This window comes from Oryctolagus cuniculus, chromosome 6, assembly GCF_964237555.1.
Source record: "Oryctolagus cuniculus chromosome 6, mOryCun1.1, whole genome shotgun sequence".
Classification (NCBI taxonomy): domain Eukaryota; kingdom Metazoa; phylum Chordata; class Mammalia; order Lagomorpha; family Leporidae; genus Oryctolagus; species Oryctolagus cuniculus.
Genome location: NC_091437.1, coordinates 126,595,451 through 126,738,880, shown reverse-complemented (window position 1 = coordinate 126,738,880; position 143,430 = coordinate 126,595,451). Strand labels below are relative to the sequence as shown.

The window sequence follows — 143,430 nt, the reverse complement described above, 5'->3', positions numbered from 1 at the left end:
CCATCACAGCTGTATTATTGAAATGCACCAAGTCGAACTAATTCATAATATGGTTTGAATGGCACATAGTCCACCTTCAAACCTGCCAGTGCCAGTTGGTTTTTAAAAGAAGTTTCCACTCGTTGGCAGGACTTCGAATCATACCCTTCAAAATGAGATGAGGATCTGGAGGTAGCTACTGGGAGAAACATTTTACATGTATGTGGGGGTGGCCTTCTTGCCTAAGCCTCCGGTCTCATCATAGAGGCATCTACCTGCATGTTCTCTGAGTAGAAAGACCAGCCCTGCCCCCTCATTCTGGCAGCGGCTGGAATGAGGACCCAGGTGTGCCACCCCCACTACCGAGAACTGATGGAAGGCCCAAGTGCTGACTGATAGCCTGTCCTGGGCCAGGTAAGTTAGAAGATTGAGGAGATGCAGCTGGATCAGAAAAGCAACCAGGCCAAGGCTGATGGGAAGACAGGACACACAAGTGCTCGCTGCCTCCTTCCACACAGCTTCCTGTAATGCAGCGCTCGGGTCAGGAGTTCTCAGTCTCAGTTTCCTGGGAGAGTCCCCTGAGGACGCTCTATAAATGTTGATGCCCACATCGACTCCAGACTACTTAATGAGAACCTCTGCAGCCAAAACCTGAGTATCGGTATTTTTAATTTTTATTTTTTAATGTTTTTATTTTTATTGAAATATAATATACACATAAAAATGTATGCATCTCTAGCCATTGCACTTCTGGGTATATACCCTGAACATTTGAATGCAGGGTCTCAGAGAGATATTTGTATTTATATGTCCATCCAAGCATTCAACATTGACAATCATCCAAAAGTGGAAGCTACCCAAGTGCCCATCCACAGATGAATAACACAATGTGGTGTATACATGCAATGGAATATTATTCAGTCCTAAAAAGACAAGAGATTCAGATATGTGCAACAACGTAGGTGAAATGTAAGGACATGGTGCTAAGTGAAACAAGCCTGTGACAAAAAGACAAAATTCTCTATGATTGCATTCATATGAGATCCTTGGAGCAGACAAATTCACAAAAACAGAAGGTGGAACGGTGGTTGGGAAGGGCTTGGGGTGGGTGCAATGGAGAACTGTTTAATAAGTATAGAGTCACCTATGCAAGAAGAACAGGTTGGTATCCTAACCACATGAATGTGCTTATCCCTGAACTGCCTGCTTACAGTGGTTAAGATCATCAATTCTATGTTCCATGCATTTTACCATAATTTTTTAAAATGTACATATCAAAGGGCACAGCTTGATGGCTCTTCAAAAAATTACTACACGTGTAGAAGCAGTAGCCAGGTGAAGAAATGGACCATTACCTGCACCCCATGAGCCTCCTGTAAGCACCCCACTCCCATCACTCCAGTCCAGGGATAATGGCATCCCAACTTCTAACATTTGTGCTTAACTACAATTGTTAGTTAATAGTTTATAGATATAATTAAATTTTATGTAACCAATCCTCATTCCTCTAATTGAAGTTGGAAGATGCTTTAAAAGACGTGAGACACTTTGGGCATATATCTTGTTCACATCTCTATTTCTCACAATAGGTTGACTCCTAGAGGTAGAATTTCTGAGCCAAATGGTATGACTTCTTTGTGAAGTGTATGTATTCATTCAATTATTTTTTATTTGAAGGTCAGAGAGAGAGAGAATGTGTGTGTGTGTGTGTGTGTGCACTCCCATCCACCCAATTCATTTCCCTAATTGCCTACAACAGCCAGGCCAAAGCCAGGAGCCAAGAAAGTAATCCAGGCCTCCCACATGTGTGGCAAGGACTCAACCAGCTGAGCCATCGCTTGCCTCCCGGCGGCACATTAGCAGGAAGCTGGAACTGGGAGCAGAGCTGGGACTCAATATGGAATGCAAGCAGCCCAACTGGCACCTTAACCACAGGGTCAAACAGTATGAAAGTTTTCAGAGCTTTCAGTTCTTCAGGTATTTTTGGAGGTTTCCAGGGGATTACAATGTGTGGAGTTTGTAGAGAGCCTGTGATGTACTGCCTTAGGAATATATCTTAAATCTGCACTTAAAGTTGCTTAGACTTGATTCATATTGAAATTCTTTAGGAATTCAAATAAAACAGATACAGCAGTTAGAATGATTTGGGCTGCAAGGAGAAACTAGACATCATTCTAACAACACTAGCTCTCCCTGAACAAGAAATCTCAGACAGGCAAATAAACGAAGAACTTGGAGTTGGGTAGAGAAGTAAGCAAGCAATAGATATAAAACACGTCATTGCAAATTGTTTTGAAAACAACTTGTCTACCTAGAAAGAGACAAAAGGGTATGGAGCCGGAGAAGGAAGGAGGCTAAATAAGTAAATCTTGTCTTAGGGCAGACACCTGATGAAGTATTTTTTATTTCTTTTAATTTGACTCAGACACACAATGTGGAATAGGTTGACTACGTCAACCAGGATATCCAAGTCAGAGATTGAAATGTTGTGTTCAAGGTCCTGCAGTCCACGAGCAAGGGTCTCATCCTGCCCCTAACTTACCAGGTGGCTTCATCAGCTCTCTGGGCACTTCCCCTTCCCAGGAGAGTTTTGAGGTGTTTGGGGCAGGTGATCTCCAGGGTTCATTTTATTTTTTATTTTTTTTAAAAGATTTATTTATTTCTTTGAAAAAGTTACACAGAGAGAGGAGAGGCAGAGAGAGAGAGGGAGGTCCTCCACCCGATGGTTCATTCCCCAGATGGCTGCAACGGCCGGAGCTATGCTGATCCAAAGCCAGGAGCCAGGAGCTTCTTCCAGGTCTCCCACGTGGGTGCAAGGGACCAAGGACTTGGGCCATCTTCTGCTGCTTTCCCAGGCCACAGCAAAGAACTGGATGGGAAGAGGAGCAGCCAGGACTAGAACTGGTGCCCATATGGGATGCCGGCGCTTTAGGCCAGGGCGTTAACCCGCTGTGCCACAGCACCGGCCCCTCCAGGGTTCATTTTAAATGTACCCATTGACCTGAATATTATTTTAAGCACTAATTAATAAACTACTGGAAGAAAAATAGAAGGGTAGATATGGAACCAGTGCCATCGGCTACAACTTCAAGAACCATTCAGGAATTAAGGAGAAGTTTAGCAAAAACGTTAAGATTTAGCCTGTGACAGCGGACTGTGGGCTTTGGGACCAAAGGCCTGTCACTGTGTGGTCCTTCCTAGGTTCCCAGAGTCCCAAGGAGAGGACACCTCATCCCAGAGGCTGCAGCTGGCATGAAATCCATTTGCCGGCTTCATGATGCCACAGTGATGGTGGCCTGTTCTGTGACCTGGCAGGAAAGGGAGGAGCCTTTCAGCTCAACTAAGATGAGTTTACTCAACACCACTGGAGGGCGCTGTCCTCCTCCAGTCTCTTAACACTATTTTGAGGAGCACTAAAATAGCTTAGGAGAAGAGCCAATGAACATGGCTGGGAGAACCTCAGAATTTTCTGGCATTGTAGACTTGACATTTCCAGCATCAATCTTTCCTCAACAAGATATTTAGCATTTAATAAGTTCTGGGATTAGGAGCTTTCTTCTCCAGAGACCGATATTAACAGTAGTGTGCCTAAATGTTGAATAAATCTAGAATGCTTTCCCCCAACCATCCAGGACACATTTAATTAAATGCCCCCCATCTCTCCTGCTTCCTGCAGCTGCTCCTGCAGACTCTTCTTCATATATATTCATACAAAAATGAAAAAGAGTCCCCAGACATCTCCGACGCAGGAACTTTAGGTGACTTTTAAAAACTATCCATAATTTTAAATGTGAATAAGATTGGTATGACCAGAAATGTCAATTCTGAATGTCAAAAATGGCAATTTAATTAGGCTAGAAACTGGATGTTCATCTTCAAAGGGGAAAAGGAAATTATTCCATTTCTGTGGAGACAAAAATATTTAAAGCTACACATTTCTGGAGGTTGCCTTGTCTCTGACGCTCTGTTCAGTGGATTCAATCCATCACCCTCTTGGTTTGGTTTAAGTAAAATGTCAGCGGGGATGGAAACACACACGCAGGAGTGCGGATCGGCAGAGGACAGGCTCTCTCCAGTCCACAGCCAGCCCTGGGCTTCTCTGACAGCCTTTGTCTTTAACCAGCACAAATCCCACCTATCCAAATTCCCAAGGGTGACAGTGCCGCGTGTCACCCATGGTTCCCATTTCTACGTTCCACTGAATCTGTAAATGCATGAAAACAAGTGGACAAACCAAGGGCATGTGAGCACAGCAGGGCAGAGACATATACAAATGCTGATTCAACCTTTTTCTTCTATCTATTCTGGTTAAGATCTTCTTTGACTTCCTTTTTTTTTTTTTTTAAATGAAATTTTGCTCTTTACCTAATTCCTCATCTTTTCTTTCATATTGAGATACAGAAGAATCAGAAATAACTCACATCAAGGGAGAACATGATTTTCAGTGGAAACAGGAACTTCCCCCCTCCCCCCCAACCCCGGTCCATGGAGACAGCAGAGCCCTACCTGTCGGCACCACTGATGCCTCCAATCTGAAGATTTGGGCTCCCAGAGATGGGATCTCCACCCAGCAGGGCCCGAGCCACATCCCTACTCCACTGTGATCACACTGGGATGCTGTGATTGGTGGCTGTGACTTACCACCAAGCAGCTGAAGTCAGAGAAGTAGAGCAATCCCCTCCTAAGACTTGGTTGTGGGGCCGGTGCTGTGATACAGCAGGCAAAGCCACCACCTACAGTGCCAGCATTCCATATAGGCGCCGGTTCGAGTCCCAGTTGCTCCATTTCCCATCCAGCTCTCTGCTATAGCCTGGGAAAGCAGTGGAAAATGGCCCAATTCCTTGGGCCCCTGCACCCGCATGGGAGACCCAGAAGAAGTTCCTGGCTCCTGGTTTCACATTGGCTCAGCTTGGTAGTTGTAGCTAACTGGGGAGTGAACCAGCAAAGGAAAGATCTCTCTCTCTCTCTCTCTCTCTCTCTCTCTCTCTGTGTGTGTGTGTGTGTGTGTGTGTGTGTATGTGTCCCTCTCTGTAATTCTTCCTTTCAAACAAATAATTTTTTAAAATGTATAAAAAACAAGCACTTTAAAAATAACGATTTATTTATTTTGAAATCCAGAGTACAGAGAGAGAGAGAGGTAGAGACAGAGAAATCCTCCATCTGCTGGTTCACTCCCCAGATGCCTCAACAGCCAGGGATGAGCCAGACCAAAGTCGAGAGCTGGGAGCATCATCTGGGTCTTCCATGTAGATGCCAGGGGCCCAAACTCTTGGGCCATCTTCGGCTGCTTTTCCAAGGCCATTAGCAGGGAGCTGCATTGGAAGTGAAACAGCTGGGACTTGAACAGGAGCCTATATTGGATGCCAGTGTCAAGGGCAGTGGCTTAACCTGTGATACCCAACACCAGCCCCAAGAAATAAACATTTCTTTAAAAAGAAAAATACATTTTGTTTCTCTTTGTGTTTAGGAAAATATCTGGAGCTAGTGGGAAGCCCAAGTCCAGTTTTTAAAAAATTAATTTATTGACTTGAGAGAGAGAGAGAGAGAAAGCAAACTCCCAGCTGCTAGTTTACTCCCCAAACACTTGTAATTGCAGGGGCCATGCTGGAGCCAGAGCTGGGAGCTAGGAAGGTACTCAGGTCTCCCATATGAATGGTAGGAACCCAGCTACTTGAGCCATTCACATAGTGGGAAGCCAGAGTCAGGAGCCAGAGCCAAAAATTGAACCAATGTAGGATGTGGGCGCTTGGCTAAACGCCCCTAGGTACCCCAATGTAGGATGTCAACCGCTTGGTTAAACCACTCTTTCAAATTCTAGTTTGAATGGAGGAAGAGCAAGGGAAAAAGGCCAGGGATAAGTGAAGGGACTTTTCTCCATTTTTTTTTTTCATTCAACGCTGAGCAAATGTGGTTGGATTCAGATGAATTCCATGCACAGTAAACCCATACTGTGATAAACACACACTGTTGTATTTGATTCTCTTGTCTTCCCCTCTGAGCGTGCTGCTTCATATTCAGCCCACACTGCCTGCCTTCTCTCTGGCTGGAACAAATCCCGCATCTCCTAACTTCCCCGGAAGATGAGGGGCGGGGGAACACTGCCAGCATCACAGGTGCAAGGATTAAATGACCCCAGGGGAAAAGTGCATTGAAAGAAATTACAAATCACTTAAGAATGTGCACATTAAATTAGTAAAGCAAGTCCTTACAGCTCATCGACAGTCTGCAGTCAGAAACCGATTGACAGTGGTGAGACTCACCGACTGGAAAGCCAGCAGCATTTCAGACAACAGTATCAATGCAGCAAACACTTTCACAGAAACTGAACTGCAAATGTTGGTTTTAGTGGTAGAAAAACACCTTGGCTTCCTTTCTATGTCACTTTTGCCCCCTGAATTCTTCATTCCACCACAGTTTGGGAGCCCCGGGAACCATCGTTTGCGTCATCGTCATTATCACAGCTGTCTTTGCCTCTAACAGTGAAGCCAGCTGTTGCCAGTCCCCATGCTCACTGCCAGTCAGCTCCTCCGGGGACGGGGCTGCGCCACACTGACGCCCATCCCTTGGTTTCCAGCACGGACCCCTGAGCCATTGCCGCGTGATTCGCTGTCTGCTCTTTCTGTGTGAACGATCCAGAAACCTCCATCCGTGATGCAACTGTGTCTGTGTGAAATGCAGAATTCTTATTTACAAATTCCTTTCTTCGCACCCCAAGACTAAAAGAAGTCAATGCCAGTCCAACCTTTAAAACGATGCAGTTGTGAGGAGCAGATCACGGAGTTCTACTAAGCTGAGATCATTTGGATGACCCCAAATTTGTTACCGTATTTTTTTATAATTATCATCCAAATGAAAGCATGATAATCTATCTCAGCCCTCCCCTCTCCTCCCCCACCCCAGAGTTTGCTGAAGGCTGCATTTTTAGGAAAACTGACCAAAATGTAGAAAAGCATCCGGCATGTAGTAGTCATTTGACAAAGAAAAGTTTTGCAGAAAATTATGCCGAAACCACCCATTCAGGCCAGAGACTTCCAAGCTTATAAAGTTAAATCAACTGGATTTCAATGGTGCCCTGTTTCAAAAAATCAAAAAAGAGTGAGGGAAACAGCACTGAACTTAAACTTGACAAAGTCTAACTTGAATCTAAGTAGTAGCAGTGATGCCAGAATCGAGGAAGATGATATGCAGAATGCGAAATCACATGATCCCTGCTCATCTGCCCGCGGTTACGAAGATCCAGAAAGCCCTCGTGGAATCACTTTTAAAAGCTCACCTACAGGAAGGAGAGGCTCTGGAGCGGACACCAGGACACCATTCTCACGACGAGCAAGGGCAACATTGCTGAGAATGAGTGGCCTGGATCCACGTGCAACCCGGAGAACGAGCATCGGGGAGCAGGACCCCACCCAGCGTTCAGAAGACCGTGGGGGTCTTGATCCATTCCTCCCGCTCCACCAGCAAGATGGGCTGCAATTTGATTGTCGCGAAACCCCGGTGGCATTCTGACCCCCACCCCCACCCCACCCCGCCCCCCCCCAAAAAAAAAAGAGCGCCACTGTTGCAGAAATGAAGCAGAAAGTCATTCGCATGTTTGCTGAGAACAGACCGAGATGAGACTGGAGCTGCTCACGGCAGGCGTGCCAGGGCCCAGCCACAGGGCAGGCCAGAGGGCCTGGGGGAAAGGACCAGATCAAATTAGGGCGGGAGCAGCATGCGGGACTGCGGGCAGCCCTTCGAGGTCCAGCAGCTTCCTGGGGAACCCTTTAGGTGAAGGCGAGGATGGGGTTGAGGTGTGACAGGATCGTTGGAAATTTTCTTAGCGCTTTCTCTGGGCCAAGCATTGCTGCGTGCATTGGTTCCTTCCATCCTCACAACAATCCTATGAAGGGGGTGCTATAGTCTACACGCTGTATAGACAAGAAAATTGAGGCTCAACTCTAACAAGCCACTTGGTTCAAGGTCACACAGAGCAACTGGAGGAAGGTAAATTCCAAGCATTTCAGTCTGGTGATTTCCCTGCTTCTCATTAAAGGGTCCCGCTTAGTGCTGGCTTTGACCCTCTGCTGGGGGGTTTGGCTCACCCAGCCCAGGGGGAGCCTCATTCTGACCTCACTCTGCAAGGTGGGCCGCTGTCTAAACTGATGGTATCTGCTTAGGGATCAGGTGAGAAGCTGACGTCCTCTAACTTGGGATTTTGCCATGGAAGTGCAGTTGACTCCAAATCTACATTAAGGAATAAAGTGGTGCTGTTCCCTAAACATGAGCGCAGGCACACACCCTCCTTTATATACCGGCTAAGGGGCCTGACTCCTGATCATCCTCCTGAGGATTTGGGGCAAAGCACCTCCCTGGGCATGAAACATGAAATTTCTCTCTTTGTCCAGAGATTCTTCCCTTTGTCTTCCTCATTCTGCACCCTTTGCTGTTTGGTACCCCACCCTGGTTTGCCATAGAACTAACCAACATCTGAGAAGTCCCCATTTCTTCTGTGAAGCTCCAGCCAGGACCCTTCCCTGAAGGTATCATTATGGACCTACACAGTCTTGGAATTTTTGAACATTTACTCTCCTTGGATGTAAACTCTGCAAAGTGCCTGCTTCCACAGTTGCTACACCCAAGTGGCTCTTCTCTATGTCACCCTGTGGAGTGGAGAAGAGGGACAGAGAGGCTAAGCCAGGGATTATATGCGGATCCCCGAGCTTTTGAGAGAATACATTTGCCATCTGAAAATCAATGCTCTCTAGGGAGACTTCAGTGTGGATTAGAAAGGAAGTGGGAGGAGTCCCCCACTGTCCTCCTGATTGCTGGGATCCAGGGAGAGGAGCAGATGACATTGTGTTATGAGCCCCTGAGGGTGGATACACTGTCTTAGGGTGTTGTCTTCTTAGCTCATTCATCTCCATCAGGAGGGAGCTAAATGACCAGGAATTCCTGGGGTCTCCACCAAGTCCCAAAATGCTACTGAGTGAGAGGTAGCTTTCCCCTGTGAGTGACAGGTGCACCTGTTGGAGCTCGTCTCCCTAGCATGGAGCTCCTGAGGCAGGGCTCGTTAACACAGCGAGGCCAGACTTCCCGGTCTTCTGTCCATGATGCTAGGTCTTTTTTTTTTTTAAAGATTTTATTTATTTATTTATTTATTTATTTGAAGGGCAGAGTTACAGAGAAGCAGAGAGAGAGAGAGAGAGAGAGAGAGAGAGAGAGAGAGATCTTCCATCCAGTGGTTACTCCCCAGATGGCTGCAATGGTCGGAGCTGTGCCACTCCGAAGCCAGGAGCCAAGAGCTTCTTCTGGGTCTCCTACACGGGTGCAGGGGCACAAGGACTTTGGCCATCTTCTACTGCTTTCCCACACCATAGCAGAGAGCTGGATGGGAAGTGGAGCAGCTGGGACTTGAACCAGTGTCCATATGGGATGCCGGCAGTGCAGGCAGCGGCTTAACCTGCTATGCCACAGCACCAGCCCCTGCTGTCAGGTTTTTTTTTTTTTTTTTTTTTTTTTTTTTTTTTTTTTGACAGGCAGAGTTAGACAGTGAGAGAGAGAGAGAGAGAGAGAGAGACAGAGAGAAAGGCCCTCCTTCCGTTGGTTCACCCCCCAAATGGCCGCCATGGCCAGCGTGCTGCACCGATCCGAAGCCAGAAGCCAGGTGGTCTCCCATGGGGTGCAGGGCCCAAGGACTTGGGGGGCCATCCTCCACTGCACTCCCAGGCCACAGCAGAGAGCTGGACTGGAAGAGGAGCAACCGGATCAGAATCCGGCGCCCCAACCGGGACTAGAACCCGGTGTGCCAGCGCCACAGGCGGAGGATTAGCCTAGTGAGCCGCAGCGCCGGCCAAGTCTTCATCTTCATTCATTCTCCTGCCACATGCTTTGGAGGCAGGAAAGGCCGCTCCCTCTTTGTGTCTTTCCCACAAGCCCTCTGGAAGATGATTTCTCCATCTCACAGGACAGAACTCGATCCCATGTGTACCCTAGAACAAGTGGTTGGGAAAGATCTTGCTATGGTAGTCTCCATCATGCTTCACCCTGGGACTGGGGAAGACGCCGCCTCGGCTGAGAGCCAGAGAGCCAGGCTTGGCATTTCAGCCTTTGTCAAGAGGGAATGGCTGGGTGGCTGTACACTCAGCTGTTCATCACTTTAACTAAAACACCTTCGAGAAAACTCTTACAAAGGAAATGGTTTATTTTTGCCACGGTTTTAGAGGTTCACAGTCTGAGATCGGGGGCCCCATTGGATCATGAGTGTGGTGGTGGATGGTGAACTGAAGAATCACCTGGGGTGGGATGGGGAGCACCCCCTCTCCTCATAGAGACACTGTGCCCCGTCATGGGGCCTCCACCCCAGCAAGCTGATCCTGTCTGCTCACTTCCCAGAGGCCCAACTTCAGACACCATAATTGAAACAGGCCTCCACACTATTGGTATCTTCAGTCCGTGAGTTAGGGGTCTAAGCATCAGCAGGAGTTAGGGAGCCAAATCCTGTTCAGACTGTAACAGTGATGACCAGCAATTTGGCTAAGAGTCCTCTGTGGGGCTGGCACTGTGGTGTAACAGGTAAAGCTGCCCCCTGCAGTGCCGGCATTCCCTTATGGGTGCCAGTTCAAGTCCGGGCTGCTCCACCTCCGATCCAGCTCTCTGCTATGACCTAGGAAAGCAGTACAAGATGGCCCAAGTCCTTGGGCCCCTGCACCCATCTGGAAGACCCGGAAGAAGCTCCTGGCTCCTGGCTTGGGATTGGCGCAGCTCCAGCTGTTGTGGCCAATTGGGGAGTAAACCAGTGGATGAAAGACCTCTCTATCTCGCTCTCTCCTCTCTCTGTGTAACTCTGATTTTAAAATAAATAAATAAATCTTTAAAAGAAAGAAAGAGAGATAGAAAGGTTTGAGATTAAAAAAAAAAAAAAGAGTCCTCTGTGAGAGTGCCAAAGGTGATGGGAAATGCTATTTCTCTAGATCCTCACCATTTCCATCACTGAATCCCACTGTCTTTATTCCTCTTGTTTGGCCGTCAGCCCTTTTCTCTCTTGCCCTCAAACTTGCGTGGTGAGATAGTACTCTAGGGGCTCGGCCGGCTCAGGAGGGCTCAGTCCCCATGGATGCCTACCCTGTGTAGGTGAGAGAGGAGGAGGTGGGAGGATTGCACCTGGAAAGAGGGGATCCCAGGACAGCCATCCAAGGACCAGGGAATTCACGCCTTGGGAGTGCCCATCTGGCCCAGGTGTCGTGAGGCCTGGTGCCCTGCATAGGTGGATAGTGTGGCCACCATAGGAATGCTAGCAGTGGTCAGCTCTATCCCAGTGTGGAGGCTGGAGAGAGCAACTGCCCAGCCTCACCACCTCGGCTCCATATCTGCCCGTTAATGCAGGCATAAAGTTACTGAAGTGGATGGCAGGCACAGACATGCCGGCAGGTCGCTGCAACACCCAAGTTTACAGTGCATGAGTAGCCGTAAGGGAATTCCTGTGCATGGCCGCTGAGGGCAGGATGAGAAACATCCCACCCTGTCCAGGCATTGGTTTCCTGTTGCAGCGGCAACAAAGGATCGCAAACTTATTCCGTCCCAGTACTAGAGGTTGGAAGCCTGACACGGGTTCCGTGGGCAACAGTGCTGGCAGGGCTGTCTTCCTTTCTGGAGGCCCATGGGGCAACGTCCACTTCCACCTTGCTGGCTTCGGGGGGCTGCCCACTGCCATGGCTCACAGCCACTTCCGTCATCTCCAAGGTTAGCAACCTGCGTCTCATTGAGCCTGTTCTAGTGGTCGCATCTCTCTTTGAGTCTCTGTCTTCTGATTCCCTCTTCCACTTTTATGGATGCCAGGGATGACAATAGGCCCACCTGGATATGCTGGGAGGACCTATTTTAAGGGCCACTGGTTATCAGCGTTAATTGCAGTTGCAACCTTCACCTCCCTTTGCTATGGAAGCTATCACAGGCACAGGTTCTGGCGAGGAGGCGTGGGCTTGGCTGAGGGCTGGCAGTGCGGGGGAGGGGCGGTCTGTGATTCCTCTCGCGCTCAGCACACAGGGAGCTGCGGGAGGAGACCTGCTGTTCACTGGGCGTCCCCGTGTGCCAGGCAGGGCAGGGGCTCTGCGGGCTCTCTCGTTTCATCCCCCCACGCAGTCCCTAACTTGCAAGAGGCAATGCTGCCTTAGGAGGGTGGTGGTGATTACCCACAGTCACATCGCCGGTGCCTGTGGGGCTCGGGCCCCCTCGTGCCGCCTTCTGTCGCCCCTGGCTCCCTCCCTAATGGCCCCGGGGACCACCCTGTGGACACGAGGGACAAAAGCCCAATGAGAAGTCACCTTATGAACTTGACACTAAGGAGGGTGACTTGAAATCGGGCTGAGCAGCTGCCAGCGGCAGTGACTCACCCGCGGCAGAGCCGGTGGGGGTCTGCAGCGGTGGGCCCGCGTTGTTCGCCAGAGGAGCGGCCTTGGGGTATTTTAGATGGAGCCCCAGGAGCCGCGGGGAAGGGGGACACGAGTGACCACGTGGGGGACGTCCTAGTGGAAGTGCCCGCTGAGTTCGCTGGGCCGAGAGGCTGGTGGGCGCACAGCGGGCGAGCGGGTGCTGCCCCCGGGCGGCGACACGCACCGAGGCCCGCTCCCTCCCAGACCCCGGCTCCTAACCCCGGCGGGGGGCCGCCGGCCACGACCCGTGAGCCTCGCGAAGACGCTTGCCGCGGTCCGGGGCGTCCCGGGAGCCTCCGGACAGCGGAGCGGCCCTGCCCGCGACACCGGCGCTGCCGCCCGAGGAAGCCGCTGCGCGCGGGCCCCTTTGTCCCGCATGGCCGGAGCCCCGCCGCGTGACCTCCGCGGACGCCGCCGGCCAAGGCCGCGTTTCTCCCGTTCCAGGCCTCGGAGCGGACCCTGTGCGGGCGGAGCGGTCCGGGGGAAGACCGAGCGAGTGCGAGCGGGAAAGGCTGTGGGTGCTCCATAGCGAAAGGGAGACTGCGCGGTACCGCCTGCTGCGTGTGTTTGCTCGTGTGTGTGTGCATATGTGCGCGTGTGTGTAGCCAGAGAATTAAACTATCCCAGAACAGTTTTCAACTGCTTTGCCTTTTCCCAGGTGTCCGTGGCCGCACTGCACAAGTCTGTGACGAGTAACCGCCTTCCTCACGCACACAGTTGCCGTGCGTGGGGAGGGATCCGAGTCGCCGTGGGTCAGGTTTCCGGCCTCGTTAGCTACAGCGGTGCTGGCTTTAAAACGATGACGCAGGTGCTACCTGCGGCCACCAGGGGGCGCGCGGGCGCCACTGGAAAGTCCGCGGCTTCTCCCGCACCGCTGAAGGCCGGGTCAGCCTCGGAGCCAGCACGGCTGTGACTTGGGGCAATCTGCTGCGAGCATTCGTCCGTAGAGTTCTTGGGGAAATGGCCGATGGCTCACGCTCACGTCGTGACTTGATCCATCCTCTGCTGGTGCGTGTGCGCGCGTGGAATCCAAGCTGGGTCAGCCAACTGGTGTTTCGCGTAGATTCATGATACCCACGAGGAGCAGGCGTGTGTGCATGTGTGCTGGGGTGCACACTTGTCCTCTCCTATCAGCGTGGCTCCTGAGCGCCCCCTGGGCCGAGTGGCCACACCCAGCGCTGGCCCTGCGGGGCCTGCCCCAGCTCGGAGCTTGAACTTGGAAACTCCAAGTTAGAAAAAGCGTGCGTCGAAAATCCGGGGTCTAGGCAACGCTGACTTCAGGGCACCCAGGATCAGCCAGCGGGTGCAGAACAGGTCCCCAGCTTTTCCGCGTCTGCCCGCGCGGTCTGGCCGAGCGCTGTGCACCGGCCTTTGCGACGCGGACCTTGGGCGTGGGTGCGGCGGTGCGGGGCCACTTGGGGTGCGGCTCGTGTGGCTGAGCGGTGGGCGGGGAGAGCGCGCGCTTACTGCTGTTCTCACTCCCTCGGTGCCTGCCTGCGGGGCCGGGGCTGGGCCGGCTGAAGCTCGGACCGGGGACTCAGCCCAGGTTTCCCTCGTGGGCGACAGGCACCCACCTCCAGGGCCCCAGATCGGCCCTGCGGGAAGCCCCATCGGGAGCCGGAGGTGACACTCAGGCGTGGGCGCTCCTGTAGGCCCACGGGTGTCATATTGACACCCAGCCCCCAGGCCCGCCGCCCGCCGCGGGGACTGAAGACCCAGTCCTAGGGGTTCACGGTGGCTGCCGGCTGCTGCGTGGGACAGCGCGGGTCCAAGCAGCCACATCTGGGCGGCGCGCGCTGCTGCCCCAAGTTTCCATTACGCCCCCACCCTTCGGGGATTCAACCAAGATTGTAACTGGGAGAGGCAGCCCAACTCCTCGTCCCTAGGGGCACGGTCCCCCCGTGTGACCTGGCCGGAGGTGTCCGTCCAGGCGCCCGGGGCTCCGCCTGCGGCTCCCGCGCTCCAGGCCCGGCCCCGGCGGTCGGAGCGCTCGGGCAGCCTCGCATCCCAGGTCCGAGCCGCGCGTCCGCCTGCAGGCTCCTGTGAGCCCGAGGACTGGCTCAGGCGCGTCTGCCGCAGGCCGCAGCTCATCGCCGGGTTACCCCTGCTTACTCGATTTAGGTTCCTTTTCTGACTCTTGCTTTCTGCACCTTACTCTAATTGAAATTGGTCCATCCGCGTCGAGGGCAGATTCTCCACTGATAGCCTTCCGGCATGGGTCTCCATTTCACACAGCGCACCCCGCTCCGGGCTCCGCCCCCGCCGCGGACTCCGCCCCCCGCCACAAGCTCCGCCCACGGCACCCAACGGCCAGTGCTCGGGCTCCGCCCACGCCGCCCGTCGGCCAGCGATCTGGCGAGGCCCCGAGGGTCCCGGGCGCCGCCGACGGTTACGACGCGGACTCAGGTGGGTCGGGGAGCCCACCGCCCGTGGAGGTGAGCAGCGGCTGAGGCTGACGAGAGGGCAGTGTGGCTGCGCCGGCCGCCCGCGGGGAGCGGGGTCAGGCGCGCGGCCGGCCGCTGCGAGGGAGGGGCCTCGCGGAGACGGTTGAGGCCAGCGCGAGGGCCCGGTGCAACCGACGGAATCCGAAGGAAGCGGAGACGGAGGCTGTTGGGCCGAGGGGCGGCCAGCGGCTGAGGGGCGAGCGAGAGTGGCAGACCCCGAGGTGAGGGCTCGGGACTCCTGGAAGCGGCGTCCCGCGGGAACGCGGATGGGGAGCGCAGCGGAGGGGAGTGGGGCAGAGGGGAGGGGAGCGCAGTGGAGGGGAGTGGGGCAGAGGGGAGGGGAGTGCAGCGGAGGGGAGTGGGGCAGAGGGGAGGGGAGTGCAGCGGAGGGGAGTGGGGCAGAGGGGAGGGGAGTGCAGCGGAGGGGAGTGGGGCAGAGGGGAGGGGAGCGAGGGGAAGGGAGGGGATGGGGAAGGGAGGGGAGGGAAGGGGAGGGGTAGGGAGGGGAGGGGATGGGAAGGGGATAGGGAAGGGAGGGGCAGGAAGGGGGTGGGGCGGGGCGAGGGGAGGGGAGGGGAGGGGAGGGGAGGGGAGGGGGAGGGGAGGCTCTAGGCTTCAGCCGCAGGGCCGAGGGGTGCGTAGAGCAGGTACCAGGGTCAGGCTGGGGAGGGCGGTCGCAGAGAGCAGGTGAACCGGTAAGTTGTCTGGCCTCGGTGGGCGAGGGAGGAGTTAGGACAGGGAAGTGTGGTCCTGAGAGAAAAACAGCCCTGGGGGTCTCATTGAGCATCCTTGGAAGCATCAGATCCCCCTGGGGCAGCGGCCTGGTCCTCGGGTTCCGGTTGATGGACAGTGGGTCCCTTGGAGACGCCAGGGCTGGTATTTGCCGCTGGTGTGCCTACAGGGCAGGGGGAAGTACTGAAAAGTGAAGCTTGAGAAAGGTGGCGATTCTGAACAGAAAGATACCGTCCAGTTTCTTCTACCAAAAAAAAAAAAAAAGAAAGAAAGAAAGGCCTCTGAGGTTCACGTGACCGGCGATTTCACTCCCAGGTGTCTACTCAACTGAAGCCACCCAGCCACTCAAAAACTCCTACGTGGATGCGCACATTGGCTTTATTCACAATAGCCAGAAAGTGGAGACAGCCCACACGCCTCTCAGGTGAGGAGCAGAGGCTTAAACAAAACGTGGTCCCTTCACACAGAGGAGTACCACTCAGCCATGAAAAGGCACGAAGCCTTTTGGGTCCGTGCCATGGTATGGTGAACCCTGACCCGCAGTGGCAGAGCCTGTATTGCGTGATCCATTCACGTGAGACGTCGGGAGTGACGGAGCCAGAGAGAGCAGCAGTGGTGGCCGGGGACGGGTGGGGAGAGTTCAGTCGGATGCAGTGGGTACAGGGTTTGTTTCGAGGGGATAAAAATGCCGTGGAATTTGGTAGTGGCAATGGTGGCACAGCTCGGTGGATGTGACCAGAACACACCACATTGCAGGTAAGTGGGCGAATGTTGTGCGTGTGAATCATTTCTCAATTTAAAAGACCTGCCAGGGTGATCTATTCTCTCTCTCTCTCTCTCTCTCTCTTTTGACAGGCAGAGCTAGACAGAGAGAGAGAGAGAGAGAGAGACAAAGGTCTTTCTTCTGTTGGATCACCCCCCAAATGGCTGCTACGGCCGAAGCCAGGAGCCAGGTACTTATCCTGGTCTCCCATGGGGTGCAGGGCCCGAGCACTTGGGCCATCCTCCACTGCACTCCCGGGCCACAGCAGAGAGCTGGCCTGGAAGAGGAGCAACTGGGATTAGAACCTGGCACCCATATGGGATGCCGGCACCATAGGCGGAGGATTAGCCTAGTGAGCTGCAGTGCCTGCCCCCTTTTAAATGTTTTTATGAGTAATTCTGTGCCAACAGCAGGGAGATGTGTCTGCTTCTAGGGGGGTGTAGGCAGGACACGGGCAGGGCAGCATTCGAAGAGGCTCAGGACCCAAGACGGCTGAGGAGCCGTGCCCCGCCCCCCCCCCCCCCCCCCCGCCCGTTGCAGGAGTAGGTCTGCTCACGGCGACCTGGAGGGGCTCGGGTATGCAGAGGACCTGCGTCCAGGAAGCCCCCAGTGTTTGAGGAAACCAGCACGGGGCACAGAGGCACCAGCAGCGAATCTGACGTGGGAGAAAACATGAAATGGTCTGAGAAAGTAGACTTTGGATAAATGTGAGGCTATTACATCCATGTATAAAGGCAAAGCTAGGAATCGCGGGAATTGTTAAACATGCGAAAGTGCTCATCGCAGTGGGCATTTAGCCCAGCTGTTGAGACGCGCACATCCCAGAGAGCCTGGGTTTGATGCACGGCCCTGGCTTCTGACTACAGCTCCCGGCTAGTGCAGACCCCGGGAGGCAGAGCGGTGACTCCAGGAGCTGGGTTCCTGCCACCTCTGTGAGACCCTGGGCGGGGTTCCTGGCTCCTGGCTTTGACCTTTGCTCAGCCTCAGCCATCGAGAGCCTGGGGGGAGTTGCCCAGAAGGTGCCAGTGCTCCTGCTCTCTCTCTCTCTCCATCTCTCTGGCACTCAAAAAAAAAAAAAAATCTTTTAAGTGTTAGTTGCTTTCCAATCTAATTTAGCATTTCAGTAACTCTTCCAAAAGCAGGTGAAAGTGATGTATGTAATGTGGCATTTTGCACACATACTCAGTGACAGCTTTTATTCCAAGTTAACCAGTGAAAACCCAGTTGAAGAATGAGATTCTCAGGACACTGGGCGCCCACACTGGGCTGCTGGCTGTAGAGAGAACGCGCACTGGAGGCAGCCAGATGACAAGCCTGCCCCGTCCCCAGCCTGCTGCTTGCTGCCCCAGCCCTTCCCCGAGGTGAAGTCGATCCTACCTGGCCAGGGAGCCCTCAGGCCATCGCTGGCTGTGACCACTTGCAGTGCACAGGAGAGGCTTCCCTGGAGGAAGCCTAGGCGCCTGGGACCCTGGGACCTGCCTTAGCAAGGGCCCCTCCCGCCAGCCCGCCAGCATCTGCTGCCAACAGTCTCCTCTCTGGCCTTCAGGATTGAGGGCAGCTGGAGGCCCGGGCCTGGGCCGAGCTCCCCAGAGGGACAGCTCCAGGCCAGAGCTCCCAGGGGAGGAAATGACTGCTTGGGAAGGCCCAAGACATGGGCACGATCCAGTCGGGAAACAGCTAAGCAGTGACCCCGGCCTCCTGGGGGCCTCACCCAAGCCACCTCTCTCTCCACAGGCTCTGCTTTTTGGGGCTTTATCATTGTGTGGTGGAGCTTGGGGCAGGGTTGACACATTTCAGCAGGATCTCAAGTTCCCAGTGGCCCTTCTGACAATGGTGCCCAGGTAACATGCACCAGGAGACCACGCACAGTCTGCCGTTCTGCCCTGCAGGACCGCTGTGAATCCCTTGTCCCTTGGGGTGACCTTGATACTTCTCTGAAGTCACTTTTCCATGTAACTGCAGAGACGCCCCAAGTAGGACTGACTACCTGCTCGAGCTGAATCATGCACAGCCCCAGATCTGTGCCAGGAGGGTGCAGAGCCACACAAGAACGTGATCCATCTTGGGGGAGCATCCATTTTACTGACAGATTTGAAAGTGTCGTTCACTAAGAACTATCTCCCCTCCACAAGGAACATGTAGAGGGATGAACAGGGCTGGGGGAAGGGCCACACCCCCACAGCTTCTTCCAGTGGAGTCCAAGGGCCCTCCTTTCAGCTCACTCATGACTTGCACAGATAGCTTTGGAAGGCCAGGGTGCTGCCAGGGGCCCTACTGACCCGAACACCTTGCAGAGAATCCCCGGGCACTTGGCCTGTCCCGTCCTCTGCTGAGTCAAGACCTCGAACTGGGCATGCCGAGCACACGGCAGCATGGGCTTCCTGCCCGGCTCGCACCTGCATGGGGTCCACAGCTGGTCGGTCCCACACACCAGGATGTCAGGGTCCTTGGCCCTCAGAGCGGGCCTTGTCTTCCATTGGCAGGGAGGGGAGGCATCGGATATGGATACTCTCAGCTCTGCTGCAATGCACATCACTGTAGACTGGGACCTCCCTGCCGTACCAGAACCTGTGCCCCTTGCATATGTGCAACTGTGTTCACTTTGAGCCTCTCCCTCCCTCCCTCCCTCCGTCTCCTCATCTCCCACCCCAGCCTCTGGGAACCATGACTCTAGTCTCAACTTCTATGAGATCAACCTTTCTGGAATCCCCACAGCAGTAACACTGGACAGCATTTGTCTTTCTGGGGTGATCTGCGTGCCAGTCAACTCCACTGGACCTTGCCACAGTGCACATGGATGCAGATAGCACGTGGGACCCAATCCATATGTGCAGCTATGATTTTTGTTGATGAGAAGCATTCACAGAATGCTCAAGAAAATGACAACCGCCAGGCAGCCCAGCTCTCCCCTTCCCTTGCCCCCAGTGTGCCTACAGGAGGGTCACTTTTCTGCAGCAGACAGACGCCAGGACCAGTGGCTAGGGCTGGCAGGATGCAGCCCATCGGCGGGCAGAACCCAGAGGAGCCTCCTGCGGATGCCCTGCAGGCCTTGGCTCTCCACAGAAGCTGTGGCTGAGGTCCCAGCCTCCTCGGGCTCACCTGCTGGGGCAGCTGCTGGTTCCATGGGGTCCCCACCAGTACTGGCGCTGGGGCAGAGGTGGAGGCCACAGGCCTGGCTCAGGGACTGGGCTGGGATGAGGGCTTCTCATGCAGCTGCCCAGGTAGGGGGGAGTCAAGCGTGCGGGCTCCATTGGACATTGGCTCTGGGGCCCTGCGGCAGCAGGGGTTGGGAGATGGGAAGGGTAGGCTCACTCTAGCCCTTCCTCCAGCCGGTGTGTGCAGGTGTGCTCCACAGGACAGCGAGGCTGTGACAGGAGGCTGCAGCTGGAGATGTGCCCTCCTCCCTGGCATGGACCTGCTCGGGGACATGCGCTGTGGCAGCCAGCCAGGACCCCACTGCATCGCCACTCCAGTACCTGGCAGCGAGCCCTGACCCGCCAGGTACTCTCGGGCTTCTGCATGCCGGGGAGGACCCAGGGGCTCCATGAGGGTGACCTCATTCCCCTTGGCTTCTTGGCAGGCGCGAAACCACCAGAGAACCCTCGCCAGCTCTGCCATGGGCCTCTCACAGCCATCCCAGGAGATCCCTCAGGACTGGGTCGATAGGACATGGCAGCACGTAGCTACCGCATAAGACACAGCCCCGCGGCTCCCCCAGGTTCCTCCCGTAGGACAGGACCACTGCCATCATGAACAGGATCACCCCTAGGCTCCATAAGTCAGCCTTGAAAGTGTTGGCGCCCTCTTGCCAGAACACTTCTAGGGCACAATACTGTGGGGTTCCGTGAAACCTCCTCACCAGGCAGCCAGTAGTTGAAGCCAAGGTCTTCTATTGGATGTTCAAATGGGAACCCAACAATGGCTTGTTCAGGTCCTTACGTGCCTCGCGGTTCGCATGGCAGGAGTCTTCAGCCGACGGGTCTGGCTGAACAGGGACTTGGCTTCATCCTCCTGTGGGCGTCCTGTCCCATCGTGCGATTCCGGAGATCACCCCTGCATGTGGGCTCCAGCACCAGGAACACGTGCTTGGTCACGCGCCTCACCCTCAGGAGACTCTATAGCATGGCCATTCCTCTCTTCAGCTGCCACGAGCGGGAGGGCTTGCTGTGATTTCCCAGGAGCCATGTCCCAGCCACGGGCTTCCCAGTCACCACACGGGGAACATCGGGCCAAAGCTACCCTGGCCGACGAGGGCAGGACGTGGTACCCGTCCTGAGCGTTACACGATGGGAAGCCTCAGGGCCTTCCCTCCTGGCATCCACCTAACCACTCTCTCTAAACCACTCTCTCTGAACTCTCTCAACGATGCTAGTTAATCAACTACCCTGACGAGGATGCCTATAGATCAAACGGATATCAAGGGTACTGACTGCCAGTGTGGCTCTCTACAGCACTAGCTATCCCATATACACTAACAATACTAAGCAGCAGGACTAAGTGCTACCTAAATAAAATGGGAAACTGCAAAGAAAAAAACCCACTCCATAACTACACTAATACTGAGAAATCTAACAGTGCTGTTTAACTAAACATGAGGGGAAAGGGGGAAAAAACCTGCCCAAAATGGGCAAAAAAAAAAAAAAAAAAAGTAGGTAGAAAAAAAATGGGAAAAAGAATAAACAAAATAGACCAGAAACAATACCAACGAGCTTAAACACTAGATCAGATGGGTCCAAGACACACAGGTCACCAAAAACAGCTCCTTGGGTAAGACACGAAAAAGCTGGACCCAGTCTATGCAGCTTATGTAGGCTTGTGGAAGGTAGCGGCGCCTTATGAAGTTGGAGCAAGACAAGGACTAACAGCCCTGGCAGGGACTTGCACGCATCTGTAATTCCTAACAGTGGGTTCTTAGGAAGTCAGCACAAGAAATGCTCGGATCACAGCAGCAGATAATCCACAGGCAGGGGCTTTCTCAAGAACCTTCCACTTAAGTAAAAATGAAACAAAGGTTTTTACTTAGATTGTTGCTAGAGATTGATGTTTATTAAGAAATTAAAACCTGTAGGATGTTTCACTGGTCTTTTCATTTCTAGTTTAAAAAGTGATGACATTTGGCTTTTGAAGACCTAATGTTGACACTTGAAATATCCATTCCTTTTCCTTTAACCTCCAAATGATAGGTTTCAAAATGATGGAAGGAGGCGCCAAGTGCCACACAGCAAGAGAAATCAGGGACGGCTAGGAGACGGGGCCCAGAGGGGCTGTGGTGCCAACAGGGGGCCCGGGGGCCTGGGAGGGGAAGGCTCGGAGCTAGGGGACGAAGGCCATGGGAACACCTGCTGTGGCGCGGCCAGGCAGAGGGAACAGCAAGCGCGGCACCCTGAGCCGGGTACTCGGCACGGAGCCAGGGGAACCAGGAGACCGGGTTCCAGAGCTCACGGGTGGCCCGATGGCCAGATGGCCAAGAGCCTTGCCTTGGGCAAAGGAAGCTTAGAAAATGTCTCAGGCAAGCCCTGGGGCAGTGGTTAAGATGCCCCTTGGATGCCCCCGTCCTGAGTCTGAGCCCCCAGGTTCAAGTCCTGGCTCTGCCCTCAATTCCAGTTTCCTGCTCGTGCGCACGCTGGGAGGCAGCTGGTGGTGGCTCAGTGGTTGGGTCCCTGCCACCCACATGGGAGACCTTCCTGGAGTTCCCAGCTCTTGGCCTCAGCCTGGCCCGGCCCTCACTGTTAGGAGCATTTGGGAGTGAACCAACAGATGAGAGATCTCTGTGTCTCTGCCTTTCAAATAAAGTGGAAACAAATGATAAAAACGTGAGCACCCTGCGTCTGTCACACCTGTTGGGCTGACCTCTCCTGCAGCGATGACTTTCTAGGCATTGATGTGGTGCCAACATCGTGCACCTGAGCTTGGCTGTGGGTAGTTTTTCTCTTTCCCTGTGGAAGAACAGACTTAGCAGGTAGCCCTCTTCCCTCTGCACTGGCTCGTCTCTGCCCTTGTGTGTTGTCACGTGGGGATGTTCCCTGGGGATGGTGGTGGCAGTGGGGGCTCTGGCTGCAGGAGGAGGGTTCCAGGCCTGGAGGAGGTTGGATTACCTGGTGGGTGGGGGAGGGAGTGGGTTGGTTGGGGAGGGGTTTGAGCCCTGGGAGCAGGGGGAGCCGCATTTCTCCCATCATCTGGAAATGACCCCACCCACAGTGTCGATGAAAGCCTGAGCTGAGTCGCCCGCCTGCCTGGCCAGGTGTAATTTCTCCACTCAACATGTAACCTCGCTCTTTCCCCCCACCCACCCCAGTCCGAGCAACTGGGCACCCTCTCAGGCTCTGTCTGGAGAGGTGCCCATCCATCCTTACGGATGTCCCTTCCCTAATAAACCTTGCTATTTTACCTCCCACTACTCTCTGTCTCACGCCTGAATTCTTTCTTGTGCAAAGACAAGAACCCTGCAATTTCTCCGGTAACACCTGTTCCCTCTTCCACTGCTTTCCCAGACACACCAGCAGGGATCTGGATGGGAAGTAGAGCAGCTGGAACTTGAACCGGTGCCCATATGAGATGCTGGCACTGCAGGTGGAGGGTTAACCTTCTACACCACAGTTCTGGCCCCTGTGTATCGATTTTCTAATGATCTAGAAACCCATATGGCTCGGGGAAGACAAGTGGGACCCCAGGGTACCTGGTGAGTTGGAGGGATGATGATGGGGCAGAAAAGCAGGTACTGCAGAGAAAAATATTTGAGCAATGCCTGGGGTCAGAAGTAGAAGCAAGGCTGAATTGCTGGAAGCAGGAGCACCTCCAAGGAGACGGGGAGGGGTTCCAAGCCTGCAGATGTCCCAGGAAAGAGAAAGCTCTGCCTTTTTTTCTGCAGAAGCCAACATGCAACCCAGACAAGGTTTACTGGGCTGATGCTGGAGCGCAAGGGAGACAGACCGCAGGGTGGGAGGGGGTTCCACATGCTGCCTCCACGCAGGGAGCCGGGCAAGGGATTTTATCGGGTGCGGAGGGGTGGTGGTTGCCCTAGGCACACAGCGCTTTGATATGCCTGGGTCAGAGTTCTGGCTCATCCTCCTGAGTTTGCATCAGGGTTCTGTGCTGGTGCAGCTCCTTTTTTTTTTTTTTTTTTTTTTTTTTTAAAGATTTCAAATAAAGACAGAGTTGCAGAGAGAGGCAGAGAGAAAGAGAGGGAGAGAGGTCTTCCATCCGCTGGCTCACCCCCAGATGGCCGCAACGGCTGCGCTGATCCGAAGGCAGGAGCCCGGAGCCCTCTCAGGGTCTCCCACATGGGTGCAGAGGCCCAAGGACCTGGGCCATCTACTGCTTTCCCAGGCCACAGCAGAGAGCCAGATTGGAAGAGGAGCAGCCAGGACCAGAACATGGGATGCCAGTGCTTTTACCCACTGCACCACAGCGTCGGCCCTGGTGCAGTTCCTTCTTTTGTACTCCACAAACTCAAAACAACAGTGTTGCTCACAACCGCCACCCCAGGAAGGTCCTAGATCCCCCATCCTGGGCTCTTCTGAGCAAGCACGCAGGTTGGGGAGGTTCCTCACTGGATAGTAGAGGGCCTTAGCTGTGAGGGGGTGGACATGCCTTGCTCCTGAGTGGTTTGGAGTGGAACGGGATGCATAGTGAGACCAGGAGACAGACACGTGGCAGGTCAGGAGGTGTTCAGTTAGAGTCCTGTGTCTAGGCACTCTCACTTACCTGTTACCGGGCATGCATCTCTAGCTGAGACTGGATGGAAGTCAGACTCTGTCTGTGCTGGGGCCTGAGGACAGAGCTCAAGAGTGACCCTTTGAGGGACAGGTATCCGGCCCAGGGGTGAAGCTGCTGCTTGGGACACCTGCATCCCTATAGAGCCTGGTTCACGTCCTGGCTCCTCTGTTTGTAATCCAGCTTCCTGCTGATGCACACCCTGGGATGCAGCAGTGATGGCTTGAGTACTTGAGTCCCTGCCACCCCTGGAGGAGACCCAGACAGGAGTTCCAGGTTCCTGGGTTTGGTATGGCCCAGCCCCCAGCTATTGTGGGCATTTGGAGAGGGAACCAGCAGATGAAAGATCTCTATCTTTCAAATAAAATGGAAATAAATAAATAAAAAGTTTTAGAAAGAGTGGATATATGGAGGCCGACGCTGTGGCATAGTGGTTAAAGCCACCGCCCGCAGTGCCAGCATCCCATATGGGTGCCAGTTCAAGTCCTGGCTACTCCACTTCCAATCCAGCTCTTTGCTATGGCCTGGGAAAGCATTGGAAGGTGGACCAAGTCCTTGGGCCCCTGCACCCACATGTGAGATCCAGAGGAAGCTCCTGACTCCTGGCTTCAGATTGGTTCAGCTCTGGCCATTGCAGCCATTTGGGGAGTAAACCAGCAGATGGAAGACCTCTCTCTCTCTCTCTCTCTCTCTAACTCTGCCTTTCAAATGAATAAATAAATCTTAAAAAAAATAAAAAGTGTGGACGTATGACATGTACTCAGGTCCCTGCCTAGCGCAGGGTGAGTGTCCTGTAAGTCTCATGTCTGGCTGTCATGCTGGTGTTACAGTTCCCTATATGACAAGCATATGGCCATGGGTTTCTTGCGTGGCTCATCTGCGGCAGGCCTGGTGGTCTGAATTCTCTGCAGGCCCCGGGCTCACCTGCAGTACAGAGGGCAGTGGATCACTCTGAACTATCTGTGAGGCAGGTGGAGGTTCTTGTTGGGGAGGGGAGGACTCTACACGACACCTGGAGAGGAGGCGCCGGTACCGTAGAGAGAGCAGGGTTTCTCCTGTTCTCCGCCGTGTGGGGCCCGCTCTGATGGGCCGTCCGCTCCTGAGCCTCACCAGGGCCCTCCTTAGAAGTCACCCAGGGGTTTGTGAAATCAGATCACGGAAAACGCTGAAAGGCAGGCAGTGGGGGTTTCCCCAACAGCAGGGGGCTCCAGGCACCCGTGTGATGGATGTGAGCGCTGGTTTCTTTACCGCCTTGCTTTGCTACGTGACTGCGCGCAGTGTGTGGGATGCAGGCTGGAGAATCTCTTACAGAAGAACTGTATGACCGTCGTCACAGGAGATGCTAACGAGAGACCAGAGCCACGACCCACAGCACCCAGTGTCCCCCCGAGAATCTCCTCTTGTTGCTCTCACCCACGTTTATACGTACAAAATGCTTTACGTGCCCTCTGCTGATGACAATGGAAAGACGCTCGGTGCAGAGCCACAGTCACCTGCCATGGACAAGCAGGCGTCTGCTCAGCCTGCCTGACCACCACGCTGTGTCACAGAGCCACAAGGCCATGCTGCCCACTGCTTGGGAAATCACTCCTTTCCTTGTGCGCAGTGACTAGTGCTGTGGAAACAAGCAAAAATTTTTTTCCCACCCTGAGATACGGGTAGAGAAAGAAAGATGGATTTTCCATCTGCTGGGGAAGAAGCAACTTGGATGAATGAGAAAGAGAAGCCACCCAATTTCAGTGAAAAGCACTTAGGAGTTGGTAACTATTTAAGATTCATTTATTTATTTGAAAGTGGGGGGGGGGAGAAAACACGCTCCTGTTTGCTGGTTCATGTCCCAGATGGCTACAATGGCCAGTGCTGGGTCAGGACAGAGCCAGGAGCCAGGAACTTTGAGTCTCCTATGTGGGTGGCAGGGGTCCAAACACTTGGGCCATCTTCCACTGAGTTTTCCAGGTAGTTAGCAGGGGGAGTGGAACAGACAGGACACAAAACTGGTGCCCATATGGGATGCTGGCATCACAGGTGGTGGCTTAACTCACTGCACCACAGTGCTGGTCCCAAGAGATGACCTTAGGCGTGGTGCAGTAAAGATCAGATACGCGACTGTCATTCTGTGGTGGTTTCTGAATGTGAGAGGCTCGCCCAAGTTCACGAAATCTGGAGAAAGGAAAGAATTGCTCAATCCCTGTAGTCCAGGGCACTCCAACCTGCTGTCATATCACCCATCCTGCAGGAACCCACACCATTCGATTTTTCACTCTAATACCTTTAAATTTTTAAATTTAATTTTATTTATTTGAGAAGCAGAGGGACAGAGAGACAGAAGATGGATACAGAGATCTCTGTATTGCCCCCAAATGCCTGCAACAGCTGGGGCTGGGCCAGGCCAAAGCCAGGAGCACAGAACTCAATCCAAGTTTTCCATGTGGGTGGCAGGGACCCAAGTCTTGGGACATTACCTGCTACCTTTCCAGGAGCCTTCACAGGATTGGAAATGTAGCAGCCAGGACTCAAGCCAGTCACTCCAAATGGGATGCTGACATCCCAAGTGAGGCTTTATCCCCCCGTGCCACAATACCCACCCCTGAGTATCTTTTATAATCACCGCCCAAAGGTTCCAGTTCCTAACAACCTCACCTTGGAGCTTAGGTTCCAAAATTCAACATAGGAAGGCTGGGAGAACACAAGTATTCAGTCCATTGCCATAGGTGCAGTTGATTACATAGAAATTAGACTTCAGTAGAGTTTATTCAAGAAATACCAATATGGTTTTTTGTACAGAATCTTTGAAATAAGAAATAAAATGAAGTTGGCTTTCTCAGTTCAGGTGGACTGGTCCATCTGATGACAGGAGAGCCCTGTGACAGCCTTTGATTTTGAAATTAAAAAATTTTCAAGTTTATTTTTATTCTAAAGGAAAAGAGACAGAAAAGACAGATTTTTAAAAATTTTTTTTCATCAGAAGAAAATGACAGGAATAGAGAGAAATATTTTCCCTCTACTGCTTAACTCCCCAAATGCCTACAATAGCCAGAGTTGGACCATTCTGAAACCAAGAGCTAGGAACTCCATCCAAGTCACTCATGCATTTGGGCCATCATCTGCAGGAAGAGAGAACAGCCAGGACTCAAACCAGCACTCTGATATGGGATGTAGGCATCCCAAGCAGCCTCTTGACCCCAAGAACTGGAACCCTTGCCCTTAGAGAGAGACTTCCTATCAGCTGGTTCACTCCCCAATGCCCATGATAACTGACCTGGGCCGAGTACAAAGCAGGGAGCTGGGAATCCATCCAGGTCTCCCATTGGGTTGCAAAGACCCCACTGCTTGAGTGATCACCTGCTGCCTCCCAGGGTGCACAGAAACAGGAAGCTGGAATGGGAAGCAGAGCCGGGACTTGAACCAGGAGCTCTGATATGGGATGCGGACATCCTAGGCATCATAACTGGGAGTAATGCACAGTGAGGGGGCAGCTGTGTTCCCACTCCCTGCAGGAAAACAGGCACACTACAGGGGTGGGGCGTGGGGGTGAGGGTGTTGGGGGTAGCCCCCAGCAGGCAGGGCTCGCCATGAGTCGCGATGCTCTCCTAGGAACCCAGGGTTGTGATTCCCACCTCGGCACTGATGGGAATATTAAGGGACCTTTTCTCCAAGCAGAAAACTCACTCTATAAATATTTTTTATTAAAAAAAATCACTTCAGCTCCTACCCACCAATTTGGGAGAAGAACCTGGCAGGGTTTGTATTTGGTTAAGTCAAATTGCTCCTCAGAGCAGGGCAGTGTAAGGTGTAGCAAAATCACTGCCTGTGGTCAGGTTGACCTCTGCACTGGGGGCCATGGTGGCTGCTGGGTGCAGGCGGCCACACCCCTGGTGCAGAACGAGCTGAGTGGGGATTTGCTGGCTTCCCCTCCCTCAGCAGAGGCCCGAGTCAGGCCTGAGATGTACACTAGCCATGGGACAGCTGCGATGGTTGACAGAGCCGGACTTTCCAAAACCTGAGAAGGATATGAGTCATTAATAAATACAGTGACTGGGGCCAGCGTGTGGCACGGCCCATTAAACCACCGCTTGGCCCCCACATCCATGTCAGCGTGCCGGGGTTCGAGTCCTGCCTCCTCTTCCAGCCCAGCTTCCTGCTAATGTGCACCCCAGGAGGCAGCAGGTGATGACTCGAGTGTCTGGCTCCCTGAGAGGCAGCGAGACAGCGAGCTCCCACCCAGGGGTGTGCTCCCCCAACGCCCCCAGAGGCTGGAGGTGGGCCAAGGCCAGGGTCAGCAGCCAGGAGCTGAGTGGTAAGGATCCACTTCCTTCAAGGTGGAAACATTGCTTTGCATGTTTTGTGTTCTCATTTAAGGTTTGTTCAAAGTAGGGTGTGCCAGACAAGATGCTAGGGGCTGGGTGTGGAGGGGAGACCCTGATCTACCTTCAGGGGATTCACAGTGTGCCTGGGGGCAGGGAAGTAAACAGAAGATTTGGGCTACGTTTGCTCTGGGCCATGCACTGTGATGGACCTTCGTGGTCTGGGCCATCCTGAACCCAGCCGCGTACTTTGTGTCTGTGGTGCAGGCCACAGGGTGTAACTACCCTGCACTCATTTCCTCTGCCACTGTGACTGGCTGTGGCTGAGCCTGTGACGTAGGAGAACTCGCTTTCCTGCTGAACTTGAACCTGAGAGAGGATGAGGCCAGAGCTGCAGCAGGAACAAACCTCGAATGCCTGAGTTGTGAATCTCCCTGCAGCTCTGGGCAGGCCAGGTTGAGTTTTCTATCAATCAATAGAAAATGCATGGAGGTATTGTGCGAGAGAGGTGGTGTGTGTGTGAGGGAGAGGGAGAGGGGGAGGGGGAGGGGGAGGGGGAGGGGGAGGGGGAGGGGGAGGGGGAGGGGGAGAACTAGGAGGAGGTGCCTCCTGAACTGGGGCTTGAACAACCGGAGAAGTTAGTCAAAGAGGCTGTGGGTGCTGAGTGGCAGGGCTGTGAGGGCATCCCCTGATGTCAGAGAAGCTGAAATTCCAGAAGCTTCCAGAGCCTCGGTGCCATTCCAGCGCTTCCCCAACTTGTGTTGCAGGAAAACTCTTTCAGAAGATACTAGCCGATGTGCAGAGAGGACACTGTCGTCTCCTGACAATGAAATTCTCCAGGTCCTGGTGCTGCTGGTTTTCTCCGAGCCTTGAACGTGTTCACTGCAGCCAGCAGTGTCTGCAGAGCCCAGGGTCCGCGCGCTCTGTGGAACAGTTCTGCAGTTTATTCCGTGTCCTTTTCGATGTGGTGTGGAGCAACCATGCTATTCCTGTCATTTTCTTCAGATGAAAAAAATAAACATTTTTTAAAAAATCCATCTTTTCTGTCTCTTTGCCTTTCAAATAAAAACAAACTTGAAAGTTGTTCAACCTCTATTTGTTTTAGTGAAGAAAGTGCAGAAGGCAGCACTAACTTGCCCGCTGCAGTGTGAGAAGACGTAGGTAATGATGGCTCTAAAGGGCTCTAAGAAGAGGCGAATGACCCATGGATGTCCTAGCAGAGCCCTCCCGGGGTTTTCAGAGTTCTCGCTGGAGCTGCTCCTGTGGGAATTCGCCTTCCTGGATCTGACTTCTAACTCAGTCCCTTTTCTGTTACAATCTACAATGCGGTCCTATCATTTGCGTGTGTGTGTGTGTTTGGTTAGGAGATTTGTTGATGTGTCTTTATTACACACACACACACACACACACACACGAGCTATGTGATCATGTGAGGAACACAAAAAGACACAGCACACCTGAAGATCTTTGACCACGGGTATTTTTCTGTTTATCAGAGCTCATTAAAGAACTTGCAGTGTTGCTTATTCTCCACTGTTCAGGGACTCACAAGCAGAGTGCCACTGCCTGTCTTGAATCCCGGGCTCTCGCGCACTCCTGTGACCTCGGTTAGGTGACCCCAGTGCTCTTCTCCTTCCCGTGATGCACGCGTCGTGCCTTGGTCCCTGGGCAGGTAAGCAGGGCATCATCGGATCCTCCCCCAGAGGCTCGCCTGGGGCAGGGCCTGCAGCCTCCAGACCCGGCGTCTTTTGTGACGAAAGCAGCCGCTCGTTCTGTCATTTTAAACTTCACCCACCAACCTCATCATCATCAGATTCTCCTCTCCAGGCCATTCCCTGTGTGTGTCGCTCAGAGTCCCTTGTGACAGAGCAGATCGGTCATTCACCACATCTCATGAATGAGCAGGTACTGCACCAAAACGAAGTGCAATGAGACCAGGTATTGGGGACATCAGACACGGCTTTGCCCTGTGCTTCAGTGCAGGGTGTGACAAACCACAGGACATGGCAGTCACCAGAAGAACCTGCTGGGATTAACCCAAGGGAGCTGCTCTCCCTTCCCATGAGAACTACCTGGTTTCAAGATTAGCAGAGGGAGAATGAGCTCTGTCATGCTCAGTTTCACATTTAAATTTCATTCCCTCTATAAATATTTTGTGATAGCAATCCAATTCTTCCTTTTCTAAAACCCCCACTTTGTCTTTTTTTTTTTTAAGATTTATTTTATTTACTTGAAAGGCAGTGCTGGAGAGAGATCTTCCTTCTGCAGGTTCACTCTCCAGACAGTTGCAACAGCTGGCGGGAGCCTGGAGCTCCATCTGGGTCTTCCGCGTGGGTGGCAGGAGCCCAAGCACTGGGCCATCTTCTGCTGCTTTCCCAGGTGCATGAGCAGGGAGCTGGATTGGAAATGGAGCAGCCGGGGCTTGAACTGGCGCTCATATGGGAAGTCAGCATTGCAGGCGGCGGCTTTACCCATTGTGCCACAACTCCAGCCCATCCTGCTTCATCTTTTCCAACCTTTCAAAACATTGATCCTTTTAAACTCATCGATCCTCCTGCTGTCTTACTATTTCAGTTTCTTTTACCTGTTTTCACACTGTCATGATGTTTCCCCACGTCGGCATCACCTGGGTTCCAGGTGTACCTCTAATTTCTTGGGGATAGAATCATTCTTCGAAGGCAAGAGATAGTGAATGGGCTGACATCAAATGACACTGTCTGATTTTTTTTTCTCTATGTGTGAATATGGAGTCTGATTTTGTGCTTTGGGCTGTTAACAAGGTACCTTCCTGGGGTTGCCCCGGTGGCGTCGTCGTGTCGCTTCCTCTTCCCACCCTTTGGGAACGAGCCCTGCTCCTGGGCTTCAACCCCAGAATCCTGGCTCAGGGCGGAACAGAAGCACCTGTCCGTGCGCGTGCACGCTTACGCCCGCTCTCGGCGCGGCTCCACAGCCCAGGGCTTCCCTCCCTCCCCCCCTGCCCATGGTGCCCAGCGCTATAGGAGGGAGCGCAAGGAAGTGGATTCGGACTGTTAACTAAATGCCCCCACCCGGGCCGCCCTGTGCAGTGGAAATTTGATGGCAGGATCTGCAAAGAACTTTCTGGTCCGGTCACAGAATTTTTTTTTTCTTTATGAGGCAAACACTGATGATTTTAGCAGAGATGAAAATTGCTGCATTAACCGACCATTAACTGTAAGTGCGCTCATGACATGAAAAGGAAGAAACCCACTGCTCATATCATGGGTGTTGTCAAAAACCAGGTGAATACTTGGATAACAAAAAAAAGTTGTACCTGTTTGCGACCCTTTGTGTTGTTGGCAGTTGTGAGTGATGAAATCTGAACTAGAAGTAGGGCTCACGGGAGGCGTGATGTGTAATCCTACAGTGCAGGAGGGAGGAGTGGGAGCGACTGTAAAAGGTCAACAGCCCTGAATCCACTCCCACAGAGAGCTGTTGCTTCAGTCTTGAGAGTCCTCCCGTGGGGCCCCTTTGCTGTATGAACTGGGGACCTGCTTTCCGGTGAGTGAGAACCCTGTGAGAGCGCTGCCACACAGGGCTCGGGGTTTGCCTCTCTGTTTCTGACTCCCAGTGGCAGGTGCAGCGGTTGTTTTGTTGCTGATGCTTTCAGAAGTTCCCAGGTGACTGCTGGCTGAGCTCAGAGTCAGAGTGAGGGTAGGGCAGGAGCCTTTCACAGGAGCCTGGTGAGTGCTGGATGTCACGGTGTTTCCCGCCCTTGGCTTCTCCGCAGAGGCCACGGCCAGAGCTGTGCTCCAAGAAACAGGGGTAAAAAGACCTAGCGTGAAAAGCAAAACAAAACCACAAAAAAAACCAAAGTTCAGCTTTGGGGAATGGTAGCCTTGGTGAGTGGGACTATCTGGGGTGTGTGTGTGTATACCTGTAGTGGTATTGAGAGGGTTATGGGATGGCTAAATATGCCCTGCAGTGCCCAAATGGTGCCAGTTTGTGTCCCGGCTGCTCCTCTTCCGATCCAGCTCTCTGCTATGGCCTGGGGAAGCAGCGGAAGATGGCCCAAGTCCTTGGGCTCCTGAACACATGTGGGAGATCTGGAAGAAGCTCCTGGCTCCTGGCTTCGGAATGGCCCATCTCTGGCCATTGCAGCCATTTGGGAAGTGAACCAGCAGGTGGAGGATCTTTCTCTCTGTCTCCCTTTCTCTGTCTGTAGCTCTGCCTCTCAAATAAATAAAATTTTTAAAAAATCTTTTCTAAACAATTAGTCTTATCTCCTTTTCTTCTAATTGTTTATTATTTTCATCTACTTGAAAGAGCAACAGAGAAAGAGAGAGATATCTTCCATTTGCTGGTTTACTCCCCCAAATGCCCGCAACAGCCAGAATTGGGCCAGAATACAGCCAGGAGTCAGAAACTCCATCCAGGTTTCCCACATAGGTGGTAGATGTCCAGGCACTTGAACCATCATTTGCTATATTCCAAGATGCATTAGCAGAAAGCTGAATCAGAAACAGAGTGGCTGGAACTGGAACCAGCACTCCAATATGGGATGCAAGAGTCCCAAGTGGTAGTTTACCCTACTGCATCACAAGACCTACCCCCTAAAATACAGTCTTTTTTCCCTCAAAGAAACCTTTTATTTAAGGAGTCAAATTTTATAAGTACAACTTTAGGAATATAATGATTCTTCCCACCACATGCGCCCTCCCAACCCCACTCCCACCCCACCTCCTCCTCCCTCTCCCATTCCTAGTTCCATTTCTCCATTAAGATTCATTTTCTTTCTTTTTAAAAAAGATTTATTTATTTTTATTTGAAAGTCAGTTACACAGAGAGAGGAGAGACAGAGAGAGAGAGAGAGAGGTCTTCCATCCAATGGTTCACTTCCCAATTGGCCGCAATAGCCGGAGCTGCGCCAATCCGAAGCTGGGAGCCAGGAGCTTCCAGGTCTCCCAAGCAGGCGCAGGAGCCCAAGGACCTGGGCCATCTTCTACTGCTTTCCCAGGCCACAGCAGAGAGTTAGATTGGAAGTGGAGCAGCCGGGTCTCGAAGCAGCGCCCATACAGGATGCCGGTGCTTCAGGCCAGGCATTAACCTGCTGCGCCACAGTGCCAGCCTCAAGATTCATTTTCAATTAACTTTATACACAGAAGACCAGCTCCATACCAAGTAAATATTTCAACAATTTGTACACATACACACACAAAAATAACTGAGACCAAGTTTTACAGTTAACTCTCATAATACAACTAATTGAGGACAGAGGGCCTGCATGGGAAGTAAGTGCACAGTGACTCCTGTTCTTACTTTAACAGTTAACACTCTTATGTATGACATCAGTGATTACCCAAGGCTCTTGACATGAGCTGCCAAGGCTATGGAAGCCTTTTGAATCCACAATCTACGTTAGTATTTAGACAGGGCCATAAGCAAAGTGGAAGTTCCTCCCTTCAGAGAAAAGTACATCCTTTTTTGATGGCCACTTCTTTCCACTGGGGTCTCAGTCACAGAGATCCTTCATGTAGGACATTTTTTGCCACAGTGTCTTGTCTTTCCATGCCTGAAATGCTCTTTTGGGCTTTTCAGCCAGAACAGAATGTCTTAAGGGCTGATTCTGAGGTCAGAGTGCTACAAAATACAGTCTTAAAAATTAGTTCAACTATGGGGGCTGGTGCTGTGGCACATCGGGTAAAGGCACTGCCTACAGTGCTGGCATTCCATATTGGCACCGGTTTGTGTCTCTGCTGCTCCACTTCTGATCCAGCTCTCTGCTATGGCCTGGGAAAGCAGTGGAAGATGGCCCAAGTCCTTGGGCCCCTGCACCCATGTGGGAGACACAGAAGAAGCTCCTGGCTCCTGGCTTCGGATTGGCGCAGCTCCAGCCATTGACGCCATTTAGGGAGTGAACCAGCAGAAGGAAGACCTTTCTCTCTGTCTCTCTCTCTCACTATCTGTAACTATACCTCTCAAATAAATAAATAAAATCTTTTTAAAAAATTGGTTAAACTATGGGTGTTAAGCACAGTCATATGACAAATAACAAATTGGGAGGGAACAATATGCCACAAATGCCTTAAATTTCTAAACTTGTTTAACTTACAGTTTTATATTTTTCTTACAAAACCAAAAAATAGGCCGGTGCCGTGGCTCAATAGGCTAATCCTCCGCCTGCGGTGCCAGCACACCAGGTTCTAGTCCCGGTCGGAGCACCGGATTCTGTCCCGGTTGCTCCTCTTCCAGTCCAGCTCTCTGCTGTGGCCCGGGAGTGCAGTGGAGGATGGCCCAAGTCCTTGGGCCCTGCACCCACATGGCTTCGGATTAGCACAGTGTGCCAGCCACAGTGGCCATTGGACGGTGAACCAACGGAAAAAGGAAGACCTTTCTCTCTGTCTCTCTCTCTCTCATTGTCCACTCTGCCTGTCAAAAAATAAAAATAAAAAAAATAATCTAGTAAAAAAAGACTAAAAATAACAGTAAGTAGATATAAATGGCTCATAAGTATGTAAAAGTATTCAAATTATAATTTTAAAATGCAAAATAAACAATAAGGATAAAATGTTATATCTATCCAGTTTGCCAGAATCAGCAAGTTTGGTCTTGCCCATTGCTGACAAGAGTGCACTTTGTCTCACATGTGATTATTGGAAGTGTTAATTGAAGAAAAATTTGATCAACTTATAAAATGCATGGGCCCTTTAATCATATGCCAGACATTTAAGCCAAAACATATCTGCTAAAGTATAAAAAGGTATATTTATAGTATATTCTCACATTGTTTATGATAGCAAAATCTGTTAACACTTCAAATGCATATCCATAAGAGAGTGCCTAAATAAATTATGATACATTCACATGATGGATGCAGATCTGTACAAGGTATTGAGAAACAGAGTAAAAATAGTCAAAGCAAAATGATAAGTTTAAAACATAAGGTGCAGACCTGTTAGCATATTACAGTCCTTTGTAAGCTGTGTACTGTTATCATCCCCATTTTACAGATGGATAAATAGAGGCACAGGAAGTTTACTCAAAATCACACAGGTACCTGGTGGGGGTTAAATAAGAGGGATGCCTCAGGGAGGACTGCTAGTTTCTTGTTAAATATACTTCAATTCTGAACTCTGATTGTAGCATCAATTCTACTCTCCCTTCAGCATTGTCATTGCTAGAGATTAGAAATTTTAAGTAGAAACATTTGTAATAACTGGGAATCCTCATCAAACTTTGATGAAATCGATGCAAACCAAATAACTGCCAGAGCTCACCCTGGGCCAGGCAATGTCTGAATCCCCACCAACCCAAGTGGAAAGGCCTTGTGGAACACAGGGCCCATTCAGAGTCCACCCTTTAGAAGTGGGGTTCAAATTCCTGCAAAACCTGTTCTTGATGTCCCCTTAGCACCTGCAAAGTGCTAATAATAATAATAATAACCCGTTTTGAGCCAGTCTCCTGAGTACTTTGGTGGAATTTGTGCCCATGATGCTGAGAGAGCATGTGTCAGCTGACCCCAAATCCTAAAGGCAGGCGCTCCAAAGCCGGGATGCCTGATCCCGCTGCCGGCCCTGCCTTAACTGCTGCTCTGAGGGGTACGGCGCCCCCCAGGCAGAAGCGGTAAGGCTCCTCTGATGCCTGGAAGCAGTGGACGTTTCTCCCGGACAGAAAAAGACAAACAAAAGACAGTCTGGAAACACAAAGAAGACACTGGAAACACAACTGATTGTGCAGCTGGAATGGTAGTGGCCAATGGACCGAAGGGAGTGGGAGTCCTGAGTGTGGCAGCACCAGGGCGGGAAGGGCCCCTTGGCCATGATACAAAATCACAGGTCAGTATTCACCCAGTGAGAAACAGCAGGTCCTCCTCCCCTTTACAGCTCCCCGGAGTCACAGGCCAGGTGACAGCGGCCCCTAGTGGCGAGCTCGGGAGCGCCGGCTTCCAGGGACCATCTTGCTCTAGAGAGTAAACATTCTAAAGGCTCTTCAAAACTCCAAAGGAGTGCAGGCCCACTGGAGGGTAGGCAATCAGTGATGCAAATGTGAAGTTGATGGCATGTAGGAGAGCTGCATCAACAGAGCTTGGGATTGCTGCTAAGAGGCACTGTTGCTGTGAGGAGTCAGAACGGTCACACCCAGCTCCGCAGAGGCCACCAACCCGGACAGACCTGAAGGGTGGTCTTGCATCTGCCCTCAGCGCATATGTCCACTTGCGTGGAGGTGAATTTCCATATAAAGGCAAAAATATCCAGCAGGTCTTCACGTTATTAGAAGTTAGCAGGATGAACATTTAAGCCCACTTAGCAGCCATCTGGGTAACTAGTCGATAGTCATCAAAATGTACTACAACGAGAACCAAGATCTGAAGCTATTTTAATCATCAGAAATGCTCTTGGAAATGGAGTTTCAGGAAACATTCTAAGAAATGTGTACAAGGCCAGCGCCGCGGCTCACTAGGCTAATCCTCCACCTGCAGCACCAGCACCCCGGGGTTCTAGTCCCGGTTGGGGCGCTGGATTCTGTCCCGGTTGTCCCTCTTCCAGGCCAGCTCTCTGCTGTGGCCAGGGAGTACAGTGGAGGACGGCCCACATCCTTGGGCCCTGCACCCCATGGGAGACCAGGATAAGTACCTGGCTCCTGCCTTCGGATCAGCGCGGTGCGCCGGTTGCAGCATTCCGGCCGCGGCGGCCATTGGAGGGTGAACCAACGGCAAAGGAAGACCTTTCTCTCTGTCTCTCTCTCTCACTGTCCACTCTGCCTGTCAAAAAAGAAAGAAAGAAAGAAAGAAAGAAAGAAAGAAAGAAAGAAAGAAAGAAAGAAAGAAAGAAAGAAAGAAAGGTGTACAAGTCTCTGTGCTCTGTAGGACCCTCCCTACTCCCTCACTCTGAGGGAAGGGGCATTCCTAGGGCTCCCTCGCCCCCCACCCCCACCCTGACCAAGGGCACCCCAGTGCAGTTCCTCAGAAGCACTCTTGGTTGCCATGATGATTGGGGCACTGCTGGCTTTTAAAGGAGGCAGGGCTGCTGGGCGCTCCAAAAGGAACAACGCACTACCGAACTTCTGAGCCTCGAAGCCATTTTACATACAAGCATGACTGAACTAACCCTGCATTTCTGGGCGCCAGCTCTGGACCTGGTGTGGGAGGTCATTAAGGACCCGAAGATGAGAGCAGCCGGGAATGCCTGGGCGGGTCTTACACCCCACGACGAGTGTCTCTACAAGAGACAGAAGAGGAGACCTGGACAAGGAGGAGGAGAGGGCCAGGGAGAGAGGAAGGCAGAGATCAGGGTGATACAGCCGCAAGCCGAGGAAGCCTGCAACCACCCGGAAGGTTTGTCCCCAGAGCCGCCCAGGGGAGCATGGCCCTGCCCGCACCTGGGTGTCAGACTTCAGGCCTCCAGAACTCGGAGGGGATAAATGTCTGTGGTTTGAAGCCACCAGGTTTGTGGTGTTTTTGTCCCTACATTGCAACCCAGCCTGGGAGCACTGAGCTGCTGCAAGATCACCAGGTGTCAAACACGCTTTGCTGGGGAAGCCGAAAGGGGTGGTGTGGGGAATAATGACCATCTGGCATGAAGGAATCAGAAGGCCCAGCCTGTCAGGCCGTCTCGGTCCAGGGGGCACATCCTGAGGTCAGCAGCCTGCGTACAGTCTCAAGACATTGGCTTTGCTGAGCCTCTGCCGGGCTCTGTAAGCCTGGGCTGCTCTGGAACGCGGGGCCTTGGTGAGAACGCTGGGATGCAACGGCAGTGTGCAGGCTCCGGTGGGAGCAGCCCCGTGAGCGACTCGGAGCTGAGCTCTATGCTCTTCCCACTAAGCAGAGCGGCCATGGATGTGGTGAGCAGATTATCCACTCAGCCAGAGAGTCCCACCTTCAGAGCTGGGGCAGGGACGGCAGACACACAGACAACGCTGCATTGCTGGCGACAGTCAGGCCCCGGGGCCCAGATGTCACAGGAAATGGGAAGCCAAAGGCCACAGCCACATGTTTGACACATGCTGGGCTGCACACTTCACTGCAACGATGCTCACCAAACCCTTTAATCCCCACTTTATAGATAAGGGAACGGAGGCCAAAGGTGCATGGGCAGCCCAGGTCTGTGTGCCCCCAGAGTCCAACAGCTCAGATCTCCTTTCACTGGGGGTCCATTCTTCCACTCAGTGAAACTGCTTCTCGCAAGCAAACCTTGTCTTCTATTGGCCCCATTATGATAGAGATTTCATCATCTCCATGGCACTGGATGCTGCCTTACAAAACTGGGCATTCTCCACAGTCTGCATACTCACAGCTGGGCTGAGCTCTGATACAGTGATACTCTCGGACAGTGATATTCCCCGGCTGGTTAGTACCACGTCTTCCTTTTCTCATCTGTTCTTTTCATTTTTCTGCTCCTAATCTTACTACTTTATTTATTTATTTATTTATTGAAAGATGAGAAACAGAGACAGAGATCTCCCACCAAGTGGGACCAGGAACTGAATCCCAGTCTCCCACATGGGAATCAGGGACACATGTACTTGAACCATCACCTGCTGCCTCCCACATCAGCAGGAAGCTGGAGTCAGGAGTGGAGCCGGAACGTAAACCCAGGCACTCTAATATGAAATACAGGCATCCTAAGCAGAGTCCTAACTGTTGTACCAAATGCAGGCTCCCATCTATCAACCTTTTGAACTTGAATCTATCTTTGTACCTGCCTCTAAATGTACCTGCCTTCAAAGTGGCTGTTTTTTAGCTCAAGAAACTGAATAAGAAAACAATCCAGTTAAGAAATGGGCAAAGAACTTGAACAGGTATTTTTCAAAAGAGTAAATCCAAATGGCCAACAGACACTTGAAAAAAAATGCTCAGGATCATAGGTATTAGGGAAATACAAATAAAAACCATAATGTCAGGGCCAGTGCCGTGGCACAGTAGGTTAATTCTCCGCCTGCAGTGCGGGCATCCCATATGGGTGCCGGTTCTAGTCCTGGCTGCTCCATTTCCAATCCAGCTTTCTGCTATGGCCTGGGAAAGCAGTAGAAGATGGCCCAAGTCCTTGGGCCCCTTCACCCGCATGGGAGACCAGGAAGAAGCTCCTGGCTCCTGCCTTCAGATCAGTGCAGCTCCGGCAATTGTGGCCATCTGGGGAGTGAACCAACGGAAGGAAGATCTTTCTGTCTGTCTTTCCCTCTCACTGTCTATAACTCTACTTCTCAAATAAATAAATAAAAATCTTAAAAAAAAAAAACCCATGAGGTTTTACCTTACCCCAGTTAGAACGGCTCTCATCCAGAAATCAACAAACAGTGAATGCTAGTGACCATGTGGGGCAAAGGGTACCCTAATCCACTGTTGGTGGGTATGCGAACTAGTACAGCCATTGTGGAAGACAGTACGGAGACACCTCAGAAATCTGAATATAGACCTACCATATGACCCAGCCATCCCACTCCTGGGAGTTTACTCAAACAAAATGAAATCAGCAGATGAAACTGTTATCTGTACCCCAACATTGTTGCAGCTCAATTCACAGTAGCTAAGATATGGAAGCAACCCAGATGTCCATCAACTGATGACTGGATAAAGAAATTATGGTATATATACACCATGGAATACTACACAGCCATAACAAAGACGAAATCCTATCTTTTACAACAAAACAGATGCAATTGGAAACCATTATACTTAATGAGATAAGCCAGTCCCCAAAAGACAAATACCATATGTTTTCCCTGATCTGTTGTGACTAATAGAGTGCCAAAAATGTAATGTATGAAACTTACCTTTGAGATTTGATGTTGTTTATAGCTCTTGTCTCTACTGTTGAGGAACAGTGGGTTTTTTCTTCTGTTTGTTGAACTCTTAGTGTAGGATTAATCTTATGAGTACAAAATAAACTGAAAATAGACCATTGTAAAAATTAAGAAAGGGAATAAGAGAGGAAGAAGAAGGCTGGGAGTGTGGGCAGGAGGGCGGGTAGGGTGGGAAGTATCACTATGTTCCTAAATCTTTATACATGAAGCACATGGAATCTGTATACCTTAAATAAAATGAAAAAAAAAAAAAAAAAAAAAGCACAGGTCACGGGCAGCAACATTTCAAGGAACTGACATGACCCAAGTGAAAACTGGGCATTAGACAGGAGAATGTTAATTCTTTAAAAATAGAAAGAAATAAGGGAATAGAAATGCTGAAGAGAAAGAACAGTCCTTGGGAGACCCACAGAAATCTTGAATTCACACCTACGCCAACTATAAAGACACCCAGAGAGGACACCGCTCAATGGACACAGACCACTGCTCTGACGTGTCTTGTATCTTAACAACCAGATGGCTTGTGCTTTTGTGTTATGATTTATCATATGTACAAGGACAAGCATAAAACCTTCAGTAAACAGTCTGTTGACAATTTTAAAAATGGCTGTTTTTAATCTGTTGTGTCCCAGGAAAGCAAATAGAATTATGTCTAAGATAAGAGTAAGTAGACCTGAGTAAGGAACTCAGACAGCTCTCAGGCCACTTACGTGAGTCCAGCTCTGCCATCAGCCTGTGACATGAATGCCTTCATTCTCTACCTCGCTTCACTTTTGAACGGAGACTTTAGCAGCTGAAATTACTGTCTTGGGGATCTCTGAAGAAGTGAGCTATATGGGAATGTCCATTGTCACTCCACTAGATGGCCCTGACTTCTGTGGCTAGCGCCTGCCTCCAGGAGCCGGGACGTCCCCATCAGCCCAGTGGCTCCAATGCAAACACTCAGTGCTGCCCTGGTCTCCCCAAACGCCTCATCGAGGCTCTAGGGAGCGGCCTGAAATACCTTGCTCACTTGAAGAAACGGAATTCAACAAAATCAAATCCGAGTTCATTATTTTATTCTAAATACGGTAATTGGTAAAGAAATAAAAATCTCACCATTGAGACACAATTTCGCCACCTGCTGGCCAAAATACCACGGTGCAAATGTGTACAGTTCAGCATGTGTTAGCTATCAAACTTTAAACTACATATAGATTTTGGGCCAGTGCTCTGGCGTAGCAGGTAAAGCCACCGCCTGCAGTGCCAGCATCCCATATGGGCACCGGTTCAAGTCCCAGCTGCTCCACTTCTGATCCAGCTGTCTGCTATGGCCTGGGGAAGCAGTAGAAGATGGCCCAAGTGGGAGACCCTGAAGGAGCTCCTGGCTCCTTGCTTCGGACTGGCCCAGCTTCAGCCATTGTGACCATTTGGGGAGTGAACCAGCAGATAGAAGACCTCTCTCTACATATATCTGTGCTTCTACCTCTCTGTAACTCTGCCTTTCAAATAAATAAATAAATCTTGAAAAAATAATAATAATAAACTACATATAGACTTTAACAACTTGTGTTCTAACCCACAACTTACTATATTTCTAAATGTCACCATGCCGTGTATCAACTCCTGATTACCCTGCCATTCTCCAGTGCACTTCCATTTAAAGTCGGATTGTGAAGGGTCTTCAAAAATTCACAGAAAGTGCACATCATGAGAAATCACACATGGATTGCAAAACTGTTGCCCCAAAATAAACCTGCCTTTTAAAACCATTTTCCACAAGCTTTTTGAAGTGATTTTATGTAAGATTAAATATTTTTTTTTGTTTTCTTAATTTACTCTAGCTTTTACACTTAACAAATACAAATTACAGAAACAAAATAATAATGGCTGCATTGCTGGTGATGGGCAGGAAGTGTGAGGGGTGCTGCAGCCAAAGCTGGTTTCATGATCCTGCCTTCCATCCATTGGCTGTGTAAACTGAGGCTTGGCTTCTTCACGTATCAAATGGAATAAGAGGGCAGGTGTTTAAGCCTAGTGGTTAAGGCCCCACAAATATTCCATATCCAAATTCCTGGGTTCACTCCCTAGCTCTGGCTCCTGGCTCCTGGTTCCTGCTTATGCAGACCCTGGAGGCAACAGGTCATGTCTCAAGTAATTGGCTCCCTGTCATCTACACGGGAGACCTACGTTGGGTTCAGCCTGTCCCAACACTGGCCATTGTGAGCATTTGGGGAGTGAACCAGTGCATGGAAAAATCTCTCTCTCTCTCTCAAATAAATAATTTTTAATGGAGATGAGAATACCTACCTTCTAATTCATGGACAGGAAACAGCATAAACACAGTGCCTAGAACAGGTAGTTCAGTATCTGTTGATTTAGTCTCCTTTTATTAAAAGAACTATCAGTCTGTTAACTAAATAACACAAATACCACATTTCCTCTAAAACCAACATAAAAGCAAGAGGAGTTAAAAACCATAAATCTCATATCAAACTCCAAAAGAAAAGCAGAACTCAGATGGTAGAACAGTTTAACTTCACGGTCCATGGATAGCAATCTTCACTGAAAAACCCATCAAAGCAATGGAAGCTAGCGAGAAAGGTCATGTTCTTACAAACATCCATTTTATTTTTAAAGTGACCCCAATACTTTCATCTGAGGAAGCAGACAGCCAAAGAGATCTGAGCAGTGACCTCCATGAGCTAGCACAGCAAGCCAGGCTCAGGGCGAGCTTGGATGGGAGCCTTCAAAAGCAAAAACAAAAAAAACCCTGAATTCATGGGCAGAGGTAACTTTTCCCAGTTATCTTTATTGGTATTATAATGATTTTCTAAAGACTTATTTGCTTATATATTTGAAAGACAGAATGACAAATAGAGAAAGGGCTGGGACCAGGCCTAAGCCAGGAGCCAGGAACTCTGTTAAGATCTCCCACGTGGGTGATGGGAAACCAAGCCCCCCAGGGTGTGCATTAGCAGGAAGCTGGATGGGCATCGGAGGCAGGACTTGATCCCAAGTACTCCAGTATGGGATATGGATGCTGCACAACATACATCCTGTATTATAGTCATTGTATCCTAAATTAATAGCTCGATAGAGCCTCTTGTATCAGTGTGCTGGCTAAGCAGGTTAATTCTAGAGTAGGCCTGATAGGCTCAAATCATGGTCTTGAACAAGTTTCGCAAATTCCCTTCACCTTGCTTGCAGTGTGGTTGCAAAAGTTAAATGAAGGAACACATGCAGTGGGGACATGTGGGGCACAGAGTGAGTGCTGGGTTAATATCAGAAAGAGTGCACTTCAGAGCGAAGGGTTTTACCAGGGATTTAAACAGAAGTCATTTCATAGGGGGGTCATTGATAAGGGGGTCAGCTCGTCCAGAGGCCCAGCTATCGTAAATGTTTATATATCTAATAACAGGTAAAATGCATGAAGGAAAACTGATTCTACAAGGAATAAGTGAAAAATATACAGTTTCCAAAGCTCTTCCTCAGGAGTGCACAGAACAAGTAAGACAGAAACTCAGTCATGATGGATATATAAGAGGGAACAACGTTCTCAACCAACTTGGCCTAACATTCATAGAACCTGAGCACGGCAGAATACATACGCTAAGTGCACACTGGGAATTTACCAGTAAGATCATATTCTGGGCCATAAAATATGTCTGTACACATTCAAAAGGTTCAAAGTAATACAGGATACATTTTCTGACCATGATGATCTTTCACTGATCTCTGAAACCCGAGGACGTGGAAACTACATAACGTACCTGAGCCCATGGGTCAAGGAAGAAACAGAAGGCAAATATGGAAGTATTTTGAACTCTGCGAACCTGTGTGGGGTTCGGCTAAGTCAATACTTAGGAAGAAACTTACATCACCCGCTATTCACATCAGGCAAGAAGAAAGGCTTCAGGTTTCGTCTTAAGAAACTAGAAAGGGGCCGGCGCTGTGGCTCACTTGGTTAATCCTCCACCTTGCGGCGCTGGCATCCCATATGGGTGCTGGGTTCTAGTCCCAGTTGCTCCTCTTCCAGTCCAGCTCTCTGCTGTGGCCTGGGAGGGTAGTGGAAGATGGCCCAAGTGCTTGGGCCCTGCACCTACATGGGAGACCAGGAGGAGGCACCTGGCTCCTGGCTTCAGATCGTCGTAGCTCTGGCCGTGGCAGCCATTTGGGGGGTGAACCAATGGAAGTAAGACCTTTCTCTCTGTCTCTATCTCTATCTCTCTCTCACTATCTAACTCTGTCAAATAAATAAAATTTAAAAAAAAGAAAGAAACTAGAAAAAACAAGAGCAACTGAAGCCCAAAGTAGAAGGAAAATAATAATCAATGGCAGAAGATCAATGAAAGAAAAAACAAAAATAGTAAGAAAGTAACGAAACCAAAGGCTTTGAGAAGACGATAGAAGTGATGAATCTCTAGACGGATTGAGAGAAGACACAGAGCACCAACATCAAGAATGGGAGAGGTGGCCGGCGCCGTGGCTCAATAGGCTAATCCTCCACCTTGCGGCGCCGGCACACCGGGTTCTAGTCCCGGTCGGGGCGCCGGATTCTGTCCCGGTTGCCCCTCTTCCAGGCCAGCTCTCTGCTATGGCCAGGGAGTGCAGTGGAGGATGGCCCAGGTGCTTGGGCCCTGCACCCCATGGGAGACCAGGAAAAGCACCTGGATCCTGGCTCCTGCCATCGGATCAGCGCGGTGCGCCGGCTGCAGCGGCGGCCATTGGAGGGTGAACCAACGGCAAAGGAAGACCTTTCTCTCTCTGTCTCTCTCTCTCTCACTGTCCACTCTGCCTGTCAAAAATTAAAAAAAAAAAAAAAAAAAAAAAAAAAAAAAAAAAGAATGGGAGAGGTGACATTGCCCCAGATTCCACAAATATGGAAAAGGCAATAACGATCTATTTCCAAGAACTTGATGTCAATTCACTTAACAACTTAGATAAAAGGACAAATTCTCTGAAAAATACAAATGAATAAGGCTCACTTAAGAAGAAACAGATAGCCTGAATGTCTCTTTATCTGCTGAAGAAATTGAATTTGTAGTTTAAACCTTCTCACAAATAAGCTTCCTGAAACAGATGACTTCATTGGTAAACTCTACCAAACATTTAAGGAAGAACAATACCAACGCGACGCAAAATCCTCCATGAAATCAAAGAGAGGAAATATTTCCCAACTCATTTTATGAGGCCAGCATCACTCTGGTTCCAAAATCAGACCAAGACTTCATAAGAAAGAAACTATAGACCAAGATCACCTAACGAATGCAGTTAAAACCATTTCAAGTACTATTTTAGCAATTCAAATCCAATACGATCTCTGTCTCTACTTCAAGTAAAAGGAAAATTTACAAGTCAACTTTAAAAAAAAAAAGAGTTACTAAAACATATATGTGAGTTTAGTGTTTACAGTACACAAGATCAATACATAAAAATAAATTCTATTTGTATAACTAGCAATGAATATCAGAAATTGAAATAAAACCACCATTTACACCGGCATCAAACACATGAACTACTTTAGGAATAAATTGGAAAATACATGAAAGATCTCTCCATCTACAGGTGAATATAAACAAATGTGACATACCCATGCCATGCAACTACTTCTCAGAAACACAAAGAAATGAGTTATTGATACACAGTGCACAGAACAATCTTAAAGTAATTATGCTTAGTGAAAGAAGAAGCCAAACCAAACCAAACAGAGTAAATCCTGTGTGGTTCAATTTATATAAAATTCTAGACAATGCAAAGTAACCCAGAGTGAAAGAACGAAGCCCAGTGGTTTGCTGGAGACCAAGCTAGGACTGAGCATGGGGCAGAAGAGCAGAGGAATGCAAGGGAGTGTGGGGGTTGATAGGTGTGTGTGTTGTCTTGATTGGCTTCATGGGTTCATACATATAGGAGGTTAGATTTGTCCTATCGCATATTTTACGTAAGGACACTCAAGTCCTTCGGGGTTGGGGTCCTAGATGGAAAGGAAGCGCGGCTCCCCCCAGCTGCTGAGACCACATCGCCAGTCATGTGAGTAACTCCTCTGGGCACCTCGTGAGAGAGTCCAAGCCAGAGCTGCCCAGCGAAATCACTCCCAACTTCCGCACCCACCTGACCATGCAAACAAGGAAGGGTATTATTCCTTTCAGCCACTCAGTTCTCGAGCGACTTGTTGTGTAGCAATACACACCCAATGCAGACGTGGCTATCACCGCCATGCCTGCACAGTTCAAAGCCAGACCCCAGTCCAAAGACAACATGGACAATACCAGTCTACCTTCTCCAACTCTCCTAGCCTGCCCCTGCCTGTAGGTGTTTGGACTACTCTCTCCTCTGCCTGGAAAGGACTTCCTCCAACATGGCCCTCGGTGGCCTGCCATCTTGGGTCCTGCGTCACTTCGGGGAGGCCTTCCCTAACGCTCTGCAATGTCTCTTCTCCCAGTCACACTCTGTCACATGGCCCCACTGGTCTCCCTAGACCTACACATCATGAAATTCTCTTGCCTGTGTACTTGTTCTCCTATTTACTACCTACTTCCCCCCAGCTGGCTGTAAGTTCCACGCAGCAGTGCCTGTTTCTTGAATGGCTCACCACAGTATCCCACACACCCAGGACATCTTCAGGAATTCTTTTTGTAATAAATGTAGATGTGGGTTCCACCTTTTTGCTCTTGTATGACCTCGGTAGGTCCAGCCCTCCGTGTTCCAGGTTGTTGTAAAGGTGAAATGGTATCCCGTCAGTGAAATTACCTGGCCCACGGGACATCTTCCAGTGTCTTAGTGTGGGTGCCCTAGTGAAGAAAGCTGAGGCAGAGCCTGGAATGGACAAGGATCTGGGGGAGGAGGACCCAGGGGCTGGGAAGGGGCAGGGCAGGAAAGCAGGGAGAGGCAGCACGAGGAGCCAGGGCGTGGTGGCAGCGTTGCTGAGCAGGTCAATGTCTTACACACACACAGAGGGCACCTGGCCGGCAGAGATGTCGCCAGAGAAGTTACAGAGAGACGCCTGCTTCCGGGCAGTCGGTCAGTAAGAGGAATGGGGAGATAACTTGTCTGTTTCAAAGGGTGCCCCAGCCAGGAGGAGTTAACTGTCCTCTAGGGTGCATCCCTGGCTCCTCCAGGTACCCACTGAGGCAGGCAGATGCCCCCCCCCCGTGCTGTGGTCCTTCGTCTGAGCCCAAAGGTGGTGAATGAGGCCAGTCCAGGCCCTGGGGACGACCAAGAGCCTGAGGCAGCGGTGGTGTGTGTAGGACATCAACAGATGCTAGCGAATCCTGCACGTGCATGAGAACAGGGAGGGGGCCAAGACGTGGGACTGCCGTGCACAGGAAGTGGGGGTGGAGGTGCGCTTGATCACAAGTGGAAAGGCCACTCGTTGAGACAGGGACGTTGAGGACATCCAAGAACCTGAAAGGGGGCTTGTGTGCTCGTGGCTGTCACTTGTCCTGGGAGGCGCATGCATAGCTCTGAGGGTCTGCAGTCGTCAGCCCTCCCTGCTGCTGGTGTCTCGGTGGCGTCTGTTTGCCGACTGCTCTCTGCCCACCTGCCCTTCCACACACTCTGCATCCTCCTTACTCCAGACACAAGGCCTCTTGAGCTTCCCTGGCCCTCTCCCTGTCCACCTCTGACGCCTCCTCAGAAATCCCCGGCACCTGGGGGGTGCTTCCTGTGTGCCATCTCAGGAAATGAGACCAGGACCTCCCACTCCCCACACGGGCGTGCTGCCGTTACTAGCCTGTGGTCACGCCACGCTCTTACAAGAGCTCTGTTACTAGGCGTCGCCTGGGGAAAGAACTGCAGGTCTGCCCTACTCTTGCACGCCACCAAAGCTCCTTGAGAATTCTTCTGTTTCTTAACTTTGAAAATCGTGGTTTATTGATTGTAGCAATCAGTTAAGTTGAGTATTTTATTATCAGTTTCTGAATTTGTTCATAGCTTCTTAGTTTTCAAAATTTACTTGTTTGAATTTGTTGTTTGATTTTTTTATGAAGGTTCACATTGTTTTGCAGTTTTTTGAATCAATGCGTCTGACTGAAAGTTTCCCAAGTAGCAACTTAGCAAATCTCTAGAATGTATTTTTAAAATTTTAATTAGTTTTAGCAGATCTACTTGAGGTTTCTAACAAGCACCCCGAGGCCCCGGCTCTCCACCCTGCGGGAGCCTTTCCAGAGAGGCAAACCAATGTCTAGTTCAGTTCTCTTCTCTCTGACTCACCTCTTTTTCACCAACTGATGGAACTCTTCACATATTCTCTCTCTCAAGTCTATATTTATGGACTTTATTTATTTTTTTGCTTTGAGTTCTTTAGGTATGGCTTCTGAGGCTCAAAGTTCAGGCATTGGCAACCCTATACCTTTTTTTTTTTATTAAGATTTATTTATTTATCTAAAATGCAGAGTTACAGAGAGAGAGACAGAGATGGAGAGACAGAGAAAGAGGAAGAGAGGTCTTCCATCCACTGGTTCACTCTCCAGATGGCCACAATTGCCGGAGCTGCACTGATCTGAAGGCAGGAGCCAGGAGCTTCTTCCAGTCTCCCATGTGAGTACAGGGGCCCACGCATGGGCCATCTTCTACTGCTTTCCCTGGCCACAGCAGAGAGATGGATCAGAAGTGGAGCAACTGGGACTTGAGCTGGTGCCCATATGGGATGCCGGCACTGCAGGTGGCAGCTTTACCCGCTACGCTACAGGGCCAGCCCCAACTCCATACCTTTTTGTCACCAGGATATTCTCATTAGCCAGTTTGCTGACAGTTTGTGTTGAAGCTCAGTTGACTTTCCCTTCTCTCAGCATTTTTGCTGGGTCCTTCACTCCACGAGACAGAATTCCCATATTCTCCAGCACTTACAGTTAAGACAAGGCCACTGGACTAGTTCTGGCCAAGAAATGTGGATGAGGAATTAAGCGTGCTACACTCCTGAGCCATGTGCTCTCTTCTGCTGCAGCTGCCCAGGAGGCCTGCATGCAGATGGTGCGGCTACAAGACGATGGCAGCTCTGTAGCCCACGTCCCCAAGTGACTCTAGGGAGCAGAGCCCTTCACTGACTCACAATGGACAGCCAATGTACGTGAGAAATAAGCTAGTGTGTATTAACTCACTGGGATGTTTGCAGTCATTTGTTACTGCAGCATAGTCTAGCACAGACTAATTCCACAGGCTGAATGAGTCTTGCAAATTGGTTGAGAAAGCAATGGGAACAAAATGAAATTCTTGAAAGGAAAAGAAAAGAAACAACCAAGCAAACCTTGGTTGCTATCGTAAATTATCCCATTACACTTTCATAAGGCATAGCTATTGCTCAAAAACATTTAAGAACTTAACACGGCATAAGCCTAAGAGCAAACACACAACCAAGCAGGCCATCAGCTGGCATGCCAAGCAGGCATGTATCCATCAGAACAGTGTGACCATTAAACATCTTTTGAAACAGAATGAATGAGTGAACAACCAATGATGACGAGCTGAGCACACGGTCTCCGCACCTCACATTCCTGGAAAACAAAGAGGCTGGATGGTTAACTGGATGCACTTCCTTTCTGCTGCTTCTGCCCTACGTTGGGGGAAAAACACAGGAATCTCAGCATCTGTATCTGTTTTAAGATCAAATTATGTCTTATCTGTTATGAATTAACCTGCTCAAAATGTGGCCATTTATACATCACCACATTTACTGATGCATTTTTAAATAGCATTCCAAACATCCAGAATGCCACATTCCAGGAAGATCGAATAGTGGGTTAGTCTGTCCAGTATGGATAACCAACAGTCTAATGATGCCCTGAGAAATAAACTCTTAATTCCAAGAAGACCTCATTAAAGAAAGCTCCAAGAATGTTCCGATGAACTTGGGGTGGATGATATCTTCCTGTGGGCTTATTTGGACATTGATCATCATTTGGGGGACTTTCACCAAAACCAGAAGAAACAATTCACAAGAACTCCTATTTCTCAACCATAGAAAAGAAAAGAGAGTTTTCCATAGGGAGGCCAGTGAAAGCTTAAGTACTGTAAGAGACCATGATGGCTTCCTTCACGTGCAAAATTTCTGTGGCTCTGTATCTGTTTCCTGGGCATATTATGCATGCATTTTTAGCTTTATAAGTATCCCAAGAATATTTTTAGGCGATGAGTACCCCAAAGTTACAAAGACAATTTCCTGACAAAGAATGGACTTTGTCTGCCTAATCCACATGGCAAAATAGAAATAGGAGGTAGAAAGATTAGTCTTTAAATCCTGCATAGCCTTGAAGTATAGTTAAAAGAAAATCAAAGCCTCAGATGGTGGAGTTGTAATGTATTTAAATGAGAATGAAGAATGGAAGAAAACACTAAGTAATCCTGGTTTGGCTGAGTCGAGGGATTTGCTTCCAGAAATTCAGAGATGGGAGGAGAGGGCAGATGGCCTCCGGGAGACCCTGCTCCAGATGTCACCAACATAGTCTGAGCCTGGGGAGGGCGTGGCAGGAATGCTCCTGGACAAAGAGGTTGGAAGTGGATTCCAACAAGGAAAATCAGCACACAGGGATGCCAATAGCCCTGGAGAGGAGAATCCTCAACTTGGAGCAGAGACAGGCTACCTCCAAAGCTCCAACTGCCCTTTCTTTCATTTTAGGGACATAAAGGAGAATCTTAGTCCAAAGAGACTTGGGATCGAATAAGATCTGGAATCAGAGAATGCAGACAGCAGAATAGCTACCAATAATTTATTTTGTAGGAATTAAGTATTGGAAACAAATTATTTTTATTTATCTTTTTGCATAGAAAAGACGGAGGGCAGAGGATGGAGCTTAAATTTCTTGGCAGCTCCTCTTGCTCTATTTATTGCAAAGCTGCTAACCAGTCTGCCATAAACACCAGGTCTTGATGACCAGCTGGGCACAAACTCAGTCTGTGAGTCATTCCCCAAGCAAACAGGCACATGATTTTTCCATAAGCATATGGTTTAGAATTGTAAAATAAACTGGACTCAATGTTCATGGAGTGAGTCTGAAGTGTAGAACATACAGACCTGATGTGTGGGTCACAGGTTACTGCTTCAAAAATTCCTCCTCCTGGGGCCGGCACTGTGGCATAGTGGGCTAAGCCTCCACCTGTGGCGTCAGCATTCCATATAGATGCGGGTTCCAGTCCCCAGTGCTCCTCTTCTGATCCAGCTCTCTGCTATGGCCTGGGAAAGCAGAAGAAGTTGGCTCAAGTGCTTGGGCCCCTGCATGGATGACCCAGAAGAAGCTTCTGGCTCCTGGCTTTGAATCAGCCCAGCTCCAGTCATTGCAGCCATTTGAGGAGTGAACTAGCCAATGGAAGACCTTTCTCTCTGTCTCTCCCTAACCATCTCTCAAATGAATAATAATAATAATAATAATCTTTAAAAAAATTCTTCCTCCCATACTCCTGCAAACTGCCCCTACCCTTGTCTCATGCCCCACCCTCGCTCTTTCTTCCTGGCCTGTCCACCTTCCAGCCCCTCTTACTATCTGCCTCAGGTGTCAAAAGAGGCAGAGCAAACTCTCATTATTGTGAAGGGGAGAAGGGAGGCTGGGGAACAGCTAACCACTGGCCAGTCACTTCACATTCTGGGGGAGGGCTTCCGTGTCCGTCTGTAGAGCGGCACCATTCATAGTCACCTCTGCACCCAAAGAACTTACCCAGTGCATGGCACATAGTAGGTGCTCAATAAATGCTCTCTTATCATGTGAAAGAGTCACAGAGCACAAACGTTAATGTAAACTTGGTGAGGATACAAAGGAAAATGCCTTTTATATGATGGGAACACTCATTATCTGGCGATCTACTCAAACTTCAGATGGCTTCTCATTGCTTTAAGGCTGGAAACCCTTACGTTAAAATAATAAGACAAGTGGCCAGTGCTGTAGCATAGCAGGTAAAGCCACCGCCTGTAGCACCGGCATCCCATATGGGCACCAGCTCAAGTCCCGGCTGCTCTGCTTCCTATCCATCTCCCTGCTAATGTATCTAGGAAAGCAGTAGAAGATGGCCCAAGTGCTTGGGCCCCTGCACCTGCATGGGAGACCTAGAAGAAGCTCCTGGCTCCTGGCTTTGGATTGGCTGAGCTCCAGCTGTTGCAGCCATTTGGGGGGTGAACCATTAGATGGAGGACCTGTCTCTCTGTCTCTACCTCTCTCTGTAATTCTTTCAAATAAATAAAATAAATATTAAAAAAGAAAGAATAAATAAATAAAATAATAGACAAGAGATGGGAAGTGAGAAGTCTAATGGGCCTGAAGTTGGGTGTACGTCCACATTCCTCAGTCTGTATTTCGTCTTTCTTGTGAACCCAAGAAGGCACCTGTAGCCCTGAGGCTTAGGAAGGCAGTTTACCTTTCCTTTGGCACAAGATGAGGGCACGCAGGGTCTGCCTGATGCTAATAGGGGAAGGAGAGGCGGATGGCAATGAGGTTACCTCTGGACCTGTGGTTTTCAGGAAAATGGTGGCAAAGGACACACCACTGGTTTGGTAACTAAAGGGCTTCGGTTACCTGTACGACATTAGCATAGCCCCTGCATGGCATTCAGGCTTCTTGCAGGAGGTGTAACCTCCACTAAGGGCAGATCTTGGGAAGGCCCCCGGGGCTGCCCAGCTGCCTCACTGTGCTGCTGGCAGCCTCCTCCCCTCCGGTGTCGTGGAAAGGGCACACGGTTGCAATCCCGAGTGATGGAGACACCCTGGATGTGGCTTAGGCATCCGGGCACCCAGGGAAGTCCGTGTGTGGATTGACTGGGAGTCTGCAGGGAGCAAGTCAGTTTGCAGAGAGACTGGGGAGTTGAATGATAGTTATCCACCCACGGAATGAGGAGGCCAGGGGTCCTAGACCCAAAGCAGCGGGGGAGAGAGCAGGAGGCAGGAGCGAGCACTGCACCCCTGGGGGATCGCTGGTGGTGCAGTGAGGTCTGTGGGGAAGGCAGCCCTGGGGCAGGGCCTGGGCTGACCACGCCATCGAGTTGGCATTGCAGCTGTCGGTGGTCGGGAGCCCCTGGTAGACTGTGTCCTGGGAAAGTTCTGGCAGACACAAGGCGCAGAGAAGAGCGGTGGCTGGGGGTGAGAGGGCTCCTGTACTCAGCCAAGGAACACGAGTGAAGGTCTGTCCAGGGCAGCTGCAGGCAGGAACGGAGGGAGGAGGGCAGACCTGGGAGCCAAGAGGAAGCCTGAGAGGCCGTGGACAACGCTCGGATCTTAGGGGGTGAGGGAAGAGCAGGGGGCAAGGGCAGACTTCAGGCTTTGGACACGAAGCCCTGGAAGCGTGGTGGTGCCCCTCCGCCTTAGGGGAGTGGCACTGGGACAACAGACTTTGGAGGTGACGCGTCTGCTTTTGCTGCATGGACCCTGAAGCATCTGCGTACCATCCAGGGCTCCAGCTGGCAGTGGGCATCGAGGTCCATCGCTCAGAGAGGTCCAGGCTGGTGGTGGTCATCCAACCGGGGGACATCTGACTTAGGACGGGTTCCTGGGATGCAGGCCTGGAGTTGGGGGTTCATGTGCAAATGGTTTATCATGGAAGTGCCCGCCCGGGGGAGGGGGGGACCAGGAAGGGAGTGGGAAGCCAGAGAGGAAGTGGAGAGATCAAGGGCATTGGTCTCCAGCTGCCATAGCAAAGTACTACACATTGGGAGGTGTACTGCACAGGATTATATTGTCTCCACGTTTCTGGAAATCCAAGGTCAAGGTGTCAGGTAGGTTGGTTCCTTCTGAGTGTGGGGAGCAGCCCGGACTGGACTGAGTTACTGGAATTAAGACTTATTCTATGCATCTGCTCTCCCACAATATGGCGCTGGGAGAGAAGTAAACAGCTTCCGCACAGCTGCCTCCAGTTCAGCTAATAAACTGTAGGACTTGCTCCTGATTGGAGGAGAGCAGCGTACTCGGCGTGTGGGCAGCCGAGTTGGGATTGGCGGAGGAGGACTATAAAGGAGGAGAGAGACGGCATGCACCAGGAACATCTAAGGGGAACATCTAAGGGGAACACCTGTGCAGCCCCCCAGAGAGCCGGCCGGCGGTGTGCCGCTCCCCTGCGGAAGTGGGGAATGTGGCCAGGGGGAACTGCCCTTCCACGGAGGTGGAAGGGACGGTAGCCAACCCGGGAAGAACCAGCAGCAAACCCGGGGAGGGCCGAGCAGACAGAAGAACAGCGCAGGGTCTAGTGTCGCTCCTCTACGAAGACGGGGAGCGACATCTGAGGGCTGTGGGGCCAATCTCTTCCATCCCTCTGTTGGTTTCTGGCAGGCTGCTGGCAGTCTTTGACACGCCTTTGCTTGTAGATGCATCACACCCACCTCTGCCTTCACATGCATGTGGCGTTCTCCCTCTGCGCAAGTCGCTGAGTGCAAATGTCCTCCTTTGAGGCCCCTCCTACACAGTCTGACCTTATCCTAGCTAATCCTATCTCAGTCACCCTCGTTTCAAATGAGATCACATGCTGAGGTTCTGGAGATTAGGACGTGCACATGCAAAGTTAAGGGGCACACAGTTCAACCTGTGATGCCACACAGGGTGGAGAGTAAGCCACAGGCTGTGCAAGGGGCAGGTGCACCACGTAGGGAAACTGTGGATGAAAGGGTCAACTCAAAGTGGGACATGCATCCAGTGCAGCTCAAGCACCCACATCCCATTTGGGCAGCTTAGGTGTGAGTCCCAGCAGCGCCCCCAATTCCAGCTCCCTGCTACTGTGCACCTTGGAAAACAGCGGGTGATGGTTCAGATAGCTGGGTCCCTGCCACCCACATCCAAAACCTGGGTTCAGTTTCCAGCTCCTCAGTTTAGCCTGGCCCAGCCCCAGCTGTTGCACTGGGGAGTGAACCAGCATATGAGAGCTCTCTGTCTGCCCGCCTATCTAATAACTAAAATAACAAAGACAACAGAAAGGAAGGAAGGATTCTATCCTGAGCTTGGATAGAAACTGCTACTCGTTTCCAGAGCTGTGTATATCTTTGGGTGGTTAGAAACAGAGCAAAATAACTTTTTAAGGAATCCAATAAGATTGAGGAGAAGCACTGCCATCCACCACAATGGCTTCAGGGTAAGAGGGCCGGTCTGCCGTGGGAATGACCAAAAGTCAGAAGCCTGAGTTCCCGAGGCTGGAAGAACAAGAGGGACCCTGGAAGGCAAAGGAGCGACAGGCAGAGGAGCCAAGAACCCAGGTGATGGAGCTGGTGAACCGCGTGCCTTTATTTTGACTTTAGATTCTAACCTCGAACCCAGGACAGCTGATCAACCAGATATGGATAGGGACAAGGGGACGTTTTTGAAATGAAGACTGAAAAATCTGGGCTGTATGATGTCAGACCTGGCCCCACGCACGCTGACCTGTATCTCGGCACTTCAGGACCAAAGTCAAGACCAAGCCTTCTCCTTCAACCTGCTGGTCTCAATCCACTGCAGTCGGCAAAGTCAGCGCAGTGTCGGTTTCCAAGGTGTGGCTTCTGGCTGCCCGGGGAGTTTGACTAATAATCAGCGCTGAGCACTCTGGCAGTGAGGGAAGATTGAGTCGCATTAGAAATGAGAATAGAGTAAAACCAAAAGCCCTGGTTTGAGACAGATCTAAGACAAGAAATCCATTTGATGTCTGAGCACCCTCCTCATATCCCCAGGCCTGACCACCAGACTTTCAATCAAACCACAATGTCTAACAAAAATGTTTTCTCTGTATTCTTTTTTTAAAACTCTTCAAAGACAGACCCGTCCAGAAGATCAAAGTTTCAAGAACAAATGTGATTTTTACATATTTTTTTAAAAAGAGTCATGTTGCTCAGAATGATTCTCTAAATAATTACCCAGGGAGTACCACTCTCACCCTAACCATTGGAGTCTGAGGCTGGGAGGGGTCCCAGGGAAAATCAGGCAGCTACCAGCTCAAGAAGGGGTACAGACACTACAGATGGCCCCTTGTGATCTGATTGTTGTCTACACCCCCGAGGGACAGTGGTCCAGCTGCCTGTTACTTGTAGAGCCTGTATTCTACAAGTTCTGCCCCCATGGATTCCACCAACTGCAGGTCGAAATATTTGAAAAGTAAATTATGTATGGAGTGCACGTGGACTTTTTTTTTTTTTTTTTTGTCGTTATTCCCTAAACAATACAGCATGACAACTATTTACATAGCATTTGCATTGCACTAGGTAGGGTAAGTGTTCTGGAGGTGACTTGAAGCATGTGGGAGAATTGCATAGGCTATATGCAAATGCCATTTCACATAAAAGACTCCTGGAGTCCTGGAATCAATCCCGTGGTACTGTTTATAAAAGACCACCTTCCTGGCTTCCGCACCTAATAAGAAAGACGAAGACCGAAACACTGCTGGCCATTCCCCCATGAGGATTTACTTGTCCAGTTGCTAAGGAAGCTACTGAAGCAGATGGGCGATACCACTTAAGAGATGAGATCTGCAGGGCTCCTGGAGGTTAGGGGCCCCCTTTCCAACCCTCCCTCACTCCATCTGGACTTTGACGTGGGCTGGGACAAAAATATAACACTTAAAAGACGACAATTTCGCTAGCTACACGGGTGACATGCCTCGGTGAGCATCTTAATGCCACGTCTGTCTGAGTCCGCGCCTTTTCATTCTTTTCCTGGTGCCTAGCAAGCAAATGTTTATAAAATGAAACATCAGGAGCAAGCAACTGCCCTCCAGCGAGGATCAGACTCTGGGCCAGACACTTTGATGTGGGACTCACTCTTCATCACAGTCCCAACCTGATGACCACAGAGGTGCCTTCAGGGGATTTCCTCTCTAGTTTGGGAGAGAAAGCACAAATGGAGTAGAGTTAAAAGATCGAAGCAACAGGGTACAGCGACCACAAGGATTCGTTCATGAATAGTATATTGAGCACCGGTTATGTTCCAGGCACTGGTCTGGGTACAGAAGAGCAATGGGGAGGGCCTCACACCTGCAGCGGGAGCCAGACATAGACAGCAGGGGGTGACGAGCCGCCTGGGGATGGTGCCTGTAGTACGAAGCCCAGTGAACCGCCATGAAGTGCGAGAGGAAGAGGGCCGGAGGCTGGGCCCCTGAAGAGGAAATCCCAAAGGAAGAGGACTTAACCTCTGGACCTGAAGGACACTCGTTCACCTGCAGGCAGCTTTGCTGAGCACCTCCTCTAATTCCCACGGTCATTAGCTTTGCTCAGTAAGACAGTTATCGTTGGAACGCATGGCAGACAGGAAGGCAGTCAACAAGCTAACACTTATTACTATCTATATACCAAGCAAGTTCCCAGGTTTTTTTTAAAGATTTATTTATTTGAAAGGAAGAGTTAGGAAGATAGGGAAAGAGAATATTCCAGAATTCTGTGGAGAGATCCACTTATATCTTTGTGGGTTTTTTTTTTTATTTTCATTTAATTTTCATTTATTTATTTGAAAGACAGAGTTACAGAGAGGCAGAGAGAGAGAGAGAGGTCTTCCATCTGCTGGTACACTCCCCAGAGGGCCACAACAGCCAGAGCTGTGCCGATCTGAAGCCAGGAGCCAGGTGCTTCTCCTGGTCTCCCATGGTGTGCAGGGCCCAAGCACTTAGGCCATCCTCCGCTGTCTTCCCGGGCCACAGCAGAGAGCTGGCCTGGAAGAGGGGCAACCGGGACAGAATCCAGCGCCCCAACCAGGACTAGAACCCGGTGTGCTGGTGTCGCTAGGTGGAGGATTAGCCTATTGAGCCGCGGCGCCAGCCCCTAACAAAGCTTTAAAGTGAGCCTTGAAAGGATCAAACTCTCCCCACCTGACTTAATTGCAACCCAGAACAAAGCCCATTGATATTTACAGGATATTTTAATTTTTTTTAAAGTAGTTGTGGGGAGCAGCTCGGACTAGACTGTTACTGGAATTAAGACTTATTCTATGCATCTGCTCTCCCACAATATGGCGCTGGGAGAGAAGTAAACAGCTTCCGCACAGCTGCCTCCAGTTCAACCAATTAACTGTAGGACTTGCTCCTGATTGGAGAGCAGCGTACTCAGCCGAGTTGGGATTGGCGGAGGAGGACTATAAAGGAGGAGAGAGACGGCATGCACCAGGAACATCTATGGGGAACATCTAAGGGAACCCGTGCAGCCCCGAAGAGAGCCGGCCGGCGGTGTGCTGCTCCCCCGCGGAAGTGGGGAATGTGGCCAGGGGGAACTGCCCTTCCACGGAGGTGGAAGGGATAGTAGCCAACCCGGGAAGAACCAGCAGCAAACCCGGGGAGGGCCGAGCAGACGAAAAGAACAGCGCAGGGTCCTGTGTTGCTCCTCCACGAAGAGGGGGAGCGACATAATGGTGCCGTGACTCGGATAGGAAACCTGACTCGGATAGAAAACCTAGGACGGATAGGAAACTTAGGACGGATAGGAAACCTAGGAGGGAAGAAACGGGAAGAATTGGGAAAATACCGGAGAGAGAGACTAGCAAACAGCCTAGGGAAAAGCCGGACGAAAAGGGTGCCGGAAGAAGCTATTGAAAGCCTAGGCATAGACTCAGATACGGACTACGGGGGGAAGCTGGGAGAAATCTCTAAGGTCGAAAGCGAAAGTGAAAGCTAGAACAAACAGACTCGGATGCGGACTGTGGGGAGAGGCCAGGAGAAATGAGGGAGGAGTATTGTTGGAGGAAAGCTTGGGGAAACATACCGGGTAGAGAAAACTGTTAGGGAAATTGAAGCCGCGGGGGGCAGGCCGAGGCGGAAACGAAAGCCACTTTGGGATTCTCAAGTTAGCCCGGGAATAGGGGGCGAAAAGTTGAAACCAGAAGCTGAGACGTAAGCCAGATTGGGATCCGTCTGATTAGCCCGGGGAGCAAAGGACGGGAAGCCAAATCGTGGGGCGGAGACGTACGCTGGGTTGAATTCGCCAGGCTAGCCCGGGGAACTTAGATTGAATCCTAGTGGCGGAGACGCAAGCTACGCTGTGTTACTCGCGGAAGCCGCCGCGTGCAGAGAGAGCACGGGGCGTGAATAGATAGGGAACGCTGGCGTAGGCCGTGGTTCAGACGCGAAAGGGTTAAGCGTGGAGACCGCGGAGCGCGCAAAGCCGAGCCGCGCAAAGCCGGGAAGCTGCGCAGATGAGAGAGGCGCGCGGGCTGAAGCGGCGAGGTGCCGGGAAGCTGCGGGGATAAGAGAAACAGAAGTTTGGAAGTGAAGTAAAAGAGAAATGGGAATGCTGGAAGATAGAAGTGAAATGGGAGAGGTAGGAATGCCCGGAGATAGAGAAATAGAGAAAAATAAGGCCTCCCCTCAACATGCCAATTAGAAGGCTTGGATTCGGTCTGCCCGATTAGTGAGGCGATGAGCACCTGGGCGGCTAGCCGCAGGTCACCGAAGACAGGCACGAATTAACATCAGTAAAGCTTCCCCACAATGCAACAATTAGGAGGCTTGGATTCGGTCTGCCTGATTTAAGGCGGTAAGCGCCAGCAAAGCTCGACCAGAGTATGAGCTGCAGGTCACCGAAGATAGGCACGAACCAACACTAATAAGTCTCCCCCACAATAAGGCAATGAGAAGGCTTGGATTCGGTTTGCCTGATAGGTTTTGTAAACACCTGCAGGCAGTTCTAGCAGAGCAGAGTATGCGCTGCAGGGCACCGAACACAGGCACGCATCAGCGCCTAAAAACCTCCTCACAACATGGCGAAGAGAGGACCCGGATTCGGTTTGCCTGATGGATAGGACTTGTAAGAGCCTGTGGCAACTCTAGCAAGTAGAGCAGAGTGTGTGCTGCGGGACACCGAAGACAGGCGCGTATCAACGCCAAAAAAATAAAAAGAAAGGGGGATCTGTGGGGAGCAGCTCGGACTAGACTGTTACTGGAATTAAGACTTATTCTATGCATCTGCTCTCCCACAATATGGCGCTGGGAGAGAAGTAAACAGCTTCCGCACAGCTGCCTCCAGTTCAACCAATTAACTGTAGGACTTGCTCCTGATTGGAGAGCAGCGTACTCAGCCGAGTTGGGATTGGCGGAGGAGGACTATAAAGGAGGAGAGAGACGGCATGCACCAGGAACATCTATGGGGAACATCTAAGGGAACCCGTGCAGCCCCGAAGAGAGCCGGCCGGCGGTGTGCTGCTCCCCCGCGGAAGTGGGGAATGTGGCCAGGGGGAACTGCCCTTCCACGGAGGTGGAAGGGATAGTAGCCAACCCGGGAAGAACCAGCAGCAAACCCGGGGAGGGCCGAGCAGACGAAAAGAACAGCGCAGGGTCCTGTGTTGCTCCTCCACGAAGAGGGGGAGCGACAGTAGTGATTACTTTTTTAAAAAAAGATTTATTTATTTATTTATTTATTTATTTGAAAGGCAGAGTTATAGAGAGAGAAGAAGAGTCAGAGAGAGAGAGAAAGTCTTCCATCCACTGGTTCACTCTCCAACTGGCTGCAACGGCCAGAGCTGCACCAATCCGAAGCCAGGAGCCAGGAGCTTCCTCCGGGTCTCCTATGCAGGTGTAGGGGCCCAAGGACTTGGACCATCTTCTACAGTTCTCCCAAGCCATACCAGGGATCTGGTTCAGAAGTGGAGCAGCGGGGACTCGAACAGGTACCTATATGGGATGCCGGCACTGCAGGCTGCTATGCACAGCACCGGCCCCTATAGGATATTTTTAAAAACAAGCACTCAATAGTGTGAAATTCACAATGTACAGCATCCAATAAACACTTACCAGGCACAGAAAAACCCTATTGGAAACAGCGTCTTTCGAGGGCCAATTAGATTAAAGTGATGTTATTAGGATGGGCTCCAGTCTGAAATGGCTGATTTCCTTGGAAGGAAAGGACATTTGTTCACAGACACACCCAGAGGGAAGACCAAGTGAGACACGGAGAGAAGACAAACCAAGGAAGGAGAGGCCAGAGGGGAGCCAGCCCTGCCTCCACCTGGACCCACCCCTCACGATCCAGACGTGACAGAACAGCGCTGCTGTGTAAGCCGCCCGCCGGGTCTGCGTCATTTGTTACAGCAACTCTCATAAACTAATCCAGAGGGGAAAAGGGCAAACATAATGACAGAAGGAATAAAAAACCATTCCAAGTTTGTGGAAAATTAGAAACCCACAAAGAAGCATCCCGACCGAAGTGGGCACTTGGCAGAGTGTCCGTTGCTGCGTGGGAAGCCCACAGCCCAGATCGGAGAGCCTGGGCGTCAGTTCCGGCTCTGAGCCTGGCTCCAGCTTCCTGCTAATGCACACCCTGGGAGCCAGCAGGGGATGGTTGGGTCCCTGGCACCTCCATGGGAGACCTTAAGTCTCCTGGCTTTAGCCTGGTCCAGCCCTGGCTGTTGCAGGCATCTGAAGAGTGAACCAGTGGATAGATTCCCCTCTGTCTCTGTTTCTCTCTCTCCCTGACTTTCAAATAAATGAATGAAGTTTTTTCTTTTTTTTTTTTTTTAAGAATTTCCGCAAACCCACGCAAAAGAAACATGATGAAAACCACACAGCTATCAAAATGCTAAAACCAGTGATGCAGCAAGTGCCCAGAGGACTTCCCCTGTGATCCAGAAGAAGGAGCAAAGACTGGATTTACCCTCTTGCTGAAAACAGTGACGAAACAGAAGAAGCGGTGGGAAACAACAGCCTCATCAGGCAACACAGGGCCGCGATCCCTGAGGGGCAGAGCACAGAAAACGCCAGCTCTCCCGCTTCTGCCTTGTGGGTGTCCACAGGAGGGGCAGGCCCAGGGGAGCCCCCAGGCTCCGTGAGTGAGAAGGCAGAGGTGATGGCAAACCCCGTACATTACCGACTGCACTCAGCCTAATGCCCTGTATGAATGCAGATGCAAAAATCCTTCACAGATCACATCCAGCAGCACATAAAGGAAGAGTCCCACGTCAAAACCGAGTGGGATTTAATCCAAGAGTCACGGGTCAGTGTAATAACCGAAAAGCAATGTAATTCATCATCAGAACTGAGCAACAATGAGAAGCCACAGGATCATATCAATAAATGAACTAAAATCACCTGATAAAACTCAAACGCTGTGGCCGGTGCTGGGGTGTAGTGGGTAAAGCCTCCACCTGCAGTGCCGGCATCCCATATGGGCACCAGTTCAAGTCCCAACTGCTCCACTTCCAATCCAGCTCTCTGCTATAGCCTGGGAAAGCAGTGGAAGATGGCCCAAGTCCTTGGACCCCTGTACCTGTGTGGGAGATCCAGAAGAAGCTCCTGGCTCCTGGCTTTAGCCCAACCTAGCCCTGGTCACTGCAGCCATCTAGAAAGTAAACCAGAGAATAGAAGGTCTCTCTCTCTCTCTCTCTGTAACTCTGACTTTCAAATAAATAAACATCTTTTTTTTTTCTTTTAAAAAAAAAATAGAGAAACTCATGAACTAGCTCTAAAATGTATGTGAAAATGCAAAGGACATAAAATACACAAAGTCATTTTTGAAAAGAAAGACAACATTGAATAAATTATATACACTGCTGGACTTCACGACTTGCTATAAAGCTACCATAATTAACAGAGTATTGGTGGGGCTGGCATTGTGGTGCAGTGGGTTAAGCCACTGCCCATGGCACTGGCATCCTATATGGGTGTGTTTGTTTCCCAGCTGATCTACTTCCAATCCAACTCCCTACTAATGCACCTGGGAAAGCAGTAGTAGAGGAGCAAAGTCCTTGGGCCTCTGCACCCATGTGGGAGACCTGGAAGAAGTTCTTGGCTCCTGGCTTCAGCCTGGCCCAGTTCTGGCCATTGTAGTCATTTAGGGAATGAGCTAGTGAATGAAAGATCTCTCTCTCTCTCTCTCAAAACTCTGCCTTTCAAATAAATGAATCTTAAAACAAAAAAAGAGAGTATTGGTGTTAAGATAGACATACAAATCAATGGAACTGACAGTCCAGAACAAGAAACCAATGTAATTCAGTACAAAAAGGAAAACACTCCCAACAAATGGTATAGAAGACTGTTATTCATACGTAAAAAAAACGCATGTCGGCCCCTATCCCGCGCCCTACATAAAGATTAACTGCATGGATCCTTGACCTGAGGGTGACAGCTACAGCTGTAAAACTTTCAGGAAAGCAGGAGAAAACCTGAGTGACTTGGGTTGAGGAATGATTTTTTAAATAAGACTAGAAGAATGAACTACAAAAGAAAAAATGATAAATTGTACTTTATCAAAATTAACAACTTTGGTTTTTTAGAAGAAAACAGAAGTCAAAGATTGGGAGAAAATACTGGTAAATCATGTATCTTATAAAGACCTTATATCCAGAATATATAAAATACATGATTCAAAAATATTAGGAAAAATAATTGCTGAGTTTAAATAAAATATTAGCAAATATTCAAACAGACACTGCCAAAGAACATATGGATTGCCACTAAGCGCATAAAAAGATATCAGAAAAATCAAAATTAAAACTACATTAATGATTAAAATATTCAAAAACACATGACACCAAATGTTGGCAAGGATCTGGAACAAATGGCACTCATGTTGCTGGTGAGAATGCTAAATGGCAAAGCCTTTTGGAGAACATATTGGCAGGGTTGGTTTTTGGTTTTGCTGTCATTTTGTTTTGTGCGAGGGAGAGATACAGACAGACAGAGATAGCTCCCATCCTCTGGGTCACTTCCCAAATACCCACGATGGCCAAGGCCGGCTTGGGGCTGAAGCTGGAAGCTGGACATTCAATCCAGGTCTCACACAGGGATGGCAGGAGCCAAAGCACTTGAGCCATCACCTGCTGCCTCCTAGGGTCTGCATGAGCAGGAGACTGGACCGAGGAGCTGGAGATGGACCTCACACCGAGGCACTCTGACATGGACTACAGGCTGCTTCACCGGTATCTCCATCAGCAGGCTAAACACCCACCCCTGCTGGAAAATTTCTATAAAGTTAAACATACACCTGCCATTTGCACAGGTATTTACCCAAAGCAATCTAAGCATACATCTGCCCAAAAGTTTACATACAAATGTTCCCACTAGCTTTATTCATAATAGCTCAAAACTCTATCCAGCCTAAGTGGCCGTCAAGAGGTGAACAGACAAGTACTCTATATTGTAGAATAGCTATAAAATAGTAAATTACTCAGTAATATTGAAAATAATTTGTGCTTATTTATTTCAAAGGTGGAGAGAGACAGAGACAGAGACAGAGACAGAGAGAGAGAGAGAGAGAAATCTCCCCAGTCTACTGGTTCATTCCTCCAAGGCTCACAAGAGCTGGTCAGGCAGAAGCCAGGAGATAGGAACTCAACCCAGGTCACCACATGGGTGGCAGGGACCCAGCCGCCCGAGCCAGCACCTGCTGCCTCCCAGGGCACACACCAGCAGGAAGCTGGAATCAGGAACACAGCTGGGACTTGAATCCAGGCATTTGGATGTGTCATGTGGGTGTCCCACGCGGTGACTCAACCCCTGCTCCACCACCCCCAGGCCCAGAAATACACTCCTGGTAATGACAACAATATGGGTGAATTTTCAAAAGCATTATACCAAGTTTCCAAAAATGATGTAGACAGAAAGATTACGACACGGCGCGGCTCCACATGTATGGAATTCTGGAAACAGCAAGATTACAGTCATAGAAAGCAGATGGCCGGCTGGCAGGAGGCAGGAGGCGGGGAGGGGACTGACAGAAACACTGGGCTTGGGCAGGTGAAGGAGGCGGCAGGGCCCAGACCAGCAAAGGCCCTACTGAAACTGAGCGCTGTTAACCACGACAGGCCAGCCTTGACCTAGGAGGTAAAATGATGGTGCGCACTGACCGCACATTCGCCGAGCAGCAGGCTCGCTGCCATCACTTTGCCACGCTCATCCTGGAGCCACTGGGAAGGTCGCAGCTACTCAGATGTCTGCAACAAGCCCCACGCCTACCCGAGGGGGCAGCCAGAGTGTGCCAACATCTAAAACAAGAGAGAGAGGGCACATGCATAACACCCAGGAGGCACCTAGCACTCAGGACACCAAGGGAGGGCGTCTCTCCTACCATCACAGCAAGAGGTTTGCATACCTCTCAGCCTCTGGGACATCAGGGATGTTGACTGTGCAAGATTGCTACTGCCAGACCAGGCGGAGACCCGCTGGTGACACGCTCGGGTGGGTCCTGCTGCCCGGGGGCTGTCCCTCCACACCTGGGTTTCCAGCGTGTTTGCTGGCCTGCGGCATCTTCCCATGGGGCAGCTGCTCGACCCTCCCCTGCCTCTCTCCAGGTTGGCCAGCACTCGGAGAGAACCCCCTGAGTCCCACCGCCCAGCAGTGTGACAGGTGGGCTCAGGAGCTGGGCGGGTCACCCTGTTCTCTGGTCCACTGACATTTTGAAGGTGTTAACTAACCACCTGCCGCTCGCAGGAACAAGCAAAGTCCAAATCCCTCAGCTCAGCCCTTGGGACCGCCCACAACCCCCTTTCCCGATTCATCTATCCCTGCATCCCCCACCTATCTCTGCTCCAGTGCGAAAGACCCACCAGCCTTTAGACCTGACTTGGATGCTCCCAAGCCTGCCTCAGCCCAGCCATATCTGTCTCGCCTCCCTCCCAGCTGTCCCAGCAAAGACAAGACAGCTGATCCCTGCAGGCTTCAATGCCGGACGACCCTGCCACCTCCCTGAGAAGCAAACTCTCCTGAGGTATTTAGTGCTTGTTAACTTCCTTCCTTTCTCCCCGCCCCCCACCACTGCACCCTCCCAGGAGGGAGCAGGACCAGGTCACGTACGTGTCCCTCTGAGACCAGCACCGGGCCAGACACAGACCGGGGACTCATTAAATATCTGCTGAGTGATTAGAGAGTTCATTATGTTCATTGCCCCCACTACGTAAGAATCCCACATGCCAGAAATCTGAATTCTATCTTGCAAAGACCCACAGCAAAGAATAGGTCATAGTTTCTGCCCATCACTTGGCTCAGAATCTAACGACTCATTGTTGGGAAATTTTCCTTGATCTGCAATGGAGTTCTTGCCGCCACAGTGCAAGCCAATTCTCTTTGCTGTCACCTCCATACTTGGAAGAATGGCTGCTGTCCAGTGTTCAGCAGACCCCAGAACCCTGTTACAAGGCGAAGTGCTGGCGGCAGGGTGGTGTGTTTATAAAGATAGCAAGATGCTCCCTGCACAGAACTTCGTGGGCTGGAGGCACCCTCAGCCCCTCCCACTCAGCGCAACGGGTGTCGGTCCTAGTGCCACTTAATCAAGACCTGCTCTTCATCTGAAGACCCTATCAAGTCAACATTCACCACCCATCCCAGGTTAAATAACCTCAGTTCTCCCAGGACTCCTCCTGAGCACCTCCAGTATTTCCAGGTTGGAATAGACTAGAGTCTTCCAGTTAGGGTCCAAGAGAAGCTTCTAGCTATAGCAAGCCTTGTGTGTGTGTGTGTGTGTGTGTGTGTGTGTGTGTGAATGAGACAAAGAGAAACAGAGAAACAGAGAGCATGCAGTTTTTACTGGAAAGATCGGGTTGCTGGATAAAAATACCAAATCAGTCTAAAGTTTCACGAACATAAGGTAAGCATTTAGAAACCCACTGAAGCACTTGGAATAGCTCTTCTAACAGCTGGGTTCTCTGTCATGTTCGCGCCAGGAAATTGATCAAAGACCACGACTCAACCCTTTATGTGGTCACCTCAGCCTGGCCCAAGGCAACAGCTGCTGACAGAGGGAACGCACACTCCTCCTCCACCCGCCAGCCCGCGCCTGCCATTCGGCACTCGTTGGAGTTATTTCAAGAGTCTTAGACCCGACTTTCCTGGCCTAGACCCAGAATTCTTCACTGTTTGCATGAACCCTGCAGTGGTGAGATTTGACTGTGATTCGTGCATTCAGATAAAATGTCAAGTCCTCTCTACACACACACACACACACACACACTCACTCACACACACATCACGATGATGTTCACCCAACTTCTTGGATGGGTTCACACCCAGGCTTTCCGTGACTTCACAGCTGCTAGGAAGCTGCCTCCAGACTTTAGAACGGAGCCCGTTTTATATTTTATCCAGCAGATGGCGCTGTGGACCGCGCTCTGCAGGGCACTCTAAAAGATGGTTTTCAGAAATTCTGCTAAGCCCTTAACAGTAGGGCTGTCCCCTAATGTCTGAAACAGCTCAGGTTGGGCCAGGCTGAAGCCTGGAGCCAGGATCTCAATGCAAGTTTCCCACACGGACGGCAGGAACCCAAGCACTTGGGCCATCTTCCTCTGCCTCCCCAGGTGCATTAGCAGGGAGATGAAGAGGAAGCAGAGGAGCCCAGACTCGAACTGGCACTGATGCAGGCGTCCCTAACGGTGGGACCCGCACCACCACACCTACCCCGGGGCTGGTCTTCTTTGGCACACCCTCCTCTCCAATCTTAGAGCTTTGATTCCTCCCCACAGTGTGTGACTGGATCACAAAGCCTACGGCCACTGCCTCCTGACCATGTCAGTCGTCCACCCAGCAACTGCTTGGTGAATGCCCTGTCACCTGCCAGGCCCAAGGGGTGCCTGGGGACATGGCGGGAGCAGAACCGGTGGTAAAACGGCATCCGTGCCTGTAATCTCTAACTGAGCAGTTCAGAAGAGAAACAAACTGCTGCGACCTCTCACCAACAACAGGTGTTCAGGAGGGAAGCTGAGCAGATGCTTCCATGGGCTCGTTGGGGGAACACTCTGGGGCGAGGCTTTGACTGACTCCAGCCGGGTGGTCCCAACCTCAGGTGCACGCTGGAATCACCTAGGGAACACACTGGGGATGCTGAGATACCTGGTGGGGCAGGTGCCAGGCACTGGGTGTCTTTGAACTCTCCTGGGTGACCCACCATGCCACTCCATTAGGAACCACTGGCTCTGAGGATCCAAGGAGGAAGCCAGGAAAGCGAAATTCAGCCAGGCTGGGCAGGGAGCCCTCCCCTCCACCAGCCTAATGCAAGCTCATGGACAATCTTCCACCTTCTTTGGGCACTCACAGAGCACTGCCACTCCCCCCCCCCCCAACACTCTACCTGGATCACTCCAGTGAGGGCAAGGGGCTGCCCTCTCACCTCCAGCACCCTGCTGGCTCCCCCAAATAAACACAAGTGGCCACACCCCGAGCTGCCCTCACCAGTCCCCACCTCTTCTGACCATGGACCTGAACTTCGGCTTCCCCCCTTGTGCTCGGGGATTCATGGAGAACCCGAAGGGGAGGGGACGTCTTGCATTCTGCAGGGGGCACAGCAGTGCTCTGGGAGCCCTGTGGGTCGCAGCCCTCGGCCAAGTGTCTGCCCGGATCTCTGTGTCTTCCCAGGGGGCACACACAGGTCCCGGCCCCCTCTGGTGCTCACCTGCCCCCCTGAGCGTTTCCTTGTCGCTCTCTCTAACAAGCTGGAGATGGTCCTCTCAAGGATGCTCACGGACTCCTGCTTTGAGGCTCTCCCACTGGGAAGCACTCGGGGAGGCGGGAGCTGGGGGCCAGCCGTGTTCCAAGGGGGGTGCCCACTGCACAGCCAGCTCCTCGGTCTTTGTTCCGGTCCCCGAGGCCACCGCTCCCTTTCTCATTACTTTGAATCGTGGAAAATTTAAAATACGCCCAAAGCAGAAAGAACACTGCAGTGAAACTGTAACGTGCCACCTGACCTGGCTTCAAATGCTGTCAATAGGTTGTCCAGCTGACAACGTCGCTCTTCAGAACTCTGGGGATAAAAACAAGATGCTGGCGGGGCCGCTTCCATCTCAGGACTGACGCCTGCCTCTTGCAGCTTCTAGAGGCTGCCCACAAACCCTGGCTCGCATCGCCTCCACTGCTGGCTTGCTCTGTCACTTCTCTTACCAGCCCCTCTGATCCCCTGTGGCTCTTCTAAGGGCCCGTGGGTCATCCTGGGCACCCCGGATAATCAAGGGTAACCTTGAAATGCATGCACAGGGTCGGGCTTTTGAAGCCACCCGGGATGCTTGTATCCCATACCAGAGTGCCTGGGCTCAAGTCCTGGCTCAGCTTCCAATCCCAGTCTCCTCCTAATGCACACCCTGGGAGGCAGCAGGTGACGGCTCAAGTACATGGTCCCTGCCACCCATGTGGGAGACCCAGATGGAGCTCTGGGCTCTGGCTTTGGCTGCGGGCCAGCTGGGGGAGTGAACCAGTGGATGAAAGATATTTCTTTTTGTCTGTCTCTTTTTTTCTCACACTTTGATTCCCTGCCTTTAAAGTAAATAACATTTTCCACAATGCATCGGCCAAGTCTCTCTTGCTGTTCACAGGCTCAGGGCATTAGGATGTGGATGTCTTTAGAGGCCCTCAGTCCCCAGGGAGGAAAGGGCTGTTGGAAACCCAGGCCTCCTGAGGCATCATGGAAAGGCTTCCTCCTCAGGTCTTCCCTGGGGTGTGTGTGGGGGGCGGGGGGGTGGACAGGTGGTTCTCACATACCCCGTGCTCTGGGCCATTTGTCCGAGGGGAGAAGTCTGGGGGTGTGCAGATCCCCAGCGGGGAGCACCTGTTTATGAAAAGGTCTCAGTTGCCGCTGTAGAGTTGTGCAAGTGTCCCGTGCATTTGCCACCTCCCTTCAATCCAGCGGGACCAGGTCCAGGATTGAAGGCTCCGGCAACCTCTACTTCCTGTCTTGGAACACTCATCCTGGGCCCCATGAGCTGTCCAGCTGCTGTGCCAGACAGACCACGTGGAGAGGCCCCGAGATCACTGGCAGAGAAGCATGGCCTCCCAGCTGTCCCTGCCAGGCGTGCGAGCCAGCTGACCTGCCGATCAGCCCAGGTGCCAGCCAAAGGCCACCAACCGACCCCAGTCTACACCCAGGGAGCCAAAGAATCAGTCAGCCAAGGCCTCCCTGAATTCCTGACCCACTAAACTGAGTTGGCGGAGAGCGAGTACAGTGCTAAGCCCCGTGTCTCGGATAGATGAGCGGCACAGCAGTGGGTGACAGCCACACCCGCCGTGCCCTCGCCACCTTCTGACGAGGTGTCTGAGGACAGAAAGGCGGGGGACAGCCCTCCGCCAGTGCCAACAGTGCTCCTCAGGGCACTGACCTGGGACATCTCCTTCCCACACAGAGACAAACTGATGAGCTCGCTCACGGAAGGGCTCGCGACGGAGCTGCTGGGGGTGACAAGGGGATGAGAAGAGCTTGGTGACCCGAGAAAGCCCTCGCCAGAGTCGCAGCTGGTAGAGGTGGCGGTGGTAGCACCATCATGGGAGAAACAGCACAGAATAGTCACTCTCTGCTTGTTTCCCTACTGTCGCCAATGGTGGGTGTCATTACAGGTTTAAAGTAATTTGACTTTACAACATAACTCATTCTCAACACTTAAGAGGAAAAAAAAAAAAAAAAAAAAGAAGAGAGAAAATGATTTTTTTTTTCTCCCCAGGAGTTTGGGCTCTAATGCGGTCCTTGCTAATGTATTATGTAACTTGTGGATTACGTAATTTGTGGACAAATTTCTTTCCTTCCTGTCCCGGGCTGACCCGCCTTCTCTCTTTTGCGTGTAGTTGAATGTGGGCCCTTTCGCTCGAGTGTAATCAAATGTGTTCGCAGAGCCTACGCGAGCCTGTGAGCGCTTAGCTGAAAACCAGCTGTCCTCCAGGAAGCTGGATCCAGCCTAACACAAACAGTGATCTGACCACCAGCACGGGAGCCGTTTCTCCAGTGGGCACAGGCGGGCAGTCCGGCACAAGCTCGGGCCTGGACATCAGTACAGGCAGGACCGCAGCTAAAGCCGCCTTCGGAAGACACTTGGAGTTTAGTGTGCCCACGGCGGAACCTGTGAGGGCTCAGAGGCTGGGACCCAAGGTCCGCCAAGAGGGACCCCCTGGCCGAGGGGACAGGACGTGGGAGTCAGTTCTCGAACTGATGAAGAAGGCAAAGATGCACATCTCACTCTCTTGCAAAGTAAGATTCCTGTGCTGAATGTCCAGTTTTGAATTTTAAAAACCAGTTTGGAATTTCCCCCATTCTCAAAGGCCCTGCTGCTTGTCCACTGGCCTACCCAGACCCAAGACAGAGAGAACGTGTGGGTCTGAAAACCTGCAGGGACCACCCCAGGGGAGGAGGCGGGGAGAGAACACAGCAGCCCTGGGCTCACTGTTTCTGGGCTGAGGTCTGTAAGCACGGCTCACCCAGCTCCGCCAAGGTCAAGGTGCTTGCTTGGAAAGGCAGTGGCTATTCCCTGGGGCCAGATGGTAAAGCCAGAGACCCTGCCCGGGGCCATCCCCGTGTCCTGCAGGGAAGGGGATTCTGCCCGAACGAACAGAGTTCCCAGGCTGTGATAGATGTGTGTTCGGGCTGAGAAAGGACTAGAAGGTGACATTTCTCAAGACTGAGTTCACAGCCATCCAGATGACACCCCAGAGACTGCCCAATCCTGGAACCGCAGTGACATGGTGGCCACAGAGCACCGGAAGCAACTGTGAGAGCCCCAGAGGAGCACACGAGTGCGAACCTAAAACCAGCAAGGCACAGGTGAATGGCAGCACGAGGAGCCCGACAGACGCCTGGGAGGCAGGACAGGCAGAGGTCCCACAGGAGGCATGGGGCCTGGCAGGCGTTGGCTGTGCCTCGCGTTTGCCTGTGGCAAGTCCCCTGACCTCACTATGCGGGGGTTTTCTCATTGAGAGTCAGGATGTCACCTGCCTGCCTCGTGCCAGAGGACCCGGGCTGAGACTCCCCGACGCAGGCTACCTTTGTAGCTCGCACACACCATGGACAGGAAGGAGCTGCTGTAGCATAAGGAAAAATCGAGAAGTTCAATGCGGGGTAGGTGGGGCACGTGGGACTGGAGTTGTTTGACCCAGGACTCCCAGGTGGAGGCAAGCAAAAGGTGGCTGGGCATAAATTCTCACGGCTCCCTGGGGTCGCCTGGGAGGCAGGGAGGTATGGGGCAGTGGTCCTAACTCTGCACAGTTATCAGCCTCCCCAGCTGTGCAGACAAGAAGACCAGGCTTGGGACACTGGGTCACAGACTGACCCCCATGCAAGACTGGGCAAACCCTCAGCTCTTAGCAAGTGCTTCTATAAATCCTGTTCTGCACCCCAGGTCATGCTGTCTTCTCTATCATGTCCCTAAATTGGCAAAAGTTTGCTCATTAAGACCAAACTTTATGAAATGTGACTTTAAATGCATATTTATTGAGAGAATTAAATGACAAATCTCTATGTCCCATTTCTTACTTTAAAATTTAAACTTATTTTCATTTTTTCAAAGATTTATTTATTTTGAAAGTCAGAGTTACATAGAGGAAGAGACAGAGATCTTCCATCTGCTGGTTTACCCCCAAGATGGCCTCAATGGCTAGCACTGGCCAGATCAAAACCAGGAGCCAGGAACGTCCCCTGGGTCTTCCATGTGGTTGCAGGGACCCAAGCACCTGGGCCATCCTCCACTGCTTTTTCCCAGGCCATTAGCAGGGAGCTAGGTTGAGAGTGGAGTAGCCAGGACAAGAACTGGCACCCATATCGGGTGATGGAGTCGCAGGTGGCGGCTTTACCTACTACACCACAATACTGGCCCTTATTTTCATTTTTATTTGAAAAGCAGACACATATACACAGAAAGAGAGGGATCTTCCATCGGCTGGTGCACTCCCCAGACAGCTGCGACGTGCAGGGCTGCACCAGGAGGCAGGAGCCTCGTTTCCCACCTGGGTGTCAGGGGCCCAAGCGCTTGACTTGAATCATCACCAGCTGCCTCCCAGGGTGTACACCTGCAGAATGCTGGGTAGTAAGCAGAGTCGCTGGGACTTAACCAGGGGGAGGCAGATGTTCCCAGCAGTGGCTTTTTTTTTTTTTTTTTTTTTGACAGGCAGAGTGGACAGTGAGAGAGAGAGAGACAGAGAGAAAGGTCTTCCTTTGCCGTTGGTTCACCCTCCAATGGCCGCCACGGCTGGAGCACCGCGCTGATCCGATGGCAGGAGCCAGGTACTTCTCCTGGTCTCCCATGAGGTGTTCTCCTGGTCTCCCATGAGGTGCAGGGCCCAAGTACTTGGGCCATCCTCCACTGCACTCCCTGGCCACAGCAGAGAGCTGGCCAGGAAGAGGGGCAACCAGGACAGAATCCGGCGCCCCGACGGGGACTAGAACCTGGTGTGCTGGCACTGCAAGGTGGAGGATTAGCCTCGTGAGCCGTGGCGCCGGCCCCCAGCAGTGGCTTAACCACTGCCCTGGAGACCCGCCCCCTCCCGGCTTGTTTTACAGCTGTTCTTCTGAGTCACCAGTCCCCAAAATAAATGAGATTTTTTTTTGGCTTTAACCAAATATTCTGCTTGACAGACAGATGATATGTAACAGTGACCTTTCCAGATTTGCAAAAATTCTTTGGATACATTATTTATTAGCTCACAGGTGTTGCCTAGAGTTATGACAGATATCAAGAGGGCCCAAGAAGAAAATGCTAAAGGGAATTTATTTCTGTTCATGAAAGTGGCATCTCTTAAACCATTCTTTTTGATAACCACATATTCTAATGTGCACACGTGTGTGTGTGTGTGAGAGAGAGAGAGAGAGAGAGAGAGTGAGTGAGAGAGAGAGAGAGGGACTGACTTTAGGATCTTTGTGAGATTTTAAAACATGCTGTGAATTCTGTATGTGAGCCACAGAGTTGGCAGTGGTCCCTCGAGTTAGGGTAGACATGGGAACCACTCAGCCTCACTGCACACCTTGCTTGGAAGGGGCTGAGTCTCCGCAGAAGAAGACCAAGGGCAAATGGTAACCAAGGCACGATAAGAAGTCTTATCTCTGCACGATGCCTTTCTCCACTTTCCTTGCGGCTGCTCACCGGGAAATGACCTCGGCAACCTTGGGAAGGGGCAGGAGTCAGGGCTGGCTGGGTCCCAGCAGGTGTCACAACCGAAGACCCCGCAGGAGCCTTCCTCTAAAACGGTAGCAGGGTGGGGTCTCTGGTAGACGTGGGAGGTCTACTGCTGCCGTGGTCACCACGGGCAACCCCACTCTGGTGAGAGGGTACTGTGGGGAGCAATCCGGACTAGACTAAGTTGCTCGAATTAGGACTTATTCTATGCATCTGCTCTCCCACAATATGGCGCTGGGAGAGAAGTAAACAGCTTCCGCACAGCTGCCTCCAGTTCAACCAATTAACTGTAGGACTTGCTCCTGATTGGAGAGCAGCGTACTCAGCCGAGTTGGGATTGGCGGAGGAGGACTATAAAGGAGGAGAGAGACGGCATGCACCAGGAACATCTATGGGGAACATCTAAAGGGAACCCGTGCAGCCCCCGAGAGAACCGGCCGGCGGTGTGCCGCTCCCCTGCGGAAGTGGGGAATGCGGCCAGGGGGAACCGCCCTTCCACGGAGGTGGAAGGGATAGTAGCCAACCCGGGAAGAACCAGCAGCAAACCCGGGGAGGGCCGAGCAGACGAAAGAACAGCGCAGGGTCCTGTGTCGTTCCTCCACGAAGAGGGGGAGCGACATAATGGTGCCGTGACTCGGATATGAAGCCTAGGCAGGGCTTAGTGTCGTTCCTCCACGAAGAGGGGGAGCGACATAATGGTGCCGTGACTCGGATATGAAGCCTAGGCAGGGCTTAGTGTCGTTCCTCCACGAAGAGGGGGAGCGACATAATGGTGCCGTGACTCGGATAGGAAACCTGACTCGGATAGGAAACTTAGGAGGGAAGAAACGGGAAGAACTGGGAAATTACCGGAGAGAGAGATTAGCAAACAGCCTAGGGAAAAGCCGGACGAAAAAGGAGCCGGAAGAAGCTATTGAAAGCATAGGCATAGACTCGGATACGGACTACGGGGGGAAGCTGGGAGAAATCTCTAAGGTCGAAAGCGAAAGTGAAAGCTAGAACAAACAGACTCGGACGCGGACTGTGGGGAGAGGCCAGGAGAAATGAGGGAGGAATATCGTTGGAGGAAAGCTTGGGGAAACATACCGGGTAGAGAAAAATGTTAGGGAAATTGAAGCCGCGGGGGGCAGGCCAAGGCGGAAACGAAAGCCACTTTGGGATTCTCAAGTTAGCCCGGGAATAGGGGGCGAAAAGTTAAAACCAGAAGCTGAGACGCAAGCCAGATTGGGATCCGTCTGATTAGCCCGGGGAGCAAAGGACGGGAAGCCAAATCGTGGGGCGGAGACGTACGCTGGGTTGAATTCGCCAGGCTAGCCCGGGGAACTTAGATTGAATCCTAGTGGCAGAGACGCAAGCTACGCTGTGTTACTCGCGGAAGCCGCCGCGTGCAGAGAGAGCACGGGGCGTGAATAGATAGGGAACGCTGGCGTAGGCCGTGGTTCAGACGCGAAAGGGTTAAGCGTGGAGACCGCGGACCGCGCAAAGCCGGGAAGCTGCGCAGATGAGAGAGGCGCGCGGGCTGAAGCGGCGCAGAGCCGGGAACCCGCCGGCGGGGCGAGGTGCCGGGAAGCTGCGGGGATAAGAGAAACAGAAGTTTTAGAAGTAAAGTGAGAGAAATAGGAATGCTGGCAGACAGAAGTAAAATGGGAGAAATAGAAATGCCCGGAGATAGAGAAATAGAGAAAAATAAGGCCTCCCCTCAACATGCCAATTAGAAGGCTTGGATTCGGTCTGCCTGATTTAAGGCGGTAAGCGCCAGCAAAGCTCGACCAGAGTATGAGCTGCAGGTCACCGAAGATAGGCACGAACCAACACTAATAAGTCTCCCCCACAATACGGCAATGAGAAGGCTTGGATTCGGTTTGCCTGATAGGTTTTGTAAACACCTGCAGGCAGTTCTAGCAGAGCAGAGCATGCGCTGCAGGGCACCGAACACAGGCACGCATCAGCGCCTAAAAACCTCCTCACAATGGCGAAGAGAGGACCCGGATTCGGTTTTCCTGATTGATAGGACTTGTAAGAGCCTGTGGCAACTCTAGCAAGTACAGCAGAGTGTGTGCTGCGGGACACCGAAGACAGGCGCGTATCAACGCCAAAAAATAAAAAGAAAGGGGGATCTGTGGGGAGCAATCCGGACTAGACTAAGTTGCTCGAATTAGGACTTATTCTATGCATCTGCTCTCCCACAATATGGCGCTGGGAGAGAAGTAAACAGCTTCCGCACAGCTGCCTCCAGTTCAACCAATTAACTGTAGGACTTGCTCCTGATTGGAGAGCAGCGTACTCAGCCGAGTTGGGATTGGCGGAGGAGGACTATAAAGGAGGAGAGAGACGGCATGCACCAGGAACATCTATGGGGAACATCTAAAGGGAACCCGTGCAGCCCCCGAGAGAACCGGCCGGCGGTGTGCCGCTCCCCTGCGGAAGTGGGGAATGCGGCCAGGGGGAACCGCCCTTCCACGGAGGTGGAAGGGATAGTAGCCAACCCGGGAAGAACCAGCAGCAAACCCGGGGAGGGCCGAGCAGACGAAAGAACAGCGCAGGGTCCTGTGTCGTTCCTCCACGAAGAGGGGGAGCGACAGGGTACGTTGTATTTTCCAGAGACAGAGAGAGATGGATCCTATCACACAAGTTCTTCCAGCAACGTGCCTGATGCCCCACCCACTGGGGTGGGGTGGGGGGGCTGTGTTCCCTCCCCTTGGACTGCTCAGACCCCTGGAGAAGAGCAGAAGTGGCTGATGTGGGGCTTCAGAGGCTCTCACATGGGAAAACGTTTGGGCTTCCATCCGGGGCTCAGGTTACTCCCCATCTCTTCCCCCCCTGCCCCAGACCTCTCAGTGCTGCTTCCAGAATCCAGCAGTGAGGAAGTGCAGACTCGTCCACAGGAGACGTGGAGAGAAACGGAGGCCACAGCAGCAGCCGCCACAGGCACACACCCTCAGATGACCCCAGCACTCAGCCTTTAAGTCTTCCAGTGAGGGCCCCCACCTCACCTGCCCTGACCAAATCCCAGAATCCATGAGCATCATAAACGGCTGCCCGGGACAGGTGTTTGGTGCAACAAGTTAGATGCCACTTGGACACTCATCCCCTGTCAGAGTGTTGGGTTCAAGTCCCAGCCCTGCTCCCAATTCCAGCTTTCTGCTAATGTACACCATGGGAGGCTACAGGCAATGGCTCCAGGATTTGCATCTCTGCCACCCACATGGGAGACCCAGATGGAGATCCGGGCTCCTGGCTTTGGTCTGGCTCAGCCCCAGCTGTTACAGGCATTAGGGAATGAACCAAAAGGTAGGAGATTCTCCTCTCCTCTCCTCTCCTCTCCTCTCCTCTCCTCTCCTCTCCTCTCCTCTCCTCTCCTCTCCTCTCCTCTCTCTCCTTCTCTGCCTCTCAAATAAAATAAAAATACATAATAATAAATAAAAATTATTTGTAAAAAATGACTGTTTCATGCCACTAAGTTTGGGGGGGGGGTGATTTTTATGCAGCCACAGTCCCTGGGTCATACACAGCCAATGATATGCAATGGAAGAAAGACATCAAAACCAAGAGAGTCGGATGTCCACTTGGTAAAATCCTGTCAGCAGTGCCCACTGTCAAGCCATGAGCCCTGTGATCCATGAGCCAAGTCCACCTTCCATGCATCTCTATTTGGTTAATCCCTCAGTTGCCACCCTGGCCAAGCCAGCGGAGTTCTGGCTACGGCTGCCCAGGGACCATGTGGAAGCCCCCAAGCCACCACGGTAAAATGCGTTCCCTATCGCCCTTCTTGCTGTATCTCATCAAAGGGATGGGAGAGTTTTTTGGGATAAGAGGTAAAGACCCATGGACTTTCCTGAGAATTAGCACACAAGATGTTCAGGTGTGTGGTCTTTAGACACATATGCCCCATGGTGTGTGCTGGCTGCCAGGGCTTATATTTTGCTTAAAAAGATTCATTTTATTCATTTGAAAGAGAGAGGTAGAGACAGAGAGAGTGAAAGGTCTTCCATCCACTGGTTCATTCCCCAGATGGTCGCAATGGCCAGAGCGGGGCCAATCTGAAGCCAGGAACCAGGAGCTTTGGGTGCAGGGACCCAAGCATTTGGGCCCTCTTCCATTGCTTTCCCAGGCCATAGCAGAGAGCTAGATTGGAAGTGGAGCAGCCCAGACTCGAATCAGTGCCCATATGGGATGCCCACTTGGTAGGCGGGGCTTTAACCTGCTGCACCACAGCGCCAGCCCCCAGGGCTAATATTTTTAAGCGAGCTAAAACTAGTGCATGTCCAAGTTACAAAAGGAATCTAAATCACAGAGCGAGAGGCATGAGTCCTCTCTCCCCTCTTGCCTTGGCCACTTGGGAGGATGGCGGGACAGCCATCTGGCCCAAGCCCTGGAGCAAGACCACCTGGCTCTGAAGCCCAGCTTTGCCAGGACTAATTAGGTGAGTTTGGCTCCAGTTCTCTCAACTGTGGAATGGGGATAATGTTCCTTTCAGGTTTGTCGCTCGCAAGAGTTAAATGAGTTGACGTAGGCAAAGTACTTTGGCTGTTGCTGTTGCTGTCACCACCACCATCATCATCATTGCTATTCATGGGGTTTTCTATAGTCTTGGTGGGTTGGAGGTTAGGAAATAGAAACTGCTGGAAGTCCAGGCCCACAGCCACTGTGACTGGAGCTGCCCGCACCAGAGCCACCACCCATACAAGCAGGGCCTTTGAGCCCCGGTACCTCTGCTCAGTGGGACACATCGTGCCTCCTGGCTTGGTGCAGAGGAAGAAAGCCAAACATGGCTCAAACTGTTGATGTGAGGGAAAAAACAAAGCAGTCAAACCCGTCCTGATCACACCAACCGTGTAGGAATCTTGACAGGCGGCGTGAAGAGAATGCAATTCCTGGATCCCTTTCAGCCATCGCTCCCCCTCCAGCCTGTGCCTCTGCAGTTCTGGGAGGCTGGCCCTGCAGGCACAGCTAGGTGCTCATGCTCCTGGTGGCCACGAGCATTGCAGGGAAGGGCCAGGCAGGTACTCCTGTGGCCGGCCTGCCTCCACCCACAGGCCCCGGCGACAGAGGGGCAGAGTCCTGAACAGCTGAGCACAATTAGCGACCTAGACCCTTTTCTTTTGTATTAGTCTGGGTTCTTTTAGCTGAAAACAACAGCAAAACCTGCCTAAAAGTGGCCTGAAGAACAAGGAAATTTGATTTGGTTATTAAACCGGAAGGAGAGAGTCCCAGGGTTGTTAGCTCTGGGATTCACAATGGCTTCCACAGCCTTTTTTTTTTTTTTTTTTTTTTTAAATTATTTACTTATTTGAGAAGCAGACAGAGAAGCAGAGACAGAAAAAGAGACCCTCCACCCACCAGTTCACTCTCCCATCTGCAACCACCAAGCCACAGACAGGAGCTCAACCCAGGTCTCCCACACAGGCAGCAAGGACCCAGCTACTGGAAGTTCCTCCTGTTGCCTCCTCTGATCCATGTTAGCAGGAAGCTGGAGTCAGGAGTCGGAGTCGGCTATCAATATCAAACCAAGGTCCTCAGAGATAAGAAGCAGATGTCTTAACTGGCACCTTAACCATTAAGCTAAACAGCCTCTGCCCCACCATGAGACTTTTTATTAAGGAAAAAATTTTCCAGAGTGTACTCCCTCCCCCCAGATTCTATCTCACACCTCATTGGCCAGAGTTGTGTCGCATGACTAGGCCTGACCCAGTTGCGTGCAAGAGGCGTGGAATTACCTTGATGTCTTAGCCTCATCCGCATTCCCCCGAGTCCAAGAGTATGGACCTGGGAAGTCAGGCTGCTGCAGGAGAGAACTGATGGTCTACCTTTGTTATTCCAGAAGCGTGTGTTCCGTGATAGATGCAATCAGAGGAGGCAGCATTCAATACAATTAAGTGGTGAGGATGCAGCAAAGAAAAATCAAGGCTATGGAAAAAGCAGCCTGGTGTGCGAGTGCAATCAGGTTCCGCCGAGCTTGCTGAGGCTGGGCCTCCAAAGGCTGCGCGTGGGTGGGCTGGGGGCCAAATGCAGCCCACAGATGTGTCTGATTGGATCTCTGCTGTAGAGTGGTCTGTTCTTCAGCTGATCAGTTGCCAACCTTAAAAAGTTAATGTATTGCCTATTTTTAAAAGAATTTATATCTATAGCTCATCTTTCTAAAAAATATTAGAAGACGCAGCAATCCTGGGCCTGCCTTCCTCTGGGGCAGTTGAAAGTGGCTGTCCCCTCTAAACCAAGCCCGTGTTTTCCACGTCTGCACGAGCCCTCCAACCCGCCTTCCTCATCTGCCACCCACAGTGGCCCCTGGGCCTCTGGGGGTGTGACCCAGCTTATGGTTTTCAGGGTGCCTAGCAGAGAAGCCAGCCAGCCCCTCAGGCAAGCACAGGGGTTCTGAGCCTAGGCCTGCACCTCACAACACAGCCACAATGGAACCTCATCCTCACGGCAGATCCTTTAAAGAGCTCCAGAGGGGGCAAGTGCTATGGCGTAACGGATAAAGCTGCTGCCCCAGTGCCTGCGTCCCACACGGGCATGAGTTCAAGTCCTGGCTGCTCCACTTCTGATCCAGCTCCCTGCTAATGTGCCTGAGAAAGCAGCAGAAGATGGCCCAAGTCCTTGGGCCCCTGCACCTGTGTGGGAGATCTGGAAGAAGCTCCTGGCTCCTGGCTTCAGTCTGACCCAGCTCCAGCTATTGCAGCCTCTTGGGGAGTGAACCAGCAGATGGAAGATCTCTCTCCCTCCCTCTCTCTCTCTGTAACTTTGACTTTCAAGGGAAAAAAATGCTTGAAAAAAGAGTTTCAGAAGATTTAAAAATTGTTTTAAATGGATTTATTTTCATTTTATTTGAAAGGAAAACAGGGACAGGGAGAGAGCAGAAAAGAGATCTTCTATTCACTGATTCGCTCTTCAAATGCCCACAACAGCCAGGGTGGGACCAGGTCAAATCCAGGAGCCCAGAATCCAACCCAGGTCTCCCATGTAGGTGGCAGGGACCAGGTACTTGCATCATTATCTGGTGCCCCCCACCAAGGGTACACATTAGCAGGAAGCAGGATCAGAAGTGGAGGAGCCAGGACTCACCCGAGGCACTTCAGTACGGCATGTCAATGTCCTAAGCAGTGATGTAACTGTGGTATTGAACACCAGCCCAGAACTTTCTTTTATTAAGACTCTCTACAACCCAAGGGGCAAAGATACAGGGAATGAGTGCGGGACAGGGGGGTGATGTTCCACGGGAAGGCTCCCCAAGTTCCCTCCTGTTGGGATAAGGCTGGACCCAGTGCAGCAGTGGAATCTGCCCCAGCAGTTGTGAGATTAAAGAGATCAGGCTTCGGAATGACGACCAGATTTGGAGAATGAGTCTCACTTGACAACAGTTCTGCAATCTGCCACTATTTTGAACTCTGGGTTTTTACTCAACAGTTAAAGAGGTCTTGGATATAAGAGACACTTTACTGCCTTCTGATTTAGCCTCTCTCGGCAGCCACATGTCTTCCGGTCCAAAAATGCCCACCTTCTCCAGCGAGGGATTAAGAAACTCAGATGAGAATTTTGGAGTCGCCTCACATTAACTGTGAAAACCTTTCTCTCCAGAAGCAGGTAAAGTGGCCCCCGAGCAGATGTGCACACAGATGGGGCTTATCTGATTTCCTGTCCACCCACACCCACACACTGCTGGCTCTCAGGAAGGGGAGATAACGACAGTGACTCGGGATGCCAAGAATGTGAATTATGTGCCTGGATCCAGCCCATGTAAGGTTATTGTTCAAGCCACCACAGCAAGCCTCAAAAGGAGACGCCATCTTGCTAACCAGGAGGATTTTGCAGCCCTTGTGTTTGTGAGATAACATCCACGCTGTTTGCTGGAAACAAGAGACAGAGGGAGAGCCCAGCCCCGACCAGCGGCTAGCTTGCACCCCCTGTGCCGTGCTGCCCAGCTCACGCTGCCTTCCCACTTGCTGTCAGTCTTTCTTTAACTATGGCCATCAGAACAGTGGAAGGCCTGCCTTGGGATGGGAGCAGGAAACTGATTTACCAAAGTGTTAGCTGAAGGAATCGGAAATCCATGATCACATTGTATGCATCGCTGAGCTCTCTCACTGCACAGCAGGGACACAGGAGCCAGGAGGAGACAGCTGCCTTACACCTAGGCCTCGAGGGGAGGCTGGCCAGGGGCCAGAACTGCCACCAGGACCCAGCTGTTCAAGGAGAGGAAAGAGCAGAGGCACTCCAAGAGGGGCCAGGACTGGGGTGCCCAAGATCGGGCCTCCCTCCGCCCCTCTCCACCCAGCCCTGCCCCAGTGTGTGTGTGTCTCTGAGGTTCATCTGGACAAGACTTTGCCTGAGCGTGAATCTTTGAAGAACAAGGGGAGGAGGCCACCATGCGGTGAGCTAGCTGAGTGGGGCCAGACAGCCGGCTGGCAAGCTCAGCTCAGCCCTGCAGAGTCTCACACGGCATGCTGGGTCTCCTTTTGCCTCAGTTTCTCTATCTGTGGGATAAGAGTCACACCAGCCTGGGAGAGGACTGGCAAATGTTGTGCTAGGATGGGAGACGCCTTGTGTACCCCTAGTCCTAGCCCGGGTGTTCCATCCCTCAGAGGAACCTGAACGTGCACAAAAGCATGGCTGGAATTAACATAACATCTGACTACAGCCAGTGAAGGTAAGAAGTCAAGGAGAATATCCCTGTCATATATCCACAAAGCGTGAAGCTGTACAAACTCCAGAGTCCACTAAAAAGCAATTTTGCTCATCCACTAAAGTCACGTCAAAGAAGCCTGGTATTTTTCAGGACAGGGAGATGAAATCAAGTCTTTGGGATTTTTTCTTACCTTGTACCTATCACACGAGAGAGAAGAAGATAGAATAAGGAATAAACTGGTACCTTTTGCATGCCAAGTACTGGCTACAAATGATCTTTCCAGAGTTAGCACTGTGGCGTGTCAGGTGAAGCCACCACCTGGGACACCCACGAGCTAGTTCAAGCCCCAGCTACTCTGCTTCTGGTCCAGCTTCCTGCTGATGCATCCTGGGAGGCAACAGATGATGACTCAAGTGTTTGTCTGCCATCTACATGGGAGACACAGATGGAGCTCCTGGCTCCTGGCTTCAGCAGGGCCCAGCCCTGGCTATTGTGGGCATTGACAGAGGAAACCAACATATAATAATAGTTCTTGTCTCTGTCTTTCTATGTCTGTCACTCTGCCTTTCAAATACATAAAAATAAACTGAACTTTTAAAAAAAAAATGGTTATTCGTCCTTACAATATTTCCAGCTAGATAGTGTCTCCATTTTAAAAGTGAAGGCATTCAATTGGGGAGTGAACCAGTGGGTGGTAGACCTCTCTCTCTCTCTCTCTCTGCCTCTCCTCTCTCTGTGTAATTCTGACTTTCAAATAAATAAATAAATCTTGAAAAAAAAATAAAAAATAAATAAATAAAATTGTTTAAAAAGTGAAGGCATTGAGACTCACAGGTTAAGCAATTTGGCTAAGTTTACATAATCAATAAATGAGTGAGCTGGGATTGAATTTGAGATTGTTTGAGGACCGATAATAAAAACAACAGCACTGGTGGAGGGTTTCCTAGATGTCATGCAGCGTGTGGGCCATTTACTCAGACAATGCTAAGAGGCGGGTGCTGTTATTTCGGCCGTTTTGCAAACGAGGAAAGATTAAGAAAGTAGCCCGATGTCTCACAGTCACATGGAGTCAGAGGCAGGCGTTAACCCCAGGTCAGGGTGACCCCACAGCCCAGGCACGCATAGAATGAATTCTTATTTGCAACAACAGCAAGAGACGTGCCTGCTCACCATGTGAAATGCCTCCTCCTTCCGCCAGTCCTGGCCCCTATGGAAGCCTGACCTCACCCTTTGTGGCAGGAGAGACAGTGCCTCCTTCTATGCCCGACACATGGTTATTGGCAAACATGCTCTCCTGAGAAACCGTGTTTAACCTTCTCCAGAGTTCAGCACTCCCAAACTCTCAACACAACCCAACAAACTCCAGACCATGGGGGACGCTGTCTCTAAGGCCACTTTAGGGGCTCAAGGAACAAGAAGCTTTGAATTAGCTTGGATTTTGAAAGATTTTACCAAGAGAATACTGTTACCTGAATTCACCATAAGACCTGCAAGCATCCTGAGCAGTACCAGCCTTGTAATTAGTGCATCAGGTGAATCTGTCGTTCGGAAGTCCTGTCAGTGGATTCTTCCCTGGACAGCATCTGCCTTAAGTGGAATCGTGATCCTCCAATCACGCAACTCTGTTCCAGACGAACAGGTGAGATGGGACTTGCCAACAGCTGGAGTTCCCTCCCTCCTCCTCCCCTGCCCTCTACTATCCTCCCAGAAGCTCTGGTTTTTACAAATCAAACCGCTGTTTGATTGCGCTCAGGAGGGCAGGCAAGGGACAGCTGCCTTTACGTTCCAGACAGGAGCTGTCTGATGCAGTCGTCACACACCACGTGCGGCTGCTCCTAGCAAAGTTCACATGTCAGCCTGCCAGTCACAGCAGCCACAGCCAAGGGCACAGTGGCCACCCGCCTGGACAGTGCAGATGACGCGTTTCTGTCACCCCAGGCGGGTCTCTGGGGGAGAGCTGACCTGGAAGCTCCACTCTGGGGAGTCTGCAAGACTGAGGCTTCTCCTGGGATGCTGTTTGCATCTGGGTTTTCCCAGGGGCAGATTCTGGAGTAAGGTTTCCAGTGTGGTTTGTTGAGAAACGCAGGGAGCACCAGGGGGAAGTGAAGAGATGACACAGAAAGTGTAAGGCCGCCACCAAACACACCGAATAAGGGGGTAAGGGAAAGGGTTTATTGGGGAAACCCGACAGACCAGAGGGAAGGGGTAAAGAAGGAAAAAGAGAAAGAGAGGAGAGCATAAGAGAGAGAGAGAGAGAGAGAGAGAGAGAGAGAGAGACGCATGTTCAGGAACAGGTCCTGTTAAACATTTGTGGGGGGGGGGGGACAGGCAGGAGCAGCGAATCCCATTAGGGTGGGGATGGAGCTGACATGGTGGTTGGGCCATGTTCTTGGGGTACTGGAATCTGGGAGTTCTAAGATGTGTGCCGGGGGATCTGCCTGTTCGGACTGTGCAGTGCTCTGAGCAGCCCACCATGCCTCAGCACATCCCAAAGCACATGTACCCATGCTCCCTGTGAGCCACTAAGAATGGGGGTCTGCAGCTCCAGATCACCCCTTGACACCACACCCAAAAGATGGTGCAGCCCTAACCCCTGGTACCTATGCACGTGGCCTTATCTGGAAATAGGGTCTCTGTAGATGGTCAAGTTCATGTTGTTAGGGTCGGCCCGCCCCCACTATGGCTGGAGTCCTTCTGAAAGGAGGAAGCTGGGACACAGGGATGGATGTGAACAGCAAGTAGGAGATGTGAAGACACACAGAAAACACCCTCTGTGGGCCAGAGATGCTAGTGGCTGCCACACACCAGCAGGCAGCCCCGGGACAGATTCTCCCCTAAGGCCCTCACAAGACCCACCCTACCAACACCTTGATCTTGGAATTCCAGCCTCCAGAACTATGAGACAATCAACCGCTATTGTGTAAGCCCCTAGGTCTGTGACGCCTTCCTGGGATAGCCTTAGCAAGCTCATCCTTCCCTGAGGCCTCCTACCCTTCTTGTTATGTGCCCGGGGCCTTCCCTGCCCTAGCAGCAAAGCCTGTAGAGCAAGGGCTTGGCCTCTGAGCCCTTGGCTTGTGTCTGCCTCCGAGCTCTGCCTCCTCAGCCGTGTGACCTTGGGCAAGTAACAAAACCACTTCATGTCTCCACAGTCAAATGGGGTGAACAGTCCCATTTAGCTTAGAGGGTTTTCAGAAGACTTAGGTGAACTAAAACGTGTAAGAATTTAGAACACTATCTAGCAACAAAGGAAACGCTACTTAAGCGATCGTTAACATCAAGTCTTAGCCTAGAGGTCCTGGGCTGGATACATGAGCGAGCTCTGGGCATTTGTGGCCACAGAGGGGGAGACCAGGTCTGAACAACAGCCCCCAGGCACTTGAGGGATAGCTGGTAGTTTAGTGGAAGGACTTCTGGGAAGGGACACAGTTCAGGGAGGAGCCTCTCTGTAGCCCCTCCCTCAATATAAGGGATGCCATTATAGGTAGAGCCACCCCCCTGGGTCTAGTTTTGATTGTAACCTCTGCTGTGCTGTACTGGGCTCGCACTCAATAGCAGTGTCCCCCTAAAGCTGTACTGTCGGGTAGGGAGTTAGAAATGAGCCTATGTGTGTGAAACACAGCCTCTGCAGAAGCTCAGCTTGGCAGCAGCTCAGTATTGTACACTACAAAGCCCTGCCCAGACCGGACAAGTTTACAGGTGGTCTCAGCCTTCCCCCGCAAGGGAAGCTCCCAGGAGAATCCTCTCTCCTCAGCACCAAATGGGTTCCCGGCTGCTAACACTGGGCGATACAACCTCACAGCCTTCCTCCAAGGCAGGCACCCTGGGGGAAGCTCCTCCGCCTGTGGGCTCCCCAGTCTGACAGCACCGAGCAGGGAAACCTTGGGAGGAATTTCACCAGATTCACACTCAGCAAGCCCTTTGTCCTGGAGGAGGAGGAGGAGGGGGAGGAGAAGGAGGAGAAACAGCTGGAAGAACTGGACCCCTTTCCCTTATAAGCCCCGGTCTGACTACAGACTCTGCACTTAGCTCTCAGCTCCCTCCTGAGCCGCCCGCCTGGTCTGCCAGGTGTATTCTCGCCATTAAACCACGCAACCTTGCTTCCCCCAAGGACTGAGTGACCGGGGACTCTCTCAGATTCTGTCCCGTCCATTCTGATGGATGCCCTACCCTGTTAAACCTTGCTTCCTCACTTCCCACTGCTGTTTCATGTCCGAATTTTCTCGCGCGAAGACAAGAACCTATCCCACCCATCACTGCTAACAGTACCATGTACCTTTTTGATTTGTGCCCCTAAGCTCTCTTGCAAGCCAGGCCTGTAAGTTGGGTGAACTTTTTCGCCCAGAGGCCTCTCTCCATAAGAGAAGGGAGCTGGTAGGAAATTGCCCAGCCTCCTGCCCTTTGGACAGACAATGGCAGGAGGTGTTGTGGCTGCCTCCCAGGTCTTGGTGCAATTGTGCACCCTTGGCCTCTAGCAGTGAACTGGTGGCAAAAGATGCCTGGCAGGTTGTAGACAGTGGTTAGGGTTTCCCAGGGGTCCACCAAGGCCACTGTGTTCTGTAAAGATCTTGGCTCTATCCTGTAGGAAGAGGGAGTGAGAAAGAAGCCAACAGGCTCAAAGGAGAGCCATGGAGGGAAGTGGCCTGCTCAGCACTGCTGCTAAGCGGATGGCTCTGCTAGCTGTCTGGAGGCTGAGTTTGAGGGGCCAAGGCTGGAGGCACTAAGATACGGCAGAAGCTACTGCAGTGAGCCAGGTGAGCAACAGGAAGAACCTGAACTAGCCAGGCAGCAGTGAAGATGGCCCAAGCGAGGCAGTGAAGAAATACCCTAGGGCTCAGTGTTTGGCCTTACAGGATGCTTGATAAGATTCCCAGCATCTGGCAAGTGAACCAGCAAATTCGAGATAGCCTCTCTTTCTCCCTCTCTCCCTCCCTCCCTCTCCTTCCCTCTCTATCCATATCTCTCCTTGTCTCTCTGCCTTTCAATTAAATAAAACAAAGAAGGAATTTGTGAAAAGATGTCCACATCTCACATTGGAGCATCTGGGTTTGATTCCCGCCTCTGGCTCCCGACTCCAGCTTCCTGCTAATGCAGACCCTGGGAGACAGCAGTGATGGGTCAGATGATTGGGTTTCTGCCACCCACTTGCAAGACCTGAATTGAGTTCCTAGTTCCTGGCTTCAGCCCAGCCCAGCGCAGGCCAGGCCACTGAAGGCAATTTGGGGAATAACCCAGCAGATGAGAGCTCTGTTACTCTGTCTCTCAAATAAATGAAATATATTCCTGGACCTTTTTCAGAGCTTCTAATTTAAACAAAGAAAATGAATGTTCCGGAGGTGAAGTCTTCTGGCATGACTAACCCATTGCTATCTTCTTAGGACTTTCCCAATGTTTGCACTAAAAGCCTCACAGCCGTGCTCGCTTCGGCAGCACATATACTAAAAGCCTCACAGCCTGGGAAATTCCTTAGTCCCAGGAGAACTGGGATGTTCACTGCAAATTCAGCAGAATTGGTTAACAGAATAATGGCAGCAAGCAGGGGTAAGGGGGAGGAGGGGATCAAGACCGGATTACCCAATTCCGGCCTAGGTAACTGTGGGGTCTGCTCTCATCTGTGAAAACGAACATAAGGGAATCTGGTCTTAAGCGTAGATGATTCTGTTGGTTTGGGACAGATGGATTCGGAGGCGTCGCTAAAACGTACAGATAGACGCACAGAGGTTGGGATTTCTCAGGCAGTAGATCCAACCTTGAGTGTAGTTGAGATCACTCTGGGACAGCAATGGGATGACCTACCATGACCAGGAATCCTTTCTTTTTGATGACCAAGCCACAGATTTCTCTGGAATGCTGAATTTACAAATAGTCACCACCACCACCACCGCCGCCGCCGCCGCCCCCCAAGATGGTTATGAGGGCTACTCTGGTATTTGGAAAGCAGCCTCTCCCGTGAATGCTTAGAATCTGTTCATCAGTGGAGCCTCTGTTCCCTGCCTGGGAACAGATCTGAGGACAGGGAAGGGTTAATAGCCACTCCCAGAAAAGCTGCAATGACAAGTCTCCCTGCCAGAGGGAGCCACCCGATTGACAGAAAGGTTATACCCACGGCCACAGAGCTTGATCTGAGCGGGCGCCTAGGAGGTGGAGTGACCGGAAAGTACCCAGCACCCAGCTTGGCAGGCACTTGGTGGCCTCATCACCCTAGTCCCTTGCCTGATCCCCCAGGACAGACTCCAGGGGTTCTGGCTTATACCCTGGTCACCACACTGTAGTTTCTGTGGAGTGACCACACTCCAGTCCCCTCTGGGGACCCACAATCCAACCAGGATGTGGCTCAGTCTTCACGGTTTCTATAGGTGGTCACTTCCTACTTCACACGCTTCTCAACACTTCACACATATAAACTTCTTTCATCTTGACAGTGACCTCTTGGGTAAGCACCTGCACTACCATCTTCAGCTTTATAAAGGAAGAAAATGAACCTTGAAGAGATTAGGCACTTGGCCAAAGTCATTCAGCTGGCAGGAGGGCAGAGCTGGTGTGCACCCAACATGGCAGCACTGGAAAGCAGATATTCCACCCAGCCTGGGGAGCAGGGTGGGCTCTCACAGAGCAGGGCTTATCTCCTGCGCCTCTAGCCAATGCTCCCGTGCACCTGCCCTTGCCAGCCTCTTTTCAAGAACTTCTAGGCTTCTCTTCTGCCCAGAACTTAAACCAACAGTCATTCGATCAATATTCTTTCCTCTTCTCCAAAGTGTTGTGGTGTGGCAGGTTGGGCTGCCGCCTGTGACACTGGCATCCCATATGAGTGCTGCTTCGAGTCCTGGCTGCTCTACTTCCAATCCAGCTCCCTGCTAATGCACCTGTGAAGGCACTAGAAGTTGCTCTGAGCACTTGGGCTCCTGCCCACCTGTGGGAGACCCAGATGGAGTTCCAGGCTCCTGGCTTTGACCTCCCCCAGCCCTGGCCATTGCAGCCACTTGGGGAGTGGACCAGCAGGTGGAAGACCTTTCTGTCTGTCTCTCCCCCTCTCTCTGTAACTCTTTCAAATAAATACATATTTTTTAAACAACTGAATTAGTCCTATTTTGTGGGTTACATGCTTGGTACACCATAACCTGAGTTGGAAGTCGAGGGACTTGGGTTTGGCTCATAGCATTATTTCACTTGGGGGTCCCCCTAGCTTCTCACTCTTAGAAAAATGAGATACTAACTTGATCAGTGGTTTGCTACTTACAGAGGAGCACAGACAAGGGGCATCAGAGCCATAGGGCCAGGGGGATAGGCCTTCTTCCAATGGTGTGCTCCCAGCTGCTCCCAATCACCTTTATCACTGCGTTCCTGTCTTAATTCCCCTTCCTGGTGGGCTCTGCCCTCCAGATGATAGCTAGCGAACCTGACAGCTACCACCTACGCCCCTACTCCAAACCAGCGCTGTGAAGGCTCCTCCCGCTGATGGAAAGGTGGCTCATCCCATTAAAGTGTTGGTGGGGAAAAAAAAAAAGATTATGAATCACTCCGTGTTCCAGGTAATCGTTGAGATCCATAGCAGTGCTTATGTTCTATGAGATTATGATTTCTACAAAACGCTAGTGTGACTAGCCAAGTCACCTCCCTCTGAGTTATGCTGCAGGAAAAAAATGAAGATAATTAGCCTTAGAAGGAGCCCAAGGTGGAGTGCGGAACCTGCCAGTGGGTCACACCGTGAGTCCCAGGAGCATTTGGCAGAGCAGAGTCACCCAGAGCTCAGTGTCCCAAGCCTCCCTGGGTTGTTTGGGGAGGAGACGATAATCACCTTCCCTCCCCTGGTGCAGACATGGCTTAAGACTGGTGTGACAACCCGAAGATCTTCTCGCCCAGGATCTCTGCCCCTGCAAACCTCTCCAGGGGAGGGGCCCCTCATGCCCGCCTTCTTTCAAATCACTATAATGCCTCTCCTCTGGTCTCCACTGCTACAAAGGACTACCAGTCAGGTCAAGTCAGCCTAAGCGCATACAGGCTGTCCGCTGAGCCTGGTGGGCAGCAGGGGAGGTGGGAGCAAAATGCAAATGAGCTTCACATTGCATGCTCTGGCAGCTCATGGCCCATGCCTCTTAAGGGGCAAGAGAGAATGCTTGCAGAAGGAACAGAAAACAAGATGGCTGGGCTCAGTTATCCACTCGGCAAAGACTTCTCAGTGCATAAGTGATGAGCACATCTGGATGCTGAATGGGACTGCAAGGAAGGAGGCCAGGGCCGCTTGTCACCCCCGCCTCCCACCCTCACCGAGACATCACTCGGGCCTGACAGTCTCTTGCTGCCCAGTGGCCCAGGTGCTGACTCATTTCCGGATGTTGGGACAGTGGAGGGTAGACCAGAACTCCTCTGACTCCTGGGAAATGCAGAGTATGGGCTTCCGTTCCCATAAGAAGGTAAACACATCGGTGTCACGCTTCTGCCAAAACGGTCTCCGTATGAAACTGCTAACACAACAGGGTTTTTCTATTACCATAGAAACCCCAGTCTGTGCACGGCAGACTCCAGAGAGAAGAGGGTGGAAATGCAGAGGAACACAGGAACGAACACTTGGGCTTCAGGAGGGCAAACCGGAAGAGGGGGCGGCAGGCTGGACTGGGCAGCCATAGGCCTGCACCTGCTAGCCTGACTCCTGCTGGGGTCTCCTACACTGCTGTATCTGCCCACACAACTACAGTATCTGCCAGTCCAGGAACAAAGGCATTGCCCTGGTTTTCATTTGGCAACAGGAGGACTTTCTACCTGCTTTTTTCCCCCTTTCTTTCTTTCTTTTTTTTTTTTTTCCTCCAAGAGATCTAGGGGAAGATACTTTTGTTTTCAGATGGCCTCATTCTGTGGCATGATTTGGGAGAGACACGGTCCAAACAAAGCTGAATAGGAGCGGGCCATGGAATCAAAGAGCCGGAAAGGGAGAGCCGTGGTGCCCTGAAGCTGGAAGCACTTCATCCCCCTTGGCCAGCGGATGGTGCTTTGGTCTCTGTCCCTTCCAGGTCACAAGTCCAAGGGTACAAAGAGCCTCCATTCAGGCTTTGAAAACAACATCGAGGAGCAGAGAGGCAGAAACCCTGATCACCCAGTTGCGGGTGGGGAACAGACTGTTCCCAAATCAGCTGTGCTGCCGAAGGTTCTGGGTGTAACACAGCAGAGGTAATGCAGGTACCATGCACACCGCAGCGCCATGGATGCTGAGCTAAGAGGCTTGCTACTTTCAAAAGTACCATGGCAAGATTGCTCCCAAGGGCACCTGCATTACGGAAGGAGCTGGCTTCCTGCCTTCAGCTGGTTTGTAGAACAGGTTCTGGTTCCTAAGGCTGGGGCTGGAAGCATCACTGAACTTTTGGAGCGTGTTGCCTGAAATTAACTATGTTTAACTGTGTGTGTGTGTGTGTGTCTGTCTGTCTGTCTTACATTCACATATATAAACTTTTCAAAACACTGACATCTCTAAGCAACACAGAAGTGACACATCCTGTGTTTTTCACTCCTACGTGTGTTCTTCCAGGCAGATGTATCATGAGGGGCTTAGGCTCCAGGGTAAACAAACTAGAGCTCCGGGAGTGCAGTGTGCCTCACCTCCGGCCCTTTGCACGTGCTCTTCCCTCTTTCAAGGGCACAGTTCTGTTAGGCAGGAAGTCAGAAATGAGCTCATGTGTGTGTGACAAAGGCCTAAGGCATTGACATCCAGGTCCAGCATCTGCGTCTCAAAGTCATCCCGATAACCTTGCAGGTGCAGCCCAGTATCTGCACTTCAAACGCCCTGCCCCTTCTACCCGATAACCATCCTTCCCCTATCGGGGGCGATGCCAGCCAGGCTTCCCCCTGTCTGATAACTTCAGGGGGGAAACTCAGAAAGGAATTTTTCATATTTACATGCAAAAAGTCCTTTGTTCCAGGAGGAGAAGAGGCGGAAGGCAAGACCCATCTCCTTAAAAATCCCCAGTCTCTAGCCGGCGCCGTGGCTCAATAGGCTAATCCTCTGCCTTGCGGCGCCGGCACACCGGGTTCTAGTCCCGGTTGGGGCGCCGGATTCTGTCCCGGTTGCCCCTCTTCCAGGCCAGCTCTCTGCTATGGCCAGGGAGTGCAGTGGAGGATGGCCCAAGTGCTTGGGCCCTGCACCCCATGGGAGACCAGGAAAAGCACCTGGATCCTGGCTCCTGCCATCGGATCAGCGCGGTGCGCCGGCTGCAGCGGCGGCCATTGGAGGGTGAACCAACGGCAAAGGAAGACCTTTCTCTCTGTCTCTCTGTCTCTCACTGTCCACTCTGCCTGTCAAAAATAAAAAAAAATAAAAAATCCCCAGTCTCAACCAGACTGCGTGCTCAGCCCTCTGCCTCTCTGCTGAGCCGCGCGCCTGGCCTGGCCAGGTGTATTCTCTCCACTCAACCATGTAACCCCTCTCTCCCCCAGTCCGAGTGACTGGGCACTCTCTCTCAGGTTCTGTCTGGAGATGTCCCCACCCTAATAAACTTTGCTATTTTGCTTTCTACTACTCTCTGTCTCACGCCTGAATTCTTTCTTGCGCAAAGACAAGAACCCTGCCTTCTCCGGTAACAGTTTCACACTCTCCTCTTTTGCTAACTGCTGTGCCTTCACCAGCACAGCTCTGAAATGCCCCCTCACACTAGAAGCTTCCCTGGCGCCCCAGGCCTGCTTGGGAGCAGCTCCTAAAAGGCTTCTTGGAAGGCGTGCCATTTACTGCCAGCAGTCTGACTCTGCTGCTCCTGCTGGAGACAGGCAGTCCCTCCCTTATGAACTCACTCACTGTGGGCAGGCACTGTACCCTGTGCTAGAGGATTTAATACTTCATTTATAGCCTCACTTAGGGGCGGGTTAAAAGCACCACTCAGGACACCTACACCCCCTATCAGAGTACAGGTTCAGTCCTAGCTACTTTCTTTCTTTCTTTTTTTTTTTTTTTTAAGATTTATTTATTTATCTGAAAGGCAGAGTTACACAGAAAGAAGGAGAGGTCTTCCATCCATTGGCTCATTCCCCAATTGACTACAATGGCCAGAGCTGTGCTGATCCAAAGCCAGGAGCCAGGAGCCTCTTCCGGGTCTCCCACGTGGGTGCAGGGGCCCAAGGACTTGGGCCATCTTCTACTACTTTTCCAGGCCATAGCAGAGAGCTGGATGGGAAGAGGAGCAGCCGGGACCTGAACCAGCACCCATATGGGATGCCGGCACTGCAGGTGGCAGCTTTACCCATTATGCCACAGCGCCGGCCCCAGTCCTAGCTACTTTTGATCCAGCTAATATGCCTGGGCAGCAGCAGGTGAAGGCTCAAGTGTTAGGGTCCCTGCCATCCCCATGGGAGATCAGAAGGAGCTCCTGGCTCCTGCCTTCAGCCTGACCCAGCCCCCACAATTGCGGCCATCTGGGGAGTGAACCAGTGCATCAAAGAACTTGCTCTCTCTCTTTCACTCTTTAAATAAATAAATCAATCTTTAAAGAAAAATATCCTCCCATCAGTAGCCATTATGTCCCAGTTTACAGATAAGGAAACTGAGGCTTGGAAAAGGGAAAAAAATAAAAACAACCATCCTCAAGGCAAACACCCATGCCCACGAGATGGTGGAGCCGGTCTATAAATCCAGGAGCTGGGTGAACGGCTGTGATTTTCCCACGGCGCCAAGTGGCTTCCCGCGACACGTCCCGGGGGCTCTCCGCACTGTCCTGACACAGATCCTAAAACAAAGCGGCGTGGCCTTTTTTGTGCCAAGAGCTTCCTACCTCCTTTGCGGGCGTTGCTCAACGTCCGAGTAGCAACTCAATGTCCGAGTCAAGAGCTCGGTTCGGAGGAAGCGATGCCAGGGCGTCACTGGCGCACGCGGAGGTGGGAAGGCGCCGGGGGAAGGGGCGGGCTTCGCTTCCACCCGGTCGGCCCTTCCCACGCTTGCCCCACACACTCCCCTCCGAAATGCACGCGAGTCCACCTTGGGTTTCACTCTCACACAGCTGCTTCGCGGTGACTTCTGAGGTTCTTTGCCGATTCCCAGTTGTGTTTGTAATGAAGGCTGATTTGAAGACGTCAGATCTCATCAGTCAGAGGGTGGGAGGCGCAGGGGGCTTGCTGCTAGCACTCGCACTGAATGCAGTGAGGGAGCACCACTCCCATACCCACTGCACCCGCCCCCGGCACTGCGGCCAAGGCCACTGGCTACCCAGGTGGGCCTGACTGAGTCTGTTTGGAATCAGATTCCTCATCTGTAAAACAGAGCCACTGCAAATGTTGGGGGCATGAAACAAGATCGTGCGTGTCAAACATTCCACAGTGCGGGCTTGGTGAGCAGACCTGGGGGATGGCAGAGGAGCCACAGGCTCCTTGCTGACCTGTGCCCTTTCACCCAGTTCAAATTCCCTGTTCACAGAACATTGCTCTCCTGGGATGGGACTCTGGATTTCTAGAGGGTAGAGGCACCTAGAGACTAAATCCCTAACAGGTGTAGCAGGCAGATGGGGCAGAGGGGAGAGGAGGACAGTGGGAGTAGAGGGGCCTGGAGATGTGTCTTCCCTTCCCTCCTGTGCGCTAGACTCAGGAATAGGGTGCACAGTCATGCTATGTTACAGTGTGTTGTGTTGTGCTGTAGTATGTTCTGTTACACTGTGTTGTGCTATTGTTATCGTGTATGTTACAATGTGTGTTGTGTTGTTGTGTTATATGCGGCTACATTGTAATGTTACATTGTGTGTGTTATATGTTGTTACATTGTGGGTGTTGCATTATATGTTATGTTGTATTATGTTACATCGTGTTATATGTTACATTGTATGTGTTGCATTATGTTATATGTTATGTTGTGTTATATGTTGGGATGGGATGGGATGGGATGGGATGGGATGGGATGCCATATACAACCTCACCTTAATCCACTGGCAAGAGATTTGTCCTGCTGGCCTCAAAGAGGAAAGCAAACAGCCATACTGTGCCCGGCCTTCGGGCCCATGGTCCAGGAGCTACAGCCACACCCCGGCTGACAGCCAGCAAGACACAGGAGCGCCACTCCCACAGCTGCAAGAGCTGAATTCTGCCCCTGACCTAGAGCCGGCTAGAGGCAACCCCTGTCCCAGCGGACACCTTGACCTCAGCCATGTGAGACCCTGAGCGGCTCCCCGACTATGCCACACCCAGCTTCTGAACTACAGCGATTCTGGGATAATGAAGAGGTGTTGTTTTAAGCTGTTAAATTTGCAGCCACTTGTTCTGCAGCATAGAAACTGCTGCAGTGGGAAGGCAATGAGCAGAATTTGTTGTCTACTTTTCTGCTTCCCCAGAAGCTGAGACACGGCATACATACAAAAGGCAAAGAAGAGCCACCCAAGCTTAAGACTCTCAGGGTGGCACATGGGGTCCTGCACTTGTCTCCGGCTGTTCCCTTGCATTCAGAGGTCCCCCCGGGAGCTAAGGCCCTGGCTGGTTCCCCCAGTCTGTCCTCGTCCATGCTGTCACATCATTACACAGATGGGTCTGGGAGCCCTGGCGGTATGTGTGCTGAGTGGAGAGGGGTATGGAGTTATTCCCAGAAAAAAATTCCCACTGACTTCCAGCACCTTCTATAACCTCTCTCTTTCAGATCTGAGCAAACACTTGGCAGATGCCCCGAGGGCTTGTCATCTGGACAGGGAGAAGGCAGTGGGGAAGGAGGTCAGCTAAGGAGGAGGACCCAAGAACTGGGTGAAGGCATGCACCAGGCAGCCAGGGGCACGGCCCAGGTGCTAACAGGGAGAGTGGTGAGGGGACAGGTGGCTTCTTCAGCCAGAACAGCCTTATTCTGGGCATCTCCCACTGCCCCACTGCCCTCCAATCCTCTTCTTGCAGGCTGGCTGTTTTAACACAGTCCTAAGTTCCTTTTTTTTTTTTTTTTTTTTTGCTCTTCCCAGCAGGCAGGCAGAGATTGAAGGGTGCTGGAGGGCTTGGATGGGGAGTTTTCAGGCATACCAGAGTGGAGGAGTGGAGGGCAGAGAGCTTCCAGGAGACCCCCTCCCCATGGCCCCCATGCTGACAGGCAACCACCCGGCCCCTGCCCAAGGTCAGATGTCCCAGGCCTCCACAGGGTAGAGTGGCGGGGGAACTTCCCTTCGATACTCCTGATTTTAGAGTAAAGGACCCAGGGTCTGCAGTGGGGAAGGCAAAGGGTCAGAGCCTCCATGTCCAGAATCAGGCCCCTGGGCTCGTGAGAACGGCCCACCTGCCCACACCGCTCCACACGCCAAAGCTGGTGGATGCAGCTGGCATAGGCTCCAACCGACCGGGGAGGAAAGGCAGACAAGGCCGCCTGTGGGACTGGCTGCAGTGGGAGCCCCTGACGGAGGCTCAGGGAAAGGCCAGCTCCTGGCAGGGAGCTGCAGGGAAGGAGGACCAAGAGGGCAGGAGGCTGAGGGCGCTGGCCAGCAAGATGGTGAGAAGCACCTGGCTGTCTCCAGCCAGGCCGGGCCCACCCTGAGCTCCTGGGACAGGAGCAGCGGCCTCCTTGCCAGCCTCCCTGCCTCCCATCGCCTGTCTGTCTCCACGCCACTGCCGGGGGGGGGGGGGCTTCTAAAACACAAGTCAGGTCACGTGACTTCCAGAGGAGCCCACAGGACAGAGTGGCTCTGTGCAGTCTGGAAGGCTTGGGCTCCATGCCGTGGGCACCGATGGCTCAGCCTACAGGCGAAGTCCACGCAGGTAAAGGCACAATTGACTTCACTGCAGATCCTCAGAGCTGGGGCCGAGGACGCCGTCTCAGCACAGCCCACCTTGCCGCTTCCGGCTCCTCCGCTTGTGCAGCTGCCACCCCCAGGCTGCTCGCTGTTGGTCGCAACTCCGAGCAGGAAGGTGAGTCCTTGATGGGCAAGCCATGCCTGTGTCCGTTCGGAGAGCAGAGCAGGTTTGCAGCTGCAATGCCCAGGTGGATGCAGTCATGTGTCATAGATTAGGCCTGAGTCTCAGGGCGGCTCCTGGCGGCAGGAGGTGGAGCCATGGGGAGATGTCAAGGGGAGAGGGTTGGGAATGGCTGCTGGGTCTGTCTGGCCACACTGAAGTCACCTTTGCCTTTCGCACCTATTGGGGGACACATCCCCCTTGCCCCTGGCTGGCTGCTTGAGTCGCTGGTCCCTGCCTTGGGTTCCAACTCTGGGGCACCCTCCCCCAGCTTGCCAGTGTTCCATCCAGGCTGAGCCTGCTCCCCGGGCTCCCCTCCCTGCACAAAGAGCTCCCCCAGCATTGATCTGTGCCTGCAGGATACTCCTTTAGCCAGCGGCCCCACTCTGAGGACAGCTGTTGTGTCTCATTCTTGTTTGCCCAGTTTCCAGACCTAAAAGCCCAAGCCACACCTCCTTTCTTTAATGCTCCATATCCCGTCTATAGGAACCCCCATCGGCTCTGCCTTCATTGATTCCCCGATGCTTCTCCCCACCCGCCTCCTGCCACAGGCCACCACTGTCTCTTCTGTGTCTCTGAGGCCCTCCCACAGGTCTTCTCCCCGCCTCCACCCAGTCTATTTTCATCACAACAGGTCTTGTCCCTCCTCTGCCTGAACCCTCAGATGGGTCCTCAGTTTCCTTGGAGGGGAAGCCAATGTCCTTTTCATATCTGATTAAGACTTATCTCATCTCCTACTGCTCTGTCCCTTACTTACTTACAGCCAGGCCACACTGATCTCTTTGTCAATATTGGTGCACACCAAGCATGCTCCAGCCGCAGGGCCTTTGAATGGCTACTGCCTCTGATTGACCGCATGGTTCTACCCCAGCGTATTAGTCAGGTTCCCTCAGAGACACAGAAGCAATGGGAGGTACACAGACGCATAAGAGGAGATTTACTACGGGAATTGGTTCAAATGCTTATGGAGGCTGAGCTGCCCAACCATCTGTCATTTGCAAGCTGGCGAAGCAGGCCAGCTGGTGGTGGGATGCAGTCCCAGTGCGAGGGCCTGGGCGTGAGGGGAGCTATCTGTCTACGTCTCAGATTCTGTAGGCCCAAGAACCAGGCTCTCTGATGTCAGCAGGCAGGAGAGGAGGAGATGAAAATGCCCCTCCTCCAGCTCTGTGTTCCTTTAGGACCCTCGATGGACTGTGGAGCAGCCACCCACACCGTGAAAGCGGATCTTCTCCACTCGGCCTCCTGACCCCAATGCTAACCTCTCGCAGAAGCACACTCCCAAGCACACACAGAAATCATGTTCTCTCAGCTGTCTGGGAACCCCTCAGCCCAACCAAGTTGACATGTGGCATTAACCATCACACCCGGATGTGCAGGCGGCCTCACGTGGGCCTCTGCCCCATGCCACCATCGCAGCGCCGCCATCCCTAACTGCCACACTGGAAGTTGCCATTCCCACCTAACAGTCCCTATCCCCACCCCGGCTTTACTTGTCTTCACAGCACTTCTCTAACATAGTATATAATTAATTGATGTCATTCACTCCTCTCCACGAAAGTTATTTTCTTCCCTGTGTATACCTGGCATTGACAACACGTAACTGTTGCTCAAAAATGATTGATGATTGATTGATGTACTGAAGGGATAAGCGGATATTTGTATCCCCAGCACAATGCCTGCCCCATGGCAACAGATCAACAACTGCACTGGCCGGCGCCATGGCTCACTAGGCTAATCCTCCGCCTTGCGGCGCCAGCACCCCGGGTTCTAGTCCCGGTCGGGGCGCCGGATTCTGTCCTGGTTGCCCTCTTCCAGGCCAGCTCTCCGCTGTGGCCAGGGAGTGCAGTGGAGGATGGCCCAAGTGCTTGGGCCCTGCACCCCATGGGAGACCAAGGATAAGTACCTGGCTCCTGCCATCGGATCAGCGTGGTGTGCCGGCCGCGGCGGCCATTGGAGGGTGAACCAATGGCAAAAGGAAGACCTTTCTCTCTGTCTCTCTCTCTCACTGTCCACTCTGCCTGTAAAAAAAAATAAAATAAAAAATAAAATTAAAAAATTAAAAAAAAAAACTGCACTGAACTGATAAACAAATGCTTCACAGCTTGAAAGTACAGACTGGAAAAAATGAATGCACTGTGCAAGGGCTCTGTTAAGGAGCGCTTACCACAGTCACGCATCAGGAAGCCAGGTGTCCCAACAGCAGGAGCAGAGCGTGGGGCAGGAGGGCATGGGGGGAAGGGCAGACCAGGGGACAATCCTGACATTCAAGCCAGTGAGTCCACCCAGGATTGATTTCAACAAACTCCCCAGAAGGCAGCTCCATTCCATCTCCTTTTGTGCCTGAGCTCAAGTTCTCGTAGTAAAAGCCGCTGCCCGCTGCACGAATCTTGCAGGAGGGCCCTTTCTTTTTTGCAGCTGGGGGCAAGAACACAAGAACAGGAAGCCCTGTGTCATGGCCGGGTGGGCAGCAGCACGGAGGACCGGTTGTGCTAGCACAAAGCCTGGCCAGAGATAAAGTGGGGAGGGCAGAAGGATCCTGGTGCAGAGCCCGAAATCCGGTCGCCTCCGTAAGGCAAGCTGTGTTTATGACCCATTTTCCCCGCGGTTGGTTGTGAGTGGAAAAGAACCAAATCTGCGCCAGTCTGGTGAAGTCCAATTCGACCAGGTTCTGTTTGGTACCGGCCTTCGGTCTGGTGTATGGTTACCCCTGTAGGCAGCTCATCTAGTGCACACCCAAACTCCAGAAAACACCGCGTGTCACCTGCTCCAAGTCAGGACAGGGACGTCAGTCAGACGCAGGGGAAGATGTGGCTCTCCCCGTGAAATGCGGCCACATGCTCTCAGTGAGCTTCTGAGTATTTACGGAACTGGGTTTCTTACATGAACCCAAGGTGGGAGGGAATTTGAGCCCAGGACCCAGGGCCATGAATGACACTTGGCTTGGCAACTGGTGATTGACAATTTCAGAGGTTAAATAAGAACAACATGTGTTCAAGGCAGGGCGGGATTCCTGGGGCAACTTGAGCTTCCAGAACATTTATTGTGGCTCTGAGTTTCATAAAATAATCACCTGCCGACAGGATGCAAATCTTACTTTCAAAAAGCTATTGCAGGCCGGCGCCGCGGCTCACTAGGCTAATCCTCCACCTTGCGGCGCCGGCACACCGGGTTCTAGTCCCGGTCAGGGCACTGGATTCTGTCCCGGTTGCCCCTCTTCCAGGCCAGCTCTCTGCTGTGGCCAGGGAGTGCAGTGGAGGATGGACCAAGTCCTTGGGCCCCTGCATCCATGTGGGAGACCCGGAAGAAGCTCCTGGCTCCTGGCTTCAGATCGGCACAGCTCCAGCTATTGTGGCCATCTGGGGAGTGAACCAGTGGATGAAAGACCTCTCTCTGTCTCTACCTCTCTCTGTATCTCTGTCTTTCAAATAAATAAAATAAATCTTAAAAAAGAAAAAGAGATCACTTTATCTTCTTGGAAGAAAAGAATATGTGAATACTTGTTAAAGTAAGCATGACTATATACCACATTGTTTTGTTAATAAAGCCACAATTGTCCCAAGCTTTCTGGAAGAATCCTGACCTGGTCATTTTACTTTTTCTGCTGATGATAATTGGCCAAAGGTATAACTGAGTGAGGTAGAACTTTCATGAGCTTACTTTTTCACAAGATCAAACTCAGAAATTAGATAGAATCCTTCGTCAGATTACATGTCCCATTTTTTAGTCTGGAAAGTATTGCCACTGTAGAACTGTGAACTTTTAATTGAAAACTGTCCTAGCAGAGCCCATGGGATCATTTTCATTTCTCCCAATTTCTCTGAGATAAAGAGTTACAGAGCCTCCTTCCCAAGGGATGACACATGTCCCCTTGTCAGGACCATCTTCCCAGGCCTCGGAGATGGAGCACCATCACCAGGGAGCCTCCAAACTGACAAGGCTCTGTCGGCTCGCTTTGCAAAATCGGCCTGATGCTGCTACCTTCCTCCCTCGCAGGGCCAAGTGAGACGACACTGCTTTCTAAACACATCCAGGGCAGTCGCTAGTTAATGAAGCTGGGAGCCAGACGCCCTGGACCGGGTCCACGGACCTGAGGAAACCGTGTCACAGAGCTGAGCTGAGAGGTGACAGCCAGAGAGGCACGTGAGCCCCAGCACAGCTGCAGCCTGCGGGAGGGCCCTGCCTCTGCTCAGGCCCCAGTGCCTGGCGTGGGCGATCTGTATCCCATGCACCAGAAGCCTGACCCCGGCCCCCTTGGAGGAGACCCCAGAAGTAGCACTCAGAGCTATGAGGTGTAAAATGGTAAGATGCCAAATCCACCGTGCATCCTCCTGTTCCAGCTGCCCCTCTTCCTCACCCCCCCCTCTCTCTCTCTTTTTTTTTTTTTTTTTTTACAGGCAGAGTGGACAGTGAGAGAGAGAGACAGAGAGAAAGGTCTTCCTTTTGCCGTTGGTTCACCCTCCAATGGCCTCCATGGCCGGCGCACCGCACTGATCCGATGGCAGGAGCCAGGTACTTCTCCTGGTCTCCCATGGAGTGCAGGGCCCAAGCACTTGGGCCATCCTCCACTGCACTCCCAGGCCACAGCAGAGAGCTGGCCTGGAAGAGGGGCAACTGGGACAGAATCCGGCGCCCCTACTGGGACTAGAACCCGGTGTGCCGGCGCCGCAAGGCAGAGGATTAGCCTAGTGAGCCGCGGCGCCGGCCCCCTCACCCCTCTCTTAACAGCCCACTTCCCTTACTCCCAGGGAGAAAGAAGGGGAACTCTTTCTGTTGATTCAGGGGAGGTCACCTTAAACACTGCGAAACATTCTGGTCACACAAAGGAAAGGCCATCTGACGACCAGACCCAGACTGAGTCACCTGGATACACTTGTGTCCAATTAAAGCCTCCTTCGTTGAACTAGTCATGGATCCGTCTGTACATGGAGCAGTTGTCTGAACACAGTGTAACCTTGGATACCGGGAAAGCCAAGTTTTTCAGTCTCGTTGCCAAGGCAACAGGACAGAAGTGGGTGTGGGGGAGCCCGGCACAGCTCTGTGCACATAGAGCTGCCAGCAGGAGGAAATGGGGTGGAGGGAGTGGGAGGGCCTGAGGTCTCCCACATCTCCAAAGCCTTGAGTGAAAGGGCTGCAGGGACCACCCAATATCCTTGTATGCGAATGACCAGGGAACCCCCCAGTGGGACCCTGTCACACACTCCTAGAGCAGTGTAAGGCAGTCAGGGTAGGCTGGAAGGTGGGTGCAGGTTGTGGGCAAGGAAGGGAGTGTGGGGGTCCGGGCCACAGCCACTACCTAGGGAGACGAAGGCCAATTCCAGAACATTGCTGGTGCAGAAACAAGTACGAAGGAATCCAGAAGCCAACCTCAGGCACAGAATCCCCACCAGGGCAGGGTGCACGCTAGCCTGGAGAACTCTGCCATGAGCTCAGTGAACGGCTAGAAGATGAAGCTGAAGGTTGGAAAATACTCTATAGATCAGCTAGAAGGAGACAAATATATTGAAACAAGAGAGCACCTGCCTTTCCTCCATCTCTAATCTGATCAAAAGCCTGTGTCCACTCTGTTTCCATCAGATTGGACCAACAGAGAGGAGTTCAGTGCACTCTTCACGGTTAGGAAGGCAACAGGCCTTGCTCCCCTCCTGGGACTCAAGGGAAACTTTCTCATGTGCTCTCCAATCCAGGCAGGATTCACAGCCCCAGGCCACCTGTCTTCACCCTGTTTATGCAACACTGGTAACTTCTATTATGATTTATAATTTTGTAAAGATACAGGCAGTTCACAAAGACACAGAGACAATGGGCTAGTAAAACAGTCACTGCATGAAAAATGCGTGAAATTTTAGCTGTAGGTCAAGGTCAGTCAAGCAGTGGACAGGTGCTTGTACTGGAAAAATCTAAGCTACAATAGCTGCTGAATTCAGCCCAAAGTTCAGGTCTGAGTTTTATGGCAACCAAATGTGAAATGACAACTCAGTAAGGCTCTAATGATCATATGTGTCCTAACGATGCCAATCACTGAGCCAATGTCCAGAGATCCTGCTCAGGAAACTGCCTGTGTCCACAGCCCCATGCCCAAAGCTGACTGAATGGACATGATCCTCTCAGAAACCTGTCACGTCGGTCAGCTTTCATTCCCATAATGAAAGGCCTAAGACAACCAATGATAAAGCAAGGAGGTTTATCTGGGCTTATGGTTTTGGAGGTTCACAGTCCAAGATCGGGTGAGCCCATTGGTTTGGCCATTGGGCAAGGCTGAAGCATGGCATGCCAATAGGGGAGAAGATCTGGAAGAATGACCACATGGCAAACCAAGGTGCAGAGAAGCTGGGCCCAACTCGGCTTTTACGAGCAAGCGTCTCATGAGAACTACCTTCCAAGGGGGCACCCCCAGGGGCCCAAGGACTTCCCATGAGGCCAACCTCCTAGATGCCATAACTGGATCCATGCTTCCCCCTACTGATCCATGATTTTAGGTCTTAGATGCATGTATAATCAACAAGAAGACAAACCCTAAACAAATCATTGCCCTTTGGCCCTGCAAGTTCTCATCTCAGAGCCTGGGGACTGGGACCACGAGGTAGGGCCTGGGGGTTGAGAAGTCATCCAGGTAGGTTGGGAAGGCTTTCTGGGCCATGGGAAAGCAGGTGGGGGGTCACCCTGGAGCAGCGGCTGTGGGCAAAGTCAGATGAAAAGGGAGAGGGCAGCCTTGGGGCCGAGACTGTTCCTGAACCCACTGGTCCTACAGTAAACATCCTCTTGATCTAAGCTAGCTTCAGGTAGGGGAGATTCTGTTGCTGACAACCAAGAGGATCTTGATCTTCCCACTCACAGTGGTTCAAGGGTAACCAACATCGAAATGCAGGGGTCTGTAGCACCAGGCTTCATTCTGGTCTGTTCAAATGGACTTCCCACACCCACCCTCTGCAGCAGTGGGCCACCTGCCATGGCGCTGCCCGTGCTGCCCCTCTGCCTCTCCAAAGCAACTCATCCTTCAGGGCTTTGTGTAGACTCGCCTCCTCCTGAAGTCCCCTCTGACCCTCTCTCGCCTGGCTTCCCACCTTCTCTGATCTCAGGCGTGGCTGGGCAACCCCACAGGGGTCATGTGTGCTAATCTGGTTCCCATGGTTGCTCAGCAGCTGCAGGCCCTCGGGAAGTGATGGATGTACACACAGAACACAACACCAAGGGGAAGACTCAGACTAAGCACCCCGTCGTGCCTTTCCTTCAGGTTCCCCCAGCACCCAAGTGGGCGGCCTAGAACAACAGATGAGGCAGAAGACGCAGTGAACAGCCAGTGCCAGCTTCCATCAGGATGCTGAGGCAGAATGGGGAAGGCTGCACACCCCAGGTACGCCCCCAGGCACTCCCCAGGCACACCCCAGGCACACCCCAGGTCCCCGCAGGTAAAGACAAGGAAGAGCCAGACCAATCCAAACTTGGAGTGAACTCAAGGAAGTGGAGAAGGAATACGGGAAAGGAGTAACTATTTCAGATTTGATGCTGCCAGCTTGTTCAAGACAGATCTATATCTATATAAAGTATCAACACTATATAATATTAATATAGAATATAGCATAGTTTCCATATCATTAAACATTGATGTATTACATAATTTATTCTCATATATTATAGATAAGATATATTATACATGCTACTAGTAATATAACATATAAAAGTTTTTATATATTCTGAACTATAAAATTAATAATAATCATTTGTAGTAGACATTTAAAAGGACATTTAAATAAGAAATATAAATGTTAAATAACAAGATAACACAAATCCACCACTCAAGTCAAACCACTGATGTCATTTTAGTCTATGTCCATCCAACTGTGTGTATGACTTACGTACATATATAGTATCAGTAAACAATTAGGAAGCTGAGATTTGTAACTTTTTAACATGAACAATATGCTACACAGATTTTCTCAGATGTTTTTACTTCTATATGTATTATGTGACTTCACAATTAGTGATATATAATAAATCTATTAAAGGGTTATTTATAATGCATCAGTTATGATTTGGTCCCTCAGTCCCCCATTTTCCTACAAGGTGTTATTCCCTTTTTTTGCTATTATAAAAATTCTAAAATGACATCCTTGTGCACAAATCTTTGTAGTAACCCATGATGATTTTCTTAAAATAAATTCCTAGCAGGAAATGGTAAGCAAATCCCTTCCAGGTCATACCCCATTTTTCATCACCCCATCTCTGGCACTGCCTGACCCCATGAGGGACCAACCCACCTCACAGACCACATGCCTGCAGGCTTTAGCTGTCTGAGGTGCAAGGACCTCTTAGTCTCTCAGGAGACCCACAGTAGGACTCAATCCATTCATTTTGGTTAACTGCATCTTCCTGGACAGCTAAACACCCTGGAGATCTCAGCCCTATCTTTCTTCCCATGATCTGTTCTTTCTCCTTTCTTCAGTTTGAGCTTTGGCAGGACGTGTAGAGAAGCAGTAGAAGACCTGCAGAAGACAGTCGACTTTCTGGCCGGTGCCGCGGCTCACTAGGCTAACCCTCCACCTAGCAGGGCCGGCACGCCAGGTTCTAGTCCCGGTTGGGGCGCCGGATTCTGTCCCGGTTGCCCCTCCTCCAGGCCAGCTCTCTGCTGTGGCCAGGGAGTGCAGTGGAGGATGGCCCAAGTGCTTGGGCCCTGCACCCCATGGGAAACCAGGAGAAGCACCTGGCTCCTGCCTTCGGATCAGCACAGTGCGCCGGCCGCAGCGCGCCAGCCGCGGCGGCCATTGGAGGGTGAACCAACGGCAAAAGGAAGACCTTTCTCTCTGTCTCTCTCTCTCTCACTATCCACTCTGCCTGTCAAAAAAAAAAAAAAAAAAAAAAAAAAAGACAGTCAACTTTCTAAGAGCATGGCCAAAGAAGTAGCTAGAGCATTTGGGACCTGCTCTCAGCAGAGTTGAAAGCATCAGGGCTCCATGTGGGATGGTACTTCTGTCTTTGGGGCTGTTGCCAAGGAGCTGTGTCCTGCTTCATCACCTCTAATTCCCTTCCTCTACATACAAACCCAGATGGTGGGGTTACTTCCCATCATGGGCACTGTGGAGTTGGCTCTCACATGCCTCCTTGTCTCCACACCTGTTCATTTCTCAGCCTCGAAGGCCAGTGCTGCGGCTCAATAAGCTAATCCTCCACCTTGAGGCGCCAGCACACCGGGTTCTAGTCCCGGTCGGGGCACCAGATTCTGTCCCGGTTGCCCCTCTTCCAGGCCAGCTCTCTGCTGTGGCCCGGGAGTGCAGTGGAGGATGGCCCAAGTGCTTGGTCCCTGCACCCCATGGGAGACCAGGAGAAGTACCTGGCTCCTGCCATCGAATCAGCGCGATGCGCGGGCCGCAGCACAGCGGCCACTGGAGGGTGAACCAATGGCAAAGGAAGACCTTTCTCTCTGTCTCTCTCTCTCTCTCACTATCCACTCTGCCTGTAAAAACAACAACAACAACAGCATTTCTCAGCCTCGAATCACCTTTTCCTGTTTTCCTCACCTTCCTTCCCACACAGTTTTGTCTCTCAAGAAACTCCACCCAGCCATCTCTCTTTCTGCATAAAATGAACACACTCCCCTCCTGAACAGAGTTGACATCTTGTATGTGCATCTGTAATAGTCTTGTCAGTTACCTATTTTCATGTCTGTCTTAGCCTCCAGGCTACGAGGTTCTATAAAGCAAGGCATGTTTGTTCCACTTGGCAGTCTCAATGCTGAGTACACATGGGAGACGCCAATACATGTTTACTCAATAAGTGTTTGCTGAATCAATGAAAGGTCCTTGACAGTCCTTTTTGGGATGACTCCATTGGCACTTATTGACTCGAGGTTGCTGAGGTTCCCACATTAAGTAAGGCAATGATGGGGCAGGCGTTGGGGACGGCAGAAAAGACACCACTTGGGATGCCCATATCCCATATCGCGGTGCCTGGGCTGGACTCCCCGTCCTGCTCCCATTCCCAGCTTCCTGCTAATGAGCACCCGGGGAGGCAGCAGGCGATGCCTCAGCATCTGGGTCCCTCCACCCATGTGGGAAACCCAGATTGAGCTCTTGGCTCTTGAGTTCTCGGCCTGGCCCAGCCTGCGCTATTGTGCACATCTGGGGCAGTGAACCAGTGGATGAAAGATCTCTCTTGATCTCTCTCCTTCTGCCTTTCAAACATTTTTTTTTAACTTAAGCTTTATTGGAGACAGCATTGTGGCACAGCAGGTTAAGCCACTGCCTGTAATACTGGTATCCTATAGGGGCACCTGTTTGAGTCTTAGCTGTTCCACTTCCAATCCAGCTCCCTTGCTAATGAACCTGCGGAAGCAGCAGAAGATGGGCCAAGTGCTTGGGCCCTGCCACCCATGTGGGAAACCCAGGCTCCTGGCTTTGGCCTGGCCTAGCCTAGTCCCAGTCATTGTAGCCATTTAGGGATAAATCAGTGGATGCAAGATTCTCTCTCCCTCTCTCTCTCTCTATCCCTCTCTCTGTGTCTTCCTCACTCTCTATCACTCTTTCAAATAAATAAATAAATCTTTTTAAAAATTTTTAAAAATAATTAAAAAAAATTAAGCAATACTGACTCTGTGTAGGCCCTGTGTGACATTAAAGGGAGAGACCCCAGGGTCACAAACCTAGCAGCCCCCACCTCCTGCCCCTTTATTATTATTTTTTTTTATTTGAGAGGTAGAGTTACAGACAGTGAGAGAGAGAAAGAGAGAGAGGTCTTCCATCCGCTGGTTCACTCCCCAGATGGCCGCAATGGCCGGTGCTGTGCTGATCCGAAGCCAGGAGCCAGGTGCTTCTTCCTGGTCTCCCATGTGGGTGCAGGAGCCCAAAGATTTGGGCCATCCTCCACTGCTATCCCAGGCCATAGCAGAGAGCTGGATTGGAAGAGGAGCAACCGGGACTAGAACCAGGACTAGCACCCATATGGGATGCCAGCACCACAGGTGGAGGGTTAACCCAGTGTGCCACGGCACCGGCCCTCCTTTATCGTTTTTAAAATACAGTAAATGGCCAAGAAAGGCAAGTGCAGATGTCTCAGCGGGAAGTCTTGAGTAGGAGCTAACATCACGGCAGCACACAGAACCTGCCTGGCAGGCTAAGTGGGGTCGATATGCTAACACATAATACATGTCAGGGAAGGAAACGGAGGCTAGGTGAGGGGACCTTATCACTCCGATAACAGCACAGCCAGGATTCAAGCACAAGCAGTCTACCTGCAGTGTCTGAGCTCTTGTCTTCTACCAGGCATGGGGAATACCTTGCCTAGGCCAGCAGACTGTATAAGGCCCACCCAACCACACGTGGGACTTGAAATTCCATAAATTTACAGCGGGCTAATTTTAAGTGGATAATTTTGCATGACCAGCAAATGATGTTATCAATACCCAAATGGCCCTTGCAGAAAAAAGGTTCCGCACCCCTGAAGACCAGATCTATTATGCTGGAAATTCCTCATTTGTGTTCCCAGCAGCCAGTCACCTTCTGGTAACTACTAGCATACAGACCTTTCTCTTGCCCTTGTTCCCTGGTTGGAGTGCTAGAGTAGTGACCTGGGCCCGAGCCAATCAGAGCAACCCATTCCTTAGGCCCAGTGATTGGACCCAATCTGAGCCAATGAGATCAGCAGGGGCACTGCAGAGAATTCTGGGAAAGAGACTGCTCTACCAGTGGCACCTGGGGGAGTGTGAGGAGGCAGCTTGAACCTGAAGCTGACATCTGGGATGTGAAGCCGGAAGATGAGGAACAAAATCCTGGCCATGATGACCTCGTTTAAGGCCCTCTCAAGCCAGACTCCTCTTGAATTTTTCAGTTATGTGATCCAATAAATTCAATCTTTGCTCAGGCCAGGCTTTGTCTTTCCAATTCCATTTTGTTTGTTAGCTGCCATGGGCAAGTGAAACAGTCCTAAACAACAGGATATATCCAATCCGAGGTCGGGATGAGATGCAGAGGTGGGGAAAAGAATCAACAGTCAAGTACATGGGCTGCCCATGCCAGCACGAGTGAGATGTGCAGTGGGCAGACGGAGAGACACAGGTATGCGGATGGAACGGTGCTAAGTCTGAAAGAGGTGAAATTGAAGTGACTGTTCTTTGATTTTGTTTCTTATGTGGCTAAAAATTCCAACTTCTGTATTCCATGTAGAAATACAGAACTGGTCTTCTATTTCATCATTTATAACACTGGCTTACTTTCTGTGCATGGTTCCATCCTAGTTCCAAAAAGCTAATGAGAGGACTGTTCTGGGTCACATACACACACACACCGTGTTTATGTGGCATGTGCTCTCGAAGGCACACTTTTATTTCGCCTTCCATGATGAGCAGAAGAGCTGTCCACACACTCACTGCTTTGTCTCCAAACCCTGCTGGCCCATTGACTGTCCTATTGCTGCCCACTGTCTTCCCCCCCTTTCCGGGTCTGATGTCTGAAAACAGGAGACCCCCGAGCTGTTCCCCAGGGTGCTGTGCTCAGTCCACCCTCCACATTTGATAATTACAGACCAGCAAGTGTGGTTGCATCCACTTTGGGCTTTATCCATCTTCCAAAGTATATTTGGAAGAACACGAGGCCTGGGAGAGGTTTCTCATGAACACACCTTGGAAGCCATTTTGGAAAATACCACATGCTCCAACCTCACGAGAGATCCTCAGGGCACACACTTCCATTTCAGAGGCTCTCAGAGGTCCTTCGGTTTAAACTTTGTGTCATCCACCTTCTCTCAGGTTGCCCTGGCAAGGGATTCCTTGTAAAGCTGTGTTAACTCTCCCTAGCATTCTTCAGAACAGGTATTCCACAGAGTGTGTTTTTGAGACGCTGATTTAAAAACAGAGTAGGGTATGACCAGGGAATCACAGGCGAGTCTTTTATTGATTCCACTACTGCTAAAAGGATGGCACTTGAAATAATTTGGAATAGATTAGGAATGCTCTTTTACGCTCTGCTTTGGTGAAAGCAGATGCTTTCTACATACAGGTGAGTGTGAGTCCATTACTCCCGTGGAGGCTCAACTCTCTACTACGCCACAGCTGGCCCCATTCATGCTTTAACCATCAGCTCTAAGCGTTTGTGCAGTGACCACGCAGGATGCCAGGTGAGCTGAGGACTAGGAAATGTCGCTGGATTTGCTCTAAGGGGATACGGACGACATGGATTTGCTCTAAGGGGATACGGAGCAGGAACCGGGGGAATGGCTGAAAATGTGCAGTGGGCAATAGACTAAAGCTGAGACAGTGGCTGATTTCCAGTGCTACCTCCCGAGGACAGAGGAATATGGAGCCCAGGGAGTGGGGAGATGGGGTTGTCCAAGCGTCTAAGACCAGGGTCATGATGGATGTGTCTTCCCTTCCTGCTCCCAGTGTGAAGCCGCTCGTGGGGGCCATGGTTTGAGCACTGTATGTGCCTGTGGCTAAGGGTTTACTACATCCTATCTCACTGAATCTCCACAATGGCCCTGACAACGTCACTTATCATTAATTTTTTCAGATGAGGAAACTGAGGCTTAGAAGCTGGCTCGAGGCCATAAATCTGGAAAACTGGCAGAGTTCCTATATCGCTTTACTAGGAACCCACAGGCCCTCACACACATCACCTTGGCAGGCAACCATCGGCTCACCCCACTTTGTCCCACAAGGTGACATGGGAGTGAGGCAGGTGCGGCCAAGGTCTCAGCCTCATGGCCCATGAAGGCTGAATTGGGTGAAGTGGCAGCCACAGTTTGGGCCTTGGGCCTCTAAGTTTCCATCTGGGAAGAGACTGAAGATATGTGAGCTCCTAGGCACTAGAGAGAACAGTCTGTCTCTGGGGTGTTTGACTCACATTTTGGAAGCATAAAAATCGGTTATTTTTACAATGAATGAGACTTTTTTTGTGTTTGAACAAAATATAAGGGGACAAAGGAGAAAAACTGGTCTTTGTTGGGTAAACAACTGTGTAATAATTACCTACTGTTAAGAATCAAGTGGAAACCTTAATGCCTTTTAAGTCTTGATTAACTTAGGGGATTCTGATGGGGGGATGAGATGAAAGACATTCCGGATCCATCTCCAGCCCTGGCCTTAGTGAGGAATTCACAGGAGGGGTTGGGGTGTGCCTTTAGGCGGAAAAGAAATAGAGCAACAACACCTTGGAAGTCAGGATTTCCCAAGCTTTGTACTTCTCCATTTTCAAGCTGCTGCCATACAGCTGAGCCCATGATCCCAGACAGGGCACAGGTTCACCTTACATGTCCAGCTGTGTAACCTATCCTCTAACTTTGCTGGTTAGCACTGGGAAGGAGGCACCTGGCTGACACCCCCACTGCTTCACACTCCCACACTTCAACTGAAAGTAGTCATGCTAAGAGAGAGGCTCTGAAGTCACACTGGCCTGGGTTCAAATGCTGACTTGGCATGTCCACTTGGGTAATTTACTTTGATTCTATCAGCCTCAGTTTCCTCATCTGTAAAGTGAGCACAGTAATAGCCAAGTTACCCAAAGGGTTGTTATGAAGGGCTATTTTTCTTATTTATTTTTATTTGTTTGAGAGGCTGGGAGACAGAGACACAGACAGAGGCTGAGAGAGAGAGATCATTTGGAGTTCACTCTCCAAACACCTGTAGCAGCCAGGACTGGGCTCAGCCAAAGCTGGAAGCTGGGAACTCAACCCAGGTCTCCCACATGGGTGGCAGGGGTCGAACTACTTGAGCCAGCGCCTGCTGCCTCCCAGGGTGTGCATGAGCAGGAGCTGGAATCCCCAGCAGAGCCAAGACTGGAACCCCAGCATTAAGTGTACCTAGCAGTTCCTTAACCGCTGCCCCAAACACCCCCCCCCCCCCGTGAACTTAGTAAGCATAAGGTATATACAGTTCATTGTGTAATGCCTGATACACAGGAAACACTTAGTACACAGGGAAATCTATACTTCATAATGAAGACAAAGCTAATAACTATAAAGAAGTTTGATGCATATTCCATTGATCCTAATACAGAGCTCTCAAATTAGGAGCTTTCTTTTACAGTGATGGTGGAGGAGTAATTAGTCAATCTTTCTGGAAGGCCACTAAAGGCAGGATCGTACAAGACAAGTGCACAGAGACATAAGTGCAGCAAGTTCATCACCATTCTACGGATAAAACTGGTGTTTTAAAAACAACCTGAATGCCTACTGAGATGAGGTTGGTTGATACATTCTGGTTCATCCACACAGCAAGCACAAGGGCTCTTCTAGGTGCACGTAACAGTGGCTAAACCAGAAAGAGGACTTAGTGACTTACTCCAGTGGGACAGGCCCATTCGGTGGCCTGCGTGGTAAAGCCCTCGCTGACCCAGCAGGCAGGACAGGGCAGCCAGAGGACGGCCTTTGCGTGACTTCTCACCCCTCGGGCCTGCCACAGTGGCAGTCCAAGCTAGGAGCTTAGCAAACGAATGAATGAATCAGTCAGTCAATCAACCATCTTATGTGAGAGCCAGAAGGAAGCCCAGTTGTCCACTGAAAAGAAACCTGAAGAAGCGGGCCTCAGGACAGGACTTGGCTCTGCGGCGTACTGTGTTACCCAGGGCAGTCCCTCAACCAACCACAGCCCCACATCCTGCACTGTAAAATGACAGCCCTGGCAGCCACCTGTCCCAACAACTACAGAGGACTGAAGAAGCCATGCATCCTCAAATTGTACAAATACTCAAATGCGCATGTTTCGAATTATCAAAGTAAGAAAATGGAACGGCATCTTTTGAAGCTCCCTCTGTAAATAGAAAAAGTTGGCCTTTTTCTCCCTGTATTCTTCCTTCAGCACTTCCAAGTCTCTACGACTATAAGCAGGGGTTTTACATATTTCTGGAGGTAGCATCCTTCCATCCATGAGTTCAACCAACATTCCCCCTCCCGATTGGGCGCTCCACAAGCTCTGAGAGCTCACGGAGATGCAGGCAGAGACATGAAAAGAAATCATCGCAAGGCTACGCAGAGAGTGTGATCCACAAGGTGTGGCTAACAAGCGTGCTACAGAAAGACGGAGGAAGGAGCTGCAGGAGCTCAGGGCAGGAGGAGGAGGCTCCGTGCTGGCCAACAATCCCCGGTACAGGAAGCTTGAAGGTTGCTGAGGAAGACACATGCTCTTAGTAACAACAGCAGGGCGGAGGCCAGAATTCTGTTTCTTTCCACGAGGCAGGAGTGACAAGACAGGTCCCTTGCCCTGGGGAAGCCCTGTGGGCCTCTGGGATATCATGGATGATGACCTGGTGAGGCCACCTGGTGTGGTCCTCCTGCTGACGCAGGCATGCAGGGCCTCAGGCAGTGGGAGTTAGGACACCACTCTGGGGAGTCACTGTTCCCAAACAGGTACAGCAAGAGATATTGATTATATTAGAAACCTGTTCTCATTCTGTAAGGGTAAGCTGGCATGCCTACTTTTCCAAATTCTGTCTCAGGGTCAGATTGGAAGCAGAGGTGAAGGCAGACAGGTGGTAGGGGTGTCCTGGGCCCCTGATCCACTGACCTTACTTCCAGCCAGGGGCCTGTTGTCTTCTAGTGTCTCTAAGTTCCGAAGCCTCAGACCCCTGAAGCCCTGGAACCACCTCTCTTGGTGCCACCACATAAGCCACATCCTTCGGGCTCCCATCTAGGACAGGGAAGCAACCAGGCTTCAAACATGGTATGGTACCTGGCTCCAGCTGTCCCATCCTGACGGTCCCAGTGCGCATGTCTCTGGTTTCTTGAACTACAGCTAATTCTTTACTTAAGTTCTTCACATCCTTGCCTCTGTCTTTCCATGAGCTTCCTGTTCAGAATAAGAACCTCAAAGTGCCCCACTGGTGCCAGGGCCCCTGGATGCAGGGAGGAAGAGGTGCCTTTGGAGCTTTTTTTTAATTTGACAGGTAGAGTTACAGACAGAGAGAGACAGAGAGAAAGGTCTTCCTTTTCTGTTGGTTCACCCCCCAAGTGGCTGCTACGGTCTGTGTGTTGCAGCCGGCGCACCGCGTTGATCCGAAGCTAGGAGCCAGGTGCTTCTCCTGGTCTCCCATGCGGGTGCAGGGCCCAAGCACTTGGGCCATCCTCCACTGTACTCCCGGGCCACAGCAGAGAGCTGGACAGGAAGAGGAGCAACCAGGACAGAACCCGGCACCCCAACCGGGACTAGAACCCGGCATGCTGGCGCCACAGGCGGAGGATTAGCCAAGTGAGCCACGGTGCCAGCTAGACCGTTCCCCTTTGACTGAGCTCCGTCAGCCACTCTACCTCGGTCCCACAGCTGTGCGCTGGGCAAAGAGGACCAGCAGAGATGCACTGTGTGCCTCCTAGGCCATCACTGCACTAGTCACCTCAGGATCCCTGCAGGACATGATGCAGACACAGCCTGTACAGAAACAAAACCCAGGACTGCTCCATGGGCACAAGTGGCAGGTGCATGGGAAGCATTTCCTCAAGATGCAAATGGCAGCAACCTAGCTCCATCAAGCTTGTTAGCAAGCACTTCCTGCCGTTATCTTTCAAACACTTAAAAATCCATATATTGAGCTAAGAAATAGAAACACAAAGAACATGCATCTCTGTAATTTCCAGATTCATGTTTTCAATTGTAGCTGCTGAAAGAGAACAGAGGAAGGAACAAGAAAAGGCCTTGTTTTCCTCTCTACTTCTTTGCTCTTCCCCCAGGTTTGGCCTTTTCCAAACCACCTGCCTTCTGTTGCGTTTTCCCCTTTGCCACTCCCAGGTTTGTGAGATTTCAGCTCACAATCAACATGTGGAGATGGTCAGATTGTAAAAGCAGGTGCAGACTACGAGACCACGACTGGAAATCTCTGTGCCACACTGGATGATGAATGTCTTTGGGGACCATTGCCGGAGTCATCCAGTGGTGCCCGTGTCTCTGCGCTGCACCTAAATACCACTGGTGGAAGATAGATGGAGCTGTCATTGCAGCTCAGTGTTTGGTGTTCAGAGGTAGCATTTTGGCAGAGCCCAACGTTCAGAGGAAAATGGAGGAAGCTGGCAGCAGGGTCAGATGTGTCCTTTAAGATCACCCTGGCAACCCTGGGAAACAGAACTGAGTGCGTGCAGAGAGGTGGTGCAGCCAGTGATACCACAGTGGCTCCCGGGGAACCATGCCTTCCTGTGTTCAAACCCTTTACCATGCATCTCAGTCCTTCTGAGTTGCTATAATGAACCACCCAAGATTGGATAATTGATAACAAAATCCTATTTCTCGTGGTTCTGGAGGTCAAAGCACTGCCACTTGGTTGTGGGGAGCAGCCCGGACTGGACTGAGTTACTGGAATTAAGACTTATTCTATGCATCTGCTCTCCTACAATATGGCGCTGGGAGAGGAGAAAACAGCTTCTACCCAGCTGCCTCCAGTTCAACCAATAAACTGTAGGACTTGCTCCTGATTGGAGAGCAGCGTACTCGGCGTGTGGGCAGCCGAGTTAGGATTGGCGGAGGAGGACTATAAAGGAGGAGAGAGACGGCATGCACCAGGAACATCTATGAGGAACATCTAAGGGGAACACCTGTGCAGCCCCCCAGAGAGCCGGCCGGCGGTGTGCCACTCCCCTGCGGAAGTGGGGAATGTGGCCAGGGGGAACTGCCCTTCCACGGAGGTGGAAGGGATAGTAGCCAACCCGGGAGGAACCAGCAGCAAACCCGGGGAGGGCCGAGCAGACGAAAGAACAGCGCAGGGTCCTGTGTCGTTCCTCCACGAAGAGGGGGAGCGACATAATGGTGCCGTGACTCGGATATGAAGCCTAGGCAGGACTTAGTGTCGTTCCTCCATGAAGAGGGGGAGCGACATAATGGTGCCGTGACTCGGATATGAAGCCTAGGCAGGGTTTAATGTCGTTCCTCCACGAAGAGGGGGAGCGACACTTGGTGTCTGGTGAGGGCCTTCTTGCTGCATCTCATATAGCAGAAGAAGCTAAAAGGACAAAAGGGAGGCACACTCCGTCCTCCAGAGGCAGGAAAGCAGGACAAAAGGGACAGACAGCCCCCTCAAGTCCTTTCATGTGGATGCTAATCCCTCTGACCTAACAGCCTCACAGATGGCCTACCTTCCAATGCCATCACTTTGGGATGAGGTTCCAATGCACGGTTTTTGAAAGGCCACATCCATCCATCACACCCTGCCCCCCAAGCTCACTGCAGCTCCTCCGTCCAAAAGCTTATCTTCATCGCTTTCTTCACACCTTTGACTCTTCCTAGCCTGGGGACAATGGTGTTATCAGTAGAATGCAGCAGATAGGGCCTTAATGAGACTTCCCCTGCTGGGTCCTAGGGGCCATGTAGCATCCACATTCTGCCTCTTGAAACTTGGAGAACCTCACACTGTGATGAAGTCAGTCTCTGTCGCTCCCCGTCTTCATGGGGGAACGACACAGGACCCTGCGCTGTTCTTTCGTCTGCTCGGCCCTCCCCGGGTTTGCTGCTGGTTCCTCCCGGGTTGGCTACTATCCCTTCCACCTCCGTGGAAGGGCAGTTCCCCCTGGCCACATTCCCCACTTCCGCAGGGGAGCGGCACACCGCCGGCCGGCTTTTCTCGGGGGCTGCACGGGTTCCCTTAGATGTTCCCCATAGATGTTTCTGGTGCATGCCGTCTCTCTCCTCCTTTATAGTCCTCCTCCGCCAATCCCAACTCGGCTGCCCACACGCCGAGTACGCTGCTCTGCTCCAATCAGGAGCAGGATCAGCTCCTGGAGGTCATCACTCAAGTTGGCAAGAGGCAGCTGCGTAAAAGCTGTTTTCTCCTCTCCCAGCGCCATATTGTGGGAGAGCAGATGCATAGAATAAGTCTTAATTCCAGTAACTTAGTCTAGTCCGAGTTGCTCCCAGTTGCTCCCCACAGATCCCCCTTTCTTTTTATTTTTTGGCGTTGATACGCGCCTGTCTTCGGTGTCCCGCGGCACACACTCTGCTCTGCTTGCTAGAGTTGCCACAGGTTCTTACAAGTCCTATCAATCAGGCAAACCGAGTCCAAGCCCTCTCATTGCCATATTGTGGGGAGGCCTTATTGATGTTAATTCGTGCCTATCTTCGGTGACCTGCAGCTCATACTCTGGTCGAGCCGCCTGCTGGTGCTTACCGCCTTACTAATCAGGCAGACCGAATCCAAGCCTTCTCATTGCCATATTGTGGGGAGGCCTATTGATGTTGATTCGTGCCTATCTTCGGTGACCTGCGGCTCATACTCTGGTCGAGCCGCCTGCTGGTGCTTACCGCCTTACTAATCAGGCAGACCGAATCCAAGCCTTCTCATTGCCATATTGTGGGGAGGCCTATTGATGTTAATAACGTGCCTGTCTTCGGTGACCTGCGGCGCATAAGCTGCTAGCCGCCCACAGGTGCTCACCACTTCCCTAATCAGGCAGACCGAATCCAAGCTCTCTCATTGCCATGTTGTGGGGAGGCCTTTCTATTTCTCTATCTCCGGGCATTCCTATTTCTCCTATTTTACTTCTATCTACCAGCATTCCTATTTCTCTCATTTTACTTCTAAACTTCTGTTTCTCTTATCCCTGCGGCTTCCCAGCGCCCGCCCCGCGGCAGCTTCACGGCTCTGCGCGGCTTCCCGGCGCCTCGCCCCGCCGGCGGGCTCCCGGCTCTGCGCGGCTCGGCTTCGCGCGCACACTCCGCGGTCTCCACGCACTTCGCGTCCGCCCCACGGCCTTGCGCCAGCCCCGCGTTTCCTATCTATTCACGCCCCGTGCTCTCTCTGCACGCGGCGGCTTCCGCGAATGTTTCCGCCACTACCGGCATTCAGTCCAAGTTCCCCGGACTAACCTGGCGAATCCTGGCGGCCCACGTCTCTGCCTCTGGTTCCAGATCTTCGCCTCTTGCTCCCCAGGGTGACTTGAAGAATTCCAAGATGGCTTGGCCTGCACTCGCGGCTTCATCCTCCCTAACATTTTTCTCTACCTGGTGTGTTTCCCTAAGTTTTCTTCCAACAATATTCCTCCCTCATTTCTCCTGGCCTCTCCCCACAGTCCGTATCCAAGTCTAAGTTTCTTATAGGTTTCACTTTCACTTTCAACCTGCAGTCCGTATCTGAGTCTAAGTTTCTTCTTGCTTTCACTTTAAATCCTAACTTCTTTCCCACAGTCCGTATCCGAGTCCAAGCCTCCTCCAGGTTTCACTTTCGCTTTCAATCTCCTAGCTTCCCCGCCATAGTCCGCATCCGAGTCTATGAAAGCTTTCACTTTCGCTTTCAATCCTAACTTCTTTCCCACAGTCCATATCCAAGTCTATGCCTAGGCTTTCAATAGCTTCTTCCGGCACCTTTCTCGTCCGACTTTCCCCTAGGCTCTTCGCTAGTCTCTCTCTCCGGTATTTTCCTGCTTCTTCCCGTTTCTTTCCTCCTAAGTTTCCTATCCGTCCTAGGTTTCCTATCCGAGCTAGGTTTCCTATCCGAGTCACGGCACCATTATGTCGCTCCCCCTCTTCATGGAGGAACGACACTAAGCCCTGCCTAGGCTTCATATCCGAGTCACGGCACCATTATGTCGCTCCCCGTCTTCATGGGGGAACGACACAGGACCCTGCGCTGTTCTTTCGTCTGCTCGGCCCTCCCCGGGTTTGCTGCTGGTTCCTCCCGGGTTGGCTACTATCCCTTCCACCTCCGTGGAAGGGCAGTTCCCCCTGGCCACATTCCCCACTTCCGCAGGGGAGCGGCACACCGCCGGCCGGCTTTTCTCGGGGGCTGCACGGGTTCCCTTAGATGTTCCCCATAGATGTTTCTGGTGCATGCCGTCTCTCTCCTCCTTTATAGTCCTCCTCCGCCAATCCCAACTCGGCTGCCCACACGCCGAGTACGCTGCTCTGCTCCAATCAGGAGCAGGATCAGCTCCTGGAGGTCATCACTCAAGTTGGCAAGAGGCAGCTGCGTAAAAGCTGTTTTCTCCTCTCCCAGCGCCATATTGTGGGAGAGCAGATGCATAGAATAAGTCTTAATTCCAGTAACTTAGTCTAGTCCGAGTTGCTCCCAGTTGCTCCCCACAAGTCTCCCCACTGGATGCTGAGAACGGAGGCACCATCATCAGATAGCCATCCCCTCAGCTCTCTCAAGACCACTCATCAGAAGCCATAAATTAGGGCTGTTGAAGTCACTGCATTGTGTGTGTGTGTGGGGGGGGGGTTATGCAGCACAGAGAACTGATGTGGTGCATGCCCTGAGCTAGGGAGTTAGTAGCATGCATTCATTAAACAAATATTTTTGAGCACCTGTTAAGTGCCCGACTCTACTCCAGGCAGTGGGGATGCTTCCATGAACAAAACAAACATCTGGGCCGGCGCCGCGGCTCACTAGGCTAATCCTCCGCCTTGCGGCGCCGGCACACCGGGTTCTAGTCCCGGTCGGGGCGCTGGATTCTGTCCCGGTTGCCCCTCTTCCAGGCCAGCCCTCTGCTGTGGCCAGGGAGTGCAGTGGAGGATGGCCCAAGTGCTTGGGCCCTGCACCCCATGGGAGACCAGGAAAAGCACCTGGCTCCTGGCTCCTGCCATCGGATCAGTGCGGTGCGCCGGCCGCAGTGCGCCGGCCGCGGCGGCCATTGGAGGGTGAACCAATGGCAAAGGAAGACCTTTCTCTCTGTCTCTCTCACTGTCCACTCTGCCTGTCAAAAAAAAAAAAAAATCTGTACCCTCATGAAACTAATATTCTGGTGAAGGAATGGACGGGAAAGAAAGGATGGCCTTGAGAAATATTTCAGAGACAGACGCAGAAGGGCCTCCTGAGTGACTGGATAAGGAGGGTGAAGGTGGGGGCTGGTGCTGTGGCATAGTGGGTAAAGCCGCTGCCTACAGTGCCGGCATCCCATATGGGCACCAGTTCAAGTCCTGGCTGCTCCTCTTCTGATCCAGTTCTCTGCTATGACCTGGGAAAGCAGTAGAAGATGGCCCAAGTCCTTGGGCCCCTGCACCCAACTGGGAGACCCAGGAGAAGCTCCTGGCTCCTGGCTTCGGATGGGCGCAGCTCCGGCCATTACAGCCAATTAGGGAATGAATTAGAGGATGGAAGACCTCTCTCTCTCTCTCTCTACCTCTCCTCTCTGTGTAAGTATCTCTCTGACTTTCAAATAAATAAATAAATCTAAAAAAAAAAAAAATGAGGGTGAAGGAGAGGAGAGCTAAAGACAGATTCTCGGGCTTCTCATATGGGAGAGGAGGGTGACCCAGCAAGAGGCAGAGTAGACTGGGAGCTGTTCTGTTTCAGACATGTGGACACTCAGGAACAATGAAGTGGCAGGTGTATGTCAGCATCGGAAGCCCAGGAGGGATGTTCTAGACCAACATTTCAGAAGCATTCTGTCCTTCAAAATACAGTGACAATCACACGCCAATCATTCTAAGGCACCAGGAAACACAACAACAAACAAGACCTATCGGGTCAATCTCTTTGTGAAGCTCGTGGTTTAGTGGAGGAGACCAAAGCCTTCATTGTGGTGAGCTCTTTAACACAGAAAATGCAGGGCTCTGTCTGACATGGGCTTGGGGAATTTGGATGTAGACTGCGGTTGAAACCATGACACTGAAGAAGGTTACCCTTGGAGTGTACAACAGAAGAAATGTACATGAACCAGGGACAAAATCCTGGGGCAAATTCAAAGGGTTGCATGACAGTAAGGGAATAAGCATACAAGAAAGGGAGGGAGACGCTGGGGGTGAGGCAGGGGCGAGAGGGAGGGGAGAGGGAGGGGGTGGGGGGAAGAGGAGCTGCCTTCTGTCACTGTTCAAGGACTGAAGGGTGAGTCGGTGGTGAGGACGCCCCTGGGCAAACCATATTCAGTCCAGGATGGTTAGGCAGTGTGGGGCTCAGCCTGAGACCCGCTGTGGAACCCTCTCTGCCCCCAGTCTACAGAGCAGGCCTGAAGGGAAAAGGCTGCCTCCCAGGGAATCCAGGAGCACAGGCATTCAGCCAGTCCCTAAGGAGTCCACTTCCTGCTGCTGCTAATGGTCTGGCTCGAGTGCAGCCCTGGGTTTCCTTAACACTGGCTGACTCGCATTAAGTTTGCGCTTATTCTTTGTTTATTAAAGAATATAATGGAGGAGTCATCCTTCATGAGCCCCAGTGTTTCATGAAACTAGCCCTGGCCAGAGCCTGTCATTCCACACAGAGAAATGGCCCTACAGCCAGCTCTTGTTGTCTGCTAAGCGGGGAGCAGTGGCCCATGTAATCCTATCATGGATTGAACTGGTTCCCTCCAAAGAAAACAGATGTTTGTACACTAACCATCCATACCTCTGAATGTGTCCTTATTTACAGAGGTAGCCAAGTTATAATTCAGACAGGATAGAGGCGGGGCTCACAGAATGGAGCCCCTCGTGACTGGACACGTGTTTATCTCCTACTGCAGGCTGCCACATCCAGTTCCAACCCAGTGGGGGTGTCGCTCCCCATCTTCGTGGAAGAACGACACAGGACCCTGCGCTGTTCTTTTGTCTGCTGCTGCTGGTTCTTCCTGGGTTGGCTACCGACCCTTCCACCTCCGTGGAAGGGCGGTTCCCCCTGGCCACTTTCCCCACTTCCGCGGGGGAGCGGCACACCGCCGGCCGGCTCTCTCAGGGGCTGCTCAGGTGTTCCCCTTAGATGTTCCTGGTGCATGTTGTCTCTCTCCTCCTTTATAGTCCTCTTCCACCAATCCCAACTCTGCTACCCACACGCCGAGTACGCTGCTCTCCTCCAATCAGGAGTAAGTCCCACAGTTTATTGGTTGAACTGGAGGCAGCTGTGTAGAAGCTGTTTCTCCCTTCTCAGCGCCATATTGTGGGAGAGCAGATGCATAGAATAAGTCTTAATTCCAGTAACTTAGTCTAGTCCGAGTTGCTCCCCACAGATCCCCCTTTCTTTTTATTTTTGGCGTTGATACGCGCCTGTCTTCGGTGCCCCGCGGCACACACTCTGCTCTGCTTGCTAGAGTTGCCCACAGGTGCTTACAAGTCCTATCAATCAGGCAAACCGAATCCAGGTCCTCTCTTCGCCATGTTGTGAGGAGGTTTTTAGGCGCTGATGCGTGCCTGTGTTCGGTGCCCTGCAGCGCATGCTCTGCTCTGCTAGAACTGCCTGCAGGTGCTTACAAGCCCTACCAATCAGGCAAACCAAATCCAAGCCTTCTCATTGTGGGGAGACTTATTGGTGTTGATAATGTGCCTGTCTTCGGTGACCTGCAGCGGGTAAGCTGCTAGCCGCCCGCAGGTGCTCACCCTCCCTAATCAGGCAGACCGAATCCAAGCTCTCTCATTGCCATCTTGAGGGGAGGCCTTATTTTTCTCCATTTCTCTATCTCCGGGCACTCCTATTTCTCCTATTTTACTTCTATCTACCAGCATTCCTACTTCTCTCATTCTACTTCCAAACCTCTGTTTCTCCCATCCCCGCGGCATCCCGGCGCCCGCCCCGAGGCTGCTTCTCGGCGGCTTCCCGGCTCTGAGCCGCTTCAGCCCGCGCTTCTCTCATCTGCGCGGCTTCCCGGCGCCCGCCCTGCGGCGGGCTCCCGGCTCTGCGCGGCTCGGCTTTGCGCGCACACTCCGCGGTCTCCACGCCCTTCGCGCCCGCACCACGGCCTCGCGCCAGCCCCGCGTTCCCTATCTATTCACGCCCCGTGCTCTCTCTGCACGCGGCGGCTTCCGCGAGTCACACAGCGTAGCTTACGTTTCCGCCACCACCGGTATTCAGTCCAAGTTCCCCGGACTAACCTGGCAAATTCCAACCTGGCGGCCCACGTCTCTGCCTCTGGTTCCAGATTTTCGCCTTTTGCTCCCCAGGCTGACTTGAAGAATTCCAAGCTGGCTTACGTCTCCGCCTCGGCCTGCACTCGCGGCTTCATCCTCCCTAACATTTTTCTCTACCCGGTATGTTTCCCTAAGTTTTCTTCCAACAATATTCCTCCCTCATTTCTCCTGGCCTCTCCCCACAGTCTGTATCCAAGTCTAAGTTTCTTATAGGTTTCACTTTCACTTTCAACCTGCAGTCCGTATCTGAGTCTAAGTTTCTTCTTGCTTTCACTTTAAATCCTAACTTCTTTCCCACAGTCTGTATCCGAGTCTATGCCTAGGCTTTCAATAGCTTCTTCCGACACCTTTTCCGTCCGGCTTTCCCCTAGGCTCTTCTAGTCTCTCTCTCCGGTATTTTCCACTTCTTCCCGTTTCTTCCCTCCTAAGTTTCCTATCCGAGTCACGGCACCATTATGTCGCTCCCCGTCTTCGTGGAAGAACGACACAGGACCCTGCGCTGTTCTTTTGTCTGCTCGGCCCTCCCCGGGTTTGCTGCTGGTTCTTCCTGGGTTGGCTACCATCCCTTCCACCTCCATGGAAGGGCGGTTCCCCCTGGCCACTTTCCCCACTTCCGCGGGGGAGCGGCACACCGCCAGCCGGCTCTCTCAGGGGCTGCTCAGGTGTTCCCCTTAGATGTTCCTGGTGCATGTTGTCTCTCTCCTCCTTTATAGTCCTCTTCCACCAATCCCAACTCTGCTACCCACACGCCGAGTACACTGCTCTCCTCCAATCAGGAGCAGGTCCCACAGTCTATTGGTTGAACTGGAGGCAGCTGTGTAGAAGCTGTTTCTCCCTTCTCAGCGCCATATTGTGGGAGAGCAGATGCATAGAATAAGTCTTAATTCCAGTAACTTAGTCTAGTCCGAGTTGCTCCCCACATGGGGGGAGCCAGGAGCAAACACCCTCGACCCCCCTACTTCCTGTATGCGAGCACAGAGTAGCCAGTGCTGCTGCAATGGGACCTCTCTGGAATGGCACAAGAGGACCAACAGCAACTGTGCAGGTCACCAGGGAGCTGCACACTGAGGTGCAGTGTGCAGAGGGAGGGGCACCACCAGGCATCCCCACCCCGTAAAACCCCCTGCCCAGGGTGGGTAGGCACTGTGTCAAGGTGGGATGAATCCCTGCTTGGGATGCCCATATCCCATCCTGGAGTGCCTGGGTTCCACTCCCATTTCAGCTTCCCAGCCAGCTTCCTGCTAATGTGCACCCTGGAAGGCAGCAGATGATGACTTGGTCCCTACTACCCACATGAGAGACCAGGATCAAGTTCTCGGCTCTGTGACTTTGGCCTGGCCCAGCCCTGGCTGTTGCAGGCCCTTTTTGGGAGTGGTCTTTCAGATAGATAAAAAGAAAGAAAGAAACATTTGAAAAGAAAACAGCCCTGCCCAGCTCTCCTCTTTGAGTCGGCTGGTGGAACCTCTTCCGGCCACGCTGCTCCCCCATGTTGGAGCCCAAGCTGCCAGTAAACCTTGTCTGGCCGAATGTTGGCCTCTTGTCAATTTCCATCGCAAGGAGGTCCAAAAACCTGCAGACGGTATGATAATGAGGTAGTTAAGATGACCCCTGATCTGGTGTAAGTGGTGGAAAAGGGAACCCAGGACACAGCAACGGACGCACACCCAGGGTGTGCCTGTGAAGACTGGCGGCTGCTGCCACAGGCCAAGGAACTACCAGAAGCTGGAGAGGTGCCTGGAACAGATCCTTCCTCGAGACTTCCGAGGGATTATGGCCCAGACAACAGCTTGATCTTGAACTTCTGGCCTCCAGAACTGTGAAAGAATAAATTTCTGTTGCCGAAATCACTCAGTTTGTGGCATTTGGTGATGGCAGCAAATGAATACAAATCTGAATGACCTCAGATCATTTGATGGGGCCTTTGAAATGTACCAGAACAAAATTCCCTGGGATTCCCCTGCATCAAGAATTACGAGAAATTCAGAAGAGCATGGAGCAAACTTTGTCACTGTATTATCTTTGTGTTTACTGAACAAATAATATAAGAGGAACCATGCACCCCTTCAGAGAGTGCATGGTTGTCAAATTAGCACTTGGTTGAGAAGTCCCACTGACCTGCAACCGAGGAACCAATGAGAAGTGCCCCTTCCTCACTGGTGGAGGAGGCCCCCAGGGAACTGCCCCGCTTCCCAGGTTCCCACGCTGTTTGTACTTGGACTTAGGCCGGGCTCTGCTTGCTGAGTCTGTAGTTCTAACTCACATGAGTGAGTTGTCTCCTCAGTTATTAGAAACAGATGGGATTTTAACACAAGACTTCTAGGTAGTTTCTGCTGACCTCTCCCGTCCTAAACTGAGCGCCGGGAGGTGGAACTGTGTGAACTGTAAAAACAGGTTCTCTTCTAGATTCGATTCGATTGCGAGAGGTACTGGCGAGCACCAAGGAAGGGAGGGGAGGGGCACCTGTTCCCTCCCTGCAGACAGCTGTGGATGACCTGCCTTCCTCCAGGGGGCCACGGCTCCAGTGGGCATGGCTGCTCCCTCAGCCCCCATATCTGGGGTCTGAATGGCTCCCTTTCTTTATCCCTTCTCTGGTTCTCATGCCTTGCTTACTGACAGTGATTTATTCTGAGAAATGCACTGCGAGGCAACTTTGCATTGTGTAGACCTCCTAGAGTGGACTCACACAAACCGTGGGAGTTGACTGGTATGCATGGCCTCTCGAGGCTCCCAAGAGATGCCACCAGCATGAGATGTAGGTTACCGCCTGCGTAACCTGGCATACTGTTTTACCATTAACATTTTTTACTTGAGAGGCAGAGAGACAGAAGAGACAGAGACCAATAGAGAGCAAGCTACTATCCTCTGGTTCACTCCCCAAATGCCCACAATGGTGGGATCTGGTCCAGAGCCAGAGCCAGGAGCTGGCTGAGAACTCCATCCAGGTCTCCCACGTGGGTGGCAGGGACCCAACTACTTGAGCCAGCACTGCTGCCTCCCAGGGTCTGCACTGGTGGAAGCTGGAGTAAGGAGCCAGGACCACGAAATCAGGTATTTAGCATGGGACGTGGGCATTTTAACCATTAAGCTAAACGTCCACACCGAAACTTTTCTTTAGAAGCAGGAGTACATGCTAAAAGACTCGATAGAAAGACTAGAACAGTAAATACATAAACCAGTAACATAGTCACTTATACATCATGATAAGTGTCCCTGTAACTTTCCTAAGTATTATATTCTTTTTTTTTTTTTTTTTTTTTTGACAGGCAGAGTGGACAGTGAGAGAGAGAGACAGAGAGAAAGGTCTTCCTTTGCCGTTGGTTCACCCTCCAATGGCCGCCGCGGCCGGCGCGCTGCGGCCGGCGCACCGCGCTGATCCGATGGCAGGAGCCAGGAGCCAGGTGCTTTTCCTGGTCTCCCATGAGGTGCAGGGCCCAAGCACCTGGGCCATCCTCCACTGCACTCCCTGGCCACAGCAGAGGGCTGGCCTGGAAGAGGGGCAACCGGGACAGAATCCGGCGCCCCGACCGGGACTAGAACCCGGTGTGCCGGCGCCGCTAGGCGGAGGATTAGCCTAGTGAGCCGCGGCGCCGGCCAGTATTATATTCTGTACACAAACGTATACGCTGTATTACGCAACAGGCAGCACAGTAGGTCGGTTTATATCACCAGGGCCACAAACGTGCGAGCAAAGCTGCATGAAGTTGGCCACGATATCACTAGACAATAGGAGTATTTCAGCACCACTGTAATCCTCTGGGGGCACCAACAGACATGCAGCCCATCATTGACCAAACGTCATTGCGCGGCTCATGACTGTAGCTCACAGCAGTGCAATAATGCTTCTCCTTAATCCTTAAAACGCAAGCCCTGCCCACATGGATAGAAGCACCTGTGGCGCCTGTATGAAACCCTCCTCAGACTACCCGGTTGGAATCGCTGTCTGGCTCCTGCCAGGTCCAGGAGTAAAGTATACATGGCCCCTAAGTCCAAAGCTGTGCTGAGAAGTTCGTGTGTGTGAGCTCATTTAATCCCCAAACCTCTATGCAGTACATACTTCACCAGGTCAATCTGCAGAGAGCAGCAGGTGGCTGAGCAGTCAGGCACCCCCACCCCAGCCCACCTCGGGGCCTCTTGCTCTTGAGAAAGATACGCTACTCTTGCTACTGGGGTGTCTCAAAGGCATTGCACAGAATAAATTTCACCTTCGCCCTCTGTTTTTCCCAGGCTCGTATTAAAAAAGTGCTTGCCTTTCCAGACACCAGGCAAAAACTCTAGAATCAGCAGGTGCATGGAATTAAGCACTTGCCTCTACAATGCCAGGAAGAGAGATTAAACCACAGATAACCAAACCACACCTTTCATAAAAAACAAGGAGTTGAATCTCAATAATGAGGACAGGACTGGGGTGGGGAAGGAAGAACGAACAAGACACTGACCGAGACATCTGGGGAGCTATCGCCCAGTGAAGTACAAGGTTCCAGGGCAGCCGGGGGACAGCTAATAGGACAGCATGCACTCTCTTACCCACACGCTCTGTCTTTTGTCTTCGAATGCATTAGTGGTTCTTTATAAATATTGACGCCCTAAATGGCCTCATGAATATTTATTTGCCCGTGCCATCATTCTTCACCTGTGGTTTGAGGAGTGCGCCATCAGTTCTGTACTGACAGGGATTTCACGTGCAGGATTCCTCAGAGGGAAGCAATTGGACGGGCTCACTGCCAATCAGCCTACTGAAATTCCTAAGGCCCCAGTATTTGGGGGATTTTATTAATATTATTATGCTTTTCATTTTACCTGATGCTTCTTTACATCTTGGAGCTGCCCTGCCCCTGGTGGTTTTTCGGGTCTCTTGAGATTCTTGGGCTGCTTAAGGCACAACCCTTATCATGATCTGCAGCAGAAAAAAATTAAACTTGCAAATCCATACAGTATTTTCAGTCCACGGTCTGTGGGTGGACAGAATTACAAAAGCCACACACACCCTAGCTCCACCCAGGGCGATCATCCTGAAACTGAAGCCTAGTGTTCCTTCTGAAATAGTTGCAAAAACAGCTTTCACAATCAAGGATCCTACAGGGCTAATGACCCAAGTCCTGTTTGCCTAAATACAAAGGAGGCCTCTCTCTTTGCTGTTCTTCTCTTTGTGTTCTTGCTTGCTGAGGTTAATGGTAATGCTACGTAAGCCTTGTAAGACAATTCTCTCTCCAAAGAGAGGAAGAAATCTGAACTTTCAGAAGCCACACATAGGAATAAAAGAATAACTATATGGGGGAAAAATAGATCAAAGAGTTAAAACACTTTGGAGCTGAACAGAGCTAAAATAAACTTCCTGTTTCCAGGGGACTGCTGGGGCTCAGAAGTGACACCCGGAAGTGTGGTGCTTTGGCACTGCTGAATGCTTCAAACTAAAGGACTTGGGAAGCAAAATTTCTCTCTGACCGTCCCCTGCCCTCTGGGTTCCTGCCCCTCATTCTCCCCTGACATGAGTCATAGAAACTAGAATGTGTTTTCCTCTAAGTCAGCCATAAAGCTTGAACACATTACTCTCAACTTCCTCCCTCATTCTGTCCACGAGCTGGCCATAACGCAATCCTTAGACCTACCTGGTCCTACAATAGACCAGGAGACTCTCCTTCCCGAAGGGGTCCTGCTCCACACTCTGGAGGGAGGAGCCATGTCTCCGGACAGACAGGCTGGGCTTCCCTTCAGCGTGTTACCATTAGAGCATGCTCTGTTGTCAATCACATTTCCACATGGCTGTCCATTCCTCATGGAATGTAACTGTAAAAATGGGCAGTTTTTCCTGGGTCTTCATTCGCAAGGCTCTTGTGTTGTGTAAAACATCAATTACATAAACCTGTTATGTTTTCCCTTGTTAACCTGTCTGTTGTTAGAGGAGTGTCAGCTTTGACCCACATAAGGGATAAGAAAAGGTATCACACCTTTCATCCTTGAGCAACAAAAGGTTAAGTGATTTGCTCACTACTATGCAGTGGTTTCGAAGCAGAGTGGAAACCAGAACTTATGATCTCAAGTCCAAGTGCTCTTTCTATGTCATCCACTTTACAAAGGAGACACTGGGGGATCCAGTGAAAAGACCACGGAAGTCCTGGGGTCATCTCTTTCATTCCTGTGGTCTATTCATAGTCTGACTTTCATCATCCATTTTTGATCTGCAAGTCTCTTTATCAAAGCGACTGGCATTTAGGAGTGTGCCTGATGATTTAGCAAAACATAAAAACTAGACGGATTTCATGTCATGTGAACCACACTTCTGTAGCCACAATATTTTGTTCTTGTTCTGTCAACGTTTGGATAGGATGTGTGACTCATGAGGGCAGGGGGTATATAGGTCTTTTTCATATTTTCTTTGGTTTCAGGCTGCTAATAATAAATAAACATTTGTTGACTGCAGGGTTATCCTGGAATATTGGCACAACAACTAGAAGTGAGTAGGTTCTACAATACTGGGATGTTCTAGGATACTGGGATGTTCTTGGGATGGCATGATTGTCACATTTCTATTTCATCTTCAAGTGCCTTTATATCTCATTATCAACTTAGAGAAATGGTCTGCTCTACACTTGAACACTTATTGTTTTTATAGTGGGTTACAAACTCCATAAGGTTAAGGACCACTCCTAGACAATTTACCTCTGTATCCCCATGACTAAGCCCAGGGCTTAGCACAGAGTAAGCACTCCATAAATACTGGTTGCTGGGTTTCATTTTTACAACAACTTTACAGAAATAAGAGCACTGGCCAAGTCATCATTTTGTGACTGTCAACAAGATTTCCAACTCTTAGTTCAGAACAGTGCCTGATTTCAAGACTTTGTAATTAGCTTGAACTCAGGTAGCAATGAAATGCCAAAAGCTGCCTAACCTGGGCCCAGATAAGTTCTCAGCATTTACAGATATAATAATAATCAAAGTGCCAGTAAGAATGCCAGACAGCTCAGCTACGGGACTAAAGGAATAAAAGTTCCATAAGCACTCAAAGAATCGATAAACCTCCCTCTCATTAAAAAAAAAAAAAAAAAACCATTTGGCAGCTTTCTCACCAACTCCAGTTTTTCATCTGAGTGGAAAGTGTTTTCTAAAGTATTTGTTCTTTTGAGAGCTCACAGATGGCAATGACTTCCAAGGCTGTTTAATTCTAGTAACACACTGCATGATCTCACCGAATTCCAAATGGCAGCAGTTGACTACAAGACTTGGGAACATGGATGTTCACAGAAATGCATGCCAAAGGCCTGTCAATTACATTCTGAAATAGGAGGCAAGGATGCAGATGGGAACGGCGCTCAGCATACAGGGAGGTCACAGGAAAGTGCAGCCATGGGAGGGAACACGGGCGCTCTGGGTGATGGTAAATAATCAGTATACTCAAAACAGAGCTTGTGCACAAGAGATAAGACAGGATATTCTCACTTGAAGGCCTTGAACTCCATGCTTTTCTTGGCTACTGTTGCATAACAAACCACACTAAAACTTAGTGGTTTAAAGAGTAAGCCTTATCATTGCCCACAATAATAACCTAGACCTTGATGGTCTGATTGCCCATGGTGTGAGGATCTTCTGGCTTGGGCTGGACTCATTCGTGTTTCTGCAATCTGCTGTGGGTTTAGTAGGTGGGTCTATTGGTCTTGGCTGGTCCCTCTCACGTTTGGTGATTGGCTGGCTGGCTACAGACATGTACAGAAAGGCATTAACATCTTGTCTGGCATAGGGGAACTTGGTTTTTGGGATGTTACCTATGTTACTAACTGTATTAGTTTCCTATTGCTGGTTTAACAAATTACCACACATGCAGGGATTCAAACCAACACAGGGGCCAGAGTTTGGCCTAGTGTGTAAGACACAAACTGGAGTGCCCACATCCCATATCCAAGTTACAAGGGCTTGCATTTCTAATTCTACTTCCAATTCCAGATTCTTGCTAATGTGCACGTTAGAAGACAGCTCAAGTGTTGGGACCCTTCCGTTCATGAGGGAGACCTAAACCGATTTCCCGGATTCCAGCTTTGGCCATTTGGGGCACTGGGAGTGAACCAGCAGATGGGAACAATCTCTCTCTCTCTCTCTCTCTCTCTCTCTCTCTCTCTCTCTCTCTTCTCAAATAAATAAATAGGCATTGGTGTTCTGGCACAGTAAGTACAGCTGCTGCCTGCCAGTGTTGCAGCACTGGTTAGCGTCCTGGGTGCTCTGCTTCTGATTCAGCTCCCTGCTAACAAGCCTGAGAAAGCAGCAGAGGATGGCCCAAGTACTTGGGCCCCTACACCCATGTGGGAAACCTAGAAGAAGCCCCTGCTCCTGGCTTCAGATCAGCCCAGCCTCAGCCAGTGCAGCCATTTGGGGAGTGAACCAACAGATGGAAGATTCTCCTCCCCCTGCCCCTCTCTAACTCTGCCTCTCAAATAAATAAATAAGCCTTTAATAAAAAAAAATTGCACACACCCAAATGTATTTCCTCACGGCTTTGGATACCTGAAGTCTAAAACAAATCAGGAGCTAGTCATCCTGGAAGCTCTAGAAAATAATCCATTTCCTTATATCTTAAAACTTTCACAGACCATCTGCATTCCCTGACTCATGACCCCTTCCTCTACCTTCTAAAGCATCAGCTTAGCATCTTCAAATCCCTCTCATTGTCCCTGCTTCTCTTATCAATCCCCTTGACTCTAACCCTAGATAATCCAGGAAAATCTTTCCATCTCAAGATCCTTGAGGCTGGCATTGTGGCGCAGCAGGTAAAGCCGTCACCTGCAATACCAGTATCCCTTATGGATGCCAGTTCATGTCTTGGTTGCTCCATTTCTGATCCAGATTCCTGATAAAGGCCTGGGAAAAGCAGCAGATGACCCGAGTGTTTGGGCCCCTGCCACCCATGTGGGAGACCTGAATAAAGCTCCGGGCTCCTGGCTTCGGCCTGGCCCGGCCCTGGCCGTTGTAGCCATCTGGGGAGTGAACCAGCAGGTGAAAGACCTTTCTGTCTCTCCATCTTTCTCTGTAACTCTGCCCTTCAAATAAATAACTAAACTTCAAACAAACAAAAAAGGTCCTTAACTTAATCATATGTGCAATGTCCCTTTTGTCATGTAGGCTAATGTACTTGCAGGTTCTGTGAGTTGAGACTTAGATATCTTTAGGATCCCATTATTCTGTCATTCTGTCTTCCACACTAACTGGCAGGGCTGTTTTGTATACCTGAAGCACTGATTCCTGCTGGACCAGCTTGCCTAGACTTTTGTGCAAACACTGCGATTTACAGTGGACTGAAATTTCAGTAACTGTAGCTCCAGTAAAAACCTTGGACTCTGTCTTAAGTTACTCTACACAGAAACGCTGTGCATGTCTTACTATATTTAACCGCTGGAGGAAGAAGTACGCTCTGTGCAACCTCCCTCCTGCACCGAAGGCAAAACTTTGAATGTCTGCACGTGGACTTTCTCAGACTGCCTGCTGTGTCTTTTTCTCCATTTGAACCTGTCACGTGCTCTTCCCCTGTAGTAAGCCATAAATACCCTTCCAACCACCTCTGGGACCTGGGAGTCCTTGTAGTGAGTCAGCAAGCAGGTGGGTGGTCACAGGACTCCTTCTCCCAACCCCAAACAATGCTGATGTAAGAGGAGTTTAATTCGGGCAGTAACGCTCCCCTGCGTGTGGCCTCTCCTCCTCCCTCAGGCTGATGCAGGGTTCTATTCTCACAGGGGGGTTCTGAAACACCAAGGAGCTGCAGGCCTGAAACTGGCACCCTGTAAACCTCAATGCATTCTGTTGACCCAATCAAGTCCAAAGTCAAGCCCATGGCCAGAGGATGGAGAAACAGACTCCTGCTTTTGATGGGCAGCATCTCCAAAACTCTCCCTGCAATGGCCATGCACACGGTGAGGCTAGTACTCGGGACCATTCAATGGCTGACAATCTACTGCATCCCATTAAGAGTATGGACACCGTTCAATAGTAATAGCAAATGAGAATTATTGTTTTTAAAACAGAAGAAGAATCTGGCTAAAGCAATGCTTCAAGTTCACTAATTGATGGTGGATAATACGACAAATTAGTAAGCATGAAATTTAGAGACAAAACAGTTAGAAAGCTACAGGCAATTGCTCAGCAATGCTGTAATCAGTGATTGGAATAGCAGCCAGAAAACCAGTGTATCTATTTGAAACTGGTGAAAACCCTGTTAATCAAGATCAGTTTCGACAGAACGTCTGGCATTTACATTTATTCACTCAAATACTTATCAAGAGTTTACTATATTCTGGAACTACACCAGTGAACAAAATAGACATGCTCCTTTCTCTTACGGGTTTACCTTCTAGTTGGAAATTTCCAAGAAAGGAAGATTTAAGCTGAGTTCCAAAGAATTAGAAGGATCCAACCCTACAGAAAAGAGGGGGTTCCAAGTAGAGGTAATGCCATGCAAAAGCCCTGAGGTTGGAAAGGACATTATAAGAGTTTTCAAAGGTCCAGTGTGGCTGGAATATGGAGAATGAAGTACCTAACAGGGCAAGAAAGACAGACACCAGTCCATGGAGCAGGGATCTGCTGTTCACAAAAAAAAAAAAAAAAAAAAAAGTTGAGATTCTAGAACTCACTGAAAAGTTGTGTGTGTGTGTTTTGTTCATTTTTGAATATTTATTTATTTGAAAGACAGAGATACAGAGAGAGAAGGAGAGAGAAAGAGAGAGATCATCCACCTGCTGGTTCACTCCCCAAATGGCCGGGGCTGGGCTGATCTAAAGCCAGGAGCTAGGAGCTTCTTCCAGGTCTCCTACGTGGGTCCAGGGCCCAAGTACTTGGGCCATCTTCCGCTGCACTTTAGCAGAGAGCCGGATTGGAAGTGGAGCATCTGGGACTCTAACTGGCATCTTTATGGATGCTGGCATTGCAGGCGGTGGCTTCACCAACTATTCCACAACACTGGTCCAAGCTGTGTGTTATTAAAGTGACAGCACTGGTGTTGAGGGGCGAGAGTGGAAGATGAGATGATCAGATAGAACCTCGCTACTCTGGGTGATCCCCAGACCAGCAGCACGAGACTCACAGAGGAGCATGTTGGAAAGGAAGAGTCATTTGCCTCTCCACAAACCTAGATTCAGAATCCGCACTTTACCAAGATCCTCAGATGATTCGTTTACACAGCAAAGTTTGAGAAGCACCATGATGGAAGATCATGATGGCAGCTCTGCCCAGTGTAGCGAGCTGAAGATATAAGGAGAGGACCTATCTTAAAGATAGTCACAGGGATGTAGACTTGAGATGGAATTTAAAAGTGATACTGGAAAGACAATGTTCAAGACACTTGGAGACAGTGGTTGGATACAGAGATGGAACATTAGTCTCTGGAGTCAGAGATTATTCCAAGCAGAAGTCCAGTACCCTGGAGAGCTCCCCAGGAGTGCATACCAGCCAGTGGTAGTGTAAAGATGAACATCTTTAACAGTGTACGGAGAGATGTCTTTTCATCTCAAAACCTTATGTGGTCCTCCTGGACAAAGCTCTGATGGTCACTGATGATCATGTTACATTCTAAGATTCCTGCAAATCCTCTGCGTTACCGACGAGCTTTCCCATCATGGTGGGACAGCCATGATGTCTTCTCTGATCTGCCTGCCCTAACAGAATTATAATCCTAAGGAGTCCAGAAAGCTGAGATGGGAAGGAGGCACCTTCCCTGATAGGGTTTGCCCTAACAGAACCCCTCACTTCCAGAACAAGAGCTGGAGTTGGACTCAGGTTCAAGGATTCAACTCTGCCATAGAAACTACCGGAACATTAACTCTAGCAATAACTTTGAAAATGGAAAAGGGTAGATATTGTGAGTGAGAAATTAGCAGAAACTGGGTAAAAGATGGGAAGGGGGAGAAGGTGGAATACCAGAACCCCTACTTGCTGTCAGGCTCCTCCTAGTACTGTCATCTGTTCTGCCTAAAACTGTCTATAGCAAACATAGATGTTCCATTAAAATTCCACTGACTCTGTGAGATGCCAACCGTATCACTCCCAGTAAAGGGATTAAAATAAAAGACAGGTGCAAGTGAGAATGTGGAACCACTGGAACCTCCCACATTGGTGGTGGGAATGTAAGATGGTACAACCATTCTGGAAGAAGGTCTGACTCAGTTTTGTATGAACTTAAGCATCCACCTACAATATGGCCCAGCAATTCTGCATCCAGGTGAAACATATCTCCACAAAAGACTTTTTTACAGAAACCTTTTCAATTGTTTGATTCGTAATAGGTAAAACTGGAAGTAATCCAAATGTCCCTCAATAACAGAACACATAAACAAACTGGCATATAATGTCATGGCATATAGCAGTAAAATAATGCTAAGTACTGACACAACAACAGGATCGATTTCAAGAACATTATGGATAAAGTGTGGTGTATTTATATAAAGATATGTTACTCAGCAATTAAAAATAATGAACTATTGGCCGGTGCCGCGGCTCACTAGGCTAATCCTCTGCCTTGCGGCGCTGGCACACCGGGTTCTAGTCCCGGTTGGGGCGCTGGATTCTGTCCCAGTTGCCCCTCTTCCAGGCCAGCTCTCTGCTATGGCCCGGGAGTGCAGTGGAGGATGGTCCAAGTGCTTGGGCCCTGCACCCGCATGGGAGACCAGGAGAAGCACCTGGCTCCTGGCTTCGGATCAGCGCAGTGCGCCGGCCGCAGCGGCCATTGGAGGGTGAACCAATGGAAGGAAGACCTTTTTCTCTGTCTCTCTCTCACTGTCCACTCTGCCTGTCAAAAAAATAAATAAATAAATAAAAATAAAATAATGAACTATTGATATATGCAATAGTCGGGATAAATCTCAAAATGAGAAGCCAGATACAAAAAAGTAGAAAAAAGAGTATATACTACTTGTTTCTGTTTATAGGAAATTCTAGAAAGACAAAACTCACTTACGGTGATAGAAGTCAGGACTATTGTTGCCAACTGGATGGGGCAGGAACTGAAAGGGCGGGGACAGAAGGTAGCTTTTTGGGGTGACAGAAATACCCTATATTTTGATTGAGGAGTTGGATATTTAGATCCACACATTTGAAAGAATTCATCCAATTGTACACTTCAGATCTGTGAGTATTAGTATATATAAATTTTACCTCAACAAACCAAATTTTTAATGAACAACCAAAAAATCCACACACACCCCCACAGCACAATCATTGCCTTGTTCCCAGAGTGCATGCCTAAATCTGTTGGGTTGTTTCACCCTAGAAAAATCTGTGAGGGCTACTCAGCAATCCTTCTGCTCTGGGAAGAATGTGGCAAAGGGGCTGGCAGTCTGCCCAAGTGGTTGGTGCAAAGCTCAAGGCAGCTGGGTTTAGCAAAAGCTTCCATGCAAGCTTAGAACAATGCCTGTGCCATGTGACCATGAAATGACAACGTCCCCGCTGGAGCCCGGGTGTCACTGGAAACCTCATTGAGAGTGGGCTCTCGTCTCCTTCTGAGCCATGGAGTCTGATGAACTGCTCAGCTGCTCCTTCAGTCAGTTCTGGTTTCAATGGCAACTGGGGAAGGGAAAAAAAAATCCTGGTTTTCAGTGCCATGAAAATTCAGTCCAGAACAGAGGCTCCTAAAAGAGGAGCCAAAGAACAGGCCTCCAGGCTGCTTTGGCCACCTGCTCCTGGCTCCACTCTTCCTTCGTCCCATCACCAAGTTAGCACCAGTTGAGCTTTGAGATAGTGCCTTCCAAAGTGGATTAATTCAACCAATGTGTTATGAGTATCTACTGTGAACCAGGTGCTGTGCCGTGCACTGCAGTGCAGGTGAAAGACAGATCCTGATCCTGAAGAAACTCAGTCTGCAGGAAAGGAGGCTGTCGGCACCTCCATCTGCTGATCTGACCCTTCCAGCTGCTCTCAAAGGTTGAGTAAATCAGGAGTAAGTACAACCACCATTTCACAAATGAGGAAACCGAGATGTGAGAGAAATGGAAAGAGTTGCTCAAGCCCACACTGCAAGTGGTAGAGCTGACATTTGAATCCAGGTGTTCTGAAGCTGGGCTCCACATTCTTCCCACACAGGAGAAGCCTGTCTACACAGCGGGCATGATCTTTTGTCCACTGCAGCCTTGGCTCTGAAGGGGAGGGACCCGTAAGCACAGAACTGGTCAGGAAGGAGAGGCTGTACCTGGCCCTCAGGAAGGCATCTGGGCTGTCCCCTGGGCTTGGCATGTGTTGCATGGGCTCTGCATGCAGGCTTAGCACAGGCAGGTCTGTGATGTAATAAGATGGGTGGGTGGTGAGTGTTTAATCAGGTGTTGTCTTAGTTCATTTTGTGCCTCTATGACAAATAGCGCAGACTGAATAATTTTAATAAAAATAGAAATGTATTTCTCATAGTCCAGGAGGCTGGAAATCCAAGCTCAAGGTGCCAGCATCTAGGAGGCCCTTCTCACTGCCTCCTCACATGGTGGAAGGTAGAAGGGCAAGCGGGGGTGGGTGAGTGCTGTCCTTGCACGGCAGAGAAGAGGGTGCATCCACTCCCACAAGCCCTCTTTATAGTGGCACCAGTTCATTCATGGCAGTGGAGCCCTGATGACCTAAACACTTCCCACTGGAAACCACCCCCCATCCTGTTGCATTGGGGATTGAGTTCCCAGCATGTAAGTGTAAGGGGGAACGTTCAGATAATAGCACTGAGTATTCCAGTCGAGGTTGTTAATTCCACCCATTGTCCCTCAGCATGTCAATCATAAGTCTTGATCTACAGGTGACAGGCCCAGGAGACAGGCCAGGCAGTGAGGGCTTCAGAGTCCCAGGCAAGAAGGAGAGAACTCACAGCAGGAGTTCATATCTTTAGTCAAAGTCTGGGTTGAATGCAACCAAATCAGATTCTAGCTCCTTTAAGGAAAAAAAAATCATTTATTAAGGATGCGGGTCACAAATCTAAGGAAAAACTGAAAGGAAGGCACTAGAGCAGTTCTGGAGATTCAGGTTGCAAGGAACAATGGACTACTGGAAGTGTCAGCTTCAACCGCTTTCTGGACTTTCCTCCTTTTACTCAAGAGTCCATTTCCCAGAGGAGGGAGAGCTCACTTGGCTGAGCTTGAGTCACCTGACCTCCATTTAGAAGGGGGTGGACAGGGGCCAGTGCTGTGGCGTAGTGTGTGAAGCTGCTGCCTGCAGTGCCAGCATCCCATATGGGCACCGGTTCGAGTCCTGGCTGCTCCACTTCCCATCCAGCTCTCTGCTATGGCCTGGGAAAGCAGTAGAAGATGGCCCAAGTCCTTGGACCCGGGCACCCACGTGGGAGACCCAGAAGAAGCTCCTGACTCCTGGCTTCAGATAAGTGCAGCTCCGGCCGTTGCAGCCAACTGGGGAGTGAACCAGCAGATGGAAGACCACCCCCCTTCCTCTCCTTCTCTCTCTGTGTAACTCTTTCAAGTAAATAAATAAATCTTTAAAAATAAAAAGAAGGAGATGGACAGGGCATCTTGAGTCACAGTCCCTTTAAAGCTTACGCACTGCCGGCGCCGCGGCTCACTAGGCTAATCCTCCGCCTAGCGGCGCCGGCACACCGGGTTCTAGTCCCAGTCAGGCACCGGATTCTGTCCCGGTTGCCCCTCTTCCAGGCCAGCTCTCTGCTGTGGCCAGGGAGTGCAGTGGAGGATGGCCCAGGTGCTTGGGCCCTGCACCCCACGGGAGACCAGGAAAAGCACCTGGCTCCTGGCTCCTGCCATCGGATCAGCACGGTGCGCCGGCCGCGGCGGCCATTGGAGGGTGAACCAACGGCAAAAGGAAGACCTTTCTCTCTGTCTCTCTCTCTCACTGTCCACTCTGCCTGTCCAAATAAAAAAAAAAAAGCTTCCGCACTGAATGAGGACTTAGTTCGCCAAAGGAAAATAAAAATGCTATTAATGATGTTTTCAGAAGAATCATCATGGACACTGTGTAGGCCAAAATGCAAGTCCCCTACAGGGTCCAATGGAAACTGAAAGGCTAGGCATGGTCAGAGAACTAAACAGCAGAAAAAAGAAAGAACTACCTGTGGCCCAGAACTTACCGCCAATACACCAAACTCAGGATAAACAGCAAATATCTTCCCAGACCTTCATACATCATTGGTGGGAACACAAAATGATCTGGCTGCTTTAGAAACTAGTTTGGCATTTCATCAAAAAGTTAAACATAGAATTACCATATGACCCAGCAATTTCACTTCTAGGTATATAATGCAAATAATTTAAAAGAGGTGTTCAAATGAAAACTTGTACATGAATGTTCATAGCAGAACTATTTGCAATAGTCAAGAAGCAGAAATAATTCAAACATCCATGAATGGATGAATGGACTAACAAGATGCGGTATAACCATACAACAGAATATTACCCATTCATGAAAGGAATGAAGTGCTGATACATGCTAGAATCTGGGTAAACTCTGTAAACTTAATGCTAAGTCAAAGAAGCCAGACACAAAGGAACATATAATGTAAAAGTCCCTTTATAAGAATAGTGCCAATTAGGGGCTGGAGCTATGGCATAGTAGGTTAAGCCTCTGCCTATGTCATTGGCACCCCATATGTCCCGGCTGCTCTACTTCTGATCCAGATCCCTACTGGTGGCCTGGGAAAGCAGTGGAAGATGGCCAAAGTTCTTGGGCCCCTGCACTCATGTGGGAGACCTACAAGAATTCCAGGCTCCTGGCTTTGGCCTGGCCCAGCCCCAGCTGTTGTAACCATTTGGAGAGTATACCAATGGACAGAAGATCTCTCTCTCTCTCTCTCTCTCTCTCTCTCTCTCTCTCTCTCTTTCTGTAACTCTGACTTTCAAATAAATAAATACATCTTTAAAAAAAAAAAAAAAAAAGAAATTATTCTGGAATCCAATAGTGAATATACTCTGTGAATGCATTAAATACTACTGAATGATATACTTTAGGATGGTTAAAATGATGAATTTTAAGTTATTGATTTCCCCACAACTAAAAACAAAACAAAAAGCCCTCTCAGGGCTACACAACAGCAAATGAGTTGCAGAGATGGTTTGGCAAATGAAAGTCTAAATCTTAACTATTATTTTAGAAAGTAGCCATCACAAAATGCCCTAGGTTCAAACCATAATAGGCAAGCGATATCCTGTCAGAGAGACAAGGATTTTACTAAATTCAACTGATAAAGCTGTGCGTCTTACTGACATAGCTCTCTCAAGGGCAATGCACAAGCGTGGTAATTGAATCAACAAGCAAATATGCCACCTGGAAAGGGAGAGCAAGAATGACCAAGCACATTTGGCTCTGGATGTTACAGCTGAAACAGACCTTGAATATGCTCTCATTTTAGGCACGTTATACATGGAAAGTTCCAGAAAGTTATGACCTGCTTAAGATTGCATAGTTAGAATGTGGCTCAAGAGAACCAGTGCCCAGCCTCTTTCCACCACATGTTGCTTACAATTGGATCAATTTCACAACATCTTTCAGGACAGCTGTAATCTCAGTGCTGGCTAAGCCAAGGGTGACCGTATCTCCGCTGAGCATCCTCTGGACTGCTCAAAGGCCCAGACAACGAGAAACCTGCTACCTACCCTTTTTAAACAGCCCCTGTGCTTGCATTCTAAAACTGGTTTAGTCATCACCCAAGGGAGAGACCTGGCTTCTTTGGGACCACCTCTGTACTTCACCTTGAACCCCGCTGTTCCAGAAGCCAGGTACCAAACCTGCCAATTCCAACTCAGGCACAGCTAGTGAATTTGGCTGCTCTTCTGTTCTTATCATAATTCCCTAACCTTTGATTAGGACAACTTCATACTCCTAACTGCCCAGGGTTCTCTCTGGATGGAGCCAAAGCTGGCTGATGAGACACAGAACCTGAGGTGGAAATGCAGATGGTCCTAAACCCTGTGACCGCCTACCCTACTGCTGTGGAGGGGATACCACCGGGTGTAGCAGTACTGCTTTCCTGAGGTCTGGGTCTAGATCAGCAGTGAGCATAAAGGTAAGCTGTAAATAAACGTAAAAGACTGATGTCAACAGTGACCACTGTGACAAAGGCTTGGCATTTTGTTCCTTCAGATGCACATGGAGCCATTTTGACTTAGTGTTAGAAACCATACTGGATTAGTGGGCTTCCTTGGCGACCGAGAGTTCTGCCCTAGGTGACAACCAGAGACTGTGGAGGCTCCAATTATTTTCTGCCTCTAAAAACAAATTCTCAGGCTTTGAACATCTGGGGTGCCTACCAAAGGGAGGCTGGTAGAACAGCAAAGCCATTAAACTTCAAGAAACAGAAGCAGAGGCGTTCGGGTGAGATTCACAGAAAAGTCAGGCTAAGTCTCTTCCATGGGCAGAGCATGCTCTCAGAAGTGTCCAACAAACCAGGCCGAATCCTCATTATCAGAAGTTTACGTTCTGCTGCAGCCCATTCTGGTAGCTAAGACAGAGTGAGTGATGAGTACACAGGTATTGTCAAAAGCTTGCTTTGCAATGCGGCTCTGATCTAAAACTTTCGAGAATGAAAATGTCACGTTTCCGAGAAAGCACTCTTATCTAGAGCTATTCTCTGATAACGCAAGATGAGCTATTTCCGGTCGGCACCATTAGCAGCATCGGCTTTAAGCACAGACATTGAGACTGGAGGGCGGAAGTTCCTGTCTCATCGAGCCAGCAGCATGTGCAGGGACAAGGAGAGAAACAAGAAAATCATCAAGTGCACCCTGAAGCCCCCAGTGGCAGCCGTCCTGTCACAGCTTGCCCATCCGGTGGGAACTACGTACACAGTGGGCTGTGACCAACGTCCTCGAGCAAGCTAAGCTGGGGCAGCTGTTCCCTGCTCAGCAAGATGTGTGCAGTTTTGTGCTGAGGGCGTATGAACAATGTCCACCAACTCCCCACACCCCTTTTCTTCACTGCCCCTACTCCTCTTTCCACGTACATATCCCTGTCGAGGGTGTATCTGTCTGGTTTTTATCACTCTAATAAAATATCTGAGGAAACTAACCTTATTTTTTTAAAAAAGGAGTTATTTAGCTCACAGTTTTGGAGGTTCAAATCCAAGATCAGGTGGCCCCATTGGTCAGGCCCCTGGCCAGGCTGGTGGACAGGCAACAGTGGAACATGACCAGAGAGGGACCACGTGGGGAGCCAGGAAGCCAAGGGAATGGCTGGGACTGACTCGGGCTTTTCTAACCAGCCCTCCTCATGAGACATGCCCAGTGACACCAGGACATCCCACTGGGCACACCTGAAAGTTCCACCCCCACCCCCCCAGAGCACTGTCCTAGGGGCCAAGACTTTAACACATGGGGTACATTCAACATTCAAACTAGTATCCAAACCATAGCAAAAAGTTTGGGGAAAACGTATCCATTTGTATCACAAAAAAGCCACAAAGACATCCTCTGTGGCTCTCACCGTGAGTCCTGGGTCAGGACGTTGTGCTGCTCTGTGGCAAGCTGAGTCCTGAATACATGTGGCTGGCTGCACCTCTCACTGTCTGGGCCGACCATGCAGAAATCCTTGGCTGCTCAGGTGGGGAACACAGGGCAGAAGCATTGCCAAGCCAGTCGGCTCACCTACCTGCAGTCCGAGGCTGCCCTTCCCCTGGGGGTGGCAGAGTTCGCAAGCAAACACACTTCCAGATGGTAGCCTCTGACTGGTCCCGATGCAAACAAACAAAAAAAAGAGCATATCCCACTGCTTCCGCACTGAGATGCACACTGCCCAATAAACGAACATGGACCAAAGACTGTATTACCCACTTCCAAAAACTCACTCCCCTTGCAAGCAGAGACAAGGGTTGGGGGAAAGCTGCTGTATTTAAGGAAATCCTTCACAGCACTGCCTGGCTCAGAGAGGGGAGGCAGCCCCACGTTCGCCCAACCCTAAAACAAACGATGATTAAATCTTGCCAGTCTGGGAAACAGGAATAACTCAAATGTTGGTCCTCTATCTGCCAAGCTCTAGGTTCTAAAGGCTGCCGTTCACGTGAAAGAGCTGCTGTGCCAAGGCCCTGAACCTGAACGTGTGCAGGGGGTGCACGGCCCAACAGGTAGCTCCCACGCCTGGCACACGGTGAGTGCTTGGAGACAGGGTGGCTGCCCCTTCCTGGCTGCCAGTGGGAACTTTGTGCTGCTGGGATCTTATTGAACACTGCCTGGTGTGCCAAGGACAATGCTCTTCTGCGCGGAGCCCTGGTGCTGGCTCCCACGCCGGCTCCTTCTGGGACAGGGCCTGGCCCTCAGCCCCCTTCCAGTGGGCAGCAGCCCGGTTCCTGCCAGCTCATTTCCTGTCCAGATTTCTCCTCCCCCGACATTGTCTGATGCTCCTTGGTTACCAGCAAGCCCCTGACAATGACGCCCGCTGTGCTTCCCTCTCCCACTCCCTCCCTCCTGTCTTGGATCAGACACTGAAAGCAGACTTTTCCCCTCGAGTGCTGTTGGCACTCTACCCACCGAGGCAAAGAGAACTGGCAGGAAACGGGCAATCCCCTCTCAGCAGGCATTTGCCTG

At 51.1% G+C, this 143,430-nt stretch overlaps 1 long non-coding RNA gene across 1 annotated transcript; it reads right to left on the bottom strand.

Moving 5' to 3' along the window:
* Window positions 1-31,997: 31,997 nt before the first annotated feature.
* Window positions 31,998-131,995, bottom strand: LOC138849957 (uncharacterized). Its single transcript, XR_011389278.1, has 4 exons — window positions 127,393-131,995; window positions 55,398-55,556; window positions 51,087-51,245; window positions 31,998-32,135 (listed from the first exon to the last, which is right to left on the bottom strand). It is a non-coding gene; the product is annotated as an uncharacterized lncRNA (long non-coding RNA).
* Window positions 131,996-143,430: the final 11,435 nt, after the last annotated feature.